This window comes from Thunnus albacares, chromosome 7 (genome assembly GCF_914725855.1).
Source record: "Thunnus albacares chromosome 7, fThuAlb1.1, whole genome shotgun sequence".
Lineage (NCBI taxonomy): Eukaryota > Metazoa > Chordata > Actinopteri > Scombriformes > Scombridae > Thunnus > Thunnus albacares.
The window spans coordinates 32,018,932-32,137,693 of record NC_058112.1 but is presented as its reverse complement, the minus strand read 5'-3'; the positions used below and the strand labels follow the sequence as shown (position 1 = coordinate 32,137,693).

At 38.1% G+C, this 118,762-nt stretch overlaps 8 protein-coding genes across 13 annotated transcripts; 3 read left to right on the top strand and 5 right to left on the bottom strand.

Annotated features, from left to right (window-relative positions):
• Positions 1-915: 915 nt before the first annotated feature.
• LOC122985363 (hatching enzyme 1.2-like) lies at positions 916-5,797 on the bottom strand. Its single transcript, XM_044355959.1, has 8 exons — positions 5,722-5,797; positions 5,399-5,444; positions 4,692-4,844; positions 3,271-3,388; positions 2,917-3,095; positions 2,524-2,605; positions 1,781-1,917; positions 916-1,042 (listed from the first exon to the last, which is right to left on the bottom strand). Exons 1-7 carry the CDS (start codon positions 5,788-5,790, stop codon positions 1,791-1,793), a joined length of 774 nt encoding a protein of 257 aa, XP_044211894.1. The 5' UTR covers positions 5,791-5,797; the 3' UTR covers positions 916-1,042; positions 1,781-1,790.
• Positions 5,798-9,109: 3,312 nt separating this feature from the next.
• LOC122985361 (hatching enzyme 1.2-like) lies at positions 9,110-16,434 on the bottom strand. Its single transcript, XM_044355954.1, has 8 exons — positions 16,230-16,434; positions 14,935-14,980; positions 14,509-14,661; positions 13,405-13,522; positions 12,157-12,335; positions 9,919-10,000; positions 9,348-9,473; positions 9,110-9,229 (listed from the first exon to the last, which is right to left on the bottom strand). The coding sequence occupies exons 1-8, from the start codon at positions 16,302-16,304 to the stop codon at positions 9,226-9,228; spliced, it is 783 nt and encodes a 260-aa protein (XP_044211889.1). The 5' UTR covers positions 16,305-16,434; the 3' UTR covers positions 9,110-9,225.
• Positions 16,435-29,171: 12,737 nt separating this feature from the next.
• Positions 29,172-40,893, top strand: LOC122985678 (NACHT, LRR and PYD domains-containing protein 12-like). Its single transcript, XM_044356523.1, has 15 exons — positions 29,172-29,194; positions 30,229-30,342; positions 31,273-31,386; positions 32,317-32,430; positions 33,361-33,474; positions 34,405-34,518; positions 35,399-35,512; positions 36,443-36,556; positions 36,891-36,894; positions 36,970-37,198; positions 37,461-39,261; positions 39,363-39,536; positions 39,673-39,846; positions 39,971-40,007; positions 40,243-40,893. Exons 1-15 carry the CDS (start codon positions 29,172-29,174, stop codon positions 40,783-40,785), a joined length of 3,783 nt encoding a protein of 1,260 aa, XP_044212458.1. The 3' UTR covers positions 40,786-40,893.
• An 8,659-nt stretch (positions 40,894-49,552) lies between these two features.
• Positions 49,553-71,095, bottom strand: gtse1 (G-2 and S-phase expressed 1). The gene is made up of 18 exons (XM_044355892.1): positions 70,990-71,095; positions 70,024-70,094; positions 69,857-69,914; positions 68,690-69,100; positions 68,316-68,641; positions 68,148-68,165; positions 67,633-67,907; positions 66,969-67,130; positions 66,572-66,704; positions 65,842-66,204; positions 65,282-65,351; positions 64,340-64,546; positions 63,931-64,183; positions 62,821-62,937; positions 61,622-61,720; positions 58,050-58,059; positions 51,400-51,405; positions 49,553-49,563 (listed from the first exon to the last, which is right to left on the bottom strand). Exons 2-15 carry the CDS (start codon positions 70,043-70,045, stop codon positions 61,631-61,633), a joined length of 2,505 nt encoding a protein of 834 aa, XP_044211827.1. The 5' UTR covers positions 70,046-70,094; positions 70,990-71,095; the 3' UTR covers positions 49,553-49,563; positions 51,400-51,405; positions 58,050-58,059; positions 61,622-61,630.
• LOC122985362 (hatching enzyme 1.2-like) lies at positions 52,399-60,914 on the bottom strand. Of its 4 annotated transcripts, none has more exons than XM_044355957.1 (8): positions 60,556-60,914; positions 59,282-59,327; positions 58,854-59,006; positions 57,745-57,862; positions 56,736-56,914; positions 53,241-53,322; positions 52,666-52,795; positions 52,399-52,507 (listed from the first exon to the last, which is right to left on the bottom strand). In XM_044355957.1, the coding sequence occupies exons 1-7, from the start codon at positions 60,628-60,630 to the stop codon at positions 52,669-52,671; spliced, it is 780 nt and encodes a 259-aa protein (XP_044211892.1). In that variant the 5' UTR covers positions 60,631-60,914; the 3' UTR covers positions 52,399-52,507; positions 52,666-52,668. The 4 variants fall into 4 exon arrangements, with proteins under 4 accessions (XP_044211892.1, XP_044211893.1, XP_044211891.1 ...); XM_044355958.1 differs by having other exon boundaries at positions 52,399-52,490; XM_044355956.1 differs by having other exon boundaries at positions 52,399-52,504; positions 60,556-60,913.
• Positions 71,096-72,211: 1,116 nt separating the features above from the next.
• On the top strand, positions 72,212-94,298 carry LOC122985319 (L-fucose kinase). The gene is made up of 23 exons (XM_044355888.1): positions 72,212-73,110; positions 74,037-74,188; positions 75,446-75,496; positions 75,579-75,704; positions 75,953-76,025; positions 77,831-77,928; positions 78,120-78,200; positions 78,916-79,035; positions 79,289-79,460; positions 80,273-80,379; positions 80,487-80,588; positions 81,423-81,596; positions 82,311-82,384; positions 83,105-83,460; positions 84,370-84,613; positions 84,700-84,866; positions 85,718-85,945; positions 86,041-86,184; positions 90,189-90,308; positions 90,483-90,670; positions 91,568-91,667; positions 92,502-92,725; positions 94,016-94,298. Exons 1-23 carry the CDS (start codon positions 73,029-73,031, stop codon positions 94,085-94,087), a joined length of 3,255 nt encoding a protein of 1,084 aa, XP_044211823.1. The 5' UTR covers positions 72,212-73,028; the 3' UTR covers positions 94,088-94,298.
• A 97-nt stretch (positions 94,299-94,395) lies between these two features.
• On the top strand, positions 94,396-104,965 carry LOC122985677 (scavenger receptor cysteine-rich type 1 protein M130-like). The gene is given in 8 exon segments (XM_044356522.1): positions 94,396-94,404; positions 98,235-98,304; positions 98,871-98,903; positions 99,276-99,360; positions 102,118-102,476; positions 102,863-103,156; positions 103,800-104,084; positions 104,221-104,965. Coding segments are annotated over 8 exon segments (1,482 nt in total). The 3' UTR covers positions 104,568-104,965.
• Positions 104,966-106,925: 1,960 nt separating this feature from the next.
• On the bottom strand, positions 106,926-117,243 carry LOC122985377 (gamma-crystallin M2-like). 3 transcript variants are annotated; one of them, XM_044355977.1, is made up of 3 exons: positions 117,168-117,243; positions 107,394-107,636; positions 106,926-107,252 (listed from the first exon to the last, which is right to left on the bottom strand). In XM_044355977.1, exons 1-3 carry the CDS (start codon positions 117,198-117,200, stop codon positions 106,974-106,976), a joined length of 555 nt encoding a protein of 184 aa, XP_044211912.1. In that variant the 5' UTR covers positions 117,201-117,243; the 3' UTR covers positions 106,926-106,973. The 3 variants fall into 3 exon arrangements, with proteins under 3 accessions (XP_044211912.1, XP_044211914.1, XP_044211915.1); XM_044355979.1 differs by lacking the exon at positions 117,168-117,243 and adding an exon at positions 108,574-108,673; XM_044355980.1 differs by lacking the exons at positions 106,926-107,252; positions 107,394-107,636 and adding exons at positions 113,540-113,955; positions 115,861-116,103 and having other exon boundaries at positions 117,168-117,230.
• Between the last annotated feature and the right edge of the window lie 1,519 nt (positions 117,244-118,762).

Genomic DNA, 118,762 nt, shown 5'->3' with positions numbered 1-118,762 from the left:
GTAGTAACTATTACATTTACTACATCTTTTTACCTGAAAACAAACTTTATTTTATTTTTAATTTAATTCTAATTATTAACTTAATTTAGAGCATCGTTTTGTAGAACCTCTTCCAACTTGCACCAAGTGCAAAAGCTCCTATCTGCACTTTGTGAGGCATTGATATCTAGTCAGTATTGTTAACACATAATATAATAATATAGTCTAAAAACAGTGCATTATGTATTGGGTATCCTTAACATATAGCATTCTGCAAGAATGCTATTTTTTTTTACTTTTCTCAAAAAACTGCATTTTTCAGATAGGAGGTTTTGCTCTTCGGCCATCGATAAGCAAGTCTTTAACTCACCAAATTATCTTATTCCCCCTGCAACCTGGTATATATGTCACAACCTGGCTCAAGGCAGGACAAAATGGGGGAACTGACACATGGGTTGTAACAAAAAAAAATGGTTTATTGTACATAACTACAAGAGAAATTAAACTTAAGACCAAGTGAAGTGTAAAAATGAGAACAGCATGAACAAGATTCCTACTAAGGCTGTAATAAGACATCCAGAGTGTTGCCACAGAATAAATTAGCAACTCATGAACAAAATCAGTCGATGAGGTTCAAGACTTAAAATGCAAATTAATACACAGAACCAGACTGGTACAGCTCTGTGTAGCTTTGAATAAGTTCAGGTTGGACTCTGGTCTCTTTCTGAACAGTGAAATCAGAGGGATGGCAGATGAAAAGAAAGTCACTGCTGATAAGAAAACACACCTTGATGTCACCTTGTATACAAGAATGAGATGTTCCCTTACCTATAAAAACAATTCTCATCTTTCTAAAAATGCTTCCTAGAACTGCAGAAGCTATGATGACTAATTTAAATAAAATAAAATAAAACAAAAACCAACTCAGAGGCACTGTATGCTTAAATGCAACTTTATTGCTGATAATTAAACCATTACTGTTGACCCAACGATGGTCAACGGTGGTGATGATGATGATGATGATTCTCTTTGTGAAGTAATGCTGTGTTCTCAGCATGGGCAACTGTTAAAAAAGAGAACATTAAAGTTTAGTGCATCAGGAAATCAACTTCTCTCATTAACCCTTTCATGCATAGTGATCACTACAGCTAATCACTATGGCTAATCAAAAGCCGTTTTCTTATATATGCATGGGGTTTTAATGGTATACCACAGTGGATTCTAGTGTGTCATCCCATACACTGCCATTCATTGGCCAGCCTTTGTAAGTGCAATACAAATTTCTCAAAACCATAGACTGTAAAAGCTCAAAACCAAGATGGCCGCCTGCTGGCCGGAAATGCTCAACAGCTCAGGAACATCTTGCTAATCCTTCTATAGTAATAGACCCTTGCAGGTAAATAAAATTTTGTGACATCAAGTAACAACTAAGGAGTAATACAATTGTTAAAATTTCCAAGTATTGATTTTATGTTGGGAGAAAATGAGAATTAATCATCATTCAAATATTTTTTTCATGCCTAAAGAGGAATAAAAACACTTAGGAAAAAAATCCTGACTGAGGTTATCATAATTCATGCATGAAAGGGTTAATCTGTAAGTGCGAGAGATACACACTTATGAGAGTTGCTGGTTGTAGGTTTATCATTTAATTAACTGCTGAGTAAACTGCATATCAGGAATTCAAAACAATACTTTCACCTGATTAATTCATATAAAGAAACTTACTTTTTCCTTCATGTTGTTGATTAAGGGATTTATATTTAATAAAATCTGTTATGGTTGAAAAGATGACATTTACATAACACTGTTCAGCACTTGTACAGTCTGTTCAGTCTGAGGATGTCCTTCTGGCTCATCTCAGTGGCCGTGCCAAACTGAACACTGGAGTCAGGGATAGCCACCAAGGTGGGCTTGTTGTTCTTGGAGAAGGCGTACCTGAAACCACAAAGTGCAAAACATTAATGAGCGTTGATAAAAAGATGAGTGCAACAACTGAGAACTGTACTGTTGCCAGAAAGTCTTTGAAAGATTTTTAGGAGGAAATACAAAACAAAAGTTTGTTAGCTTAGCATAATCGGATATTTCCATCTCGCTGTGAACTGCTGACTGAAGTTTTTACAAGCTAAGACATTATTTAAGTTTTAATGGTGCAATTGGATTTAGTAAATCACTAATTTGAAACTAGCTAGTAGTTTCTGAGAAGTACAGTACTTTACACACACTCACACACACACACACACACAGTCCTAGTGAATAAAATCAAGCCCTGCCTGTTCACAGCAGCCTGACCAATCCGTTATTTAATTTATTGGTTTGTTATGAAAAATGTGAAAGGCAGCTTTCTGTCAAATTAGTACAATATAAATATTTTGGTTCCATATTCATATTCAAAGCAGGTAGGGGAGAAAGGGCATCTTTTTCTTTTACCTCATAAATAATAAGATTGATTTAGACCAACATTCACTCATAACACCTGCTGTGGTCATCTCTCATGCCCTCCACCACAAAGAGAGCAGTCACAGTTGTTTCTGTTTTACCTACTTGCTGTAATGCATAACAGACTCGTAGTCGTAGGTGGTTCCCAGGTTCAGAGTCTTGACTTTGTCAAAGTTGTGCTCCTTTCCTAAAGATGTGAAAAGACAACAATTATCATGAGATCCATCAGTGTCTCTATCCATTATTCATACATTATGTGGCCCGTGGGGTTTTTACTTCGGGGCTTTAACTGGGGTTATATGATTTCTGGAGATTTTCTGTATTTTTCTTAATATCAACAAATCTCATGCGGAGAACCAATATAGAAAATAACCATCCCCATCCTTTAATATCAAAAATAGATCTTATGGTGCAGCATTATATCCCTTGTAAGTTACTTAAAATCTAAACGTCTCAGTTTAGTTGTTATATTACTGTGACAGTTGCAAACAGACAAACCAGGAGTGACGTTCTCCAGCACAACGCGGATGTACTGGTCCCGATCAGAGCGTTTCTGCTCATGCTGGAAGCCCAGTGCGTGGAGCACCTCGTGCTGGACCGTGTCGTGGTAAACACAACCTGAGCGCTGCAGGGACAGTGTCTGTGCGTTGCCTAGACGGCCGATGTAAGAGTAACACCTGTGATGACAATTTGGGAGAGATTTCAGGACAACCTGTCAGTCATTTTGTCTACTGTTGTTTAGTTTTAGCATAGAGAGAAGGAAACTTTTTTTTTTTTTTTTTTTTTAAAAACGTCAGGATACCAGTCAAAGTATTTCCAAAACTGTACGTGCAGTATCTAATACATGCGTACCCATTAAGGGACTGGATGTTCAGGTAGTCTGTCTGACCGGTGCGTTTGACAAAGCGCAAACAAGAGAAATCATGGAAGGACTGCAGTCCACGCTCGATGACTGACACCTCACGAGGGGCTGGAAAAAACAGCAAAGGGTCACTTAAAACTGACACCACACCAACCAAAACACTGACATGATATTATGATATTAAAGGCACAATAACTACAAAACAATAGACATGCAAGAACATTTTCCCATTCGTCTCTTAACTGCCGAAACTTGTCGTAAAGTATTAGTTTCAGCCTGATGAATGTCACCTGTTCATAAGGAGGTGCGCCTTTGTTATATTTGATCATTAGCAAAATCAACGCAACTAAAATGTCAATATAAGGCGACCTGTTCTTGTGGTGAGGTTCATTCACAAGCGCTGCACTGTGACAGAAATAAAGAGGGAATGGTTTGACGTGAAGATAGTTGCTAAATAAACATATTTCCAAAGCAAAGTGCTCTATGACAAATATCAGATCAAGGGATGTGACAGTCACAGAGATATTGGAATATTATAGCCTACAGTAGGTGATGTTACACTGCCAGCTGTTACACAAGATGATACTGGACAGAGACCTGCAGATAGACACTGCTGCTGACAACTAATGAAATGTAGAAGTCCCTGTGACAAAATATGCCAAGAAAAAACACGAGGTGTAAAAATCCTTTCAGTAAACTGGCAGCCATGATGATGATGATAAAATAATTTTATTTTAGTTGAATTTGCCATCATATTTCAACTCCAAATTCCTTGAGATTAAGACATAAATTAAACAAGTGTTTCTCCCCTTATAAAGACAGAGACTATCTGTTCATGACTCATACATGTCTGAACTCTTACATTTTATTTGTACCTCATAGAAAATTGATGAATGACATAAATTTTCTTAAATCAGTTATGTGTGCCGCTTAAGAATGAATCTGCTCATACGAGTGATTCTTGCATGAGGCTCATTGTCACATTGGTAAAGCATGTTGACAAGATTTTTAGGATATGCTGTGTCAGAAATACTGACCTGGACATGTTGAGGGACTTTCCCAACAGTTTCATAATAGTAGGACTTTTCCATGCAGGTTTTATTTAGGGGAAGACATGTTGTTATGAAAGAAGACCTTGACATTAAACAATTTTGTGCAATAAAAAAAGTTGTTTTTTTAACTGACTGATGGTTTCTTTTTTCATTCATGGATGATTAGATATCACTGATGTATGTAAACAATAGAGTAAAGGTCCTACATGTTGAAGTATGAATGCTGGAAAAAGGCTGCTTCTTCAATTTTATCAACTCATATTATTCAATTACATATGTGGATTCACTTTAAAATTGTTTTTTTTTCAGAAATCACATATTGCACTTTTAAGGGCTAAATCACAGTATTTAGCACTCACAGTACTCGCTGGAAATGACGTAGGCTATGTAGACTTTTCCATTGGCAGACTTGGGCCACATGCAGCCTTTGGCCGTGCAGGGGTCAGCATTTCTCTCAGCCTCAGAATCAAAGGCAACATCGTCCTCTACGAAGGGCTCATCAGGAGAACGGACTGCAGCAAAGAAAGTGATCAATGTAAGAATACTTTCCTCTAATTGGGATTATCAGTCTGCCAATAAGATCTGAGGTTTCTGCTGGTGAGGAAGATAGAGCTGTCATCAAAGTCTTGTTTTGAGTATTGTTAGCTCAAGAATCAGTAGTAGTAACAAAAAACAGATCCCTTTCTCGTTACATCACATTCTTGGCACCAGAACAAGCACGTGCATGTGGCAATCACTTTATCAATTCAGAAAATTCACACAATAAACTTTTTGTCAGTGACCATTTAAAACTTTCCCCTATGATTCAGGAATTACCAGAGAATTGCAAAAAATAAATGAATAAAATAAATGCTCAATGTTTCTTAAACAGTGAAAATATAATACATTAGCTGCTTATTATAATAAAAGGTATCTGTATTGATATTGGGGATTCAGGCCTTGTTAGTTATACTTATCAGATGGAAATCAAATGTTGTGGTATCACCCACCCTGAATGTCCAAAGATAGGGATCAGAGCAAACAAAAACGTGATGTACACTTTCTCATGACTCTTAAAAATTCTCACCAGCATCTCTGTTGACTCTCTCAATCCGCTCTGAAGTAGTCAAACCCTTATCGACCTGCAGGAAAGAGTGATTGAGGTTTTAGTTTATTAACTGGTTAACTGTTACACTGTGATTAAGCACTTTTTACATGGCATTATTGTTTTTAGCATTATCATTATATATGATGCAATTGTGTTTGTATGAAATACAAACACAGGGAACTTACAGAGTCAGGAGTTTTCCAGAAATTATATAGAAAAAAAAGGAGACAGAGAAACCAATTTAGAGTGATTATTTAGTTTCAAAAATAGTGTAGATGTAATACAACTGGAGTCAGCCTCACCTCCTCCTCAGCCCAGGCTGAGACAGCCACCAGGACCACAAGGCCCAGAATGCACTTCTGTGCAACCATGTCAAAAAATAACCTGCAGCAAGACACAAACAACCAACAAAATACCAATGACTACATTTTCCTGTCATTACATATTTATTTTTTGTCACCTTTGTTACTCAAAAACACTCAGAAACAGCATTTAAAATGATGATGATGATGACAAATGATAAATGATACTTACTGCTATGCTTCAAGGGAAGAAAACACAGTCAATGGTGCAAATTCACATTATAAAGCATCAGCTGCACCGGAAAGCCATCCATTTAGGGATATATTTAGGACAGTTGGGGAAAAAGTGTGTGAGTGAAAATGCCTGATAAGAATATTTCACCTTGATGCCACATTGCACTATTCCCATAAAAAGAGCTTTCCTAATCTTGTTTGATTTCGACCAGGTACTTGGCCTCGAATGTTTTCTGTCAACAAGTGAGCTTGTTTGTCAGAGTGAGGCAGAGGACTATTCATATAATTACTCCTTTTTAAAATGTAATCTTACAACATCACACTTATTTTATTCCAGGATGAGTTGTATTGAACAGAAGACATTTTTTACTCGTACATTCTCTGTTTTTATACTTTTTACATCCATTAGTCTGAATGCACTTCTTCACTTTTACTGATTTTATATCTAATTTACTGAGGGATAGCTTCAAATTTAGTACATTATTGTAATATGTTTGACTGAAATTGGTGGCAGGTATTTTTTAAGAAATGCAAAGGAGAGAATAACAAGACATACAAAACAAGAAATTACAACTAACATTGGCAGATGTTTCATCTCCAGTCAGGCTGTGTCTGGTGAGGGAGAGGATATGATTGGACAACCAAGATGCAGCCTCTGTAATCCTGATTTATGATTGGCTAATGCCTATTTTTGCCCATGTTAAACCAACACATCTGATCTCTTGTCTGTTTTTCCTGAGCTAATAAAAAGTCCACTTAAACTAAGATGTAACTGCCAAAATAACGACAACATACAGTGAAGGCAGAACTATATACAGTAACACTATTTTAATTTTTATTTACATTGGAGACACAGATAAGCACGTAAATGGCTCTCAAGTATCCCCCAATAAGACATTTCTCTTGGAGGACTTTTTGACATGTCACAGTATGTAAATACTGTGACACAGGTGTAAATAATAAAATGAATGATGGCTGAATTCCATTTAACTGCTTTAGTTTCATTGTTCTGATATGTATTGCTAATGCTGGATCTGTCACATGGCCATGGCTTACTGGAACACTTAAATAGAAACAGAGACATCATTAAAGTGATCAGTAACACCTGTGCTTCTCTTGCTACAGTATGAGAAGTCAAAATGTCTGTTGCTAAAAAGGTCAGTTGCCTTGAAGCTGGGGACAAACCTGAACCAAACAGACCTCATAAAGATTGTTTCCACCGACTGGCCAACTGGTTTTTCAATCTCTGACAGTCAGGAAGAAGCATTAACCTTACAACAGAGTAATCACTAATCACACAGACAACACACTGAATGACTGGAGTCCTTCATAATCAGCTCACAGTCATCATATATCTCCCCCCCTTTATCATGTTATGGTGAGAAACCCGGTGTAGAGCATCTGATTAATCTGAAGCTGTTTTCTTTTGTTGGCTGATGCCACTGATGTTAAATGATCACTTCACTCAAAAAAAGTAATTTCTCACTTATCACTGTAGTGATATCTAGCCATGCAAGCAGTTTGGTTGCATGTGCCAAAGTTTTGAGATATCTGACTAATAAACGTCTGCAGCCACTTCCAATACACCACCAAGAGACATTGAATAAAATAAAACCAGACAAGCCTCATCTAGTCAGTGAATCAGATGTTGCAACAAGATTTCTGGATTTCTTCTTCATCTTTAGCGAGTTGCTGAGAATTCAATTTCAGCGGTATATGTGTGATACAACAATGTGAATGGCAATTTGAATGCTAATTAGTTAAAGTTCCAGACATGTTTTCAGACATACAGTACCAGTCAAAAGTTCCCATTCCCTTGAATGAGAAAGTGTGTCCAAAATTTTGACTGGTAATGTATAAAAATAGCCTGCCTTAAATAATAATTTGTGTCTGATAATGTCCATGAAAAAGTTAAATTACTTTATAAAAACATCTTAAAATTACATCTATTACAAGATGTCTCCTACTTCACTGAAAAGTCCATTCTCAGTGTTTGTGCACTGGAGGCTTCACGTTTCCACACTTGTGTAAGTTACATACTGGACCATGATTGGCTCCAAACTAGTTTTGATGTCACAAATAATGCTCAAAGGTACACGTGTTGAACTCAGATTTAAGGTGAGCACAGAGAAACTTTCCTCCTCCAACAGAGGAATGTGAAAAAGCTCACAATTTAACCCTCATAACCGACTTGAAGTGGCATTAATTTGTTTTTGTCCACTAGGGGGCAGACATACTCCAAAGCAAGCACAGACACACAGCCCTGCTTTTATCATCTGATTGGAGTTTGGTTTGGTCTCCACCAACTCCTTTAGCTGCCAGATGTTCCACTTTGTCTGCTGTTTGCTGCTGGGCAATTAGTTTATAAGAGTTGATCTACTGGAAAGTGTTGCTGGAAACAGGATGAGAGCGCTCAGACCATTGACTGTATATAAATATGGTCTCCACTTCCTAGCCAAAATATCTTCTTTCTGGGAGCTGTCATCTTGCTTGTGTGACACCATTTGGAGTCAGAGTCTTTACAGTAGAGTCAGGCAGCGGGGTGAATGCCTGTGGGACACACCCTCTCAGCTGTACTGCCGCCTGATGGAAGTTTGAGAGCAGCTGTCAATCATGGCATCACACCCCCTTTTTATATTGTCAACTAACTAATTTAAAACAAACTTATCAGAAAAAATGAGCACTTGGACATAAACCAGCGTGATAAGAATTACTTAAAATGATAGAAACCATCTTTGGGAAAAGTTTACTTGACATGTACTTTGATATTTTTAGTTTGTCCCATCTGCTAACATTGAGGTGCCTGGGTTTATGACCTATACTGCTGCCAGCCACCAGGTGGCGATCAAGATGTTTTGGCTTCACTCATGGGGAGCTGTCGTGATGTCAATATTTATATACAGGCAATGGCTCAGACTGGACCAAAGCTATGGGTTAAAAGAGGCTAAAACATTCTGTATAGCTGCAGAGTTAATAGTGATGAGATGTGGTTTCAAGTGACACCTTTCATATTACAAGTAGGCATTTGATTTAGTGTTAATATAAAGAAATAATGCAGCTTTGAATACACATCTTAACTGCATAAACATTTGGTAATGTATAGATACTTGTGCACAAATGACAAGAAAAATTTCAATGCAGATGCACATAAATGTTAATTTGGAACCACTTTTTTATTCAATTGTATTAAAGAATGAAGAAACATTCTCAGAATATTAAAAAAGATGGTATGATGTCTGCACTGGCACTGTGTTGTCAGGGCTGCTTTCATCACCTGGTGGAAAACAGAAACAGAAACATGTTAAATGCAACAAACACAGCTTTACATTTTCTCACGAGTCACTGCAAGTTAAATTTATACAGAGAACAATAACAGAAGTACAGCATCTTACCAACACTTGTACAGCCTGTTCAGTCTGAGGATGTCATTCTTGCTCATCTCGGTGCTGGTGCCAAAGTCAACATTTGCATTGGGGATGGGCTGCATAGTGGGCTTACCGTTCCCAGAGAAGGCATACCTGGAATTATTAAAAATACGGAGGTTACTTTTTTTTTTTTTTAGTTTGTATTAAGAATTATTGTTATTCAAATATTGTTGAAAGGGTTCACCCAAAGAAAATCCATTTTCTCACCTCTAGCCATGTTGATACTGTAGCTTTATGTGCTGAGGTTTTGATACACCTGTCTCAGAGATTTCTCTTATTGCATGTTACTGTGGATAATCCACATACTCTGGGTTAACATTTACACTGAAACTACTTTCTGACCCAGGAAATAGTTAGTATTAAAAACTGTTGATACTGAAGTCGGTGGATTATTCAGAGAGAGCAACAAGATGTTGCTGTTAAATTTTTAAAATGTAATATAAACAAGGAAGTGAAAGTGAAAGTAGCAAAATCAATAAAATCAATAATTTGTCCAAATAAACAGATGGTAGATGAAGCAGATTGTAGAATCCCCAACCTGTGGTACTGCATGATAGAGGTGTAGTCATAGGGAGTGTTCTGGTTCAGAGTGTTGATCTTGTCGAAGTTGTACTCCCAACCTGAGAAAATGAAAAGCACATGGTTAACTGTCTCTGAGTTTGTGTTTAGAGATTTGAACTTGATCAATCATCTCTTTTAGGATTAGGATTTGGGTTTAAGATTAAGGCTAGATTTAGGCTTCTGTTTTGGTTGGTAAGTACAGTGAAGTAGATTTGGGAGTTAAGGCAGGACTCTCTCAAAGCTTTTGTGGCTAAATGACCACAGCTTTAGGTCCCTAAGTTCTCATGACCTCAGCAATTCAATGTTGTAAAATTTTTTGCATTTTTCCTTTATTTGACAGTTTAGTGGAGAGACAGTGAATACAGGGAGATATAGACAGGGGTATGACAGTGAATACAGGGAGATATAGACAGGGGTATGACATGCAATAAAGGTCTCACAGCCAGGAGTCCAACCAGGGACTCTGATGCCACGTGGTACGTTCCCTAACCACTAGGCCACCGGGGGCGCCCCAAATGTTGCCAATTTTAATATCCTATTTTCAGGTGTATGGGGGTTAGCGTTAGGGTTAGGGTTAGGGTTAGGGTGACCCCAAACATACAGTCAAAGTCATAAAGACCTTCAGTGACAAAAAAAAAAAAACAAGGGGGACTGTTTTGAAGGCGACGTGTGCTCACACCAAATATTGATTTGATTTATGTTTCTTCTGTTTACTGAACTTTGTATGAAGTTATTTGATAAATATTTTTGAAAGCATCCTCACTTTACTTTTAGTGCCTAAAACCTTTGCACAGTACTAAATATCAAACTTTTTTTTTTCTTTTTGAATTGAATGAAATACGTGAAGTCAAGTCAATTTTATTTATATGGCCCAATATCACAAAATTGCCTCAAGGGGCTTTACAATCTGTACAGAATAGATCCCCTTTAAATATGCTTTCAATTTAAGTGATGGGGGCGAAAATCCACAGTTTGTCATTTTATGCAAAAATGCATTTAAAAGTTGATGTGAAGCTTATATCGATGGCCGAAGAGCAAAACCTCCTATCTGAAAAATGCAGTTTTTTGAGAAAAGTAAAAACACTTATTTTCTTGCAGAATGCTATTTGTTAAGGATACCCAATACATAATACACTGTTTTTGGACTATATTATTATATTATGTGTTAACAATACTGACTAGATATTAATGCCTCACAAAGTGCAGATAGGAGCTTTTGCACTTGGTGCAAGTTGGAAGAGGTTCTACAAAACGATGCTCTAAATTAAGTTAATAATTAAAATTAAATTAAAAATAAAATTAAGTTTGTTTTCAGGTAAAAAGATGTAGTAAATGTAATAGTTACTACATTGTAGTATACTAAGGTCAGAATTCCCTAAGTGGGAAATTTCTTAAATTCAGTGTATTTGCTTCCTCGTCTGCTGGAAATGAATGTTCAGTGATTGTGTAACACACTCGTGCTTTAGCCTCTCTACACACCCAGGGACTCTGCGTTGTGTTTTTGTTTTGTTGTGTGACTTTTCTGTCACAATGAAGGGCGGGATTATCTTGCAGACAGACTGAATATGAGCAGCCTTCCTTGTTCTCATCATCCAAAGTGAAATCCGCCAATCAGAAAATGCTGCAGATAAGAGGTTTTGCGCTTTGGCCATCGATATGAGGCTTCATCAGTCTGAGTTAGTCATATCAAGTGGATATCTGACACATTTAAGGTCTTTTTAGCATCAAATTCCCTCTTTGTGTTTCCTCAGACAATGTTTGCTGTTGAGCTGCGGTGGAAGTATAGTAACAAAAAGAGGAACTTTGGCACTAAATGTTGAAAGATATCTACTTGATTTGACTCATTTGGACGCTGAAGCTTCATATTAGCTTCAGATAAACTTTTAAATACATTTTTGCACAGAAGGAGGACTGTCGATTTTGACCTCCATCACTTACATTGTAAGTGCATTATGAAGGGATCTTCTAATGGTCAGTATGAACAGGAGGAATGATTACAGCAAGAAAAACATGCTTCAATGTTCATTTTGGCATCTGACTGTTGTTTTAAGACAGACTCCTTTCACTCAGGATCAAGATTTAGATTTAAGGTTAGGAGTAAATTTAGGTTAGGTTTAAGATTTAGGTTAAGGTCTAACAGAAAAATCTGGATTACTGTTACATCATGGTATATCTCTTTATGTGTGTGTTTTTATGTGAAGACTCAGGTACTGACCGGGCATGATGTTCTCCCACAGGACTCGGATGTACTGGTCCCTGTCAGAGCGGCACTGTTCGTGGTTGAAGCCGAGGGCGTGGAGCAGCTCATGCTGGACGGTGTTGTGGTAGAGGCAGCCACTACGGTCCAGAGACACTGTCTGAGCGTTACCACGGCGGCCAACGTAGGACCAACAGCTGAATTAGTGAAATAGAAGGAAATAGAAGGAAATTAACGATCACAGCAGGCCAGAGGAGTTTCAGTTGAAAATGGTATTCATTGTTCAGTCTATAAAAGCGTGATTTTTTATCAACAGTAATATTTGTCCTCTTGGATACATTACATTGCAGTTAGAATGAGATGAATTATAAAAACAGGGCTGCACCTAATGATTACTATCATTATTGATTAATCTGTCAATATTTTCTTGATTAAAGTGATTAGTTGTTTGGTCTATAAAATGTTAGAAAAATGGTGACCGGACCAACCGTCCAAAACTTAAAGGTATTACGTTTATCATAAAGAAATAAAGAAACCAGAAAATATTTACATTTAAGAAGCTGAAACCTGAGAATCTTAGCATTTTTTCTTAAAAAGTGACTCAAGATGATTAATCGAATATCAAAAAGTTGGTTAATTGATTAGTTGATTAATATTCTGACTACTTAGATATAATATTTAATCAAATTAAGGTTAATTAACTTTAATGACTCTATATAAAATGTCATAGCCCCAGTGCCACTGCTATGCATACGCAGAGTACGCAGAGCGCGTGGGGCCTCAAGTACCAGGCGGGGGCCCCTAAAATTAAGGTTGATAAAAATGTCATGATAATTATCACATTATTACATTTTAACACAAATTGAAAAAATATATAAATTAGTTATGGACAGGCCCACCATTGGTTTTTTCATTGTGTTTCACTCAATTCAGGCAAATTAGATGCTTTTACCTAATATATAAAAAGAGTCCCTCCTCGAAATGGTACAACCTTCAAAGCCCTCGTCTGTTCACTTCAGGGTTTGCATTGGTTCGCTTGTAACCTACTACCTGCCTCTAGCCTGAAGTTTGCTATCCCTATATCATATCATATCTATCATGAATACGAAAGGTTTATTGCTCAAGCTATTAGTGTGTGTGGATGATGAAAGCAAGTGTTTGAGAGAGCTAATATCGATCTATATTAATTTTATTGCATTTTATAATGCAATATAAACCTACCATACTTAGAAACACACACAATCACAGAAAACACACAGATGTTACCCGTTGTCGGACTGGATGCTCAGGTAGTCTCTCTGGGCGTCGCGTTCGACGAAGCGAATGCAAGAGACACTGGAGAAGGACTCCAGGCCACGCTGGATGATGGCGTATTCACGAGGTGCTGAGAAGACACAAAGAAGTAAGACAGTATCTTCAATTTTGTCTTTTTTTAAATCCCTTTAGATAGAGTAAGATAAAATACTTTTTTAATCCCAAAAGGAAATTGTACTGATAAAGAGAGAAAGAAAGAGAAGGTCAAAGGTTTTGATTCCTCTGAGAAAATCCTTAGATAAAAAATGAATTAAAACATTTTAGAAGCTGTCTTCTAAGTTGTTTTATCTGCAGGTATAAAACAAAACAAAACATTAGAGAATATTAGGTATAAAAAGGGTAGATTAATTTAAAAAAGTAAATGAAAAAGAATCCAAGCTGTGGCAAAACATTTTGTAAAAAGACAAGCTACGCTAACTGCTCTGTGAGGCTTTATTTAGCCAGAATGATGCTTAGAAGCAAATGCTAATATCAGCGTGCTAACGTGCTTACAATGACAATGTTAACATGTTGGTGTTTGGCAGGTATAATGTTTACCATTTTCACCATCTTAGTTTAGCATGTTAGCATTCAAACTTTTGCTAATTAGGACTAAACAAAAAGAACAGCTGAGGCTGATGGGAATGTTATTAGTTTTAAAGGGATACATTTATGTTTTAATCTCATGGTGGAGCTAGAGGGAAAGTCAGATTATCAATGTCAGTAGGATTTATCCTCTGGAGATCATGACTGTGCAGATTTCATAGCAATCCATCCAATAGTTGTTGAGATGTTTCAGTTTGGACCAAAGTTGTGACTGACTGACAGAGACTGATGTGGGTAAAAACCATTTGAGTGAAGGAGTCATAACAAGAAATATAAATAATCCTCCTTAATTTTAGATGACATGTTTTTACAAATTGTTTATATCTCCTTTCTGAATGAGAAGTTTCAAAATTTCCATTAGCTAAATGGTTGGTAGAATATATTCACATCTGATATTGATGATTGATTTTAAGTGAAAAAGTAAGCATAAAGTTACCATCGCTCCACTGTTCCAAATAGTCAGTCACTTACAGTAATGTCCAGCGATCACATAGGGCACATAGACATTTCCGTCAGCAGATTTGCTCCACATGCAGTCCTCGGCGGTGCAGGGATCAGCGTTTCTCTCATTTTCATTGTCATAAGCAATGTCATCCAGAACAAAGGGCTCTTTCTCCGTACGCACTGTTGAAGGATGACATTAAAGGCTCAATCAGTAATTTAAATAATAAACAATAAGTACATCAATGTACTACTGGAAATTTTGACTCAGATTGTATCTGTTTCTCATCTGATCATAATTGTAAAGTTGAAATGCAGGCATTGTTGCAGACAACCAGGACTGAAAGTTTAAAGCTTATATAGCTATATATGTATATATATATCACCAGACGACCTTGCTGTTAATGGGGCAAAAAACACTGAAATTTGAGGATTTGAACATGCATGGTGACTTACCAACATCCTTGTTGGCCCTCCACAGCAGCTCAGACACAGATAGTTGCTAGATCACGGAGATGACATCAGTCATTAGTAAGGACTCACCTGAAAAGTTTATTCATGTAGCCTACCGTCTATTAGTACACTGTTACTTTATTAAATAAAACAGTAATTGCACTATAATATATCCTGTTCTCTGCTCTGCATGTGTGTAGCTCAGCCCCGCCCTCGGTCAAGCAGACACATAGACCTGAAGCTCTTAATGCATTCATGACACAGAGACAGAGAGTCGAGTGGAGAAGAGGAGAGAGATGAAGACAGCGATGTAACCTGGTCATTACTCTACGAGTCCCAACCTCACACCCTGCACGCTGGGGGCTACACACCCACAAATATCCCGAACACAGCAAGATAATAAGGAAGTACAGGCAGAAGACAGAGTCCCTGCAGATAAATACACCGCCACACACTTCTAGTAGGTCATAAGTGATAATTGAGGGGGATTACATTTGTATGAGTCTATACATTGTTTTTTTAGGAAAATCCTGCATAGTGCACCTTTAATTCCATTTTGCTAATGATCACTTTATTTCCTAATGTTACCTTCAATAATAATAAAAAAAATTACAATTTCATGGTTATATTAATTGTTAATGTGTTAAAACACTTTAGGTCTCCATATAAATCTTCCTGGAGTCCAATATTGTTATATATTCTACTTTTAATTACGTATGTGTTTATTATTATCTAAATGTGCTTTGTGGATCCTTTTACAGAATACACATGTTGTTAAGCATCCGTGGAAACCACGGGATCAGCAGCAGGATTTAACAACAGATTTAAAAATATCAGCCCATGGATAACACATCCAGCCTGTATTCTTATTTATTCTCTTAGCTCCACCAAATTGTGATTTTTTCCTCTAAACTTCTCACATGGTGTCATTTCAATAAATGTTCAAACAATCCAATATTTCACCAAAAATCAAAGATTAGTCCAAAAGCTAAAAGTATTGATTATCTAATGATGTCATGTATAATAATATATCAGTCAGAGGGACCAAACCACTACTTAAATACTTGAAGTACATTTTGCTGCTAATACTTATGTACCTTTACTTACGTAGGATTTTTCATGCATGCAGGACTTCTTCTTGTAATGCAGTATTTATACATTGCTGTATTGGTACTTTTACTTAAGTAAAAGATCTGAGTAGTTCTTCCACCACTGACAACATGTTATTCATTTCATCTTTATGTTGAATCTTACTATTCATAAAAATCTTCACACAGAGAAATTACACATAACCTCACCTTCTCTTCAGCCCAGGAGCAGTCGGAGACCACAAGGAGGATCAGGAAACTGAGCGTGTACTTCAAGAAAGCCATGTTACCAGCCTGCAGGTGTATGTGTTAAACTGTACCTGGACCCTGCTGCAGTCCCTGTTTATATGTAGTGTATATAGTGTGCCTGTTAACTCCTGGAGATAAACAGCACTTTGCTCAGTGATAAGAGGCACATTACCTTGAAAACATGCTGCTGATTCCCACTATAACTCCCCTTAATAAAATCTACATGTGATAGCAAAAAGTTTAGAAAAACTTCAAGCCACCTTGTGAGAGTGTTGGCCTTGAGGACACCTGCCTGTTTATGGATCCTGGGCTGCCAGTTGCACAATGAATAAACCTCAATAGTCTGAGCCAAAATACCACTGTTGTTTTATAAAGCACTGAGTGGTTTAGGGCCAAAATATCTGATCTTCTGCTACGTTATGAACCAACCAGACCTCTCAGGTGGTCTGGGACAGGTCTGCGTTCTGTCCCCAGAGTCAAAACGAAACATGGAGAGGCAGCGTTCAGTTACATATCTGGAACAAACTCCCAGTTCTTTTAAATCAAGGCTGAAGTCTTTTCTGTTTGCTGCTGCCTTTGATAAAATCAAATTTGTACTGCACTGTAACTTTTATTCTCCTGCATTATCTGTCTTATGCTATTTTAGCTTATTTTTTATAATCAACTCTTTTTAATTGCATTTAAATGTCTTTTTTATAACGTATGAACTCAAGCAGCCAAGTGCATATTTTTATTATTATTAAATGCATATTAAGGCCTCTTTTCACGGCTCTCTTTTTAAAATGTGTCAGCTGGAAACATTAAAGAAAAAGGAAAAACAGCAATATGCGACTCTCTATGCTATACTGTTTTGTGTATATTCTATGTCTGTGTATGTGTTTATATGTTTGTATTTTGATTGCTTTGCATTCATTAACAGACAACAAATATTGGCACTGAGCTATGTTGAAGCCACTGGGGCTGAATAAAGTGATAAAAATGGAGTAATTTCAGTTTTTCTTGAACATTCTTGTGCTGTTACAGACGTTTCACCAGGAGTGTGTCAGGACAGATGGCCGTACCAAAGAGGTATGGAGAGACATTGTTCACAACTTCCTTTAATGGCTTATTTCAAAAATGTAATAATAAGAGAAGAAATTTTCAGAGGAGCAGAAGCAAAGTTTGTTTATTTCATTCTTCCATTCAAGATACATGGTATATACAGCTAAGGTATTATTTTCCCATTTATGCAAATACATTTTGATAACAGTGTATTTTGCATGGACTACTTTATGCTGCAAAGACAAGTCATCTGGTAGCTTTTCAAAATACAGCTCAGGAAAATAAGTTGTCAATTCTTTTGGTTATCTTGTGACCTCTTTTGCTCTGTTAGACCTCTTTTATCAGGAGACCATAAGGACGGATGGCTCTTTCTACCATCTCCTGTTCGTCTCTAGATGATTTTCCTGCTGGGATGGGAACCAGCCAGTACTTGTTGTTGTTGTGTTTCTGTCTGTAGTTGGAGTTGATTCGATTCTGTAGAATCACTTTGTACTTCTTGCCATCCTTTTTGGAAGTGAATGTTTTGGCGTAGTGGATCGCCTCAGAGATGTACAGGGTCGAGTAAATCCCTCTGCCATACTTCTGACGTGGGCCTGGCTGTTGAATTCAAAAATGAGAATTTATCAGCTTTGAACGAACAAATATTATTTTTAACACTACAGTGATACCACTACTGTTAGCAGAAATAAGTGTAATGAGTTTCCTAAGTTAAATCTAAAGGTAAGGTTTTACTTTGAATCCCTCTATTCAACATTTGTAAGCTGTATATAAACACTTAATAAGTGGTTTATAACACTAATATGTAATTGTCAACAAGTTTAAGTATTTATTAATTTTTTTGTTGACAACTATAACTCATCCTATGGGTTGCTGTGTAAACAGATAGTGAATAACAATATAGTAAAACACAGTTGTAATGATATAAAATATGTCTTCATGGGAGAAGTTATGATTGCTTACAAATACTGCACATTGATAAACATTTAAAATTGTTATATATGTCTGCTTATAACTACATTATAGTGGGCTATAATATAATATATAATTATAAGATATTTATATACTGCTTATAAATGCTAAAAAAGGAGACCCAATAACAGAGGTAGCTGTCTCAAAACCCTAGCACATATATCAAGAACAATAAATAGATTGTGTGTGTCATACCATAATTATGTTGAAATTTAATGTGTAACTCAGGCAGTTACAGGGGAACGTGAATGTGTTACATCCTACTGCTTTAACACCGAAAATGATGACAAACCTTGTAGAATCCTTTGATAATGCCTTCAGCACCTTTCTTTGATGTCCTATGGTAGGACACAGGCCACTTCCCCGGCGCTGACTGGGTGCTGCGGTATCGGGTTCCCAGCCAGGCATTTCCATCATACTTATCCAGGACCTGTGACAAGATATTTACATATGACATCAGAGTTTTGGTTGGTCTTTTCAAGGATGAAGCAATGACGTTAAAGGGGACCTATTATGCTCATTTCCAATTCTATATTTTTATTCTGGGACTCCACTAGAACTTGTTTGGCAAAGTCTTGAATGTCACGGACATTCATTTGAATGTAAAAGTTCTACACTGCAGATTTAATACAGCAGATCACTTCATTGTTGGTTTGGCTCTGCACATGAGATTTGCTGACAAAATGCTGAGAAAATTGCCAGTTTGATCCTTTAAAGCCTAAATGCTACACTTAAGATTTACAGCTTGATGCTGATTTAAAGTTAAATCAAAACAAAGGCATATTTACCTTGAGGGCAAAATGGTACCAACCACATGGGCGTTCATACACCTCCTCTCCTCGGTGATAAGTCTTGGTGTCTTCAGCGAGGTGTAATCACAGTTGAATTGAGGGTCAAAGAATTCATCCTCGTCAATGAAGTGATTCTTTCCTGTTGGTTTATCAAAAGTAGCGCCTCCTGCTAGTTCACCTCCTTGCAGAACGCTTTGCATGAGGGCAAAGTTGGATCTTGACACCTGGCTGTCATGTAAAGAGAGGAAATGCATTTTTAAAGCACATTGGTGGTCTGTAGTCATTTTGTGTGTTCAAAGCACATTCTGCAAATAGGACATGTATACTCTCATGACTGTTGAGTAAAATTAGCTTAAAACCCTGGTGTGTACCATTTTCAGAGATACTGTCACAGTATAGATGTTAACAAAAATCCCATCTCTAGTAATTACTTGGTTTCATCTGCATCCAAGATTGTAGGGATGAAATGCTTGATGAACAGCTGCTGCTATTGTGGTGCTCCTCCATAAAAGTCATCTCTGCAAACATCAACTTGTGATGCTTGTTTTTTGTTGTTACATTGGCATTGCAGAGTGTACTCAAAGCTTCTAGTGCAACTTCTCTATCAACCATCTTGACAATTAGTTATAGTATCAAAAAAGTAGTAAAATTACTTCTTTGGAATAAAGGTGAGGTTGCTAAAGTTTTCTTGCTGGGTGCAAAATGGAAATACAATAAGCTGACTGAGGAAGTAAAGCTCATATTTACAAGCAAACACCTCCTGACATCATTAATATGAATTAGTTTATGATGCAGTTACTAAACAAAAGAATATTATTGTCAAGTTTACACACAAACTGCTGCATTGGTGTGGTGAATCAACAGGTGACACTTGTCAGGTTGCATTCTGGTTTTTTTCACAGTTACTGGCAGGTGTTGTGAGAACACAGACTGTACATCTGGCACATAATTATTGAAGCAGCTAAAGACCTACAAGTATTGACCAAGATGAGCACAATCAATCCTGCTTCAAAGCTGTGGATACACATATATTTACTTTTATACAATTTGCCATGTAACCACACAAAATTTCTTCTTTTTTCATCATAGCTGACCAAAATTGCTTTGTTTTTTTGTTTGTTTTTGTTTTTGATTTATTCTGTTTCTTGTTTTTTTCTCTTCTCTTCCAATTGATCTGTTTTATAATTACTTAAAGTCTGAACTGAAGCTTGATATGCTACTTGTCTGTATAAAGTTTTGAAAAAAAAGCTGTGGGGGCACATCATTTAAGAGTAGATTATGTTTTTTTATGGCAAAAAAGGTGTCAAAAACCTTTCTGGCTCATGCATGGACTAAAATATAAATATATAACTAAAAACCAAAAATTCAAAATTGTATTTCTGTTGGATTATCATCAACATTCAGTGATGCTGGAACATCGTTCCAGAACAGCTATAATACACCTGAGAAATAGAAAAGTATGTGCAACCCACCAACCTGTTTATGCACAGGTACATATTTATCTATTTCTATTGAGCAGTTTGGTTCGTATACAGACAAGTTGTTGCTCAGATAAATATTTATTAAACCAAAGGATGTGTTATACTGGTATCCATGTGACATTCAATCAGTACATTGTAAAAAAAAAAAAAAAAAAGACTAAATAAAACATTTTTAAAAAAGAAAAAAAACATGGAACAATTCAATTCAATTCAATTTTATTTATATAGCACCAACAACAAGAGTCATCTCAGGGCACTTCTCACATAGAGCAGGTCTAGACTGTTCTCTTTAATTTACAGAAACCCAACAATTCCCCCATGAGCAAGCACTTCCACAGGAGAGGAGCCTGATAGCTGAAGGCTCTGCCTCCCATTTTACTTTTGAAGACTGTAGGAACCACAAGTAAGCCTATGCTCTGGGAGTGTGTTCTAGTGGGGTAATAGGGTACTATAAGCTCTTTAAGATATGATGGTGCCTGACCATTAAGAGCTTTGTAGGTGAGGAGAAGGATTTTAAATTCAATTCTGGAATGAATATTAAAAAGATAAATACATCTGATTGACAAGAGCCAATAGTCATGAAAATGTATATCCATGTCAGGTGCCCTCTGGTAAATGTATTGCTGTATCGTGTTGCTCTGCAAGAACAGCATTTCGACTGTGGCATAGTTTAAGTAGTTTAACTGTGGCACACCCCAACATGTGCAAAGGCGCAAGGACCTAATCATTGCTACTTGCAGCTTAAATTATTATTATTTGCATTTTTGAGGGCCTTGGAATGCTTGAAAACTCACAAAAATTGGCACACATGTCAGAAAATTGCAAAGTTCTGTAGTGAGTGGGCTCAGGGGTGACCAGCGGGCTCCACAGTGCCCCCAAACACAAGGTTATGTTGAGATAAAGTTGCTTGGATGTTCATGAAATTCATTGGGTTACTTGCTTTCATCATTCTGGTCATGAAACATATTTTTGGGGATTTTTTTGCCAGACAAGAAGTCAGCCATTTTGGATTCTGAGAAGCAGTGTAACTTGATATCGGATATGGGTCTAGGGCATGGGTGTGGCAAAATGGCTCGAGGGTGCCCCCTAGAAAATTTCAAAGTCCAAGCCCCCACCTTTAAATTTGATGTAGATTTATGAAATTTGGTAGGCAGATGTACCTTCTCCAGACTTTAAAAAAAAGCCTCTTGGAGCCATACCCTAAGTCCAACAGGAAGTCAGTCATTCTGAATCTATTTTGCATTTTTTTACGCAAAGTGAAGCCATTGACGGGTATTGTATTTTAATGAACTCTAAGAGATTTAACCCGAGTGACTTCATCTAAAGTCCTTTGCGATGCTGAGTTGCAAATCTTTTTAGTTTTCATGGAACATCCTTGCCACGGTGTGCTGGACAATTTTGCCCAAAACATGTCTGGGGCTTTAAACAGGAAGTTGTTGTAACTTGACTGTCCAATCTGACCCAAATTTCTCATGTTTGATAAGAGTCCAGGCCTGAACACATCTACATGTCAATATTGACTCATGGTCATAGCACCACCTACTGACAACAGGAAGTCAGCCTTAGATGACAAACATCATCTTATGTACATGAAATTTACATGGTGTGGTCTACACATGATATACAGCAACATGACATGTAATTAGTGGAAGTTCTCTAGCGCCACATAGTGGACACAAGAAGTGATAGTTATTTCCTGCATGCAATGTCCAATATTCATGAAAATGTATATCCATGCCAGTTTCCCTCTGGTAAATGTATTGCTGCATTAATATTGCTCTTATATAGTATTGTCTATGGGCAACAGGAAATGAAGTCTAAATGACACATAGTTCATCAAATGTAAACACAATTTCTAATAAATCATCTGCAGCACCACGTACTGCACACATGAAATAATAATTTACTCATTCACACAATGTCTGATGATCCTGAAAATTCATAGCCATGTCAATAGACCTCCAGTAGCAATTCCATGGCTGCCGCTCCCTCCAATGCACACAAGGGCCTGTTCATCACTGCTTGCAGCTTTAATAATAAAAGTAATAATAATAATAAGAATAATAATAAGAATAATAATAATAAGTAGTAGTAGTAGTAGTAGTGGTAATAGCAGCTAGTTGTATGTACATCATATAATTTTGTACAATGCTTGTACGTCTAATGGGGAGAACGAGGTAAAGCGAGCCAGTGGGTAAAATGAGCCATCCCCTTTATCTAGGTAACCATACACAAAAGTAATCATCTGACCAAAAAAGTATAGTTCACATTACTTAATCCATCTTCAACTCAAGCACATGGAGAGAGTGGTGAGCAAAACAGAGTAAAAAAATCATTTTTGTCATGCAAAGTGAATTCATCATGTTACTAAAGTTATCAGTCTTATATCTTAATTAAAATAGATATGTTTTAGACATTATTACATGTTAGTTTATGTTGTTAGCTACAAAATAAGGTCATAAACTTAGCATAATTGTGGATCTGAGCCACTGTGTGAAACAGTTTTGTCAAAATGGAGGTTGTGGGGTAAAACGTGCCAGTGATGTTGGGGCATGTTGAGTCAGTGGCTCAATTTACCCCCCAAAACTATTTTCTGATATTCTAGAGACTAGAGACACTGTTCATGTTAATGTTTGATCACTGTTACAAGTGTTACAATGTTGATGAATAAATACCTAATTGCTGATTAATGTTAAGTTTAAGCCACACACAAACATACTGTACATACAGACAGGTGACAAATTAAAGGAAAAACCAACATTAAGTGTCTTAGTGAGGTGTTGGGTCACCACGTGCCAACAGAATAGCTTCAGTGTGCCTTGACATTGATTCTACAGTCTCTGAACTCTTCAGGAGGGATGAGCACCATTCTTCAAAAATATATTCCCTCATTTAGTGTTTTGATGATGGTGATGGAGAGCGCTGTCTAACACGTCAGTCTTAAATCTCCCATAGATGTTCAGTTGGGTTGAGATCTGGTGACTGTGAAGGTCATAGCATATGATTCACATCATTTTCATACTCATCAAACCATTCAGTGACCACTCGTTCCTTATGGAACTGTCACTGTCATCCTGGAAGAGACCACTCCCTTCAGGATAGAAATGTTTCATCATAAGATAAAGGTGATCACTCAGAACAACTTTGTATTGATTTGCAGTGATGCTTCCCTCTAAGGGGAGAAGTGGACCCAAACCATGTCAGCAAAATGCCCCCCAAAGCATAACAGAGCCAACAGAGCCACCAGATCCCCTCACTGTAGGGGTCAAGCATTCAGATCTGTACCGGTTTTTCCTTTAATTTGTCACCTGTCTGTATACACGAAACACATTTACACACAAATTATTTCTGTAGCTAACACACAAAGCTCACAGTGTAATATTTACTGAAAATGTTTATGTCACAAGGTGGAAAACAGGACACAAACACATGATTTTAATTAAAAATATGAGTTTTTGCTTTTGTTTAATTTGTGGCATTAATAAAGTTCAAAATTATCTCAAATTATTTGATTTTGTGACATTTTCATATCAGTATTTAATGGTAGCATTAATTACCTCTAGAGTGCTCAATTTACCCCATCCACATGTTCATTTTACCCCTACCTTGGGGCAAGTTGGGCCATCGGACTAACTTTTTTTGATGGGTCACTGTTCTAAAACCGTAATAATAAAGTAATTTGTTTTAATTTCCATGGGTACACAACAACCTGAGGTATATATAGTAACTATTATTTGAAACAAATACACTTTTATTTTGCAGTAAAATCATCAAATGTAAAAAGTGGCTCGTGTTACCCCGTTCTCCCCTATGGGGCTATGAGAGAGAGTGGTTGCACAAGAGATTGGCTCCTGAGTACATCTCAAACTTGGACCTAAAAAGTGGGACATTTTGCAAAATAACCTTCAAATAATCTTCAGAAAAGACTCTAAAGAAGAGGTAACAGCATAAATCAGCAAGAACAGAAGAGAAAGCTAGCTGTCATCTGCTAACTGTTACCTGCCTCTGTTATCAACATTCCAAAGGAGAAGCTGCACTGAGGAAGCTAACAGAAGAGTTATTGTGTGAAATCAAGAAGAGAAATCAAGGGGTCCTTGTTGGTGGTATTTTCTCTCTCTCTCCATGAACTGGTGTGATGGTGGCGCAACCGACGTTTGCAGCAGCCTCACCTAGTTCTGACTTTGAAGTGTCTTTATCCATGTCTACATCAATGTCAGTGTCATCATATGGAGTGCAAGAGAAATATGTCCATGACTGTCAGTTTCTTTTGGACATTCGTGACAAAAACTTTTGCTACGACAAATACTGGCTGGAAGCTAAATCAGCTTAGAACTCTTGGTCTGCTACACCCAGTGGACCCAAAGGAGACCATGGCCTTGCTGCACTGGAGAGGGAACATCTAAAGTGGTGCAACAGGATGTGGAGGCAGGGCAGCCGCAGGGGAGTGCAAGCTAGGTTAAGTGTTAACCCATACAAACCATTTGATCCAACAATCATGTTGCCTAATGTTCTCTGGACAGCAAAATAGATTATATAACTCCCCATTAGTGTTGGTCACTTGTTGACATGCAAAAGCTGTCTGCATTTAACTGAGACATGTACTTTTCTCTCTAAATGCACTTCAATGTACTGTGCTGCTAACTGCTTGTTCTTTGTTTTTTGTTTTTTCTCTTGGAATGTATATGTTCTTATAAGGGAATTTTTTGATATACAATATCTCTTTATCCTTTCTGTTGTTGTTGCACTGCTGTGGGCTAAGAGGAACAGCATTTCGATTTTTTGTGTATGCAAATATACAAGAAAATGATCTTGAATCTTGAATCTTGGTCTAGGCACCAGAAAAGGTGCAGAACACTCCAATCAATCAATCACTCAATCAATAATCAATGTACTAGTAATAAATGTACATTTATTACTAGTATTGGTGGTAGTAATAGTAGTATCAGTAAACAGTCAAACTGCATAATTTAAATCTTTGTACTACTCCTGTATTTACTCCTGTATGACACCCCAGGGCCTGTATTAATCAAGTAAACAGCTGTTCCTCTATTACTTCTGTTTCTGCTGAACTGATCTTTAGATTATTAGATGGTCACTTTGCACCACTTAGTGGAGATAGTAGACATCAGTTTGATTTTAATCTCCCATCAGTAGTGAAAAATGCAGGGAGTGTCAGAACTGGTCAGACAACTTTGATCAACTTGACTGAGGTTCATTTTATTCTCAGACACTTTTATAAGAAAGTGATTTACATGATGTATGGATTAAACTGAACAGTGATATACACAACAGTAAAATGATTATTATTATTAGTAGTAGTAGTAGTAGTAGTAGTAGTAGTAGCTTTAGTTGTATGCACATCTTATCATTTTTTGGTTATTGTTGCTGTTTATTGCTTGTAAGCCCATATGTTCTGGGCACCAGAAAAGGTGCAGAACACTCCAATCAATCAATCACTCAATCAGTAATCAATGTAATAGTAATACTAGGAATAAATGTACATTTATTACTAGTATTGGTGGTAGTAGTAGTGGTAGTAGCAGTAAACAGTCAAATTGCATAATTCAAATCTTTGTATTACTCCTGTATTTAAGTATAATTTTGACACCTCAGGGCCTGTATTAATCAAGCAAACGGCTGCTCCTCCATTACTTCTGTTTCTGCTGAACTGATCTTTAGGTTATTAGATAGTCCATTTGCACCATCTAGTGGAGATAGTAGAACTACATCATTTGATCTGTGATGATTTCTGTGACACTGACTGGTTAGACTGGTTTTCATGTCACACTGATGTTTTTTAGATTTGAACTGTGAGTGATGTGACGGTGTCCTTGGATCAAATGCACACAGACAACAGGACTGACGAGAGAGAATGAGCAGCTTCTTCTCTTTCAATGTGTCCTCTATGCATGAAGGTGGCAAGTGTCTGTAAGTCGACTTGAAGTGAGTTCAGCAGGTGAGAATCCTACCAGAGAAATCTGTAAATGTCTGATGAACGTGATCACTTTGATCACATTGTGTTGGATCACTGTTTAACTGTACATCTCGAATGTTTCTTGATGCTGATTGGCTGTTTCAAAAATATCTATTTAATATGTGCATTGACAGATATTCTTCAGTTTTCTGTCTAAGTTAAAGTACAATTATTTCAGAGTGATTTACATGTATCACTGTTAGTGATTAGTAGGTAAAACCAACATCAGTTTCATTTTAATCTCCCATCAGTAGTGAAAAATGCAGGGAGTGTCAGAACTGGTCACACAACTTTGATCAACTTGACTGAGGCTCATTTTATTCTCAGACACTTTTATAAGACAGTGACTTACATGATGTATGGATTAAACTGAACAGTGATATACACAACAGTAAAAGGTGCCATTATTATTATTATTATTATTATTATTATTAGTAGTAGTAGTAGTAGTAGTAGTAGTAGTAGTAGTAGTAGTAGCTTTAGTTGTATGCACATCTTATCATTTTTTGGTTATTGTTGCTGTTTATTGCTTGTAAGCCCATATGTTCTGGGCACCAGAAAAGGTGCAGAACACTCCAATCAATCAATCACTCAATCAGTAATCAATGTAATAGTAATACTAGGAATAAATGTACATTTATTCCTAGTATTGGTGGTAGTAGTGGTGGTAGTAGCAGTAAACAGTCAAATTGCATAATTTAAATCTTTGTATTACTCCTGTATTTAAGTATAATTTTGACACCTCAGGGCCTGTATTAATCAAGCAAACGGCTGCTCCCCCATTACTTCCGTTTTTGCTAAACTGATCTTTAGGGCATTAGATAGTCCATTTGCACCATCTAGTGGAGATAGTAGAACTACGTCATCTGATGTGTGATGATTTCTGTGACACTGACTGGTTAGACTGGTTTTCATGTCACACTGATGTTTTTTAGATTTGAACTGTGAGTGATGTGACGGTGTCCTTGGATCAAATGCACACAGACAACAGGACTGACGAGAGAGAATGAGCAGCTTCTTCTCTTTCAATGTTTCCTCTATGCATGAAGGTGGCAAGTGTCTATAAGTTGACTTGAAGTGAGTTCAGCAGGTGAAAATCCTACCAGAGAAATCTGTAAATGTCTGATGAACATGATCACTTTGATCACATTGTGTTGTATCACTGTTTGACTGTACAGCTCAAATGTTTCTTGATGCTGATTGGCTGTTTCAAAAATATCTATTTAATATGTGCATTTACAGATATTCTTCAGTTTTCTGTTTAAGTTAAAGTACAATTATTTCAGAGTGATTTACATGTATCACTGTTAGTGATTAGTAGGTAAAACCAACATCAGTTTCATTTTAATCTCCCATCAGTAGTGAAAAATGCAGGGAGTGTCAGAACTGGTCACACAACTTTGATCAACTTGACTGAGGCTCATTTTATTCTCAGACACTTTTATAAGAAAGTGACTTACATGATGTATGGATTAAACTGAACAGTGATATACACAACAGTAAACGGTGCCATTATTATTATTATTATTATTATTAGTAGTAGTAGTAGTAGTAGTAGTAGTACTAGTAGTAGTAGTGGTAGTAGTAGTAGTAGTAGTAGTAGTAGTGGTAGCTTTAGATGTATGTACATCTTATCATTTTTTGGTTATTGTTGCTGTTTATTGCTTGTAAGCCCATATGTTCTGGGCACCAGAAAAGGTGCAGAACACTCCAATCAATCAATCACTCAATCAGTAATCAAAGTACAAGTAATATTAGTAATAAATGTGCAGTTACTACTAGTATTGGTGGTAGTAGTAGTGGTAGTAGCAGTAAACAGTCAAATTGCATAAATTAAATCTTTGTATTACTCCTGTAATCAAGCAAATGGCTGCTCCTCCATTACTTCTGCTGAACTGATCTTTAGGTTATTAGATAGTCAATTTGCACCATAGTGGAGATAGTAGAACTACACCATCTGATGTGTGATGATTTCTGTAACACTGGTTTCTGGTTTTCACGTCCCATTGACGTTTTTTTAGACTTGGACTCTGAAGTTATGAAGGTATGACGGCGTCCTCAGATTAAATGCACACAGACACCAGACCTGACAGAGAATGAGCAGCTTCTTCTCTCCCAATGTTCCCTGTATGCATGAAGGTGGAAAGTGTCTGTAAGTTGACTTGAAGTGAGTTCAACAGGTGAGAATCCTACCAGAGAAATCTACAAAAGTCTGATGAACATGATCACTTTGATCACATTGTGTTGTATCACTGTTTGTGTGTACAGCTCAAATGTTTCTTCATGCTGATTGGGTGTTTCAGAAATATGTATTTAATTCTTGCAGGTATAAATATTGAGGTTTTTTTAATCTAAGTAAAACAACACTTATTTTAGAATAATTTACATGTATCACTGTTGTGGATGATTACCAGGTAAAATCAGCAGCAGTTGTATTTTAATCTCCCATCACCAGTGTGAAAATGCAGGAAGTATCAGAACTGGTCGGAAAGCTTTGATCAACTTGACTGATGCTCATTTTTGAACTGTTAATACTCCAATTGTTCAAACAGTTATCTTACAACACTGCGACTGACTCAGTTGAACTGAGACCCATTTTGCACAGTCCATGTCTCTAATGTCCCAAAGGCTGCAGAATTCTTTCTCGATGGACCAGAGCCAGCCCAGGCTGTAAGGAACCTTAGAGACTGCTTAGGGCCCCTCAGCCATGAGGGGCATACTGCCAACATTTAAGTTTAAAAAAAACAGGAGGGTTGGTGAAGAAGTTAAAGATAATATTTTACTTGAGTTGACGACAATTGCAATCATTACAACAAGCATAAACATGTAGAAAAGTGATATTTTCAATTACTTTGCCTACAGTGTCCCATTGAACTATCTGTGGGTGACAAAATAAATGTAAGGTTGCATTAACAAATGTTAGGATTATGAATAACATATTTTTCATCTAAAAATATTTAGTTTATGAATTTGGGTCAGGCTATGCCCAATTCTGACATAGAAAACGTATTTTCGGGTGTTACATCAAATTTAGGGATTGTAAGAAATACATTTTGAATGTTTAAATTCCAGCTCTGGGAAATATAACTGACATTTTTGGGCATACTCTGACAAGTTTTAATATAATAAATGAGGTAATTTTGTACTATGAGGCTCTGTAACAAACTCTCTTGTCATTACTGCCTCAACAAGGCTCAGACTGAATATTTGTGACAAGTTGAGTCAGTTTTGAGTTTTGAGAGGAATGAGAACTAATGTGTGGAGTGATGTGCAACTTATTGCACAATAAATGAGCATGTTGTGTTTGTGTGAAGGTGCTTCTCTGCTATGAATCAATGTGAGGACAGAGAGGAGGGAGCCCCTCCCTCTAAAACCTCTCTGTGTGGGGAACATGACAGCCAGACCAAAGCTCAGAGGTGAGATGAGGATCTCTAACTGTCTATAGCTGTTCTCTGTTCACATTACTCCACCATCATTATTCACACTCAAAGCTCTGTGTGTGCTATATTGAAGCCCAGAGCAGCAATCTGATGATCACAGGTAAGCTTTTTGAACTGAAAGTTATCGATATCATGAGAAGTATTTCATTGTCATGTTTAAAACATTCAACATATTTCTCAGCAGTATTTTATCTTGGAGGATTTTTACTGAACATGTGGATTTATGATGTTTTATGATGTGTTATGATGTTTTGTTTCCATCAGGATCCATCAGAAAAGTCGAATCTACTCTGAACTCAGCAGTATGTCCATGAAGAGTGACCGGTCTATGGGTCGATTTATTGACTTCAAACATGGACAGCAGTCTGCTGATCAGAGGTAAGACTGTAAAATGTTTGTGTCTGTTACTATCCAACTCTCCTAAGAAGAAGTTTGATTGATTGTGGGGATTAATTCTGGACATTGGTGACATACAGTATATCTATGGCAAATATTTTATACACATGGACCACAAATTTAGCCAATCCCAGAACTTTCTATCGTAACCCATGGCCTTCCTCAGTGAATAGAACCTGCTCAGTTGTCATCATGTAAATAAAGTATAACACTTCAGTCACATGATAACAGCTGGTTGTATTTTGGGGACGATAGTTACCCATGTCTCTGTTCAAGGATGATCTCTGGAGTCAGATGTGAATATCCTCCTTGACCTTTCTCAAGTACTCCACTGACTCCTGGTCAATGACCTTTGACCCCTTCCCAGTGAATACTGTGTAACTAGTTTTGTTCTGTTGTTCAAAGACTAGTACCACTATTACTTGACAGAAGCCCTTCCCCTCAAGGATAATTCTGGCAGTTTTCTATATTTTTCTTCTCATTAACAAGTGAGCCACACTGATGCACTGGGTGACATGTTCCTTCATGATGAAGAGTTTGGTCATGTTAGTTTGTTTAGAAACGGCTCCAAAGACTAATAACAGCGATAAGAAAGTAACCCTCAAGAGAGAACTTCCAAGTACTGTTTACAGCTTCACTAGCTTGTTGTGGCTCTGCACATGAGATTTGTGGACAATGAGTAAAGAAAACCGCCAGCCAAATCCTTCAATTGATCAAACCTGAGCAATTCCTTTCTCTGATGAAGGCCATGGGATACAGTCAAGAGCTGCGGGAATAACCACAGATGTTGTATCTAGAATATTTCCCACAGAAGAGGCATGATGTCTTTGTTATGAATGTACTGAGCATGTCACATTCTTTGTCTGTCTCATGTCTGAACAAGTGCATTTATGAGTGTTCTGTTTCCATCAGGATCCATCAGAAAAGACAAAACTACTCTGAACTCAGCAGTATGTCCATGAAGAGTGACCGGTCTATGGGTCGATTTATTGACTTCAAACATGGACAGCAGTCTGCTGATCAGAGGTAAGACTGTAAAATGTTTGTGTCTGTTACAATCCAACTCTCCTAAGAAGAAGTTTGATTGATTGTGGGGATTAATTCTGGACATTGGTGACATACAGTATATCTATGGCAAATATTTTATACACATGGACCACAAATTTAGCCAATCCCAGAACTTTCTATTGTAACCCATGGCCTTCCTCAGTGAATAGAACCTGCTCAGGTGTCATCATGTAAATAAAGTACAACACTTCAGTCACATGATTACAGCTGGTTGCATTTTGGGGACGATAGTTACCCATGTCTCTGTTCAAGGATGATCTCTGGAGTCAGATGTGAATGTCTTCCTTGACCTTTCTCAAGCACTCCACTGACTCCTGGTCAATGACCTTTGACCCCTTCCCAGTGAATACTGTGTAACTAGTTTTGTTCTGCTGTTCAATGACTAGTACCACTATTACTTGGCAGAAGCCCTTCCCCTCAAGGATAATTCTGGCAGTTTTCTATATTTTTCTTCTCATCAACAAGTGAGCCACACCGATGCACTGGGTGACATGTTCCTTCATGATGAAGAGTTTGGTCATGTTAGTTTGTTTAGAAACGGCTCCAAAGACTAATAACAGCGATAAGAAAGTAACCCTCAAGAGAGAACTTCCAAGTACTGTTTACAGCTTCACTAGCTTGTTGTGGCTCTGCACATGAGATTTGTGGACTATGAGTAAAGAAAACTGCCAGCCAAATCCTTTAATTGATCAAACCTGAGCAATTCCTTTCTCTGATGAAGGCCATGGGATACAGTCAAGAGCTGCGGGAATAACTACAGATGTTGTATCTAGAATATTTCCCACAGAAGAGGTATGATGTCTTTGTTATGAATGTACTGAGCATGTCACATTCTTTGTCTGTCTCATGTCTGAACAAGTGCATTTATGAGTGTTTTGTTTCCATCAGGATCCATCAGAAAAGACAAAACTACTCTGAACTCAGCAGTATGTCCATGAAGAGTGACCGGTCTATGGGTCGATTTATTGACTTCAAACATGGACAGCAGTCTGCTGATCAGAGGTAAGACTGTAAAATGTTTGTGTCTGTTACTATCCAACTCTCCTAAGAAGAAGTTTGATTGATTGTGGGGATTAATTCTGGACATTGGTGACATACAGTATATCTATGGCAAATATTTTATACACATGGACCACAAATTTAGCCAATCCCAGAACTTTCTATCGTAACCCATGGCCTTCCTCAGGGAATAGAACCTGCTCAGGTGTCATCATGTAAATAAAGTATAACACTTCAGTCACATGATAACAGCTGGTTGTATTTTGGGGACGATAGTTACCCATGTCTCTGTTCAAGGATGATCTCTGGAGTCAGATGTGAATATCCTCCTTGACCTTTCTCAAGCACTCCACCGACTCCTGGTCAATGACCTTTGACCCCTTCCCAGTGAATACTGTGTAACTAGTTTTGTTCTGTTGTTCAAAGACTAGTACCATTATTACTTGACAGAAGCCCTTCCCCTCAAGGATAATTCTGGCAGTTTTCTATATTTTTCTTCTCATCAACAAGTGAGCCACACCGATGCACTGGGTGACATGTTCCTTCATGTTGAAGAGTTTGGTCATGTTAGTTTGTTTAGAAACGGCTCCAAAGACTAATAACAGCGATAAGAAAGTAACCCTCAAGAGAGAACTTCCAAGTACTGTTTACAGCTTCCCTAGCTTGTTGTGGCTCTGCACATGAGATTTGTGGACTATGAGTAAAGAAAACCGCCAGCCAAATCCTTTAATTGATCAAACCTGAGCAATTCCTTTCTCTGATGAAGGCCATGGGATACAGTCAAGAGCTGCGGGAATAACTACAGATGTTGTATCTAGAATATTTCCCACAGAAGAGGTATGATGTCTTTGTTATGAATGTACTGAGCATGTCACATTCTTTGTCTGTCTCATGTCTGAACAAGTGCATTTATGAGTGTTCTGTTTCCATCAGGATCCATCAGAAAAGACAAAACTACTCTGAACTCAGCAGTATGTCCATGAAGAGTGACCGGTCTATGGGTCGATTTATTGACTTCAAACATGGACAGCAGTCTGCTGATCAGAGGTAAGACTGTAAAATGTTTGTGTCTGTTACTATCCAACTCTCCTAAGAAGAAGTTTGATTGATTGTGGGGATTAATTCTGGACATTGGTGACATACAGTATATCTATGGCAAATATTTTATACACATGGACCACAAATTTAGCCAATCCCAGAACTTTCTATTGTAACCCATGGCCTTCCTCAGGGAATAGAACCTGCTCAGGTGTCATCATGTAAATAAAGTACAACACTTCAGTCACATGATTACAGCTGGTTGCATTTTGGGGACGATAATTACCCATGTCTCTGTTCAAGGATGATCTCTGGAGTCAGATGTGAATGTCTTCCTTGACCTTTCTCAAGCACTCCACTGACTCCTGGTCAATGACCTTTGACCCCTTCCCAGTGAATACTGTGTAACTAGTTTTGTTCTGCTGTTCAATGACTAGTACCACTATTACTTGGCAGAAGCCCTTCCCCTCAAGGATAATTCTGGCAGTTTTCTATATTTTTCTTCTCATCAACAAGTGAGCCACACCGATGCACTGGGTGACATGTTCCTTCATGATGAAGAGTTTGGTCATGTTAGTTTGTTTAGAAACGGCTCCAAAGACTAATAACAGCGATAAGAAAGTAACCCTCAAGAGAGAACTTCCAAGTACTGTTTACAGCTTCACTAGCTTGTTGTGGCTCTGCACATGAGATTTGTGGACTATGAGTAAAGAAAACTGCCAGCCAAATCCTTTAATTGATCAAACCTGAGCAATTCCTTTCTCTGATGAAGGCCATGGGATACAGTCAAGAGCTGCGGGAATAACTACAGATGTTGTATCTAGAATATTTCCCACAGAAGAGGTATGATGTCTTTGTTATGAATGTACTGAGCATGTCACATTCTTTGTCTGTCTCATGTCTGAACAAGTGCATTTATGAGTGTTTTGTTTCCATCAGGATCCATCAGAAAAGACAAAACTACTCTGAACTCAGCAGTATGTCCATGAAGAGTGACCGGTCTATGGGTCGATTTATTGACTTCAAACATGGACAGCAGTCTGCTGATCAGAGGTAAGACTGTAAAATGTTTGTGTCTGTTACTATCCAACTCTCCTAAGAAGAAGTTTGATTGATTGTGGGGATTAATTCTGGACATTGGTGACATACAGTATATCTATGGCAAATATTTTATACACATGGACCACAAATTTAGCCAATCCCAGAACTTTCTTTTGTAACCCATGGCCTTCCTCAGTGAATAGAACCTGCTCAGGTGTCATCATGTAAATAAAGTACAACACTTCAGTCACATGATTACAGCTGGTTGCATTTTGGGGACGATAGTTACCCATGTCTCTGTTCAAGGATGATCTCTGGAGTCAGATGTGAATGTCTTCCTTGACCTTTCTCAAGCACTCCACTGACTCCTGGTCAATGACCTTTGACCCCTTCCCAGTGAATACTGTGTAACTAGTTTTGTTCTGCTGTTCAATGACTAGTACCACTATTACTTGGCAGAAGCCCTTCCCCTCAAGGATAATTCTGGCAGTTTTCTATATTTTTCTTCTCATCAACAAGTGAGCCACACCGATGCACTGGGTGACATGTTCCTTCATGATGAAGAGTTTGGTCATGTTAGTTTGTTTAGAAACGGCTCCAAAGACTAATAACAGCGATAAGAAAGTAACCCTCAAGAGAGAACTTCCAAGTACTGTTTACAGCTTCACTAGCTTGTTGTGGCTCTGCACATGAGATTTGTGGACTATGAGTAAAGAAAACTGCCAGCCAAATCCTTTAATTGATCAAACCTGAGCAATTCCTTTCTCTGATGAAGGCCATGGGATACAGTCAAGAGGTATGATGTCTTTGTTATGAATGTACTGAGCATGTCACATTCTTTGTCTGTCTCATGTCTGAACAAGTGCATTTATGAGTGTTTTGTTTCCATCAGGATCCATCAGAAAAGACAAAACTACTCTGAACTCAGCAGTATGTCCATGAAGAGTGACCGGTCTATGGGTCGATTTATTGACTTCAAACATGGACAGCAGTCTGCTGATCAGAGGTAAGACTGTAAAATGTTTGTGTCTGTTACTATCCAACTCTCCTAAGAAGAAGTTTGATTGATTGTGGGGATTAATTCTGGACATTGGTGACATACAGTATATCTATGGCAAATATTTTATACACATGGACCACAAATTTAGCCAATCCCAGAACTTTCTATTGTAACCCATGGCCTTCCTCAGTGAATAGAACCTGCTCAGGTGTCATCATGTAAATAAAGTACAACACTTCAGTCACATGATTACAGCTGGTTGCATTTTGGGGACGATAGTTACCCATGTCTCTGTTCAAGGATGATCTCTGGAGTCAGATGTGAATGTCTTCCTTGACCTTTCTCAAGCACTCCACTGACTCCTGGTCAATGACCTTTGACCCCTTCCCAGTGAATACTGTGTAACTAGTTTTGTTCTGCTGTTCAATGACTAGTACCACTATTACTTGGCAGAAGCCCTTCCCCTCAAGGATAATTCTGGCAGTTTTCTATATTTTTCTTCTCATCAACAAGTGAGCCACACCGATGCACTGGGTGACATGTTCCTTCATGATGAAGAGTTTGGTCATGTTAGTTTGTTTAGAAACGGCTCCAAAGACTAATAACAGCGATAAGAAAGTAACCCTCAAGAGAGAACTTCCAAGTACTGTTTACAGCTTCACTAGCTTGTTGTGGCTCTGCACATGAGATTTGTGGACTATGAGTAAAGAAAACCGCCAGCCAAATCCTTTAATTGATCAAACCTGAGCAATTCCTTTCTCTGATGAAGGCCATGGGATACAGTCAAGAGCTGCGGGAATAACTACAGATGTTGTATCTAGAATATTTCCCACAGAAGAGGTATGATGTCTTTGTTATGAATGTACTGAGCATGTCACATTCTTTGTCTGTCTCATGTCTGAACAAGTGCATTTATGAGTGTTCTGTTTCCATCAGGATCCATCAGAAAAGACAAAACTACTCTGAACTCAGCAGTATGTCCATGAAGAGTGACCGGTCGATGGGTCGATTTATTGACTTCAAACATGGACAGCAGTCTGCTGATCAGAGGTAAGACTGTAAAATGTTTGTGTCTTTTAGAGAGTAAGTAAAGAATAAGACAGAACAGCCAAGTGTTTTACCTGGATCCACTGTGATAAAACAGAACACCTTTAACACGGAGTGTTATTATTTATTCTAAGACTTAATCTTTTCTTCACAGAGTTCATCAGCAGAGCTCAGAGGTTCTCAGTTGTCAATCTGTCCAGCAGCATCAAACACACCTGGACTCCATATTTATGGTGTGTAAATGTAAAGCACAGCCCCTACTACTAACTACAACAGCCACATTCTAAATACTAAACCACAATTCTGGTTCTAACAGTCTCCATGCTGCACTCTGTAGACCAGTAGGTTTTCAGTCTGTCACAGATGAAATGAAAGTTGACTTCTGCCAGTTAAATTTTCATTTTATCCTGTTCCAGCTGCTGGAGGAGAATATCATCAGTTTTGTGAAGAGCGAGCTGAAGAAGATCCAGAGGGTTCTTAGTCCAGATTACCCAGAATGCTCAGAGAGTCAGAGTGAGGGTGAGGAGGTGTTGGACGGAAAGGAAGAAGAGCAGAGGAGAAGCAGCAGAGAGGCATTTCTGAACATCACATTGCACTTCTTGAGGAGAATGAAGCAGGAGGAGCTGGCTGACTGTCTGCAGAGCAGTAAGAGGACTTTAACATAGTTAACATGGAGAGGAAATGGAGGCTTCTATTTCAAACTCTGCTGTTAGTATGATGCACACATCTGCATCAGATCTATGAATTCTTCTAAGCTGAAAAAAGTAAGAAACTGTTTGTCCACAACTGATGAGCTGAATAGATTTCATAGTGGAGGAAAACATAGACATCTGCAGTTTAATGTTTACATTTTACCAATTTATTGTAGAATCATCTGATTGATTTCATTTGTTGTTTGATAATTTAGGAACTGGTGCTGCAGAGTGTCAATATAAACTCAAGTCTAACCTGAAGAAGAAGTTCCAGTGTGTGTTTGAGGGGATTGCTAAAGCAGGGAACCCAACCCTTCTGAATCAGATCTACACCGAGCTCTACATCACAGAGGGAGGGACTGCAGAGGTCAATGGTGAACATGAGGTCAGACAGATTGAAACAGCATCCAGGAAACCAGACAAACCAGAAACAATCAGACGAGAAGACATCTTTAAAGCCCCAGCTGGAAGAGATGAACTAATGAGAACAGTGATGACAAAGGGAGTGGCTGGCATTGGGAAAACAGTCTTAACACAGAAGTTCACTCTGGACTGGGCTGAAGACAAAGCCAACCAGGACATACAGTTCACATTTCCATTCACTTTCAGAGAGCTGAATGTGCTGAAAGAGAAAAAGTACAGCTTGGTGGAACTTGTTCATCACTTCTTTACTGAAACCAAAAAAGCAGGTATCTGCAGATTTGAAGAGTTCCAGGTTGTGTTCATCTTTGATGGTCTGGATGAGTGCCGACTTCCTCTGGACTTCCACAACAATAAGATCCTAACTGATGTTACAGAGTCTACCTCTGTGGATGTGCTGCTGACAAACCTCATCAGGGGGAAACTGCTTCCCTCTGCTCGCCTCTGGATAACCACACGACCTGCAGCAGCCAATCAGATCCCTCCTTGGTGTATTGACATGGTGACAGAGGTCAGAGGGTTCACTGACCCACAGAAGGAGAAGTACTTCAGGAAGAGATTCACACATAAGGAACAGGCCAGCACAATCATCTCCCACATCAAGAGATCACGAAGCCTCTACATCATGTGTCACATCCCAGTCTTCTGCTGGATCACTGCTACAGTTCTGGAGAATGTGTTGAGAAGAAGAGAAAGAGGAGAGCTGCCGAAGACCCTGACTGAGATGTACATCCACTTCCTGGTGGTTCAGTCCAAAGTGAAGAATGTCAAGTATCATGAAGGAGCTGAGACAGATCCACACTGGAATCCAGAGAGCAAGAACATGATTGAGTTTCTGGGAAAACTGGCTTTTGAACAGCTGCAGAAAGGCAACCTGATCTTCTATGAATCAGACCTGATAGAGTGTGGCATCGATATCAGAGCAGCCTCAGTGTACTCAGGAGTGTTTACAGAGATCTTCAAAGAGGAGAGAGGGCTGTACCAGGACAAGGTGTTCTGCTTCATCCATCTGAGTGTTCAGGAGTTTCTGGCTGCTCTTCATGTCCATCTGAAGATCATCAACTCTGGAGTCAATCTGCTGGCAGAAGAACAAACTTCATCCTGGTTGTCTAAAATCTTTAAAGACACACGTAAACCAAAACATCTTTACCAGCATGCTGTGGACGAGGCCTTAAAGAGTCCAAATGGACACCTGGACTTGTTCCTCCGCTTTCTTCTGGGTCTTTCACTGCAGACCAATCAGGCTCTCCTACGAGGTCTGCTGACACAGACAGGAAGTAGCTCACAGACCAATCAGAAAACAGTAGAGTACATCAAGAAGAAAATCGGTGAGGATCTGTCTGCAGAGAGAAACATCAATCTGCTCCACTGTCTGAATGAACTGAACGATCGTTCTCTCGTGGTGGGGATCCAACAGCACCTGAGTTCAGGAAGTCTCTCTACAGATAAACTGTCTCCTGCTCAGTGGTCAGCTCTGGTCTTCATCTTACTGTCATCGGAAAAAGATCTGGATGTGTTTGACCTGAAGAAATACTCTGCTTCAGAGGAAGCTCTTCTGAGACTGCTGCCAGTGGTCAAAGCTTCAAAAAAAGCTCTGTAGGTGGATGAAATGCTGAATATATGAACAATTTCAAATATATTTAATTTTATACATGATAAATAAAACATTTTGTGTGTGTTCATCACTAATTCTTCAGGCTGAGCGGCTGTAACCTCTCAGAGAGAAGCTGTGCAGCTCTCTCCTCAGTTCTCAGCTCCCAGTCCTCTAGTCTAAGAGAGCTAGATCTGAGTAACAACAACCTGCAGGATTCAGGAGTGAAGCTGCTGTCTGCTGGACTGGAGAGTCCACACTGTACACTGGAAACTCTCAGGTCAGGATTCAGATGTTTGTTAAACAGTTCATCCTGCTTTAGGTTTATGTTAGTGAAGATGGTTAACATCTGTAGAATCTTCTTGCTAATATGATTTTCTAAAAACACAGAGTTAACTTTATTTTCTGAATTTCAGCCTTTCAGGATGTCTGGTCACAGAGGAAGGCTGTGCTTCTTTGGTTTCAGCTCTTAGCTCCAACCCCTCCCATCTGAGAGAGCTGGATCTGAGCTACAATCATCCAGGAGCCTCAGGAGAGAAACTGCTGTCTGCTGGACTGAAGGATCCACACTGGAGACTGGGCACTCTCAGGTATGCAGAGATGAGTTGCAGCCTGTTTCTGTGTCACTGACAAACTGAGGAACACTGCTTCATATTGAACAGCAGTTAGGAATCATGTTGGATACAAAATCATTCAGACTGTTTCTTCCTCCAGGGTGGACCATGATGGAGAGCACAGGTTAAAACCTGATGTAAGGAAGTGTAAGTGTGGAATTAATTTGATTCATGGCAACTAAACAGCACAGTCAGTTTCTCTTTAAATACAAAGTTGGTCTTTGTGGCATTTATTCATTAAAACATTATGAAAAAAATGTATCATCAAACTTTATAGAAATTAACAGATCAGAATTTAAGAAAATAAATACATCAGGTGTGTCAGATGATAAACTGCTGCTGTGATGTTTCTTCTTCTCACCAGATTTCTGTGAACTCACACTGGACATAAACACAGCACACAAAAAACTCAAACTGTCTGACAACAACAGGAAGGTGGAACGTGTGGAGGAGTATCAGTCATATCGTTATCATCCAGACAGATTTGACTCCTGGGTTCAGCTGCTGTGTAGAAATGGTCTGACTGGCCGATGTTACTGGGAGGTCAAGTGGAGTGGAAGAGTTCATATATCAGTGGCTTACACAGGAATCAGCAGGAAAATAGACAGTGATGACTGTAGGTTTGGAAGGAACAATCAGTCGTGGAGTCTGTTCTGCACTGATGGCGGTTACTCTGTCAGTCACAATAAGAGAGAAACATCCATCCCCTCCTCCGCTGTCTCTCACAGAGCAGCAGTGTATGTGGACTATCCTGCTAGCACTCTGTCCTTCTACAGAGTCTCCTCTGACACACTGATCCACCTCTACACCTTCAACACCACATTCACTCAGCCTCTGTATGCTGGGTTTGCAGTCGGGTATGGTTCCTCAGTCTCCCTTTGTCCTCTGTCTGAGGGAGAGTCTCCTCCTGTGTAGACAAACACTCACACTGCTGACTGAAGACAGCTGCTGAAATCACTGTTCACTCTGTTCACCAGTGAACAATAGAAACTGGAAGTGACAGCAGCTTCCTGTGTATAAATGTTGATGATGGATGAGGTTTCACTCTGGTTTCAAAGTTTTCTTGGAGCAGAATCTAGTGGCTGTTAGTTATTCCACTTTATCTGGATCTTAAAGTGAAGTTTTTCCTGAAAATGTCCAGACATCCCAGTCTTTTTGATGACAGCTCAAATTGTGTTAAATCATTAACATCAATGTGTGTTAATATCTGATGTAATCTGCCTAACATGTATGTATATAATAACGTATATAATTGCTTTCCTTTAGTTTTCCTTGCCCCCGTAGGTGATGTAAATATTGTCTTGTAAGCCCATGTTTGCTAGGAAGCTTTGGGTATATAACATTTTCCCCCTCTTCACTGTGATTCAAGACGCTTCCGCTTCACGTCAGGGTCCTGTATCACCCTGTTGGGCTTCATTTCACCATAATGACCTGCTCGCTGTACATTATCCTTTACCTGTATTTTAATCTCAGCGCCTTTTCAAGTACAAATCACCAAACACATTATTATGTTTTTTTATGGCAAAAAAGGTGTCAAAAATCTTTCTGGCTCATACATGGATACATTTATTTTAAAGAATTTGTGAGAGCTAAAGATTACAAAAAACAAAAATTCTAAATTATATTTCCATTTGATTATCAGGGACATTCAGTGGTGCACCTGCAGGTATAGAAAAGTATGTGCAACCCACCAACCTGTTTATGCACATGTACATATTTATCTATTTCTATTGAGCAGTTTGTTACAGATGACAATGAGTCAGTTGTTGCTCAGTTTAATAATTATAATACCACAGGATGTGTTATACTGGTATCCACGTGATATTCAATCAGTACATTGTAAAAGAAAATGACTAAATAAAACATTTTAAAAAAGAAAAGAAAAACTGAACATTAATAACAACAAAATAAACTGAGGAAATAAATTGGGGAAAAAAAGCAACAAATAGACTGGGTGATCCCATCCCATCACCCTAACCCACCAAAGTTCCCTGTGCATTTTCACTCATTCACATTCTTTCATATTTGTGTGATACTGTGAAATGTTATAGATGAAAACTATGGTTCATCTTCAAATTTTAAGCTGCAAGGTACTTAACGAGGGGTTCCCAAATTCTATCAAATTGAGAGAGTGTGTTCTAACCCTAAGCAAATCAAATCTTCTTAAGGTGTTAATTAAGTCATCCAGCAACATATTAACATTCAGGACTGATTAAGACACTAGTTTTATTTCATTGTGTAAGGATTTTTTTGGGCCGTAATGAGGGCATAAGAAAAAAACGTCTGACAGTTACTTTCATTTCTGATCAAATGGTGAAAGACTTTTCACACACACAGACACACATATTACTACAGTTGTTAGAACAGTGTTTTCACTTTTTCCTATACAGGCTTAGCCTGACCTTGACTCAAACACAATTTCAACTTAAAATTATAGGTTCACAATTTTTCAAGTCTTAAAACAGCAGTCAGGTGAAGCTTCATTTTAGCTTCAGATACACTTTGACAAACATTTTTGCACAGGAGGACGACTGTTGATTTTGTCCCCTATCACTTACATTGTAAGTGCGTTATGAAGGTGATCTTTTAATAGCCACTATGAGAAGGAGGAATTATTATGGCAAGAAAAACCTATTTCATTGTTTATTTGAATACCAGACTGATGTTTTAAGATAGACTTGAAGGAAAGTATTATATTTTTATTTAGAGACTCATTCTTAGTTAGACAACTGAACACATGATAGTGTGTTCCAATTCCTGCCTATATCAATCGACTTCACACAGCCATTTAAGAGGAGTGGACCAACATTTCGCAGGCCACAATCAACAACCTGATCAATTCTATGAGAAGGAGATGTATCTCACTGCATGAGGCAAATGGTCACATCAGATACTTACTAGTTTTCTGCCCCCCACCCAAAAAATGCATATCTGTATCCCTAGTCAAGTGAAATCCTCAGTTCAGTGCCTAAAAAAATAAATCAACCAACACAAGGAATAAACAAGAACAATGGCCTGTTTCACCAAATTCTCAACATGAAAGCTACAACTTGAAACTTGAAAGATAATTTCCTCTTCATACTTGAACCTTTACATGAGCATGCAAGAGGACTCTAGGGCTCACAAATCCATCTGCACTTCACAAGCAACTGCAGCTTCAAGGACAGACTACACCTTGATTCCATATGGTCACTTTTCTGCTGTATCCTGTTGGAGATTATATATTTTAACTTTAACCTTAAAGAGGACAGTCCAGACCTGCTCTATATGAAAAGTGCCCTGAGATGACATCTGTTGTGATTTGGTTCTATATGAATAAAACTGACTTGACTTCATGCCTTATTTAATGACTTCGGTAATTCCAATGAAAAATCATCCTCCTTTTGGCTATCTAAGCATGTCAGCCCTTTCTATGGGTGTAGTTTAGTTCCTGAGAAATTCAAGCTGTACTTCCTACAATTTCTAAAGGTCAGCAAAAGGTCTGATGGTTACTTTAATTTCTGGAGAGATTGTGAAGACTTTTCACACACACAGACACACATATTACTACACTTGTGAAGACAGTGTTTTCACTTTTTCCTATAAAGGCTTAACCTGACCTTAAATCAATCACACTTTCAACTTAAAAGGACAGGTTCACAATTTTTCAAGTGTGCCTTAAACAGTCAGGTGTCCATATGAACACTGAAAGAGGTTTTCCTCGCTGTAGTCATTCCTCCTGTTCATATTGACTATTAAACGATCCCCTTCAAATGAGCTTTCAATGTGAGGCTTCAGCAGTCTGAGTCATTTCAAGTGGATATCTGCCACATTTACAGACTTTTTAGCATCAAATTCCCTCTTTGTGTTTCCTTGGACAGTGTTTCCCTGTTGAGCTGCAGTGGAAGTATAGTAACAAAAAGAGGTACTTTGGCACTAAAAAGACTGTAACGTTGAAAGATATCTACTTGAAGCTTCATATTAGCTTCAGATAAACTTTTAAATACATTTTTGCACAGAAGGAAAACTGTGGATTTTGTCCCCCATCACTTACATTGTAAGTGCGTTATGAAGGGATCTCCTAATGGTCAGTATGAACAGGAGGAATTATTACAGCAAGAAAAACCTGTTTCAATGTTCATTTTGGCATCTGACTGTTGTTTAAAGATGGATTTGAAACATTGTGCCAAGTCTTAACCTGGCTTGTTACAGTGTTTTTAGTATGAAATTCATTATTTGTGTTACAATCCCTCTACACAAGAACACTGTCTAAGGAAACACACATTGTTAGTAGTAAATAGACTGTAATGGCAATAATAGTAATATGCACAGTTTGGGTGGTATAGTTCTGTGTTTGTCACCTGCTGTGTCAGCCAGAACACCACTTAAGGCCAAATCTTCCACAGTATGAAATACAGAGCTGAGAGATTATTGATATGCTGTTTACTTCTTCCCTTTTCAGTAACACATATACAGGTTTTTCAGTAGTCATGCAATCACAGCTGGCTGTTTAAATCTGGTTGTGGTTTCTATAAAGACAAAGAATAACAAAATACCATTGAATGATGGATAACATATTAATTTCACCCATATGCAGTAATATGCATAATATTCCCAAAACCTAATGTAAAGAATAATCAGGAGTGATATGAATACGACTACATGTCACTTAAACTGCAATAATTGTAAAATGAGGAAGTAATCAAATGGCTACAATTACATTTCTCTCCCTTTCGCAATGTCACAGCATTCCAGAAAACTCATTACATGGGATTCATAGCCATATTAACACTGTGTTGAGTTACAACTTATGTAGACATAATTTCTCATGTTGTTTCTGATTTATGTTAAATCCTTCCACTGGTGAACCGACAGGATGGTTTTATTGGGAAAACCTGTGTCCTGTCATTGAGTTAGCAAAGCCTCAATAGCAGCAAAGGTAACACACAGGTAACACTTGACAATAGCCACTTCATTTTTTTGGTTAACCATATTACACTCTTAACAATACCAATGACAAGTAATAAATGTATGAACATGTTTTGAACTCGAAATGAACTGACACGACATATCAGCATCACAAATGAACACATCCATGAACTTCTAAAAAATGACAGGAATGGCCAGGAGTTATATAGTATGTCTATGCCCCTGGGCTCACCGATAATATTTCAAACACTGTCTTTCTTTTTGTTATTTTTATATTTAGTTATGTTGTGGTTAGCAAAAACTTAGTGAAAAACAGGATGGAAGTGCTTAAAGGGAAGGGGTGGAACCGACAGACAACCAAGGTTAAAAAAGGGAGTGCCTGGTTTCCCTGGAAGAAGGAGCAGCTGCGTGGGGGCAGACATTCCTTCCACAGATGGTACACAGTGTGGCATCTCAAGGTTTAAAATGTTCACAAATCTTCCCTTAGCAACATTAGAGAACATTTTTCTCCATCATTAGGGGATGATCATAGTTACCGTGTTTAAAAAACTGTCCCAACTCGTGGCTGGAAATAGGAAACAAACAGCGGTCTCCTGTGTCAAAGGCCAACTGGGTTACACCATCCACAAAACTCACCAAATCCAAATGGGGAAAATTTTCAACTCATAGATCTCAACTGTGCCTCTGCTCTGGGTCATAATTACTATGGCCGCTATGTGGCCATAGAATGACCTATTGTGTTGTTTTTTGGGGGAAGACAGTGCTGAGCACTGAGGGTGAACCAGAACAGTAAAGTGAAACTCACTATAAAGCTCCGTAAAGCCATTGCACACTGACAGTTCATACACTGTTATAAAAATATCAATTATGCTTTAAGTTTAATTGTCTAAGTTTAATTGTGCTTTAAGTGGTTTGCAGTCAAACAGGAGGTGAATGTCAAAAGCCAAAAAGGTTGGAAAGTTGTTTCATCTTTAACAATGTGTTGTATTTTAAAAGCATGTTATATTATCCATTGTGTCAAATCGTCATCTGAAAAATAACTAAAGCTGTCAAATAAACGTAGTGGAGTAGAAAGTTCGCTCTGAAATGTAGTGGAGTGGATGTATAAACTAGCATCTAATGGAAATACTCAAGTAAAGTACAAGTACCTCAAAAGTGTACTTAAGCACAATACTTCAGTAAATGTATTTAGTTACTTTCCACCACTGAGCATAATATAATGTCTGTAAATATTAACCCACCTTCTTTTTGTTGGTATGGAGAGATGCTGATACCAAATTCATTTAAATTTATTTGTAGTATTATTGTAGTATTATTAGTGTGGCTTCTTTTAAAAATGGAACAGATAAATTAGATATAGTTTGTTTATTTTCATGTATTCAGCTGTAATATTAATTTTCCATATTTATCATTACATGCAAACATCATATGAATTCATTACTTTTGACAACATTAGTGACAAGACAAGACAAGACAACACATCCTCTGGCTTTTGAAAACAAATCTCAGGCAACAAACAAGTGGTCAATTTTTTTTTTTATCTTGTGACCTTCCTTGCTCTCTTAGACCTCTTTTATCAGAAGACCATAAGGACAGATCACCCTTTCAACCATCTGCTGCTTGTCTGTAGGTGATGTTCCCTCCAGGATGCAAACCAGCCAGTATTTGTCATTGTTGTGTTTCTCTCTGTATTCAGGGTTAATTCAATTCTGCAGAACCACTTGGTATGTCTTATCTGTCTTGTTGGAAGTGAATTTTTTGGTGTATTTGACCGCCTCAGACATGTACGGGGTCGAGTAAATCCCCCTGCCATACCTCTGACCCGGGCCTGGCTGTTAAATACAAGAATGAGAATTTATCAACTTTGAACAAACTAATATTATCTTTAACACTTCAATTATAGCACTAGTGTTTGCAGCAATACAGTAATTCTAATATATTACAAACATATTTCTATGCGGCAGAATAGTAGTAGACTTTTTCAAATCATTTTTAGTTTCACTGCCTAAAGTTACTTGAATCAAAAACAGGGGGTCATTTTATGTTTCTATTTTACAGTATTAATTTGAAACCATCATCAGTTGGAGGTTTTAGGAAAACAGCAAGTATATTTTTTTCATAAATATGGAAAAAGAGCAGTTCAGACACTGAAAACTGACCTGGAGCCAGTCAGGACAAGTGGGAGGAGTTTCCTGAAGTAAAATCTAAAAGTCTAAATTACATTGTTTCTAGGAAGAAATACTTCTGTTGAGTTTTTTAAATGTGAAATTTCAATGGTAAGAAATGGCCTCATACAATTTATGGCGTTACATAGACTACACTGGTCTAAACAAAAGCTTAACAAAATATTGATCCCTCATGTGAGCGTTGTGGGCTTGTGCCATCGTCACTGACACACATGTTCTAGAGCTGTGCTAGTTTGTTGAATTATTGCGGTATTTTTCAAACTTTGTCTAAGGATATAATGTTGATTTAGACCCTTTAAGACCAGTGTTGTTATAGATCCTAATGTGGTGAAAACTAGTTCAGAGTGCAGTGTTGTCAGTCTGCTGCAGAGATTAATATTACTCCACTGGAAGTAGGCAATAGGGGTGTGTCCAAATACAAATACATTATTCAGCAAAGCACAAATAGTTGGTTTTATACGAATATTTGTTTCATACAAATATTTTAAAAATTATTTGTTGGGGGTGTTCCCCAGAGATAAAGTTGAGCTACTAACACAAGCAAAGTGCTTTTAAAGACTCTCCATAACCTGTTGTTCCCCTTCTCCTTTCCACAAAGTTAGGTTGTAAAAAAATAGGCAATAAATGAAAAGTGCAAAGCAATAATTGCCTCTGAAGTTCCTCCCTACACGTTACACAGTGTGCTGTCTCTGTGTTATGGGTGTACAAATAGATAGGTCTGGCTACAATGAGGCGTTGAGTAAAGTTTTAGCTCAGTAATTTTCTAAAATTAAAAGTGTAATAAAAGCAAAAACAGGATTTTTAAGCCTCTTTCCACTTTTATTCGAATAGAGAACAGATACAAATACTAGGATCTCTGCACATCCCTAGTAGGCAACAGCCCCTACCCATGCTAATTAGATGAGACAAGTGATGATGCATTTAAATTTAGAGAAATCATTGTAATCAGACTAGAAACTGAAATATTAATGAATATTATTAGAACCATCTTTACTACTAATTACCGATTTACTCTTAATACTCTCAATTCGTCTTGATTACAAACAGAACAGAATACGATCAGACCCTCTATATTAATATTACATGTTTAAATGTATTATTTGACATATATTGTCTATTATGAATTCATTATTATGATTAATAATTTTATATTTTGTATGGCCTATTGTGTAGGTAGTTGTGTTTTTTCCAAGTTCCAATTGTTAAAAACAGTGTTTAAAAAACAATTAAAAAAATAACAGAAACATGATTTTGATTTCAGAGTCAAAGAAACAGTTATATTAGAGGCATAACTGCCTTCTCCACCCGCCACCATGATAAATGTTTATTTCCCAACATGCTTCTGTAACCATGTAACAATGTGCAGGTTAGGGAGGGCTCCCCCTGGTGGTTACTGTCGGTATATTGTGGTAATGACAGTAATAAACAGTAATGAAACAACACAAAGAAGAAAAAAAAAAAAAAATTTCAGAGGTGAAAACCCAGACACATAAATCCAAAATAACATCTGAGTCAGTGTATTACATTCTATCACATAAACACTGATAATGATGGATATGTAAACAAACTTTGTGTCCTAGTGTCCTTCGATGATCTTTGATGTCCCATGGTAGGACACAGGCCACTCCCCTGGTACTGACTGGGTAGTGCGGTATCAGGTTCCCAGCCAGGTATTTCCATCATACTTATTCAGCACATGTGAGAAGATATTTACACCATTCTTCAAAAAAATATTCCCTCATTTGGCATTTTGATGATGGTGATGGAGAACGCTGTCTAACACGTCAGTCCAAAATCTCCCATAGGTGTTGAATTGGGTTCAGATCTGCTGACTGTGAAGGCCATAGCATAAGATTCACATCATTTTCATACTCATCAAACTATTCAGTGACCCCTTGTGCCCTATGAATGGGGGCACTGTCATCCTGGAAGAGACCACTCCCATCAGGATAGAAATGTTTCATCATAGAATAAAGATGATCACTCAGAACAACTTTGTATTGATTTGCAGTGACCCTTCCCTCTAAGGGGACCCAAACCATGCCAGCAAAATGCCCCCCAAAGCATAACAGAGCCACCAGATCCCCTCACTGTGGGGGTCAAGCACTCAGACCTGAACCGTTTTTTCCTTTAATTTGTCACCCGTCTGTATATCAGGCTTTGGATACACACATGATACTTGTTAGTAGATTTGATTTATCAATTGGGACAGTGTGCAGTTTTTAAACGTTAAAGATGCACTGCACCAGAGTTAGCTCAGAGCTAATTTGCATCCACAGCCCGCCAATATCAAAACATACAACAGCACAACAACAAACAGTACAAAGCAAAAGACACACAGAACACACTATACAAAATACAAAATACAAAGCTACACACAACACATCACATAAACCCACAATGTCAATTAGAAATTAAAAATGTAAACTTGTAAAATTAAAAACAAGACTATCTGCGCTAATGAGAGGACAATAGATGGAGTTTAGACTAGTGGTCACACAGCTGATTGGTCTTTAGTTAATTTTTAATTTGGCCTTGAATGTATTGATTGAACTACAGTTCTTCATATCATCAGGTAGGGCATTCCACTGAGTTGTGGCTTTCACTGAGAAAGCTGACCGCCCAAATGCAGTGCGACAAAATGGTATGGTACAATCTTGTATAGAGCATATTCTGGAGGATCTAACAGAACTTACTGAGTGAATGTTCACAAAGTCACATAGAGGAGAAGGGGCCAAACCATTTAAAATTTTATAAACTAAGCATAAATTTGAGAATAATCTAAAATTCTCAAAGCTCAGTAAATTGTATTTCTCCAGTACCCTACAGTGATGGAAATGCATTGGCTTTTTGTCCAGAGTTTTTGATTTTGTTTGTATAAAAACTCAAGAGGTTTTATGGCTGTTTCTCCCACCTGCCCGCAACATGTGATGCAATAAGACATATGGGAAAGAATCATAGCATGCATAAATATCTTGGCTGCGTCCAAAGAGAGACAGTTTCTAATATGTCTAAAGTTGCTAAGTTGTACTTTACGGTTTTAACTGTTTTTTAACATGTTTCTTAAAGTTCAAATTTCGATCCAGTGTCACACCAAGATATTTAAAATCAGTAACTATGTCAATTTTTTCACCTTTGATGAAAATATCAGCGTTAGGAGGTTGCACCATGGTTTTTAGAGAAAAACATACATACATACATTTTGTCTTGTTTACATTTAGACTTGGACATGATTGATCAAGCCAATGTGTGATCTTTTCCAATGCAATTGTTTGCATAGCAGCAGCTAACTCAGCTGTTTTTGCATGTGTGTACACAACGGTGTGATCTGCATACATTTGCAGTTCTACATCATGAAACTGTTGAGGAAGATCATTAATATACAGGCTAAATAATAGGGGACCTCACACTGACCCTTGTAGAACACCCATTGTGCACTTCACGTTACTGGACAGTGTGTCACCAACTTTAACACATTGTATCCTATTAGATAAATATGAAGACTTCCATGCCAGTGCTCTAGATGAGAAGTTAAATTTAGAGAGTTTCGATATTAAAACATCATGATTGACTGTGTCGAATGCTTTACGCAGATCAAAAAATACAGCACTAACTACTCCTCCTTTATCAAGTCTTGATTTAATTTGCTCCATTAAGAGCAAGATAGCAGTTTCGGTGGAATGATTTGCTCTAAAGCCAAATTGCATACAATGTAGACCAAAATTGCTTGTATTAAGAAATGTTGTCAGTTGTTAAATGACAACTTTCTCAGCAACCTTTGAGAGTACTGGTAGCATACTTATTAGTCTGTAGTTACTGGCTTCAGTATAAGCACAAGTGTAAATAATAAAATTAATGATGACTGAATTCCATTTAACTGCTTTAATTTCATTGTTCTGATATTTATTGCTCATGCTGGATGACTGTCACATGGCCATGGCTTACTGGAACACTTTAATAGAAACGGAGACATCATTAAGTGATTAGTCACACCTGTGCTTCTCTTGCTACAGTATGAAAAGTCAAAATGTTTGCTACTAAAAAGGTCAGTTGCCTTGAAGCTGGGGACAAACCTGAAGACCGGCTGAAACCAAAGACCAAACAGACCACATGAAGATTGTTTCCACCAACTGCCACCCATTAACCTTAACCCCCACCCTGTCACTCCCTATGCGAACAACCATGTGAATGGTTGAATTTGAATACTAATTTGTTAAAGTACCCCTCAAAAAATGTTTTCAGACATAAGGGCAAAAGTTCCCATTCCCTTGAATAAGAATGTGTGTCCAAACTTTTGACTGGTGCTGTATAAAAATAGCTGGCTTTATAGAATATTTTGTGTCTGATACGGTCCACAAAAAGTTAAATTACATTAAAAATCTACTACAAGATGTCTCCTACTTCACTGAAAAGTCCATTCCCAGAGTTTATGCACTGGAGGCTTCAAGTTTCCACATCACACTTGTGTAAGTTACATACTGGACCATGATTGGCACCAAACTAGATTTGATGTCACAAATAATGCCCAAAGGTACATGTGTTGAACTCAGATTTGAAGTGAGCACAGAGAAACGTTCCCTCTGCAGCAGAGGAATGTGAAAAAGCTCACAATTTAACCCACATCTGACTTAAAATGGCATTAATTTGTCTTTAGCCACTAGGGGGCAGACATACTCCAAAGCAAGCACAGACACACAGCCCAAAGCTGTTATGCTAATGTATTAGCTAATATAATATCTCCTTTCCAGGAGCTGCCATCTTGCTTGTGTGACATCATTTGGAGCCAGAGTCTTTGCAGTAGGGTCAGGCAGCAGGATGAATGTCTGCGGGACACACTCTCTCAGCTATACTGCTGCCTGACGAAGGTTTGAGAGCGGCTGTCACAGCTGTCACTCATGACATCACACCCCCTTTTTATATCGTCAAATAACTAATTTAAAAACTTATCAAAAATGAGCACTTGGACACACACCAGCGTGATAAGAATTACCTAAAATGATAGAAACCATCTTTGGGAAAATTTTACTTGGCGTGTACTTTGATTTTTTTAGTTTGTCCATCTGCTAACATAGAGGTGGCTGGACTTATGACCTATAATGCAGCCAGCCACCAGGGGGCGATCGAGATGTTTTGGCTTCACTCATGGGGAGCTGTCATGATGTCAATATTTATATACAGGCAATGGCACAGACTGGACCAAAGCTATGGTTTAAAAGAGGTTAAAACATTCTGTATAGCTGCAGAGTTAATAGTAATGAGATGTGGTTTCAAGTGACACCTTTCATATTACAAGTAGGCATTTGATTTAGTGTTAATATAAGGAAATAATGCAGCTTTGAATACACATCTTGGCTGCATAAACATTTGGTAATGTACAGATACTAGTGCACAAAGAACAAGACAAGAAAAACTTCAATTCACATGTACATAAATGTTAATTTGGTACCACTTTTTATTCAATTGTATTAAAGAATGAAGAAACATTTTCAGAATTTCAAAAAAGATGGTATGATGTCTGCACTGGCACTGTGTTGTCAGGGCTGCTTTCATGACCAGGTGGAAAACAGAAACAGAAACATGTTAAATGCAACAAACACAGCTTTACATTTTCTCATGAGTCACTGCAAGTTAAATTTATACAGAGAACAATAACAACTACAGAAGTACAGCATCTGTCCAAAACTTGGGTGTGTACTCTTACTGTTTAACACTTGTACAGCCTGTTCAGTCTGAGGATGTCGTTCTTGCTCATCTGGGTGCCAGTGCCAAATTCAACATTTGCATTGGGGATGGGCTGCATAGTGGGCTTACTGTTTGCAGAGAAGGCATACCTGAAATTATTAAAACACAGAGGTTACTTTTTTTTTAGTTTATATTAAGAATTATTGTTATTCAAATATTGTTGAAAGGGTTCACCCAAAGAAAATCCATTTTCTCTCTCACCTCTAGCCATGCTAATACTGTAGCTTTATGTACTGAGATTTTGATACACCTGTCTCAGAGATTTCTCTTATCGCATGTTACTGTGGATAATCCACATACTCTGTGTTAACAGTTTACACTGAAACTACTTTCTGACCCAGGAAATAGTTAGTATTAAAAACTGTTGATACTGAGGTCTGTGGATTATTCAGATAGAGTAACAAGATGTTGCTGATGAATTCTTAAAATGTAATATAAACAAGAAAGTGAAAGTGAAAGTAGTTAAGTATTATAAAATCAGTAATTTGTTGCAATAAACAGATGTTAGATGAAGCAGATCGTAGCATCCCCAACCTGTGGTACTGCATGACAGAGTTGTAGTCGTAGGGAGTGTTCTGGTTCAGAGTGTTGATCTTGTCAAAGGCGTACGCCAAACCTGAGAAAATGAAAAGCACATGGTTAACTGTCTTTGTGTTTGTGTTTAGAGATTTGAACTTGACCAATCATCACTTTTAGGATTAGGATTTGGGTTTAAGATTAAGGCTAGATTTAGGCTGCTGTTTTGGTTAGTAAGTACAGTGAAGTAGATTTGGGAGTTAAGGCAGGACTCTCTCAAAGCTTTTGTGGCTAAATGACCACAGCTTTAAGTCCCTAGGTTCTCATGAACTCAGCAATTCAATGTTGTTATTTTTTTTTTTAATTCTTCCTTTATTTGACAGTTTAGTGGAGAGATAGTGAAAACAGGGAGATATAGCCAGGGGTATGACATGCAGCAAAGGTCTCACAACCGGGAGTCAAACCGGGGACTCTGCTGCCACATGGTATGTTCCCTAACCACTAGGCCACTAGGGGCACCCCAAATGTTGCCAATTTTAATATTCTATTTTCAGGTGCATGGGGAAACTCCAGTGTGGCAGAAATGATGATAGACAGTACTGTACAAAAAAATTAGAAACTTTAGAAATTTAGATTCATATCCGACATGAAATATCACAGAAAGGCGTCTGATTAGTCCCAAATTTATTCTGCAGCATGCCAATGACCGCAAACATACAGTCAAAGTCATAAAGACCTTCAGTGACAAGAAAAATTAAAGCTGCAAGCAGTGTTGAACAGGCCCTCGCGCCTCCACGCACTTCGGGCTGCAGTGGAATCGAAGGGCTTCTCATCATTTTCAGACAGTGCAAGAAGGAGATAAACATCACTTCCTTTGTCCACTATTTTGCCTGCTGCTGGGGCTGCGTCACTGAAATTTCGTAGTCGGCGCTATTCAGCCAGTTTGCATCACTGATGGAATATTGTCATGTAGACGTGTTCAGGAGTCTGATCAAACATATAAAGTTTGGTGCAGACTGGAGCGTTCACAATAAAGTTATAGCAACTTCCTCTCGAAATATCAAATCTCAACGGTGTGAGGATGAGAATTTTCTGCAGGGTGAGACATGTCTGTCTTGCTCACACCTGTGTCATCAAAATCATGCAAGTTTTGGGCCCATTCACTTGAATTTCAATTAGTAAATTGAAAACTTTTGATGAGTTTGTGTGTAAAACAAATTAATTTCCTAATTTTCATCAAGTCTGTTTTTAGAAAAGTAAAGACTTTGAACCCACATGACCTGGTCAAAGTTTGATTGAAATGTGTACTGTCAGGTGTGTAGAGACAATAAGTAACTGTAGCTGGACACAGAAAAATACTTATACATTTGAATGGAGAGTGTGAGCGAACCACTAGGTGCTCGGGCCCTAATAAAGGAAAAACTGCAGTATAGAGCTACAAATTTTAGTTTTGATGGTATTTTTCTACAGAACTTTATCACTAAACTGTCACCCTCACTCAATTTTTCCCTTCCTCTCATAGGTCATCCCCACAACTGAATTATAAATATAAAACCTATAATTATTGTAAAATAAATCATAATGACACCAAACTTCATACAAAGTTTGTATATAATGTACTGTATGTATATAGGTATTTCTGCTGTATCCTACAAAAATGAGCTGCATTCAACTCTCACACCAGTGGCGGCTAGTGACTCAAAAAAGTGGGGAGGACGGGAGTAATACCAACATGGAATCTTACAACAAACCGCATCAAACTATGTCATTGTCCCCCACCTGATGAAATCGGAGGGGTGCAGGGCAATTTTATATGCCAATAAAACAATTTGCTTTTAAAAACAAAAAACCCTGAGTGGTGTAAAGGCTGCTTCTTTAAAGACATTTAGCATATACATATTGTTTCTAAACAAAGAAGAGCTCATTTTAGCCATGGAGTGGTTCAGATGTGTGATTTTATCAACAAAGTGAAATTCAAATTTATAATATTGTTGTATTGTGACAACAGATTTATGTTCTCATCAAAAACAGACAAGATATCACATGATTAACATGTGTTTCCTATGTATTTTCTTAGTATACAGAAATATATAAAGTACCACAAAGCTTATAATGTGATACAGGGACAGATCAGTGCTGAATACTGGTTGTTTCTCCGGTTGCTTCTCTCTCCAGCCTCCCCGGCAGTGTCCTGCTGCTGCTGCGCTGCATGGTCCAGATAATTTCTCATTTTACTTGTCTCTTCCAAAGAAGAGAGAAAAAATATGTTGTAAATAATACTGAGATTTGGTAATGGTTTATTTCAACCAAATATTCTTTTTTTATGTTTTGATCTCCCTCTTGCCTCTCAAGAAATAGAGGAGAATCAACCTCTTCTGCCTCTATGGACCAGCCTCCACTTAAAAGTCTTTACTTTTCTAAAATTAGACTTGATGAAAATTAGGAAAATAATATGTTTTACACACAAACTCATCAAGAGTTTTCAATTTACTAATTGAAATTCAAATGAATGGGCCCAAAACTTGCATGATTCTGATGACAGGGGTGTGAGCAAGACAGACATGTTTCACCCTGCAGAAAATTCTCATCCTGCCAATCAATCATTCAAAATAAAAGCACACCACACTTGTAATAAATATCCCTCATTTTTAAAATGAAAAATGATCCGATCCCGATGGGCCAGGGTGCGAGGTCCTGACCAACGCTGCTTGCAGCTTTAAATTGATAAATACTTTTGAAAGCATCCTCACTTAACTTTTAGTGTCTCAAACCTTTACACAGTACTAAATATCAAACTTTTTTTTTCTTTTTAAATTGAATGAAATACATGAAGTCAAGTCAATTTTATTTATATAGACACAAAAGTGCCTCAAGGGGCTTTACAATATGTACAGAATAGATCCCCTTTAAACATGCTTTCAATTTAAGTGACGAGGGCAAAAATCCACAGTTTGTCATTTTATGCAAGAATGCATGTAAAAGTTGATGTGAAGCTTATATGAGGCTTCAGCAGTATGAGTTAGTCATATCAAGTGGATATCTGCCTTTGCTGTTGAGCTGCAGTGGAAGTATAGTAACAAAAAGAGGGACTTTGGCACTAAAAAGACTGTAATGTTGAAAGATATCTACTTGATTTGACTCATTTGGACGCTGAAGCTTCATATTAGTTTCAGGTAAACTTTTAAATACATTTTTGCACAGAAGGAGGACTGTGGATTTTGTCCCCCATCATTTACATTGTAAGTGCATTATGAAGGGATCTTCTAATGGTCAGTATGAACAGGAGGAATGATTACAGCAAGAAAAACCTGTTTCAATGTTCATTTTGGCATCTGACTGTTGTTTTAAGACAGACTCCTTTCACTCAGGATCAGGATTTAGATTTAAGGTTAGGGGTAAATTTAGGTTGCGTTTAAGATTAAGGTTTAGGTCTAACAGAAAAATCTGGATTACTGTTACATCATGGTATATCTCTATATGTGTGTGTTTTTATGTGAAGACTCAGGTACTGACCGGGCATGATGTTCTCCCACAGGACTCGGATGTGCTGGTCCCTGTCAGAGCGGCACTGTTCGTGGTTGAAGCCGAGGGCGTGGAGCAGCTCATGCTGGACAGTGTTGTGGTAGAGGCAGCCACTACGGTCCAGAGACACTGTCTGAGCGTAACCACGGCGGCCAACATAGGAGTAACAGCTGAATTTGTGTATGAAAATAGAAGGAAATTAATGATCACAGCAGGCCATAGGAGTTGCAGTTGAAAATGGTATTCATTGTTCAGTCTGTAAAAGCGTGATTTTTTAGCAACAGTAATATTTGTCCTCTTGGCTTGATTTGGTTGTTACTTGATTCATCTCACTGCAACAAAAGTCTCCACCAAAACATTTTGTTATATCATGCATTACATTAACATTACAATGAGATGAATTATAAAACCAGGGCTGCACCTAATGATTACTGTCATTATCAATTAATCTGTCAATATTTTCTTGATTAAAGCGATTTATGTTCTATAAAATGTCATAAAAATGGTCACCAGAAAATATTTACATTTAAGAAGCTGAAACCTGAGAATCTTCTTAATGTCATGATAATTATCACATTATAACATTTTAACACAAATTGAAAAAATATATAAATTAGTTATGGATAGGCCCACCATTGGTTTTTTCATTGTGTTTCACTCAATTCAGGCAAATTAGATGCTTTTACCTAATATATAAAAAGAGTCCCTCCTCGAAATGGTACAACCTTCAAAGCCCTTGTCTGTTCACTTCGGAGTTTGTGTTGGTTCGCTTGTAACCTACTACCTGCCTCTAGCCTGAAGTTTGCTATCCCTATATCATATCATATCTGTCATGAATACGAAAGGGTTATTGCTCAAGCTATTAGCGTGTGTGGATGATGACAGCAAGTGTTTGAGAGAGCTAATATCGATCTATATTCATTTTATTGCATTTTATAATGCAATATAAACCTACCATACTTAGAAACACACACAATCACAGAAAACACACAGATGTTACCCGTTGTCGGACTGGATGCTCAGGTAGTCTCTCTGGGCGTCGCGTTCAACGAAGCGAATGCAAGAGACACTGGAGAAGGACTCCAGGCCACGCTCGATGATGGCGCGTTCACGAGGTGCTGAGAAGACACAAAGAAGTAAGACAGTATCTTCAATTTTGTCTTTTTTTAAATCCCTTTAGATAGAGTAAGATAAAATACTTTTTTAATCCCAAAATGAAATTGTACTGATAAAGAAAGAAAGAAAGAAAAGGTCAAAGGTTTTGATTCCTCTGAGAAAATCCTTAGATAAAAAATGAATTAAAACATTTTAGAAGCTGTCTTCTCAGTTGTTTTATCTGCAGGTATAAAACAAAACAAAACATTAAAGAATATTAGGTATAAAAAGGGTAGATTAATTAAAAAAAGAAAATGAAAAAGAATCCAAGCTGTGGCAAAACATTTTGTAAAAAGACAAGCTACGCTAGCCGCTCTGTGACGCTTTATTTAGCCAGAATGATGCTTAGAAGTAAATGCTAATATCAGCGTGCTAACGTGCTTACAATGACAATGTTAGCATGTTGGTGTTTAGCAGGTATAATGTTTACCATTTTCACCATCTTAGTTTAGCATGTTAGCATGCAAACTTTTGCTAATTAGGACTAAACAAAAAGAACAGCTGAGGCTGATGGGAATGTTATTAGTTTTAAAGGGATAAATTTATGTTTTAATCTCATGGTGGAGCTAGAGGGAAAGTCAGATTATCAATGTCAGTAGGATTTATCCTCTGGAGATCATGACTGTGCAGATTTCATAGCAATCCATCCAATAGTTGTTGAGATGTTTCAGTTTGGACCAAAGTTGTGACTGACTGACAGAGACTGATGTGGGTAAAAACCATTTGGGTGAAGGAGTCATAACAAGAAATATAAATAATCCTCCTTAATTTTAGATGACATGTTTTTATAAATTGTTTATATCTCCTTTCTGAATGAGAAGTTTCAAATTTAAATTTCCATTAGCTAAATGGTTGGTAGAATATATTCACATCTGATATTGATGATTGATTTTAAGTGAAAAAGTAAGCATAAAGTTACCATCGCTCCACTGTTCCAAATAGTCAGTCACTTACAGTAATGTCCAGCAATCACATAGGGCACATAGATATTTCCGTCAGCAGATTTGCTCCACATGCAGTCCTCGGAGGTGCAGGGATCAGCGTTTCTCTCATTTTTATTGTCATAAGCAATGTCATCCAGAACAAAGGGCTCTTTCTCCGTACGCACTGTTGAAGGATGACATTAAAGGCTCAATCAATAATTTAAATGATAAATAATAAGTACATCAATGTACTACTGGAAATTTTGACTCGGATTGTATCTGTTTCTCATCTAATCATATAATTGTAAAGTTGAAACGCAGGCATTGTTGCAGACAACCAGAACTGAAAGTTTAAAGCTTATATAGCTATATATGTATATATATATCACCAGACGACCCTGCTGTTAATGGGGCAAAAAACACTGAAATTTGAGGATTTGAACATGCATGGTGACTTACCAACATCCTTGTTGGCCCTCCACAGCAGCTCAGACACAGATAGTTGCTAGATCACGGAGATGACATCAGTCATTAGTAAGGACTCACCTGAAAAGTTTATTCATGTAGCCTACCGTCTATTAGTACTCTGTTACTTTATTAAATAAAACAGTAATTGCACTATAATATATCCTGTTCTCTGCTCTGCGTGTGTGTAGCTCAGCCCCGCCCTCGGTCAAGCAGACACATAGACCTGAAGCTCTTTATGCATTCATGACACAGAGACAGAGAGTCGAGTGGAGAAGAGGAGAGAGATGGAGACAGCGATGTAACCTGGTCATTACTCTACGAGTCCCAACCTCACACCCTGCACGCTGGGGGCTACACACCCACAAATATCCCGAACACAGCAAGATAATAAGGAAGTACAGGCAGAAGACAGAGTCCCTGCAGATAAATACACCGCCACACACTTCTAGTAGGTCATAAGTGATAATTGAGAGGGATTACATTTGTATGAGTCTATACATTGTTTTTTAGGAAAATCCTGCATAGTGCACCTTTAATTCCAGCAGCTCTTAATTCAAAATGTCCTTATCGCAAAGTTTGTTTTTATTTTATAACACCATTTTTGCCAATGATCACTTTATTTCCTAATATTACCTTTAATCTTCCTGGAGTCCAATATTGTTATATATTCTACTATACTAACACTTTTAATTACATATTTGTTTATTATTATCTAAATGTGCTTTGTGGATCATTTTACAGAATACACATGTTGTTTAGTATCTGTGGAAACCATGGGATCAGCAGCAGGATTTAACAACAGATTTAAAAATATCAGCCCATGGATAACACATCCAGCCTGTATTCTTATTTATTCTCTTAGTGATTTTTTCCTCTAAACTTCTCACATGGTTTAATTTCAGTAAATGTTCAAACAATCCAATATTTCACCAAAAATCAAAGATTAGTCCAAAAGCTAAAAGTATTGATAATCTAATGATGTCATGTATAATAATATATCAGTCAGAGGGACCAAACCACTACTTAAATACTTGAAGTACATTTTGCTGCTAATACTTATGTACCTTTACTTACGTAGGATTTTTCATGCATGCAGGACTTCTTCTTGTAATGCAGTATTTATACATTGCTGTATTGGTACTTTTACTTAAGTAAAAGATCTGAGTAGTTGTTCCACCACTGACAACATGTTATTCATTTCATCTTTATGTTGAATCTTACTATTCATAAAAATCTTCACACAGAGATATTACACATAACCTCACCTTCTCTTCAGCCCAGGAGCAGTCGGAGACCACAAGGAGGATCAGGAAACTGAGCGTGTACTTCAAGAAAGCCATGTTACCAGCCTGCAGGTGTATGTGTTAAACTGTACCTGGACCCTGCTGCAGTCCCTGTTTATATGTAGTATATATAGAGTGCCTGTTAACTCCTGAAGATAAACACCACTTTGCTCAGTGATAAGAGACACGTTACCTTGAGAACATGCTGCTGATTCCCACTATAACTCAACTACATAAAATCTAAAAACTTCACACTACCTTGTGAGAGTGTTGGCCTTGAGGACACCTGCCTGTTTATGGATCCTGGGCTGCCTGTTGCACAATGAATGAACCTCAATGGTCTATTTTAGCTTATTTTTTATAATCAATTCTTTTTAATTGCATTTAAATGTCTTTTTTATAACGTATGAACTGTTCATACTGGCTATTAAAAGATCTCCTTCAAATGTGCTTTCAATGTGAAACTTCAGCAGTCTGAGTTAGTCATCTCAAGTGGATATCTGACACATTTACAGTCTTTTTACAATCAAATTCCCTCTTTGTGTTTCCCTGTTGAGCTGTGGTGGAAGTATAGTAACAAAAAGAGGGACTTTGGTACTTAAAGGACTGTAACATTGAAAGATATCTACTTGATTTGAAGGTTCACTTCAGATAAACTTTTAAATACATTTTTTCACAGGAGAACGACTGTGGATTTTGTCCCCCGTCACTTGCAAATAAGTGCATTATGAAGGTGATCTTTTAATAGCCACTATGAGGAGGAGGAATGATTATGGCAAGAAAAACCTATTTCATTGTTTGTTTGTGCACCAGACTGTTGTTTTAAGACAGACTTGAAGGCAAGTATTATATTTTTATAAAGATACTCATTCTTAGTTAGACAACTGAACAATTAACCCAGGGACACAGGATTAAAACTGGGAAAATATATTTTTTATTTCACAGTATCTTTAAAACATAATACTAACATTTCATTGATAAAAATGTATTATTATTATTATTATTAGAGTTTCTCAAGACAGAAACAAGTTTACTGCAGAGACCATACGATTCTGGATCAGAAGGACAGGTTGATGAGTGGAGCGTTGTTCTCCTTCTTGTCTTCTGGACTCCACTTGATGAGCGGAGAGCTCAGGTCGATCAGCTGCTGAAAAAAAATTAAACAAAACAGGGTGAAAACACCAAAAAAACTGTTTCTTAAAAAAGATTTTATTTCAAAACTAATTCAGTCAAAACAGTGAGTAAATAAGTAAAGTTTATTAAGGACCAAGAAGAGTGAAATGATTAAAAATAAGACCATAACAAGTGGTAAAGAAAGACAATAATATAAAATAAGCAACAGAAAGACATTAAAACACACAAAAATAGAGCCACAAGCGGCAATGATGGGGGTCAAGCAAACTGCAAGCTTTTGGATGCTTATTTGACTTAATATGAGATCAATAAACACGTGACATAACATAAACATAACACATACAAGAATTGCTACATTGGCCAACTGGGGATTTGAACTCTGAACCTCTGTTTTCTCAGATAAGGTGACTTACTGAGTGTGCCACTGGGGAGACATGGTGTTACACACCTTCTCACAACTTGAGGCGATGACGTAACGTGTAAAATTTGGGTATTTCAAACTATTTAAACTTTAAAATTTCGCAACAATTTAACTGTTGAATGTGTATAAGTTACTCTTTGGTAAATGCAATTGTAGTGGACAAACAATGCTGAGGCATGCATCTCATGCACTATACTCTTTGGTAGAGGAGGTATGACGCGGCAACCAAATGAAACGGTCCGTTACCTTGATTAAAATTACAGATTTCTCTGGGTTTGAAAATTGTTGGGATTTGGGATAATGTAAGTACACAACTCAACAAAATATATAACATAGGTTTAGTTGTTTTTAGACATTTTAATGCAGAATAATTACATATTATAGCTTTAACACAATTTAGGTAAAGTAGCTCATGTTAGTTCAAGTGTGCAGTGCTCGGTTTTTCCCAATTAACTAGCGTTAGCTTCAGCCTGAGGTAGTGGGGCAAGTTTCCAGAGCATGAAAAGCAACACCCCACACTCCTTCTTTGGAAGGTCCTGGCTGCAAACGGAAAAGATGGCACCAACTGTAAGCTGCAGCTCTGGGCTTCAAACCAGCTCCACTGCAAACCAACTGGTGATGTCCCACCGCGCTATGTTTATCTTTATATAACGTCTGGGTTTGTGGATATAACCAGGTGAGGTGTCTGTTACCTGGGTTGTGGTGCAGGTCTTGTTGCTGGTTCGGATGAGGTTGGGGGTGCTGGTCAGGTCGATGAGCAGTTTCTCTTGAGGCTGTAGTGTCGGAGCTGGAAGATCGAACAGGAGAACCTGAAGAAGAAAACGGCGAGAATGTCAGACTGATGAAGATCTGTGAGATTGTTCTGAAGGAAGCAGCTGATCAGACTGAGCCAAGGATGAAGCTGCTGTGGACTCTGGACTCGGAACATGAACCTGTAATTTCAGCCTGTGGCGGCAGAATCAGCTCTGAGGTTGATGAAGAGCTTTGTTTCATCAAGTTTCTTTGCAATAAGACACTTTAATTATGAAGAGCCTCACCAGCAAAGATTTTACACATCAAACTGACCTGAACACATGAAGGTCCATCAAATTACTTCATTGTGACCACAAAGTGACAAGAACAAAACCTGCGACTAGACCGGAAACTGTAACAAGCCCAAACCCTCCCAGACCAAGAACCTACAAGAACAGCATGTTAGATACAGGACTCTGGTTGGAGGTTCATCCCAAAATATTTTACACATCAAAATTGAACTGAACACTTGAAGCATTCATCAGTCAATCCAACAAAACCAAAACTCAGACGAAAAGAAAACCTACTGGTATAATAAATTTCTTGAAATTAAATTGAGAAACTGTTAGTGTATGAAATAAACCAGACAAGATTGATTTTAAATAATTAACTGGATTAGAAAGGTACCCTGCAGATTTTCTGAACTCTAGTAGACTATGGAGCTGTTATTTTTTTAAAAAGTGGGTTCCCATTTGAACAGCTGAGCAATGCACCAACAAAGGCAGGGAGGATTTTATATTCATAAACTAAAAATAAAATTTTAAATACTTAAAAATATTTTATGAGAAAGGAAATGCATTCAACACTTCTGTTAGAACAAGAACATACACAATGTGTTTTGTTGTGAAAACAAACTTTTGTTGGCACCTTTAAAGGATTGGACAATTTTTCAATTTTTCTACAAATATTACTACAAATCTCTTTGCAAGACAAGAGCAGGTGATAAAAACTGATGTCTCAAAAACTCTCAAACTCAACACTGTTATGTGTGCTCGTGAGTGACCTCTGACCTCCTGTGTCTTGCTGTTGCTCTCGCTCTCCTCAGTAGTCTTCAATTCAATCAGATTTCTGCCGGGCTCTGATTCGCCCTGACTCAGTACTCCAGTATCCATGCTCTCTGAATGGTCGGGCTGTGGAGAAGTGGAGGGCGGGGCAGCCGGGGGCTCTTCCTCCTCCAGACAGAAGGGCTGGATGTCCAGGGCATCAACAGGCTCTGCCCCCTGTGTATCTGGTGGGGTGGGGCTACACAGAAACAACCATGTACTAACAAAAAGGCAAAAAAACAAAACAAAAAACAAAGTGAGAACAGCTGTCATTAACAAGGAAACACGCAGGTGATCTGCTGCAGTAGGACCGCCCCCCCCCCCAAGAGGTCACAGCATCTTTTCTATTGGTTGATAGTAGTTTAAAACATCTCACCTGCAGCTGCTCGCTCTCCTGGCCGAAGCGGAGACAGAGTGATCAGGGTCAGAGGTGGTTGGAAGCCTTGCGGGTTGGGTCTGGTTGTTGGGCGTGGTGGTGGGGATGGCAGACATCTTGCTTCTCAGCGGGGTGGGGAGGGCAGAGGGACGACGAGCTTTCACCTGCAGCGACCTGCAGCTGCCAGCAGAGGATTTCTGAGGAACACTACAGAAGAGGAAGGTAAAATTTAACCCCCCAAAAAATTAACTTCAGGCTTAAGACAGAGTTACAGAGTTGTGGCTAAAGTACATCAGGCACCGCCGGGACATGTCACGTAAACGGGGAGGAGCAGGGTTGTTTTTTTTCCTGTTTTTGTTTTTAAAACCTCCTACACCAACTGCATCTTTGTTGCGTGCCAGCTGTGTTTTCTGAGGAGATTTCAAGTAGGATACTTTGGAAAATAAAGCATTTGCCACTTAAACTATTACAAAAATAAGACCTGTCTGCATGTGTACTGTAAATATAATTTCATATGTGGTTTCAGCTGTGTTTGATCCTTTCCTTATTGCCTATTAACATAATGTAAACAAGTTGACCGAGCGTTGCCAAATTTGAAATGCAAAAGACAAAGTTATGATTATGAAGGGTATGGAAACGTAGGCTATATTAACTGGTACTAGATTAATTAACTAGATCGTTTTAATTACAGGATCATAGACCGGCCGTGTAAAAATAGAGATGAGCCTGCGATGCTCATGCGGGTGGGCGCTGCTTCCGTGGTGAGTGTGGCAGCTTCAGTTATAATGGACGTGTTCTGCTGTGGTAGACGTGTCGTGCCGCGTCCCTGCTTGATGGCAGTTAAGAGTGGAAGGGAACGACTGAAACAGCTTTTTACCTTAAGTGTTGCAATATAGAGGCATTTGCGGGGACAACAATACAGCCAACTACTATGTCACTCACCTGTCCACGCTGCTCGCTGACATCAGCCTCTTTGGCATCAACATCTTTGAGACATCTGGGGATGTAACACCTTAACACACAAAGACAGGAAGTCAGACAGACAGACAGATGTATCAGAGCGTCACACACACACACACACACACACACATTTAGTCATTTAGTGTGATCCACAAGATTTAAATTAAAGCTGAATTGTTAAGTTCTGACGGTTAAGACACACTGGGGCTTTTGAAGGCGCTGAACGTTTTGTAGCAGGGTTTAATAAGTTTTCCCCACAGATTGGTTTGTCACAGCGCCGCTGTGTAGAGCAGCTGATGATTGGCTGCTGTGGCTGAGTTTAGCCTTCAGAATTCATTGATTGTGTCTTCGGAGTTTGGTCTGATGTTTTTAAGTCCAGGTGAAGTTTCAGGACTTGTTCCTGTCCTGTGATTGGTTGAAAGAATACAAACTGTGGTGTCTTGACCGAGTTTTCTGAATGAACTCCAGGAGGAAACAAACAGATGTAACTCTGATGTGATGACAGAATAAACAGACATTAAACAGCTGTGACATCATCATACCGTCTCCATGGCGGACTCCTCTGACTATTCCACTGGTTGTCGGTGGGGCCAGGGTCTGAGGTTTGGGTTTGGCCTTCAGTCCACTCTGCAGATGGGCTGAGGCAGTGGCAGGGATGGAGGCGGTCCTCTCCAAAACTTTTTTGGAAGACGTGGGCTGGAGGGGTGTGGCCTCAGCTCTCTTCAGTGGTGTAGACAACTTCCTGGCCTGGGTGGACAGCGAGCGGCGGCCAGCGGTGGAAGACACAGCCTCTGCAGCAGCACAGACATTAGAGCGGTGCTGCCTGTTCTGATTGGCAGGTTTGCTGATGCTGCTGGGGGCGGGGACAGTGTAGCTGCTCAGACTAGTAGAGGAGTTTGGTTTACCTGCAAGGAGACATAACACTTGTAGTGCTGCATATTCTAATTGGACAACTCAAACAGGAAGTAGTTAGCATTTAGTTAGACGGTGACAGTTAGCTGGGCAGTTAACTATTAGCTGGTTAGTTTATTGTTTGCCAGTTAGCTGTTAGTATTTAAATTAGCAGTTAACTGGTGGATGTTTAGTCAAGTTATCAGGGATCTGTTGCTTGCTGTGTACTTAGTGATCATTTTCAGATGTTTTCACCAACATCTTTTATTTGTTCATAGTATACAAGATGATGAATTGTTGTGGTTGATGTCCCGCACACGGCCCACTGACTATTAGCAGTTAGCTGGTAGAAGAATATTTAGCTGTTAGCAGTTAGCCTACCTGTAGCGGGGGACAGAGACAGGCTGGAGTTGAAGCTCGACACTGAGGATGAGGACGAGGACGTGTTCTTTCTCTCTGTCACTCTCCTTCTCTGAAGGGGCGGAGCTTTCACACCTGATGGGTTCCTCATACTCTGACAGAAATTTTTTTTTTTTAAAAAATCATCAGTTATTTACACACCACGTCAGAATTTCTATAATAATAATAATAATAATAATAATAATAATAATAATAATAATAATAATCTACATCAGTGGTTCTCAACCTTTTTTTACTTGTGGATCCTTAAAATTAAGCAGTGTGTACTTGTGATCCTTCACGACAAGAACTGAGCAGTTCAAATCAATATTATCATAATCAGTTTGTACACTTGTGTGATAGAGAACAGGTGTACTACCTTGGTGGGTGGAGCCAATGTGCGTTTTCCCAGCAGGCTGGAGTTCAGGGAGGAGTCGCTGATATCAGAGGCCACGCTTGTCGAATCGGACAGAAGATCCTCATATGACTCCGCTCTACTGGAGGAACAAGAGTTTGGGCTCCTTCTCCAACCTGCCGCCACCTGCGACAGGAAACCGACAGATAACATCAATACCTGATTAATCTATTTACACAGTGGTTGCCAAACTGGGGGTCGGGAACCCTGCAGTGGGTCACCTCAAGGTCCACTTGGGTCCTCTGTTTCCACCACATCTGAGGAACCAGGTAGATCGTACAAATTAGATCCATGAGGAACTTAAAAAATGATGGCAGTGTTACATGAGTTGGATGTGATGAAAAGGAGAAATGCGGTGCATGAAATAAAAAAAATAAAAAAGCGTTAATGAAATTTTTCTGTCACATAGATGTAACCTAAGAATTTACTATGAGATAGCCAAAGCTAGCTAGCCACGTGGAGTCACGAAAGTCTTGTAAACTGAGGCAGGTGTGCATATAGAGCATGTCAAAGCTTACTGGACATGCAAAAACAAAAATGTGAAACCCTGTCATTATTTTTGGTGTTTTATAGACTCAATGTTTCACCTGTGAATTGAAAAGGATTCAATATGAAACAAAAATCATACTTTGCTCGGTGGTTGCAGTCTGTTTTTCTCCACTCTGTTCTTGTTGGCTGAACAGGAAGTCGAAGGGGCAGCTGGTTTACTCGGCAGCACAACACCAAAGCCCTGCGCGGTGTTTCCTCGCAACGCTGTCCTGGGCTTAGCCTTGACCATGACCACAGGGCTGGAGGTGCTGAGTCTAGTGGTGGAAGCAGGGCGGGTGGATGCAGCTGCGTTGGTAGCTGGGTGGGTGGATGCAGCTGCTTTGGTGGCAGAGCGGGTGGATGCAGCTGCTTTGGGGGCAGATGGAGTGGATGAAGCTGCAGTGGTGGCAGGGCAGATGGATGAAGCTGCATTGCTGATGGGGCGGGTGGATGCAGCTGCGTTGGATGCAGCTGCTTTAGTGGCAGGGTGGGTGGATGCAGCTGCGTTGGTAGCAGGGCGGGTGAATGAAGCTGTGTTGGTGGCAGGGCAGATGGATGAAGCTGCATTGCTGACGGGGCGGGTGGATGCAGCTGCGTTTGATGCAGCTGCTTTAGTGGCAGGGCGGGTGGATGAAGCTGTGTTGGTTACAGGGTGGTTGGATGCAGCTGCTTTGGTGGCAGGGTGGGTGGATGCAGCTGGTTTGGGGGCAGATGGAGTGGATGAAGCTGCAGTGGTGGCAGGGCAGATAGATGAAGCTGCATTGCTGATGGGGCGATTGGATGCAGCTGCTTTAGTGGCAGGGCGGGTGGATGAAGCTGCGTTGGTAGCAGGGCGGTTGGATGCAGCTGCGTTGGTTACAGGGCGGTTGGATGCAGCTGCGTTGGTTACAGGGCGGTTGGATGCAGCTGCGTTGGTTACAGGGCGGGTGGATGAAGCTGCGTTGGTGGCAGGGCGGTTGGATGAAGCTGTGTTGGTGGCAGGGCGGTTGGATGCAGCTGCGTTGGTGGCAGGGTGGTTGGATGCAGCTGCGTTGGTGGCAGGGTGGTTGGATGCAGCTGCGTTGGTGGCTGGGTGGTTGGATGCAGCTGCGTTGGTGGCAGGGTGGTTGGATGCAGCTGCGTTGGTGGCTGGGTGAGAGCATGAAGCTTTGTTGGAGCAGACTCCTCTCTGGTGCTGTTTGACGTGCGGCAGCTGCTTCATGGGACTCTCCTGCACACAGGAAGTCTGGCATTTGACGGGACTGGATGAATTGGCTGGCTGACCAATCACACCCAGTTTAGCCTCAGTGTCCTGGGCAAACTGCTCCCTGTCAGTTGTAGCATCGCTGGTCTTGTTGGCTATCTCGTCATCAACGCCATGTGGCTGGCTTGGCTTGCTGCTCTGCAGGAGGTTGGCCAGTCTGTGAGCTTCCTCACACATGGCCTCCAGCTGATCTCCAGTCAGCGGGCTCCAGCTCACCCGCATGCCATCACCTCCGTCCTTGAGCCGAGATGCCATGTTAACAGCGACGCACCTCTCCATATGGCTGACCTGATCCACAAACACCTCATCTTCATCACCTTTGGAGCTGCAGAGAGAGACGACATCACACTGACATCTTGATGGAGAGGAACACAAACAGCTTACAGCAGTGATTATTGAGAACAGACACTCCCACCTGCAAACATTTACAGATTTGTAAATGTATTTTGTGAATGAACACTTTCACATTTCAGTTTTTTAATAATATATGTGTTAAACCAAACTATAAGATGAGAGTAGTGGGTTCATTTCTCATTGTTTCATCATGTGGTCTCACATTCAGTTCTTCCATTTGATGCAGTACCACAAGTTTACCAGGAGATGTCACCCTTTGACTGTTTGAATCAATGAATTGTTTTCCATCAAGCCCTATATATAAAATGGTGTAAGAAAAAGAATACATCTGGTATATGCCAAATCTCTATCTTTAATTCACTACATTTTACAATCCTTTTAATTTTCATTAATAGACATTTCCATATATGCTCAATGAGAATATTAACTGTAAATTTAAATGAAGATTAAATTATTTCTCTCCAAAAGACACATGCAGGGAAGATTGTAGGACTCTCTGTGGAACTTTTACCCTCTGGCAGTGGTGGAAGAACTACTCAGTTCCTTTACTTGAGTAAAAGTACCAATACAGCAATGTAAAAATACTCAATTTCAAGTAAAAGTCCTATATGCATGAAAATCCTACTTAAATAAAAGTATATAAGTATTAGCAGCAAAGAAGTAGTAAGTAGAAGTAAGGTAGTTGTGTAGTTTACACTGGTAAACAGAAACTGTGCAGGTGTCCTACCTGGCAGGTGACAGAGACACATTGAAATCAAACTTTTCATCGGGCAGAAACATCACATCTGTTCAGAGACACAAGCATGATACGTTTTCTCAGCATTAAACAGTTTAACAACACACATGGACATGGTGTCAACGGTGCATAAATGGGGTCAGTGAGCGTTAACTTGCCGCTGTTAGCTCGACAGTCCATCCCGCTGCTGTTGGTTCTCCTCTGGGTGGCAGATTGATCCGAATCACACCTGTAGCGATACATTCAGCTCTGACATTAAACTATTACAACGATATTTCAGGTTGCCACTCTGACAAACAGCTGACAGATAGAATTTAAGTACAAACTTCAACTTTCAGGCTCACTTTGACGTTAGCCTGCTTGTCCGTTTATTTAGCTAAATCCAGGCGACGCCGAAGTTAGCTTCTGATTCAACGTTAAAGGGAAAGTTCAAGGAAGACATGAATAATGTTATTTTGCGGCTGAAACTCCGATTTTTCACCACTTACGCTTGTGAAAAAAGTGTTAGACATCGTAACAAAGCCCTTAACACTGTCTAAACCCACTTTCAGGCTTGAGAAGCCTTTACTTTGCTTATAAGAACTGAAAAAGGGCGATTTCACCGCCCCCCCCCCCCCCCCCCCCCCAAATTAAGACCACTTTAGACCAGGTCTAGATCAAAAACAACTATACTTAGAATTGTCAAATCTTAATGATACTGATGATAATGATAATCTAGTCCAGATTTGAAAATCCTAAATTTAGTGGTTTTTCATCTGGACCTGGTCTACTCTAATGTGGCCTGGATGGAAAAATATCAGTGTAATCGCCCTATGTTATGTTCTCGTAAGAAAAATAAAGCTTTCACAAATCTGAAAGTGAGTTTAAACAGCGATAAGACTTTTGCTAAGATGGATAACACTTTTTTTTACAAGTGCAACGTTAAGTGGTGAAAAAACGGAGATTCAACCGCTAAATATTATCCAACTTCTTCAACTCAACTCTGAATCCGAAGCTAACTTCAGCGTCGTTAAATCCAGCTAATTAAATCAAACGGTGACTCATTCGAGCTTTTAATATGAAGTCTGCTTCATTCAGATACTCGTACAAAGTTCACAGTTTGACAAAAATTCAAAACTACAAACCTCAAGTTTCTCTGAATACTCACAAACCTTTGCTGCTCCGCATTCAAAACGGCGACACGAAAACACACACACAATTAAAACCTGCTGCGGTGCTGGTCACGTGAGACAGACGCGCTCAGCCATTAGTTTAAAGGTGTTCCTAATATTTTGTCCACTTCAGGTAAATTAATGAGGTGGACAAAATATTAGGAACACTTTTCAGTATCCAATACACCACCACCACCTACTACCACCTTAAAGTCGGATTATCACCTTTCTGACAATGTCAACAAAAACTGAAAATGTATGCATTAGATTGCAAAGGTGTTCCAATTAAGTGCTCATTGATTGTTAGTATGGTAATTTTAATTACTGTACACATTACATTTTTGGATTATTTCAGTTTAAAGTTCACCATACTACTTATGTTGCATTTAAGCTTCACTGTATTAGGTAGGTTATATTTTTTTCCATAGGAATAATTCCACATTATTATTTTGGACTTTTGTAGAATGAAGTTAATTATTTTATAATACTGATTCATCATCATTTAAAGCACTTGAACTACCATTTTATTTCTCAAACATCAGTGTGTAAGCAGCATGTTACTGTTGTAGCTGCTGGAGGTGGAGCTAATTTCAACTACTCTATGTACAGTTAGCTAGTTTAGTCCAGTGGTTCCCAACTTAGGGATTGGGCCCCTCCAAAGGGTCACCAGATAAATCTGAGGGATCGTGAGATGATTAATGGGAGAGGACAGAAGAAAAAAAGTTCTGATGCACAAATCTGTTCCAGTTTTTCTCTAATCTTTAATTTTTGGTGAAATATTGGATCATTTGATCATTTATTGAAATGAAAGCATGTGAGAAGTTTAGAGGCAAAAATGAACAACTCATAGACATATGAAATGTGACCCCGACTACACACTGCTTTTTGTAAGATGCCAAAAGCCAAAAAGGTTGGAAACCACTGGTTTCATCTTTAACAATGTGTTGTATTTTAAAAGCTTGTTATATTATCCATTGTGTCAAATCTTCATCTGAAAAGTAACTAAAGCTGTCAAATAAACTTAGTTACTTTACACTATTTACATTTCTCAGCTAATGTTCATTCAGGTATCTAAAATAAAAGAACTGATTTGGTTGCTGAGTAAACACTTTGTATCTCCAGTTTTGGGATTTTCTATTTCTTTCAGAAAAAAAGTAAAAGTAATTGCTTTTTGATTTTTATTACTTTCAGTAAAAAGTGAAGTAAAGATTTTCAATAAATTTTCAATTTAAATGCTCAATGTCTGCAATGTTTGTGATGTTCAATAAAAAATAAAAAGATTTCTGAGAATGGGGTAGCTGAATTTCAGAGAGGATAGACTACAGCAAACTAAAACAATAGTTCAGGAGTAAAATTATTCCCCAAACAAGAGAATAAACTGCTCATGCGACTCCTGTTTGAGCCAAGCCTCGCCCCGCCTTGCCAGGATGCCCCGGGACATAAATCAATTTCACCTCAAGAGCTCAAGAAATAGATTTATTTAGAACAATAACACTTTATTAAGCAATAAATTTCCCCGAAGGTGCTCTTAAAATCCCTCTATGATATTTAGCGTTCACTCAAAATATAAATTATTTAGCTTTAATTCCAAACAGAAACATCGTTTTATCGCCTTTATCCATTAACTAACCGCCTCGTCGAGAGGTCCAAAGATTAAAATCAAACGCGACGTTTTGTTGTCTACGGAAGCCCGAGCAGTCAAAACTAAACGAGCGAGCAAACAGAAAGCAAACAAGAACGTCTGATGTTATGTCTCCAGAACTGTTCAGCTACGGGTAATTCATTTTATGTAAACAGGTTAACCCCATAGGGTCCGTTAGTTTTACTTTCCTCCGATAACCTGCTGGGCTAACTCCGCCCTGCTGCTCCTGTTTGCCTGCTGTCAGAATGTGATCCATCCTGCGGTGGTTAACGGTTATACAGCGTTTAACAAAGTGTAGCTACAATATCAGTTTGGCTATGATCTTTGGAGTGATTTCAGGACATTATAAGCTGCTGTGAGCCGTCAGAAGATGCCCGGCAGCGGCGGCTTCAGCTGGACGGTGGTCGTCCTCACCTGTCAGCATAAAGACAGCGTTTACTCCTTCCAGAGAGGTGAGGATCATCTGCTGCTTTACGATCTTTGAACTTTATCCTCTGCAGTTACACCGCGTGGCCTGTTGGTGGCGCTGATGGTGGTCAGACCCTCAGATCCTATGGGTCAGACACACATTTAATGTTTGTTAACGTTGCTAAAAAACCATTAAAGGATAATTTGACAAATTTTCTCATTTGTGTCTTAAAACATCAGTCAGGTGTCCATATGAACAGTGACAGAGGTTTTCCTCGCTGTAATCATTCCTGCTGTTATACTGGCTATTAAAAGATCCCCTTCAAATGTGCTTTCAATTTAAGTGATGGAGGCCAAAATCCACAGTGTGTCCACACAGTCATTTAGTGCAAAAATACATTTAAACTCAGCAGTCTGAGTTAGTCATATCAAGTGGATATCTGACACATTTACTGTCTTTTTAGCATCAAATTCCCTCTTTGTGTTTCCTCGGACAGTGTTTCCCTGTTGAGCTGCGGTGGAAGTATAGTAACAAAAAGAGGAACTTTGGCACTAAAAAGACTGTAACGTTGAAAGATATATACTTGATTTGACTCATTTGGACGCTGAAGCTTCTTATTAGCTTCAGATAAACTTTGAAATACATTTTTGCACAGATGTGGATTTTGTCCCCTATAGCTTACATTGTAAGGTCATTATGAAGGGATCTTCTAATGGTCAGTATGAACAAGAGGAATGATTACAGCAAGGAAAACATGTTTCAGTGTTCATATGGGCACCTGACTGTTGTTTTAAGACAGACTTGAAAAATTGTGAACCTTCCCCTCAAGGCTCAAACTATCAAAACTGATGCAGATCTTTGTTGTAGGAACGATCTAAACCACTGTGATGCCTTACCCTGAATGCCTACAACATGTTTTTAAATGTGTGTGTGTGTGTGTGTGTGTGTGTGTGTGTGTGTGTGTGACAGAACTGGAGTTGCGGCAGCAGCGTGGCTCTCTGTCTCAGGATGCGTTGGTTTTAACGGTGCAGGACCGCCAGGAGCCGGTGGGCAGCGGCGGGGCAACGCTCAACGCTCTGCTGGTCGCTGCAGAACACCTGAGTAGCAGAGCTGGACACACTGTGAGTCATACTGGGAATGTACTGCTCAGAATTACTGGTCAAAATGGTTACACTGAGATACTGGTACTGCTTCAGACTGGTCCTACTGGTATGCAGATTAAGTATTAACATTGGAGCTGGCACGACATGTCAACTACCAGAGCCTTCTATCAGTAATATCAGTATCAGCAGAGGTAGAAGAAGGACTCAGATCCTTTACTTAAAGTCCCCCTTTACTCAAAAAAATGTTTTTATTCTTGTTCCTACAGTTGGATGTTTGGGCTTCACTGTGCAGAATTATGTATGTGCAGAGTTTGACACTGGAAGGCTGTTTTCATGGTCATCTGCTGAAAGTTAAAATTTTCTCTTTGCTCACTGAAAATCAGATTTTTAGGGGTCGATCTATGAGCATGATTTGTGACATCACAGCTAATTTGGAAGCCAATTCTGGTCCAATATTCAACTTTCACAGTTTTCAGCTTTTGGATTTTTCTCTAATCTTTGACTTTTGGTGAAATATTGGATCACGACACCCAGAAATACATTGGTGAATTCCCTTGGTGGGTAATGTGGCCTCAAGGGGATCCACAGCAGTTCCAGTTCAGAGTTGCATATACTGTCTCTGATCGCTAAATTACAGCACCAGCTGTCTTTAATACAGAGACAGATCCCTCCACCCTTTTTACCAAAGTATTCATCTCTAACATGGGAGAACACATCAATTTGTATTTAAGTGTCAGGCACATCGTTGTGAAACCATGTTTCCGTAAAAACCAACAAGCAAGACTCACAAAAGTTGGCTCCAACATGTGTACGCAGTTCACATAAATGAGATTCAAAAGTATTTATTGAGATTAGTTTTAGCAAAGACTCGGACTCCATGGCCAATACTGAAGCAGACCTTGCACTGTACTTCTTAGACCCAGGTATACCTGCTTGCATGTCTAGTTTCGGTTTCAGATCTTAATCCTCAAGTAACTAGTGACTATAGCTGTCAGATAAAGAGAGGAGTAAAAAGTACAGCATTTGCCTCTGAAATGCAGTGGATTAGAATTATAAAGTAGTAGAAAATGGAAATACCTCAAAATTGTACTGAATCAGAGACCTGAATCCTCAACAAAATGAAAATAAAGTTAATTCACTAAGCAACCACTGATAGTTATTCACACTGATATTAACACAGACAATATAAATCTTGTTGTATAATGTCTTGTTAATTGATTATAGGTCCCTGCATTTTGACTGAAGAAGTATTATTTCCTGTATTGTTTCCTTCAGGTGGTGACAGCTGATGTCCTAGATGATGCTCACATCCTCATCCTCCACACAGTGCGTACAGCTGCTGCTGTCACATTTTGTTTTGTAGATGTTTTTTGTTTTTCAGATCAGACAACAGTTTTTCTTCCTGCAGGGTCGTGATTTCCCCTGGAGCTCCTGCAGCAGAGCCTTCTGCTGGTTGCCTCGAGAGAAACACGACCAGAGAGTCCAGGCTCCGGTCTGCTGTCTGGACTTGCTGCTGGACTGCCTCAGTAACCAGGTTGAGATGCTTTTTATTTGTTGAACAAATCTTACACAGAATACTTGACACTTTACATTGTAGCTATGAAATCAAACCACATACATAATGAAATGATGAAAACATAGAAACAATCTACATTTTCAGTTGCACAGATTAAGCTTTGAAATTGTGTTGACATGTGTACCACAAGGTTGTATGTTAGAGCCACTGCTGTTTACTGTGAACCACTGAGCAAACTGTTGGTTCTGTCTCTTTGACTTATGCAGATTTGTCCTGGTTCTCCTCCTGGTGTTTGGGTCTGCAGCACCGACATGATCCTCACCATACCTCCTGACTTTGGTTAGTGTGCGGTCAGCTAATTCTAACTGTGCCATTGCATACAATTATACAGTTATAGTACTCTAACTGTACCACTGCATACAGTTATACAGTTATAGTATTCTAACTGTACCACTGCATACAGTTATACAGTTATAGTATTCTAACTGTAACACTGCATACAATTATACAATTATAGTACTCTAACTGTACCACTGCATACAGTTATACAGTTGTAGTATTCTAACTGTAACACTGCATACAATTATACAGTTATAGTACTCTAACTGTACCACTGCATACAGTTATACAGTTATAGTATTCTAACTGTACCACTGCATACAGTTATACAGTTATAGTATTCTAACTGTAACACTGCATACAATTATACAATTATAGTACTCTAACTGTACCACTGCATACAGTTATACAGTTATAGTATTCTAACTGTAACACTGCATACAATTATACAGTTATAGTACTCTAACTGTACCACTGCATACAGTTATACAGTTATAGTATTCTAACTGTACCACTGCATACAGTTATACAGTTATAGTATTCTAACTGTAACACTGCATACAATTATACAATTATAGTACTCTAACTGTACCACTGCATACAGTTATACAGTTATAGTATTCTAACTGTAACACTGCATACAATTATACAATTATAGTACTCTAACTGTACCACTGCATACAGTTATACAGTTGTAGTATTCTAACTGTAACACTGCATACAATTATACAGTTATAGTACTCTAACTGTACCACTGCATACAGTTATACAGTTATAGTATTCTAACTGTACCACTGCATACAATTATACAATTATAGTATTCTAACTGTACCGCTGCATACAAATATACATTTATAGTATTGTAACTGTACCACTGCATACAGTTATACAGTTGTAGTACTCTAACTGTACCACAGCATACAATTATACAATTATAGTACTCTAACTGTATCATTGCATACAATGAAAGAGAAAGGTGCATGCAGGTGCTCTAAGAACAACAGGAAGACAGTTACTGTAGTTTGGTGTCTCATGAACATGGTCAGCAGGTGGAGCTGCAGCAGTGGCTGTGAATCACAGCTCATGGAGGTCATGAAGGTACTTTAAGAACCTTAGTGCCCATCTGCCGCAATTTGCATCAAAATCCGTACTCCTCCTTTGAGCCATAACTTCAAAAATCTAAATACACAGACATGATAAACATATTTTTAGATTCAGTATCACTTATACTTTCTGAGGATATCATCATCTCTGACATCCATCACAAATAAACATCCTTAAATTCGCTTAGAAATCATGGACAAAAACACCCCCTATAACTTCAGAACTTGCCTGAGAATCATCACATTTTCAAGTTTTCTTCAGTGTCACAGTAATCCAGTGATATTTGTGTGTACATCCGTGGGTACACTGCAAACAGGAACTGATAATAGATCATTCAGCATACTTTTAATGGAGCTAATTTGCCTAAGATGTAAACAAATATCGGCTGAAAACGAGCCTCAAATTGTAGCCCACAGCTAACTGACTGAAACGGAGGGTTGGGGGCTTATAGTCTAAGATGCTTTTCAATTTCCCAGAATTACAGATGAACACTGATGAAGACACTGTCAGAGCCAATGGCTTATTTGAAAGTTATGCACTCCCTCCAGTCAATCAGAATCAAGTATCCTCTGTTGCTGTTGTGTAATATAAACCATTGATAAGTATTAGTAACTATTTTCTGAACTTCCTCTGTGTGCACATGTGTGTATGTGTGTGTATGTGTGTGTATGTGTGTGTGTGTGTGTGTGTGTGTGTTTTAGTTTTGTCCTGGGAGGGTTTCTCTGGTGTTCGTGTTTTGGCGTTACCAGGTGAAGTCTCCTACGCAGTGAATCATGGAGTCTACCTGTCAGACCAACAGGTGCACACTTTATTTACACTCATGTCATTTCTTTTTGTCCCTATCTTTATTTGATGACCACATGTGATTGTTAAAATGTTTTATTTGTGCTACACATTTATAGTTTATCATATTATATTTGCTGTTTAATAGCTTTTGTAGCATTAATGAATCCAGAGTGAGAGTGAAGGTGTGTTTGTTTTGTCTCCCAGGGTCAGGTCAGAGACATCATCTACAAGGGGACAAAGGAGCAGATCCAACAATCAGTGCTGCCTGATGGGAAAGTGCCACTGGTGCGTCCTCCTTCCTGCAATAAATAGTAAAATCAAACACACCTTCTCTAAGGAGGTGTGGTTTGACCAATGAAAGCAGCTACTTTAGCTAAGTGTTTTGGTTTAAGCTGCTCTTTGCTAAAGTTTAATGCTTGTATGAATTTTTCTTCAAGGGTCAGTTCACTCAAAATCACAGTCAGGATGGGGTGTTGGGAAAAGTGTCTGACGGAAAACTATCAAAATCTTACCAAATTAAATTATCCATATGGCTCCATACCACAAAGTAGGAAATAGGATTTTTTATTGACCCATCAAAATTCTCTCAGCAAAACAGCTCCAAAGACATACAAATATCTAATATTTTCCTTTTGTTGTGGTGGAAAAGCTTCTGAAAGTGAAATTTTATGTTTAAGTTGCAGCAAGTGTATTTGTATAACATGTGTCAACTACAAGGCAATTCAGTGCTTTGCATAAAACATAAAAGGCTGGAAAAAAGTCAATAAAAGTTAGATAAGAGTCCAGGTTAAATAAAAGTCCTCAATTAGTTATATTGTTAAGAATGAAAACTTTTTTTGTTCTGTACATACAGTCCAGACAGTAGCATTTGGACAGTTACACACACTTTGTTCTTCAGGCTCTGTGTTTCAGTACACTGAATTTGAAATAAAATAATGGATACTACTTTAAAGTGTCAAGTCTCAGCTTTAATTAATTCTGTCTGTCTGTTTGTCTGTAGGTGTCAGGTCCAGTCTTCTTCAGCAGGTCTGTATCAGAGAAGTTATTGCAGACTCATGTCACTCCTCCTCTTGACGGCTGCACTTACCTGGGCCTGGACTCTGGAGCTCCGCCCCTCCAGGTACCTGTTTCTCTTTCTTTCTGTCTCGAATTTATTTTGATAACTTATCAGAATAAAAACCTAACATCTTAAAACATGTTCTGTAATGCATGCATGTTACCTGATATCTTGACTAATAAAACATTTAAATATGGAAAAATGTATATCACAAAATCAGAAGATTCTCTTCAAATATTAAATAAATAGTCTAAATAATTACATCATTGTAGCTGTTTTAATTTGACTCAGTGCCTCTTGTTTCATCATTCTTCAGATCTCTCTCTTCCTGGACGTGTTAAAGTGTCTCTGCTCAGATCTGACTCAGGATCAGTTTGTGAGTGAAGAGAGAGCCGGCTGCAGTTCTGCTGGTGGACCACAGGGGGCAGCAGTGAGGAGCGGCAGGACGGAGCTGTGGAGGATCCTGAGAGGAGCTCCACTCAGACTGGGTAGGTGTCTCTTCTAGTTAACTTTTAAACTGGCTCTGTTATTATGAAGTTCTGACACCATACAAACACAACGCCACCCTGTGGACGATGGCAGACGTGTGCAGATTGTAGATTTTGTGTGCAGGTCATCTTAACTCAAACAAGAGTTGTATTCTTGAGCCAAATTGGAGCAAACAGATGTTGTAAATACACAGCTGGAATCAGTGTGACTTAAACCCATCTCCACTCAAAAAAACAGTGTTTGATGTTTTTTGTTGCCTGTGATGTTGTTCTTCTCTCAGAGTGATGTATGTACTGTGTATGTTTTCATATTCATCTGCTGAAGGAGGAAAGTTTCTCTGTTCTCACCTGAAAGATCCCCTCCAGACGTGTTTTAAGACATATAAAAATACTTTGAATAATACTTTGTGTCTGATATGACTGATAAAAATCTTTAAATTATATCTATTTCTTTTTCCATTGTGAAAACTCTACTCTACTAGTATACTTATTATTATTATTATTATTATTATTATTATTATTATTCATGTTTCCATCACTCAAAGCATGATGGGAACCCTGATGGCAAAATTCATTCATCCCAAATGGAAATAACAAAAATAAAAATCCAAGAATGTGGTCTCCAGACAGGCTGTGTGTTAAAGACCCAAATAATGTCAGACTGCTTAATAACCATGTATATGTGCCACTCACATGCAAACTGACTGCAACTTATTCTGAACATGAAGAGAGAGGAGGTTCAAAGGGTTAAACTTAAAGTCTGAACTGACACTAAATAGTTCCTCATGTGTCCTGTTCTCTCTTCCTGACAGTTTACGTTCCCGGCGGTCGTTATGACTACCTGACTCTGTCCGGAAAACAACATGTCGACCGCCTGACCTGTGATTGGACAGATGGAAACACTCTCTCACACATCCAGGTGTCACTTCCTGTTCCTCATCAGCGTCATTAAAAGTGTCCCCAGTCAGGTCCTCACTTCTCTCAGCGTGTCTCTTTAACGCCACCTGGTTTCCTGTTTTCCTCCAGAGTAAGAGCGGCGTGAGCGAAGGAGGTCGGGTGATCAACAGCGTTCTGGAGGGAGATGTTGCCGTGGCGACCGGAGCAGTGGTGCAACACTGCCACCTACAGGTTAGTTAATGCTGCAACTAATGATCATTTCCATTATTGATTAATCTGCAGTTTATTTTCTTAAATAATTGTCTCAGAAAATGTCCATCACATTTTCCCAGAGTTGTTGTTGACATCATCAAGTATCTTGTTTTGTCCAACCAACAGTCCAAAACTGAAAAATATTCACATTACAATGATAAGATATACAGTACTGTGCAGAAGTTTCAGGCACTTTCATGTTTAGATTTTTATCCATAATGCCAAGCCATCAGGGAGCTGTTCAAATTCATTCTGCAGCATTACAATGCGCCCAAACATCCAGCCAGAGTCATAAAGAACTATTTTCAGCTACAAGAAGAACAAGGAGTCCTGCAACAGATGGTTTGGCCCCCACATAGTCCTGATCTCAACATCATGGAGTCAGTCTGGGATCACATGAAGAGACAGAAGCAGCTTAGACACAGAAATCCACAGAAGAACTGTAGCAACTTCTCCAAGATGCAGGAACAACCGACCTGCCAAGTACCTGAAACACTGAGGAGAACTGCTGCTGTTTTGATCTTGTGAGGTCATTATTGCTGATGTAAGAGCACGATGAGATCAAGTCGGACACAAATCCAACCAGTTGCTTTGTGCAACTCTGCACAGACCTGATCATCTCCAGCAAGCCTGTTGACCCTTTTCACAGCAGAGATTTTGACTTGTCTGAGCAGGAAAAGCACAGGCGCAATTAATAACTTTGATGATGACTGAATAAATTCTTCACCATGGTATAGTGCATGATGTTACGCTCCAGCTGTGCTTTTAGTGCTATAACAAATCAAAATGTTTTGACCTCTGACCTCTCCACAGGGTCCTCTGGAAGTCCCGTCAGGTTGTCTACTGTCGGGTCTCGAGTTGTCCACATCACCGTGTATCAGGCAGCTGGCACTGGCCAGTGACATCATCATACAGGGACATCGAATTCAGCTGGGAGAACTGAAGCTGAACGTCTACACAGTGATGGGAGCTCAAGACCACCTGGAGGTAGAAAACAGGACATATTGAACCCATATTTGACTGGGATTGAATATGAGTTCATCTTTTTTTAAAATGAGATCTGGCCTCCTTCTGTGCAAAAATGTATTTAAAAGTTTATCTGAAGCTAATATGAAGCTTCAGCGTCCAAATGAGTCAAATCAAGTAGATATCTTTCAACGTTACAGTCTTTTTAGTGCCAAAGTTCCTCTTTTTGTTACTATACTTCCACCGAAGCTCAACAGGGAAACACTGTCTGAGGAAACACAAAGAGGGAATTTGATTCTAAAAAGACTGTAAATGTGTCAGATATCCACTTGATATGACTAACTCAGAATGCTGAAGCCTCATATAAGCTTCACATCAACTTTTAAATGCATTTTTGCATAAAATGACTTTGTGGACACACTGTGGATTTTGTCCCCCATCACTTACACTGAAAGCACATCTGAAGGGGATCTTTTAATGATCAGTATGAACAGGAGGAATGATTAGAGCGAGGAAAACCTCTTTCATTGTTCTTATGGACACCTGACTGCTGTTTTAAGACAGACTTAAAAAACTTGTGAACCTGTCCTTTAAGATATAAAATATGAACAGTATCTATCAAGTCACTGAGCAGCATCACATTTCAAAGTCAGGAACCAGAGATATCTTGAAGATGTGAATTTTGTACGTAAGCTTCCCCCCTGACCCCCTCCTCCTCCTCCTCCTCCTCCTCAGGTCTCCTCTGATGACAGCAACGCCTCCTTCCTCAACCAAAGATGGAGCCTCTTCTACAGCAGAACTGGAATACAGTAGGACTCTGACCTTTGACCTTTAAACATTATTTTAAGTCTGCCAAAGGAGAGAAATTATTTTAGGTATTTTCTGTACTAATGAGCTACCCTGGAATTAACTGTATATTTTATATATTAACTGTATATTTTCAAATAAAACATAGAAAGAAAAGTCAAAGAAAATATTAAAAACAAGAAAAAAATCACATAACAATAAAATACAGTTATTTGAGTTTATTCCCATCAGCTTTCACAAAGTGGTTGCTGGTCTTCCTGAGGTTCAAACAACTACAACTACAACAATTTAAAATCACATTGATCAACAAAACAAGAAAAAGCAAAACAGTCTAAATATAAAAATTGGAAAATAACAAAATTGTCAAAATAAATAGCAACAAAAAGAAAATAAAAATGGCTCCAAAAGCACAAAAAACTGAAAATAATATCTATGTGGAATTCATCCATTTTTGTTTTAGTGACTCGTGAAAATTTATATTTTATTCATCACTTTTTTATTGTTTGTTAGAGTAAAAACATTACGATACAAGCTCAATTCAGTCAAATAAAGAAGAAAAGAACCAAAAAGTCTAAGAGATTAAAAAAACTAAAAGCTACTTTATGTTGTCATAGTTACAAGTAATAACTGGAAGGATAAAGTGATGAAAAACATCAGAGGCAGTGGAAACAAAGTTTCAATCAGAATAAAGTTCAATGGTTATCTTTTTCTTCTCCTCTCAGGCCGGAGGAGTTGTGGGTCAGAGGAGAACAGCGCTCCCTGCTAGAGGCTCGTCTCTTTCCGGTCCTCCACCCTAGAGGAGGTGCTGTAGGTCTGGAGGGAGGTGTCGGCTGGCTGCTGGGGGGGGTTGGCTGGTTGCGGAGGTGGAGGGAGGCATGGAGACTGTCCTTGAAGGAGGTGCTGTCACTCACTCATCAGGAGGCGGAGCTGCAGTGGAGGGATGAGTTACTGTTCCTGGCAGGGAGGAGGAGAGTGACTGACGCCCTGACGAGTCGGACAGACGTCTGCCTGCTGCCTTGCTTCAGGGCGGCAGCACTGGGAGGCCAGCAGGGGGCGCTGCTGGAAACACTGGACAGCAGTGAGTCACAAAATTACTATATAAATGTTTTGAGTTCTCTTTATTCTTTTACTGTCTTTTCTTTATAAATTACAGAATTACAGTTAGCATCACTGTGATAATCTTCTCCCTTTTTAATGTTAACGAATGTTTTAACTTTTGTTTTTTAGTCGTTTATTGTCTGTAACAATTTTAATTTTAATGGGTTTATAACAAGTGAAAGATGATCATGATGATGGGGGAATACGTACGTATTTCAAAAATTTACAAAACAGAGCTTTTTAACTTCACTTTTCACTTTAGAAAAAAGAAAGTAAAATAAAGTATGCAAAAAATGTAGCTATCACACAAGTTATGAGTCTGATTGGCAATTTTATAGGAGGTTATGGAATTACGATTGTTCACAATTGTTCTATAAAAATAAAAATTAAATTAAAAATGTAAAGAATGACAAGAGAAAATTGTGGAGTTTAGTAAATGGCATGATGGGACACAGGCCCAAATCCTGCCCAGCATATCTTGAAGTGGAAGGAAAATTCTTGACACAACCATTACAAATTGCTAATTATTTTAATTATTCGGTTGGATAATATAACTGTAAAATAGTGAACTGATGTTTTTAAGTCAAGTTAGTTTTATTTGTATAGCCCCTTCATACACAGGCAGTTCAAGGTGCTTAACATCAGCATAAAAGCAAATGATCAAAATTATAAAAATCGTTTTAAAGCAAAGTTTAAAAATTAATATACGACAATTAAAAATGAAATCCAAATCAAACACACTTTACTTCATTTACAACTTTTTTTTAACTACTCAGATATAATGTTTACCTGTTGTTTTAAATGTGTGTATGTTAGGATATGAAAAATAAAATTATATTATTAGGTGGAATTAACCAAAGGAACTTCTCCTCTGAACATGTCCTTTCAGTCGCTGCAGGTAGTGGGGCGGGGCCAGAGCGGGAGGCGGAGCCTGGTGCAGAGCTGGGCGTGGCTGCCCGCTGTCTCTCCTGTATCGCTGATGTGTTGGTGTGCATGGCGGGGGGTAAGGGGGGGCTGAGGAGTGGGCCAGCTGCTAACGAGGCTTGGAGCTCCGCCTACTTCCTGTTAGAGGAGGGTAACCTGAGGGGCGGAGTCAAAGCCCTGGCCACGCAGAGAGGTCATTGGCTCAGCAGGTGAGCTTCACTCTTTTGTTTTTCTTTCAGTTTTTTTATTGGTGGATAATGACTGATATTGTTCTTCCTGTGACTGCCCCCTACAGGCCGGACCTGCTGGTTCGAGCGGCACGACACTACGAGGGCGCTGGCCAGGTGCTGCTACGACAGGCTGTGATGTCTTCGCAGAGGTTCATCTCCATTGGCCAGGGTGAAGTCCCAGCCCTTGAGGAGTGGCAGGAAGTGGAGTGTCCGGCCAGACTGGATTTAGCAGGTGAGTGAACAAACTCCGACAACCATTGTTGAATATATCCTGCTACTTTTGTCTATAGCCATCGGTCGACAGGTGTAGTGTCCCAAAAAACATTTACGGTCTCAAAATACCTGCCAAAGTTGCGACAACATGCTCTAACCAAAGCAATTTGCCAAGACATTGCGAATATTTTCACAACACTCTAGAAGATTTGGCCAGCCTGGATGATATTCGTCCCACCAAGGTATCAATGAAAGAGAAGCTGTCCTCTCTTGTTGCATGGATTCCTGCAGTCGGATGACAGAGTTCATTTGAGTGCAGCTCCTTCATGGTACATAAAACAAATACAATCAATGTTGTACACAAAATTATGTCGGAGCAAGTTGAAGTTGTAGACTGGCAGAAAAGTCAGTGTTTTGCAGTTAAATCTCAAGGGACTGTTGAGCGTCCTACTGACTCCAAGTTTCCATTTAAGTTTCTATTCAAAGGTGGCACAAATTTTATCATTTTAATTCCAGATAATTATCAAAAGAAAATTTAGTAAATGCATGTTGCCATCCTCTACCATTATGTGAATATTAGGAGTTGGTTCATTAAGATAAACAGTGGGTGGTGCTAATTTAGTAATTTTGATGCTGTTAAACCGTTGCAGAAGAAGAGAAGACACAACGAGACAACACCATTAAAAGAGCAGCAGTCAAAGCTAAAACCATGTGGACCTCAGACAACAGGAAGCACTTTTTTACAGATATTTACTTGTCTGTATGTCTGGTGGTTCAACTCAGATTTTTTTAAGCACAAAATGAAAATGCACATAAAAACACATTAGTGGAAACACAGTCACTGTAAGGAGTACTATGTCTCTGTTTCAGGTGGCTGGAGTGACACGCCTCCCATCGCCTTTGAGCACGGCGGCTCCGTGACCAACCTTGCAGTGAAGGTTGATGGGAAGCGTCCTATCGGTGCCAGGGCTCGTCGCATCAAAGAGCCCCGCCTCCTGCTGGTCAGCAACACTGGAGAGCGGGACAGTGGGGTTTCCACGGAGACGGTGTGTGACAACCTGGATGACCTGAAGGACTACTGTCAGCCGCATGCACCAGGTAGGGACGGATTGTGTTTCGACTGGTTAAATGAGACGAACAGGATTCAATTCAGCGCTGACTTTTGTGTGTGTTGATGTGTTTGTGCATTGCAGGAGCCCTGCTGAAGGCGGTGTGTGTGTGCAGCGGTCTGGTGTCTCTCTCCTCCCAGCATTCTCTGGGGGAACAGCTGATGCAGCGGTGGGGAGGAGGGGTGGAGCTCCACAGCTGGTCAGTGCTGCCCACAGGATCAGGACTGGGTGAGAGACCAACCAACACATGAAATACTGCAGAAACAAAAATGTTAACCACAAAAACTAAATCCATCACAAAACTATATCTACTACTAATGAACAAAATCTACAGCAAAACAGACAAAATACACCTACAAACAAGAAGAAAAAATGATAATTCTAAATAAAGACACAAAAACTACATGTATCATTATGGTGCATAACTACAGTGACCAAAAACATAAACTTACTTCTGCCAGAAAACGTAAAACTACAAAAACATAAAAACTACATCTACCAACAAGAAGAAAAAGATGATAATTATAAATAAAATTACAAAACTACATGTATCATTACAATACATCAATACAGAGACCAAAAACAAAACTACCTCTGCCAGAAAACACCAAACTACAAAAACATAAAAACTACATCTACCAACAAGAAGAAAAAGATTATAATTATAAATAAAATTACAAAACTACATGTATCATTATGGTGCATAACTACAGTGACCAAAAACAAAAAACTACTTCTGCCAGAAAACATAAAACTGCAAAAACATAAAAACTACATCTACCAACAAGAAGAAAAAGATGATAATTATAAATAAAATTACAAAACTACATGTATCATTACAGTACATCAATACAGAGACCAAAAACATAAAACTACTTCTGCCAGAAAACACAAAACTACAAAAACATAAACACTACATCTACCAACAAGAAGAAAAAGCTGTTAATTATAAATAAAATTACAAAATTACATGTATCATTATGGTGCATAACTACAGTGACCAAAAACATAAAACTACTTCTGCCAGAAAACATAAAACTACAAAAATATAAAAACTACATCTATCAACAAGAAGAAAAAGATGATAATTATAAATAAAATTACAAAACTACATGTATCATTACAATACATCAATACAGAGACCAAAAACATAAAACTTCTTCTGCCAGAAAACACAAAACTACAAAAACATAAAAACTACATCTACCAACAAGAAGAAAAAGATGATAATTATAAACAAACTTACAAAACTACATGTATCATTATGGTGCATAACTACAGTAACCAAAAACATAAAACTTCTTCTGCCAGAAAACAAAACTACAAAAACATAAAAACTACATCTACCAACAAGAAGAAAAAGATGATAATTATAAATAAAATTACAAAACTACATGTATCATCACAGTACATCAATACAGAGACCAAAAACATAAAACTACTTCTGCCAGAAAACACAAAACTACAAAAATATAAAAACTACATCTACCAACAAGAAGAAAAGGATGATAATTATAAATAAAATTACAAAATTACATGTATTATTAAAGTGCATCAATACAGAGACTAAAAACATAAAACTTCTTCTGCCAGAAAACATAAAACTAAAAAAACATAAAAACTACATCTACCAACAAGAAGAAAAAGATGATAATTATAAATAAAATTACAAATCTACATGTATCATTAAAGTGCATCAATACAGAAACTAAAAAACATAAAACTTCCTCTGCCAGAAAACACAAAACTACAAAAACATAAAAACTACATCTACCAAAAAGAAGAAAAGGATGATAATTATAAATAAAATTACAAACTACATGTATCATTAAAGTGCATCAATACAGAGACTAAAAACATAAAACTTCTTCTGCCAGAAAACATAAAACTACAAAAACATAAAAACTACATCTACCAACAAGAAGAAAAAGATGATAATTATAAATAAAATTACAAAATTACATGTATCATTATGGTGCATAACTACAACGACCAAAAACATAAAACTTCTTCTGCCAGAAAACATAAAACTACAAAAACATAAAAACTACATCTACCAACAAGAAGAAAAGGATGATAATTATAAATAAAATTACAAATCTACATGTATCATTATGGTGCATAACTACAATGACCAAAAACATAAAACTACTTCTGCCAGAAAACATAAAACTACAAAAACATAAACACTACATCTACCAACAATGAGAAAAGAATGATAATTATAAATAAAATTACAAAACTACATGTATCATTACAGTACATCAATGCAGAAACCAAAAACATAAAACTTCTTCTGCCAGAAAACATAAAACTACAAAAACATAAAAACTACATCTACCAACAATGAGAAAAGAATGATAATTATAAATAAAATTACAAAACTACATGTATTATTAAAGTGCATCAATACAGAGACTAAAAACATAAAACTTATTCTGCCAGAAAACATAAAACTAAAAAAACATGAAAACTACATCTACCAACAAGAAGAAAAAGATGATAATTATAAATAAAATTACAAATCTACATGTATCATTAAAGTGCATCAATACAGAGGCTAAAAACATAAAACTTCTTCTGCCAGAAAACATAAAACTACAAAAACATAAAAACTACATCTACCAACAAGAAGAAAAAGATGATAATTATAAATAAAATTACAAATCTACATGTATCATTATGGTGCATAACTACAACGACCAAAAACATAAAACTACTTCTGCCAGAAAACATAAAACTACAAAAACATAAAAACTACATCTACCAAAAATGAGAAAAGAATGATAATTACAAATAAAATTACAAAACTTCATGTATCATTACAGTACATCAATACAGAAACCAAAAACATAAAACTTCTTCTGCCAGAAAACATAAAACTACAAAAACATAAAAACTACATCTACCAACAAGAAGAAAAAGATGATAATTATAAATAAAATTACAAATCTACATGTTTCATTATGGTGCATAACTACAATGACCAAAAACATAAAACTACTTCTGCCAGAAAACATAAAACTACAAAAACATAAACACTACATCTACCAACAAGAAGAAAAGGATGATAATTATAAATAAAATTACAAAACTACATGTATCATTAAAGTGCATCAATACAGAGACTAAAAACATAAAACTTCTTCTGCCAGAAAACAGAAAACTAAAAAAACATAAAAACTACATCTACCAATAAGAAGAAAAAGATTTTAATTATAAATAAAATTACAAAACTACATGTAGCATTACAGTGCATCAATACAGAGACTAAAAACATAAACTTCTGCCAGAAAACATAAAACTACAAAAACATAAAAACTACATCTACCAACAAGAAGAAAAAGATTTTAATTATAAATAAAATTACAAAACTACATGTATCATTACAGTACATCAATACAGAGACCATAAACATAAAACTTCTTCTGCCAGAAAACAGAAAACTAAAAACCATAAAAACTACATCTACCAACAAGAAGAAAAAGAATGATAATTATAAATAAAATTACAAAGCTACATGTATCATTACAGTACATCAATACAGAGACCAAAAACAAAAAACTACTTCTGCCAGAAAACATAAAACTACAAAAACATAAAAACTACATCTACCAACAAGAAGAAAAAGATGATAATTATAAATGAAATTACAAAACGACATGTATCATTACAGTACATCAATACAGAGACCATAAACATAAAACTACTTCTGCCAGAAAACACAAAACTACATCTACCACAAAACATAAAAACTACATCTACCACGAATCATAAAATTACATCCACCGTACAAAACAATATTCACAGCAGCTACAACAGAAAACAAAAACTGAATAGAAATAAATAATCCACAGCACTTGTCATCAGAAATACAAAACTACACTTGTTAGAAAGGGAAACCTTCATAACCCAAACTAAAACAAACTGCCACATTTAGCATCAAGAAAAGACAACATGCTGTTTAGGCCACCGTTATTTTGTTTCTGGCTTGAAAAAACAACATATATTTAGGTATTATCAGATGTGAAACTACTAATATTTTGTACAATGAAGTCAAGCTGCAGATTTTATTCGGAAACGAAATCAAGATCCTCAAAACCAAATCAATTCAATCTAACAAAATCCGTGTTTCCTCTGTGCATCATTTAAGTTCATGTGTCGGTGGGTGAGGGGAGAGCATGAAGGCTGAATGGGTTATAATATCAGTTTGATCACCCGTTGTCCGGCAGGTACCAGCAGTATCCTGGCGGGGGCGCTGCTGGCTGCAGTCTACAAATGCACAGGTCGAACTTACGACACAGACTCGCTCATCCACGCCGTCCTGTACCTGGAACAAATACTGACTACAGGTCTGTAGCTCTCTGTGTAGAATTATTCTTCCAGGAAGCTAACATGGGAGTGTTCTCCATCTCAAGCATCCATCACATATGACATGAGTGCAGCAAAACAACCTTTCCAATTAAATTCACTTATGTCTACTGCTTCTCTGGACTGAACTCCCTCTTGTCCTCCTCCTCCTCCAGGTGGAGGCTGGCAAGATCAGGTCGGAGGTCTGGTGGGCGGAGTCAAGGTGGGTCGATCCAAAGCGTCTCTGCCCCTGCAGGTTGAAGTGGAACGTCTGAGTCCTCCAGAGGACTTCCTAGTGTCTCTGGAGCAGCACCTCCTGCTGGTGTACACTGGCAAGACTCGCCTGGCTCGTAACCTGCTGCAGGTTGAACCTCTTTCTGTTTATAGTCTCATTCTCTGTGTTTACATGGAGTCTTTTATTTCACATCAGTCTTTAATCCAAATAAAACACTTCATGTAAACAAATCGATCAGATAACTTATTCTTAATAAAACACACTTTGTTTATGTTTAAAGTTGTGTTAATTGATTTGGGGGAAGAGAAAACATAAAATCTGATATAATCAACTTTAACTTCTCCCCCTAGAAGAAAACATTTAAAACACAGAGCAGAACATAAAACATCATAAATACATAAAACATGTTACAAAATATGTAAAAACAAATACTAAACCTATAAAATTACCCACAATGCACCAACAGTTCGATTGGAGATTCACATGCTAACAATAGCTAATGTAGCCTGGAAGTGCTAGCCTCCAGCAGAGATGAGGTGCAGGCTAAAGAGATCTGGTAACCTCACTTCTCATTTTGTAGTCTTCAGCCCCACTGATGCTGACTCAAATTACATCATCAGTGACATCATCAAGTCCCTCTGGAGCTACAAAAGGCTTTATTACACAAAGAGCACCTGGAAACACACGCTGAGGTGGAAAATACCTGCAGTTCACCGTTAAGTTGAAGATTTTCCTCTGGGAAGATGCACCACTCGTTTCCATGTTCATAGGTTTTTTTCAGTAGAGTCATCTTTTGCTCAATAACTCCTGCATATTATATTGTAATGAATCTGTTACTGAACCAGTAACTGTGCCAGCTGTTGGACACAGGTCCATCTGTCGGCGGTGGAGAACCATTCTTTATTATTATTATTACTATTGTAATAATACTATTATACTATTATTACTTTTATTTAATCAGGTAGTCTCACTTAGATCGAGATCTCTTTTGCAGTAATGATGATGATGATGATGGTTTGTCTGTAGGATGTGGTGCGTAGCTGGTATAGTCGCCTGCCCTCGATGGTTCAGAACGCCCAGCAGCTGGTGGCTAACTCAGAGGACTGTGCCAGAGCATGTACAGATGGTAAAACTGTTCAACACACACTTAAATTACTACTGTAGAAGAAAAAAAATGAAGAAACCAGCTTAACACACTAGAATAATACAAATAGAATCAATTTTATACACAAAGTAAAGACACTACAAATAGTTATTAACTAGACCTTGTGATGAAATGAGATGTATAATTCCAAGGATTTAGTACATTGTTAGACTGTTAGACTGCTTTTATGGTTATGTTTTACAACAAGGCATTCTTTATGAAAATGTCCAAAAGATTAGAATCTATTGATACATAACTGTAACTTTTGTAAGTTTGTGTAGTTTAAACAAACAAGATATAACATGTTTCAAGCTGCTGGTAGGTGGAACACTCAAGGCCAGAAGAAGCTGTGTTAAAGTGTAGTAAAATTTGTCATTTTATGAAATTTGTGATATGTATCTGCTGTACAGATCAGATGTCTGTACGTATAACTAACTTTTTGTATTATACAAACAAGATATAATGTATTTCGAAGGTGCTGGTAAGTGGATTTTGTTACCTTTAGACAGAGCCAAGCTAGCTGTTTCCTCCTGTTTCCAGTCTTTATGCTAAGCTAAGCTAACTGGCAGCTAGCTGTAGCTTCATATTTACATGACAGTGGTTTTAATCTTCTCATCTAACTCTCCACCAGAAAGAGAATGACACGTATTTCCCCAAAATGTTGGAACTACTCTTTTAAATAGAACCAGGTTATTCATTCCTCTCTATCTATATCAGTTCATCCTATCCTACATTTCCCACAATGCCTTTTGACGAGCCCCAGACAGTGAAGAATCAAAGCTGGTTAAAAGATGAGCTCTTTTCCTCCCTCTGCAGGTTCTCTGTCCGGACTTGGTCTGTGTCTGGACCGCTCGTGGCAGCAGAAGAAGCTCATGGCTCCTGGTTGTGAGCCAGCCTCAGTGAGGGCCATGATGGAGGCTCTGACACCGCTGGTCCTGGGTCAGAGCCTGGCCGGGGCCGGCGGGGGCGGCTTCCTCTACCTGCTGACCCGGGAGCCTCGACAGCAGCAGGCGGTGCTTCAGGTCCTCAACAACACACCAGTAAGAGCACATCTACCTTAATGATGTCATGTCTGTTATCAAACCACAGATAGATTAATACTTAATTAAAACTTTCATTTACTAGCAAACCAATAATTTCTGTCACTCCTGTTACCAAACTACAGCCAGCTCAATGATTTAGTCTTTGATTTTGCAGAGTAGTTATGATTTGGAAAAACAACAATACAGCTGTATTAAAGGCACAAATTTGTGATTTTATGAAATTTGTAAATTTGTGATATTTAGCCGCTGCACAAATCAGATGTGTGTACTCTCATTTATCTCATTTATTTATTTTGTTATTATTATTTTGTCTCATTTAGTTTTTTAATAACTTTTTTTAATAAATACAAAACAAAATGAAACAGTACCACTTATCACAGTAAATAAATGAAAACAAATAACAGAACAAACAAAACAAAATAAATCTGGGCAATCAGAATTAGCTACAAGTACGGTAAGAAAAAAAACAGTAAACTGTAGAGACAAATGAAGATAAATAAATAAATAAATAAATAAATAAGGGGGCAGCATGTATCAACAAATGAAGTAGCACATTTTCCTTAAAAAAAACAACAAAAAATCAAATTATGGGAATATTTACTTCCTGTTAGGTTTCTTCCTTTATCTACATCAGAAGATTAGACCAAAATTCATAAAACTTCCCTTTGTAATTAGTCGTCCTTGTGATTAGAGATTCGATATCTATCATCAATTTTAACCATTCAGCAAAATCTGGTTTTGACAGACTGTGTGAATGACATGAAAGCTCTGTAAGTCACTTATCCTGTGGTTTCCTTTGAGAAAAATCAGAAACCAAAAGGGAGAAATTTAAATTTTAAATAGTTTTTGGTTTCATGATAGAACCCTTTAGTTTTACATTCATTAGACAGTCTATGTAGATGAAGAACTTGTTTCCATACAGCCAATCTAATCTTTGCATCATGAATGGTTGTAAACTTTGCACTAAAACAAGTCAGTGTTTTAAATTAAGGAAAAAACAAAAAGTAAAGGTTAAGCAGAGATCCAATGTAGACATACAGTAGATCAAATTGTAGTTTTATATATCTCAAATTTATATGGTAAAACATGTTAATACAGAAAAAAAACAACAGCCAGACAATAAAAAAGCTGAAAAATACAGGAGACAGAACTCATGCAATATCGCTAAAGCTGTCAAAGAAGAACATGTTTGCAGTGTTGTATTCAGCAAACTCCTAATTGTCTGTTTGGTTACCATGGTGATATTTAACTGATTAGTTACCGTGGTGATATTTGGTTTGTTTTCAGGGTCTGGGAGATTTCAGTGTTCACTCGGTGGAGCTGGATATGGATGGGATCACAGTCCTACCACCATCCTGAGAACACACACACACACACACACACACATATAAATGTCTCTCACTGTAAACTGAGAGCTGATGTACTAATATGAATGTGAATGAGACAGTTTTGTATTTTATGAATGTAATTTTGATAATCAAGCTGTGAGATTGTGTCCAGTATTTGATCATGAAGATTGAACTGTATTCATTTATATTATTATTCACAAATAAATCGACAGAATAAATATTTCGGACAAGAACCTCATTGTTTTCAGTGTGTCTGTGTGTGTGTGTGTGTGTGTGTGTGTGTGTGTGTGTGTGATAGCAGGATGCGTTGCAGTAATGATGGAGACGGTACAACACGCATTTTCCCTGTAAATGCAAGATGTGACAATCATTTGGCAGAAGAGTTTGTTTAAGCAGGAAACACCTGATGGATAAATTATCAATAGGCTGAGATTGGTTGAAGTCAAGCGTCTCTTTAACAAAGGAAAGTCACTAGTATATTGACGGCCTTGATGCCCTGGGGAGGCACCTTTAGTTGTTTACAGATTCCTTCTAACAGACCTAGACAAAGCTTTACAGAGCTCTCCCTTCCACATGATAACCATGATGTCCATATGACTATCACAGTGTTCCCCACAAGGCCCTGCCGCCAAATATATACATACATATGACCATACTAATACATGGATTTTTCTATCAACACCCAAACACACAAAGGTTCATCATCCATACAAAAGAAAACAGAAGTCTTGTTGTTTTATTGTGTCTTTTAAAGGTTTTTTTTTTCCCCAAGTACTTTTCATTGTACTTTTCAAGTACTTTGAGCCTTTAAAGGTAATTTTTTTTAAAATAATGAGGAAAACATGAAAAATATAAGAAAGTACCATCCAAAGATCATTGATATGAATATATTTTTTTATTCTGATTTGAAAGAAATTCAGTGCCTTTTCAGTTTAATCTCACAGTTTAGATACCACTGAAATAGAAGTACTGGTACACACTTAATATTACTTTGATAAAAGTAAAATTACTTGAAAAATATTGGAATCCTAATCCTTAAAGGGTATGTTCACTGTTTGCACTGCAGACTTTATTAAAATGTTGTTTATTTTTCATAAAACATGCTGACTAAAATTCAGCTCTAGTTTTGAGAAACGTATTATTCCACAGCAGCTGAATGCAAAAGAAGAGCAGGTTACTCCTGCTGTTCCCCAAATACAATAACCACACTGTGCTCCATGTGTGTTCATCAAAAGAAAAGAGGAATACAAGAAACAAAGACGACAGCACAAAAAGCTTTATTCTATATTTTCTTATTATCAACAAATGTCTCGTGCAGATCCAAACCAACAATACGTTTGAGTCCATCACTCAAAACTTCCTGACTTCTCCATGATGAGAGGAGCGAGAAGATATAGAGAAGTGGAGAAGAGAAGAGAGGAGGAAATGAAGGAGTTGGAACACTGAAACATAGAAGATGTGGAGAAGAGTCAGACATAAAAAAACAGGAGTCTAAAAAAGACGAGAGCAAGAGTAACATGATGAGATGAGGTTTAAAAGATGACAGGAAGAAGAGTAAACAAAGTGGATGAAGTGTGAAGGTTTAATGTCACTGATAATCCAAATATTTCGACTTTACTGTTGTTTTTGAAATGACCAGTTTATGATATTTCCAATTCCGCTTGTTTTCATCACGTCTGCACTTGTCAGGTAATTCTGGTTTCTTTCAACATTTTAATGATGTTTTGCAAGTTTTTGTTTAAATTATACATCAATAATTAAAACATTTGGTAATAAATGACAAAATATTTTTATAACATTTATCAAATTGTCTCTTTTTCAGTTAAATTATGTTTTGATTCATAAGATCCTACAGGCAGAGACTAAAAAACTGGAGGCTGTGGAGGTTGCTGAGGCTCTTTCCCACTAAATGGAAGAGCCACAGAGCGTCTCTGAGGAGCGTTCAGCTGAGGAAATCTGAAAATCTAAGAAAACTAAACAGGACCAACTCCATCATGAAATCCTGGAGCTGCAGCAAATGCTCCGGGTAGAAAAGGAGTTGAGGAACCATACGTCCATCTGAAGATTCAAACTGATGAACCCGGAGCTGCTGTGACAGACAGGAACAAGAGAAGAAGAAAATATCCCAGCTGCTTTTAGCATGTATCATGTAGCATCCTAGGCCCAGTTTGTGCCTCTCATGTATTAGCATACATTCAGGTCACAGATGTAATTATCGGTTACTCCAAAAAAATAATTAATCTGCAATGTTTGAAAACCCAAAAGCTTGTTTCAGAATCCTCAAAGACTCTTTTAACCATCTGGATGAAAAAATATTTCACCTGCTGAATAAGAAAGATTTTTAACCTGTTTCTCCAGTTGCTACTCTCCTTCTGTATCAAAACAAAGATGGCAGCTTGTCAGCTATATGGATAGGAAACAGAGTCACAAGTTAAAAAAAAAAATTTATCGTGCAGTGCACTATTTTTTTTTTTTTAATCCATGGTTAGAAGAGTTTTTGTGGATTCTGGAAATACTGTCAGAACAGCAATAGGTCTACTGACCTTCTGGGTTTTTCAAACATTGCCAGCTAATTATCTTTTACCGCTGTAACTGGATGTAGAGTTCAGAGAAATCATTTTAAAAAACATTTTGAAATTAAACCTTGAGCATAATGTGCCATAACTGTCAGATTTTTAGAACAGATGTATAGTTGCTGTATATTGTATTCTATGTTTATACTTGTGTAAAGCAGATAATTAATTTTTATATGGTTTTTAAATTACTTTTGGTTGTAACATAAAGGATTTTGATGTTTTAATCATCAGATTACTGCATGTTTGATCAGTTTTTACAGTCAGAACAGTCGGACAGTCAAACTCTGTAGTTCATCCCTTGTTCAGACTGTGGTTCAGGTTTATGGTACATATAAAGAAATGGAAAATGTTAACTTGAACAGTGTTAACAATGTCTCTGATATAAAGTAGTTGGAGGAGTGTGAGACAGATTAAAAACAGAATGGTCCAAATATGTGCAGCAGAGGTGGACACATCCTGACCATTATTTCCCACAATGCACCTGGATAGGGCCTTTCATCAGAGCCTCCTGCCTGGTAAACAACGACATCTTTATTGTTTCCAATAAACTTTATTGAAACAGACATAACTTGTGTCCAAGAACAGAGGGAGCAGGATGATAAAAGACAAGGAAATAATAAAAAATAAGTATAAACCATGTAATGCTTTCGGTTGTCATATATGTTGCAACGTAGACCAAACCATCTCCATTACAACTAGTAACTCCATCCACTGAGGAAGACCACGAGATGTGGATGTGAAAGCCCTGGAATCACAAAGTAAATGGAGCTTGTTTTGAGCACCAGGCTGCTGTTTCTGAGGTCAAGAATGAACCTTGAAGTTCAAATATTTACTTTTTGTCTGTAGTGCTCTGATCTTTCGCAGTACCAGTGTCCTTTTTTCAATAATAATAATAACAACAATAATAATAATTTTTAATAATACATTTTGTCATAATAAAGAGCTGCAGGCAGAGTGTTTATGGATCTTGAGGTGGAGCTCAAACACTGTTTGATGACATCTGCTTGCTGACCAGCAGTTTTTTCTGACGTCTGTTTGTTCAAGTTTAACCTGGGCGTCTGTTTATCTGACTGTCTGACTGTCTGTCCTGATGGTCCATTTATCCACTCTGCACTCTGACTCTCTGTCATTGTAATGTGATCATACGCTGCTGTATCTTCCAGGACACAGAGAGGCGGATAAAGACATTTTGAGGTTTGTGCCACTTTATGAAATTCAATATTTACAGTCAGCTGACATGAAGGCACGTTTCCTGGAACAATCCAGATTTTTGGAAGCTCGTTCTGTCGTCCTGCCAGTCGAGTGTTTCTAAAGTTTCTCTGAATGTGAGTTTTAACAGTAACAATGCTGCTTCAGAAGCCTGGCTATATATGGAGTATTATATCATTCATAAACATGTGCTTCAGAACGAAGTCTTGTTCCGGTAATTTAAGTTTTGTAAGATTGTACATTAAACTGTGCATCTGTAAACTCTCTAGTGAAAGCTTGTATGTTCAAGGACTGTGTTTTCAGGCAGTTTCTCATTGGAGGATCCACTATTTATCCTTTACTGAATGCTTGTTTGTACCCTCTGATTAACAGCACAGGACTGAACTCAGACTGGACATGGATCTCCTGCTGCTGCTGTTGATGATGTCGCTCTGTAGCTCAGGTCAGACTCAGCTAGAACTCAGATTGGACTCAGGTAGGACTCATCTAAGACTCAATAAAGACTCAGGTAAAACAGTTTGGATTCAGGTAAGAGTAACTAAAAACTCTGGTAAAACTCAGGAAAGACTACTCAGATAAGACTCAGGTTGGATTCTTCTACAACTTGGGTGAGACTTGGATAAAACTCAGTAAAGACTCAGGTAAGACTCAGACTCAGACTGGGGTCAGATTCGAGTCAGACTTGGGTAAGACTCAGATAAGACTCAGGTAGGACTCATCTATGACTCAGGTCAGACTTGGGTAAGACTCCTCTAACCATCCCCTTGAGTGTTTTAGCTTTTAAAAATGAAAACTACGTACTGTTTATTCCCTTATGCCAATAAAGCACATTGAAATCGTGAATTGTGAGAGAAAGACCTGTTGTAACCAATCTGCTCAGTTAACTTCACATTAATCAGTCTGTGTATTAACCAGTGTGTTTCCATTAAGATGTTGTTCTAATCTGTCCAAAGCTTTGGTCAAATCATAAAACTGCCTCACTGTTTCTATTCTAATTTTCTGACACAGGTTTCCAAGCAGAGGAAACCCACACTTACACAGGTATGGAAAGTCTATAAATAAAGAAAATAAAGGTGAATTTTCCAACCCTGATTTATGGTCATTAAACCGAAACTACCATATATGTTTCCAGAACAATGAATGGCACACAGTGTTTAGTTTAAAGTATTAATAAGGGGCAGAGACATTCAGTGGAAACACAGACAGTGGTTTTAACATAACAACCATAAACTGAGTCTGGAAATGTAAAACCCTTGTTTCCTTTTATGGCAATAATACTTTAAACAGTGTAAGTGTTTAGTGTATCAGGTAGAAGAGCAGCTGTAGCTTCATGTCAGTTCTAATGAAACTCACTTAATTGTTTTACTGATGGATGAATCTGTTTTTTACTTTACTGATCTTGTGTTTTTTCAGAGTCTGATGAGGTCAGATTGGTGGGAGGATCTGGTCGCTGTGCAGGAACACTGGAGATGAAGAACGAGGAGGAGTGGATCCCGGTGTACGTCCTGTCTAGCTGGTCTCTGTATGACACAGCTGCTATTTGTAGACGTCTGGACTGTGGCTATGCTATTTCAGCACGCAAAATATCCACCTCAAGCAGAAAGGCAATGAGCCTTTACCTCACCGACTGTGTTCGGTCTGGATCTCCTCTGGGGAAGTGTGCAACAGCAGTGATCTCTTCCTCTGTTGTGGAAATCACCTGCTCAGGTAAGACCATCGGGGACATCTGTCTCTCTCTCTAAGGGAAAGCCATTATGGAAAATATCATTGATCATCATGAGATTTATACAACTTTATTATATGCCAATACACATGACAATATGGTGCTATTTTCTGCATTTCAAATTTTACCGCTGTCTAATACTCCAAACTGCAACCAGGAGAACGACAAGACGTCATCATAATTTCTACTTCGTATCAGACAAAGTGTTAAAACAGTGACGTCTGACTTTGTCCAGAAGTCGTCCTTCTGCTGCTGAAAGTCAATGTTGAAGCCTCATTAAGAGCTCACAGTCTCACTGTGAGATAAAACTGGGTTTAGTTTTGGTTTAACTCACAGCGTGATTCCTCACAGTGATTCTGAGATGCACACTAAATTCGAGACCAGGGCCCGTATTTCACAGCAGTTGATTCAAAGCCAAGGGACTGGATGCCCACCTCTTTGGTGTTTGTGTTAAGGAGAAGAGAAAACCCAGTGACTGAACAGCTCACCAGACTGTCACCTTACTTTACTTACCTATGTGGAGTCAGTAAAATGACTTGTCCTTGAAAAAGTAGTGTGTTTCTCCTCTTCTTACCTCTGCCAATCACCTTGCATCCCTGCCTCTGCAGTGACTTCCTCCTCTTTATAATCCCTGTTGTCTTAACACACTGCAGTTTAATCCTCGCAACCTATCACTTCCTCCATTGGCCTGTTAGCTTGTGGGAACCACTGAAGGAACCACCTCAGCTCACAGGTCCAAAGAGAACATAGGGAGTAAGCCCAATACTACTGTGAACTGTACTGTTGTATGATGGACAAGTAGATTTCTCCTCAGCACTGAAGTGACTAAACAGAGAAAGGTGAGCTGGTTAAAGTATTCACCGATCACCGATCAATGGGCAGGTTTGTCTCAGCTGTTCAGGTTTGAAAGCGCCTTCCCTGTAAGTGAGGATCCTCTCTGGGCAGACAAAGGTTGGATAAGGGTCTCCTAAAATGCTTTTGCAGTTTTGGTAACATTTAGATTATTTTTAAAACTTTATTTATTTATTAAACTTTTATTATTAAACTCTATTTTATTTTTATGTTTTTTTCCAGTCTGCATGTACAAATTCTTTGTTTATACATACATACACACATGTAAAAAGAGACAGAGACTTAAATAGCTCAAAACAGCAAAATAACCCAACTTAAAGTTTTGTTTTTTTTCTGCAGTCTGAAAAAAAGGTGAAGGCTGAAGCTGCAGCTTATAATGCCAACCATTTTAACACACATTATATTTGGTAACTTCAAACAACAAAAATAAAACAATCAAAAACAAAACACACAAACCAAAACAATCAAGACAAAACCATCAGAACAAAACAAACAAAACAATACAAAACAATTACAACTTACATATCCTGTACCTTGTCCTTCTATTCCATTTCATATTTGTTTAATATGCTGTTTTTGAACGTTCATTTAAACTTACTGAATGTTTTACATGTTTTCAGTTCCTCACTACAATTGCTCCATAAATTAACTCCTTGGACTGTAATACAATGATTTTTTACATTAGTCCTCACTAATTGTTTTTTGAACATAGAAATTCCTCTCAAGTCATGTTGACTTTCTCTCATTTGAAACAACTTTTTGATACTTTCAGGTACTAATTGATTTTTAACTTTGTACATGATTTGAACTGTTTTATAGTCAACCAAATCTTTAAATTTTAGAGCCTTTCATTTAATAAAGAGTGGGTTTGTTGGTTCTCTAGAAGAGATTTTTGCATATAATTCTTATGGCTCTCTTTTGAAGGATAAAGATTGGATTATTGGTTGTTTTATATGTATTTCCCCACACTTCCACACAATAAGTTATATATGAGACCATGAAGAAACACTGTCAGGTGTATAATGAAGCTTGATTTAGAAGATCTTTAACTTTGTATAGTATTGCAATTGACTATGATATTTTAAGCCTTCTAATCTTTTATAGAATATTTTTCCAGTATTTTAGTGAACTGTGAAAGCAAAGAAACAGATCTCTAATTAGAGAGTACATGTCTGTCTCCAGCCTTATACACCAGTTTGCAGAGACTGATTACAAATGTTTACAAATAAGAGCTTCCACTGGGGCTGAAGCTTGAGGCTGTACAGTTGAAGTCTCTCCAAAACCTGCTCTTATGTGCTGTAGGTGATTGTCAAGAGGAGGGGAATACATTATCACATCATCTATGTTTATTAGGAGGTAATCATTCACTTTTTCACCCAGGCACCTTTGCATCAGGTGCAGGAAGGTTGCAGGAGTGTTTGTCAGGCTAAAGGGCATCTGCTCAAAGGTCAGGTAGGTCTCAGGTAGGTAGGTTTTGTGAAGGTCACATTCTCTTGATCACAGGGGTCAATGTTGTCCTACAAATACCCATTGGCCAGGTCCAGTGTTTAGTGCCACAGAGACTCCTTCAGGTCAGTCAGGCACTCCTCTATTCTGGTCAAAGGAAGGCATCTTTGTGCAGGAGTATGCATGGATGTTTGTGATCCATGGAATAGCTTTTCCCCCTAATCTAATGGATAGTTTTTAATAAAATATTGCTCTCTGTGTCTCTCCAGACTCTGTCAGGCTGGTGAATGGAACCAGTCTGTGTTCAGGCAGACTGGAGGTGAAGTCTAACCAGCTTGACCGGTCTAACCGGACGTGGTCCTCAGTGTGTGAAGCTGACTTTGACCAGCAGGATGCAGAGGTGGTCTGTAGGGAGCTTGGCTGTGGGGCTCCTTCAGTCCTCCAGGGGTCGCTCTATGGAGAAGTGGATGCTCCAATGTGGACCGAAGAGTTCCAGTGTGGAGGCCATGAGTCTGCTCTCCAGGACTGTGGAAAATCAGACTCGACTAGAAACACCTGCTCATCTGGCAAAGCTGTTGGACTCACCTGCTCAGGTAGAAGAGGAGGATTCATTTCTATTCTAATTAAACTCACTTTATTCTTTTACTGACGACTCACTTTTTTTAGATGCAGGGTAAGGGTCTCTGGCACAACTTCACCTACTTACAAGGTGCACGGAGAAGGGAAAGAAGTCTAGAGAGATGAGAACTCCAGCAACACTTGTAGTATGAAGAATAGCTTTATTAGTTGACTGACGCGTTTCAGCTTGTGGCCTTCATCAGGGTCATCATTTTACTGATGATTCTCTTGTTTTACTGATGGCTCTCTTGTTTTAGTGATGATTCTCATTTTACCGATGACTCTCTCATTTTACTGACGACTCTCTCATTTTACTGACGACTCTCTCATTTTACTGATGGCTCTCACTGTTTCTGTTCAGAGCCTGTCAGGCTGGTGGGGGGAGGCAGTCGCTGTGCAGGTATGCTGGAGGTGAAACACCAGGGAGACTGGAAACCAGTGAGTTACATGGACTCACGCTGGACCCTGAAGTCAGCAGTTGAAGTCTGTAGGCAGTTGGACTGTGGCTCTGCTCTTTTAATGGGAATAGGAGAGGATTCATCAAACAGAACTTTATGGCACATGGATACTATGTGTATTAGGCATGGAGCTGATCTGAGGGACTGTGTAGTAAAAAATTCGTCTTTCTCTGACATCATGGAGATCACCTGCTCAGGTAAGCCCAACAATAACATCATCTATGACTGTAATCTCTCTTTTCCTTCCTCTGTCACAGTGACTGTCAGTGGATGCCATTGGACTGAACTGTACAGTTATCAGGACAATGAAACCCTAAAGAGTAGAGATGTGGACTTGTTCCTGGAGGCTTCAAACCATCAGCAGATGTTGTTTGTGTTCATAACTCCAGGAAAGAAGTGAATCTCATGGAACACCAGTGTAGTTTTCATCAATCTGGAGGCAGTGATTGTTATCAAGGTTTTAAAGTACCAACATATTAATGCAGGCAACCTGTGTTTGCTTTGGGTAGTATGGTAAATGGCCAAATATCGATAATGAGATGTTTGCAAAGAACAGTGCTATTTGTAGACCTTTGCTAAGAAATGTGGAGATACTGGCAATGTACCGCATGTCTCTGAAATAATGAGTAAATTTAACTGATACATTTATCAGATTAAGGTTTGATCTTAATTGATGTATTTAATGTTACAGAGGTGTTTTTATTCTTAATTTTCTCAATGTCCAGTGAATCCATGGAATAGCTTTTCTTCCTAATCTAATGAATTGTTTTTAATAAAATATTGTTCTCTGTGTCTCTCCAGACTCTGTCAGGCTGGTGAATGGAACCAGTCTGTGTTCAGGCAGACTGGAGGTGAAGTCTAACCAGCTTGACAGGTCTAACCAGACGTGGTCCTCAGTGTGTGAAGCTGACTTTGACCAGCAGGATGCAGAGGTGGTCTGTAGGGAGCTTGGCTGTGGGGCTCCTTCAGTCCTCCAGGGTGCGCTCTATGGAGGAGTGGATGCTCCAATGTGGACCGAAGAGTTCCAGTGTGGAGGCCATGAGTCTGCTCTCCAGGACTGTGGAAGATCAGACTCAACTAGAAACACCTGCTCATCTGGCAAAGCTGTTGGACTCACCTGCTCAGGTAGAAGAGGAGGATTTGTTTTGTTCATCTCACTTTATTCTTTTACTGACGACTCTCTTGTCTTACTGATTACTCCTGTTTTACTGATTACTGATGACTCTCTTGTTTTACTGACGACTCTTTTGTCTCTGTTCAGAGCCTGTCAGGTTGGTTGGAGGAGCAAGTCACTGTGCAGGTACACTGGAGGTGAAATACCAGGGACACTGGAAACCAGTGGATGACTTTTCCATGGAGGCTGCAGCTGCAGTGTGTACAGAGCTGAACTGTGGAGCAGCTCTTTCAACAGGAAAGGTGGAAAGTGAACGTAAACGTGTTCTGTCGATCCATATTCCCTGTGTGGAAGATGGATTTGCTGTGAGGGAATGTGTAGACCGACATTTCTCCCCCTCTCACCTGGAGATCACCTGCTCAGATGATCTCCATCTCAAGTTTTTGTCCACCACTGCAGAGACTACGAGAAACATGACCTTAATTCCGATTTGATTCATTACCCCATTAAACACTTTCCTAATGAGTATATAGTCTCAATCATTAGTTTCAAGTCTTCTTCAATACAGCATGATGTTCATTTTGTAAATTATGGTCCCATTTAATTTAAATTTGAAAATAAAGCAGGTTATGCTTTAGGACGTGACTACCTTGTGACTAACAAGTTGCTACCATGGCGACAATGTTAATAAAATAACTTAACCATGGTGTAACCCCAGATTCTTAGAGTATAGATGTCGATGCTGGTATTTCACAGTGTGTTTTCAGTTCATGAAAGTTAATTGTAATATTTTGGTCACCTAAATAAGTCTTGTTCAGTGTTATTGTACTAAAAGACCCTCTAAGGCAGTGATTCTCAACTAGTGGGTCACGACCCAAAAAATAAATAAATAATATTTAATGCGCATCTGATGTTGGACTTGTCTTTTATTTTGAAAGAAAAATATTTTGACAGGCATGTGTCAGAGACATGCAGCAGTCTTGCACCGTAGCCATGGTAACCATCATTTGATTGACATTCACTTTAAGTTTTTGTTGATGTTCGGAGGCAAGATGGAGAAGCGCAAAAATGACCCAGAGTATTCAAAATGTGGATTTTTGTACATTGAGAACAAAAAGGGACAGAAACCCCAGTGTGTGATATGTAGTGAAGTGCTTGCAACTGAGAGTATGAACCATGCAAGTGCAAAAAAAAAAAAGGCATAAATTATTGAAGATGGTATAAAACAATTTAAAAGGTAGATTTCTTTTTTTTTTTTTTTGCATGTACAGGTTTAAGGTGCTTGGCTGTTCATGAGTCTTATGGCTTGTGGAAAGAAGCGATTGCACATTCTGGCTGTTTTAGCTGAAAAACAAATTTGCTTTGTTTGAATTCTATAAACCATGGGACCCATGGACCATGGGAAAATGTGGGTCCCAGTGGGAGACCAGTTGAGAACCCCTGCTCTAAGGAGTCAGATGTTCAGTTTTTCCAGTAAGTACATCTAGTTTGAATGGTTTTAGGCCTGTTTTTCGCTAGTGAAAATTACCATTAGCATTATCACAGTATCCATCAACTGTAAATGTCCCATGCTTACCAAACTAGGAGCTAATGTTAGAGTCAGCACCACCCTCTTGTCCAAATATCTGGCTACAAAAATCCAAGATGGCGACAGTAAAATCCAAGATGGCGAAAGTCACTAAACTCGTGGCTTCAAAACGGCAGACTACAAACCAATGGGTCATGTCATAGTGACTACATCCATATTTTTTTACAGTCTATGCCAAGGAAGCTCAAACATCCTTCTCCTCAGCCATGTCTTCTAGCTCTTATTTGAGGATCCCCAGGATATATAATCCCTCCCATGTATTCTGGGTCTGCCCCAGGTTCTCCTCCCTGTTGTATGTGCCCTGAACAACTTCACAAGGACGTCTCCAAATCAGACCCTTTTCATTATGATGGAGCAGCGTCTATACTCTGAGGTCTTTCCTGATGACTGAGCCACTCATCCTATCTCTATGTCCCTTTCCCCTCTCTTGACAGTTGGCTTTTCACCGCGCCTTCAAATGAAGATGTTCAAAACACCTATAAAAACATTTCATATGAATGACAGCTGCTGACTGTTTGACTCTCAGGACGGAGTGACGGTGGTGACCTGCAGGTGTAGTGACATCACTTGCATACCTTCCGATGTCATGTGGTTTAGCCTTCTGATTTGTGTTGGTTTTGGAGCCTTTTGGTCCTGAGCGCTCAGCCATGATTTTGTAGTATGTTTAAAGGTGGAGGAGATCGACAAGTCTACTCTACTTCATACTATGCATCATGCTGTTCTACTGTATGCTGCTCTGCGGAGGACTCATCTAATGGCAACAAAGATATAGTATGTGTATCACCGATTGTAACTGTGACTAAATTGTATACTATATTAACAGTGAATATAAAAAAAAGTTGTTCTTGGTAAAAACATCTTCCCTTATTATATTCCACACACAGCAAACACACATTTTTATTCATTCATGCCAATATGAACATATTTTGTTCATATTTTGGACATAAGTCCATCATTGCATTCACAAATTCTAAACTAACTGAATAAAAACGTGTCCTTTTCAGATGTAACACACATTCTGTGTTCATGTCATTTTAAATTTGTCTTGTTTATTCTAATCAGCATTCTCTCATTTAAGTTGCTCTCACTCAATAAATTTAATCATAACTTGTGATATATGTTTTTATGATGTGATTTATTAATAATAATAATAACTGTAGATTGTAGTCTTTAATGTTTATATTTGTCCTCAATTCTCAGCTAAAACCACAAAGCTCAGTAAGCACAGCAGCTTCTTATCCAACAGAACAGACAGTAAACTTTGTTAGCACAAAACGCACTTTATTGATATTTCAATGTTTTCATGGTGACTCTAATAATTAGAGTCCATGATACGCTTCATGCTCATGAACCTCATGCTGCCCATGCCCAGGTTCATGAAGCTCCTGTACTCTCCAGGCTTCATGTACACCATCTTGCCTCTGAACTGGGTCTGCTCGTACATCAGCCAGTGTCCCTCCATCACATTGCAGGACATGCAGTTGGACATGCGGAAACGCTCCATGATGTCATCGCAGTCGTCCATCAGCTCGGACATCTGGCCTCCGAAGTTCTCCTTCTCATAGATCCTCATCCTGTAAGATCCACGGTGCTGCAACACATGGACTCAATCAATAATGGGATAATAATAATAGGATGTGTGTAATCTGCAGTCTGATTGGTCAGATGGGGTCTGAACTGATTCAGACTGATGAAGATGTCAGGACTGTAATGTGATTGGTTGTGTGGTTACCATGGGGATCATGCGGCAGGACCTGATGCAGTCGCTCATTCCCATCATGCTCATGTAGTCGGAGTACTCGCCCCTCCTCAGGAAGTACTGGTTACCCATGAAGTTGGTGCGGTCATAGACCATGAAGCAGCCTCTCTCCACCCTGCAGGACTGACACCTGCTCAGGTAGGAGGACATGTCGGCACAGTCGCTGCTGCACTCATAGGAACGACCCTGGAAGTTCCTCTCCTCGTAGAAGACGATCTGAGACAGAGACAGATCAATAACCTGCTAGATTCATCATAATACATCTTTCTGTCTGTGTGAAAAAACTCACTCATTCTGACTGGAAAAAGAGACTAATTATTTTACAACTGAAGTGCTTTTTGTTTATTTATTTTCCACTGCTCAATAAATCACCATTACAAAGGGTTTATAAGCTATAACAAATAGCTTTATTAATGGTAATTCATAATGTACTGATGCTTTATAAACAAGCACTTGCTGATTAATAATTTGACTATTTATAACTCAGTAATAAGATACAAACAGTTGTTCTTTGTAAACCTTACAGCCCATTTTACGCAATTTGGATGTTAAAAATCGCCCATTACACAACATATTTCTACAATCAGCGTGATGCAGACTTTCTGAGGATATCTCTGATTAGAGATCAATATCTCTGATGTCCATCACTGATAAACATCCATAAATCCAGAAAAAAAGACTATAAAACCTTCTGATAATCTTCATGTTTGTACGTTTTCTTGAGTATCAACAGTTTGAGCAAAGAGAAAGAACTGATATAAAGAAATACAAGCTACAGACTCACTGACTGTCACTCAGAAACATTTTACACTATAGATATTTAACATTAATAAGTATCAGAATGTCTCAGCAACACTGAAACTGCTCTTTTCGTTAATATAAAGTTATTTACTGTGTGATCAAAGCACAAACCAAACTGTTTCAAACTGTGTGAAATTATTTTTAAATACAATCTGCCCTGGAACATGTTCAGTAACTCTGACACAGTAATTTATGGTATTTTTGTATTCTGAAAATGACATCTCTGCGGTAATTAGAGAGAGTGAAAAGCCTGTAATTGTATAAAACATCAGTAAAAAAAAAAACTGAACCAGCTGAAGTTAAAGTCTGTCTAAGTTAGATTAGATTAGACAGAGTTTGTGTGCATTCTCACCCTGCTCATCATGTTGCTGCTGGAAGTCATGTTGCTGCTCAGCTGATTGCTGTTGCTGCTGCTATTTAGTGTTTTTTGTGTGTTACCTGTGAGCAGCTGCTGCTCTTTATAGCACCTGAACAGCTGTAGCCTTTTGTCCAAACAGCCTGAGCCAGCAACGTGCCATAAAAGAGCCGCTCAGTGTTCAGCTTCACAATCGGCGTTTCAGACAAAGAGCGACGGCCTGCAGCTCTGTGTCTCCTTCAGTTCTCTCTCTCATTCATTCTGGAACAACAAACCTGAAGACAATGAAGCTGTCAGTCACATTCACACTCTGAACTGTTGTCTTAAAACATACAAACTTTTACCAACACTCAGCTGACTCTCTCTCTCTCTTTCTCTCTCTGTCCACAAACAACAACTACATTTGATTTTCTGGAAATCTTTAAACATTTCTGTTGGAATTTGTAGCAGATTGAAACAAGTCAAATCAATCTGACTTGAGGACTCAATAATTGATTATATATTTGTGAAGAGAGAGACTAAAAAAAGTGTTCTTTAGAAACATTTTGTGTGTTTTATGAAAGATGCAAACAGAAAACAGATAAAACAGCTAATTCAACATTTCTGTTGAACAAGAAATATGAAAAATATAAACTTTAAAATGTAAAAACAAAACAAGACATCTTCAAAAAGACACCGAAGAAAAATAGACTTAGCTACATTTTAAGAAGGTAAGACTTTATTTATCATTATTGTAAATGGTGTATAACACACAGTGTAAGCCACAATGTAGTGTAGTGATTTAAGTGTTTGTTGATGTATTTGTCCTCCTGTGGACACCCATAAGTGGAGGCCGCACTTATGGGCCTAAACAGTATAAACAGATAAAGAATGACAATTTTGTAAAACACAGCTTCAATCACATAAAATATGTCTTCATAGCAAAAGTTATAATTGTTAAAAAATAATATATATGAATAAACATTTAAACATGGCTTTATATCTGCTTATAACTACATTATAGTGTGTTATAAACCATTTTTAACTGTTTATATACTGATTATTAATGATAAAAAGGGGACATAAAGTGTTACTGCTGAGCAGAAATATGAAAAATGTCAACGTTAAAATTTAGAAAGAAAAAGAAAGATACTTTTTTCAGAAATAAACTTGTCACATGTTAAATTAGAAAAAAGATAAAGATTGATTTTACAAATCAAGTTAAGTCAGAAAATTACAACCTGAAAATATCCAAACAGTTTTTTTTAAATGAGAGAAAACCATCATGACTTTATTTATAGTTTATAACACAATATAATGTATTCATAATGCATTTAGTCAGATTTTAGGTTCAACTGAACCATGGGCCAGTTTTTTTTTTTGAGTGATGTTTATTGGCACGGAGAGAACAGCCTGGTATGTTTTTAATATGATATGTTTAGTTTGTGTATTTAGTTTAATTCATATTCATAAGAATAAAATTGATTTTAGGGTTGTGCCTGAGGGCAGATGTCATAACTCCCATTACTAAATGAGGGCTAACAGAGTTACAGCAGCTTATGTTAACACAGCATCAACAGGAAATATATGAGACTAGAATTGTAATTGATAGCTTATCCTCACACAATAAGTAGCGGCCTGCTTCATTTATGGTTGGTATGTTATGTTTTAAGATGTTACAAGGTTATAATTAGTGGGATTTACATGAGCCTTGCGTTTACATTGTTTTCTACTGTGGATTTATGGAGAGTTTTGTTAATAGTTATAAATAAATCCTCTGTAACTGGTGCTGATGATTATATAAATACTAACATATTTCATATTCATGTAAATTATATTATTATACAGCATATATACAATTCAGCCTCTGAAAAGTATTTCCATGTCATAACGAGGCCACTGTGCATGAACGAGGATGTGGTTTGTTCTTGGTTTGGCTCCAAACATGAGATTTGTTGACAATAAGAAAAATTAGAAAGCCTTATCCTTTAAGTCGTGCTGAATAATGAGTCATTAGCTTTAACAGGTAACTTGATGAGGAATACTTTAAGTGATTTTTTTAAAAATACATTGATTAATGTATTAAAAAAAAACTGAAAAAATACATTTATTGATGTGAACCTTTTAATGTAATCTGTCAGTGAGTGTTGTTTGGTTTGCTATATGTACTGATCTGAACGTAGTGTTCAACTTGGTAGAAGCTTTGCTGACCATCACCTATAAGAGGTGGATAGAAGAGATAAGAGACATGTGTAAGTTATGGATCTGTAAAATAAAACTAAAATAACCTCTTGTCTTGAGTGGATTTCTGGGTAACATTAACCCAGTATTGCGTTACTGCTATATTGACCCAATGTTGAGTGATTTTTAGTGATTGATTTGAATATAAATCTGTTGTCTAAATGTCATCCACCATTAGAAAAAAAAGAACATCCTCTGTGGTTTGTATATGTGATAATACTTTAAATGTAAAAAAACGAACTTTGTACAAGGTAACTTATAGGAGTTTTTTGTTCTTAGCCGTAGAGACCTTTGATCTCTGTCAGCTTCAGCCCATTTGCAAATGCTTGAATAAATACCAGAAAGACAGTTGTTGTGTTTGATCTCTTTATTAAATACAGAAATTTCTACCACAAATCATACAACAGAATAAGAAGATGTAGAAACACTAGAAATGATTTCCACATATTAAGAGTAGGCTAAATCTTAATACATGTTGGAATTATTATATATGACTTTTTTACTATTTTTTTTACTATTTAGTTGGATGACAAGTGGAAAAGTAGTTGATGACTGATGAGTAGTATCTGACCCAAATGTTGCATTTATAATCATGGGAGTCAATTAATCTTTGGTTTTTATTTCCAGTTATCATCACACAGGTGTCTCATGTTATTCTGAGCTGCAGTGATGGAATCAAAGTGTCAAATCATCCACACTGTCAGCTGTCACTCCGGGGATAAAATCAACTTTGTACAATTAAAATGCAGTTAAAATCATTGTTATGTGTTTAGTGTTATAAAGGATCTCTCCATTTGTTAGAAGCTCTGTTTTAAAACCAGAGTGGAAATAGAAAGCCTGGAAGACTAAAATGTTTCCACTGATCTATAAAGATATATATTGCTCTTTTTTACTTGTCACTTTATTGTAACCTCAGGACTTTTGTCCATATCAGGATCCTGTAGGAATGATGACTCTTTATTTCCAGTGATCTGATTGGTCAATGGTCAGGGTATTGATAGGTTGTGATCTGATCCTCTGAAGTTAACCTGCTCCAGAGCAGGTTAGCTGGTCATCATATTTTACCATGGTGATGTACCCTGGTAAGAAATGAATTACTATTGTAACCCTGAAAACCCAGAGTTAAACCTGAAGTTACCTCGCTAACCCCAAATCCTGCTTCATAGTACAGGCCTGACTCCGTCAGGGGTGCCAGTGGACGTTTTGCCTAGAACACCAAACAGCCCTTTGTTAACAGTTGTATGTCTTGTGTAAATCATCTGGTATATAAATACTAACATATTTCATATTCTTGTTCTGTAAATTATATTATACAACATATATACATATATACAAACACTTTATTTCCCTGCTTATTACATTATAGTGTTTATGAACTGTTTCTATGCTGCTTATTGATGTTGAATGATGCACAGAATCATATGAATTTCACTCAAGCGAGATGGCAGCTACTGAAAATCTGCTAAGATAGTTAGCATTAGCATGAGTTTAGCATGACTGGACTTAAAGGGGACCTATTATGCTTTTTCCTGATTTTCAGTAATAATGTTACAACACTGGATGTTCATATTAAATGTGGTCAACATGTCAAATAATGAGGTAAACATATGTAGAACTAATCCCTGTGAGCAAAAAGCACCAACTTCAGACTGCTCTGAACACTTGGTTTCCAACAGTGTTTGGACTTTCAGCCCAAGCAGACACCAACTCGTTACATAATTATTTAAATGGTCATGTGCTCCACTCACAGAGAGTGAGTTAACTGCTCTGCTCCGCTAATATTATGGCATTTTTCCATTGTTTTGGAGGTAGTCACAACAAGCCATGACTCCATTACACATCAGGGCAAAATAAAATGAGTAGTTTACCTGTTGGAGGTGTGCTGGGCATCTGCAGCGCTTCATCAAACATCATCATCACTATGGCTGTTTCTGCTTGTACTATTCTTCCCTGCATTATTTCGAACTGATCTGCTGAACAAAGAGCTTCAAATATCTCCATATGTTAACGCTAATGAAGCTCCACTAATTTAGTGAGGAACACATTTAATTTCCTGTAAATTCTTCATAAGAAAAGTCTCCTATTATTTAGTCATGTTTAATATGAAGCAGTAAAGCAGGAAATATTGGGTTTGCATCAGCGGTAACTTAACATGCCTCTGATACATAAAGCTGGCCAATCAGAACAGAGTGGGCTCATTGGAAAGGGGGTCTTAAAGAGAAAGGAGATAAGACTGCATGTTAGAGACAGTGGCTGAACTGAGGGGCTGCATAAAGGGCCAGTATAAGATAAATAATGAATTAATTAAACTGTGAATCATACAAAGCTACTCTAGTTGATTCCTGGAATAAAGGTTTAGAGCAGGAAATGAACATAATAGGTCCCCTTTAAAGCTGCTGCTTCATTCAGGGATGTGGAATAGTATTTTTACATCAAAGATAATGTAGAAAAATCAATAAGTACATTAAATTTTAGTTCAGATGTTACTTTTAGTTATTGGAAACATTTGATTTCATTTTCTTTTTGTTTTTTATTTTGATACTTTTGTTTTTGTTTTTATTGCTATTGTTTCTATTGTCTTCATTATTATATGTCAAATTATTTTCACTTCTTTTCTGATCTATGTTTGTTTTGTCCTGTCTTGTTTTATTGAGATTGTTGTTGTTGTTTTGTGGAGCTCAGCAGGCCCAGCGAACACATTGTGGAAGCTAATGGGGATCCAAATAAAAAACAGACGAATAGCTTTAGCTTTCTTTGGTTATTATTTACATAGCATCTTTACTTTGATAATTTCTGTTTCTTTGTGTTGCGGCTCATGAAACAGACAGTAAACCTTATTTACACAAAAAGCACTTTATTATTTGTCAGTGTTAACAGTGTCTAGTAGCAGGAGTCCAGGATGCGCCTCATGCTCATGAACCTCATGCTGCCCATGCCCAGGTTCATGAAGGTCCTGTGCTCTCCAGGCCTCATGTACACCATCCTGCCTCTGAACTGGGGCTGCTCGAACATCAGCCAGTGTCCCTCCATCACATTACAGGACATGCAGTTGGACATGCGGAAACGCTCCATGATGTCCTCGCAGTCGTCCATCAGCTCGGACATCTGGCCTGCGAAGTTCTCCCTCTCGTAGATCTTCATCCTGAAAGCTCCACGGTGCTGCAACACATGGAGCCACTCATCAGTAATCAATAATCAGTCAGTGTCAGTAGAACACATGAAGAGTTCTTGGGAGTTAATTTAGATCAGTCCTTATTTTTACCTAAATACATTACATGGCCAGAAGTATGTGGACACCTGATCAAAGTACATTCTATGGGGTTGAGGTTAAAGGATAGGTTCAAAATTTTTCAAGTCTGTCTTAACACAACAGTTAGGAAACCAAATGAACATCAAAACAGGTTTTTCTTGCTGTAATCATTCCTCCTCTTCATGCTGACCATTAGAAGATCCCTTCATAATGCAATTACAACATAAGTGATGGGGGATAAAATCCACAGTCCTCCTTCTGTATTTAAAAGTTTTCCTGAAGCTAATGTGAAGCTTCAGCATCCACATATGTCAAATCAAGTAGATATCTTTCAACGTTACAGTCTTTTTTAGTGCCAAAGTCCCTGTTTTTCTTACTATACTTCCAACAGAGAAACACTATCTGAGGTCTTTATGTTTAATGTTGAAATGGGAAACGAGACAAAACTGTCGGCACAAAAGTAGAACACTTTGTGTCAGATGTAATTTTTTGCTGAAGCGTTAAGATTTCACTGAAACTAAGAGGCCTAGACCAAACTGTGGACAGCACTGTCGATATACTTTTGGACAGATAGTATACAGTATTTATCCTAAGGAGCAGACTGTGTGAACTGTTTTTTTTTTTATCTTAGCAAAAGCATAAGCAAAACTTCAAAAAAATCTAACCTTTTAACTTAGAAAACAGATCAGTGGGATAAGTTTTGTACCAATTAGATAAACAAATATATAAATTTAACATAGTGTTGTAGGAAAGAGTCACACATGAAAGGGACAACATATTTCCTGAGAAGCTTTTTGTAATTATTTTTCTTACTCGACAATATTCAGAACTCACGATCACATTAACAAAACATGTTTATTCTATGAATGCTGAAGAATAAACTTTACTGTTACACCTGGTTGGATTTACCCTGCCAGCGTTTTTAAAATCCGCTCTTTCTACATCATCTGCTTGTGGTAACTACAGTCTGGTTCATATTGGAGAAAGATGGTGGTTATGGAGAATAAACTATGATCAAAACACTTAATTAAAGGATGATTGGAGAATACAATAAGTACACTTGTTGGCTTTCTTATTTGTTTGTGGTTTCAGGCGCAGAACTATAAATTTTTACATTTTAGTTTTTGCACAGATTAAAAAATTAAGATATATCATGTTAATCAGTGAGCTTTACAGGTGCTGGATTTTGTAACCTTTGGACAGAGCCAGGTTAGCTGTTCCCCCCTGTTTCCAGTCTTTATGCCAAGCTAAGCTAACCACATCCTGACTTCAGCTCCATATTGAGCTGACCCTGATGTCCATCCGAACATCTGACTCTCAGAAAAGAAGACAGTGTTTCCCAAAATGTTGGGCTCTTCCTGAAGGTCACAATTTAACTATTTTGATTATCGATTAATCGTTTGGAATATTTTTTTAAGAAAAGAAATCAAATTTTTTGATTTCAGCTTCTCAAATATGAATATTTTCTGGTTTCTTTATTATTCTTTGACAGTAAACTGAATATCTTTCAGTTGTGGATTGTTCATCAGGACAATGCAAGGTATTTGAGGACGCCTTAGGCTTTGAAAACAGTGATCAACACTTTTCACCATTATCTGACATTTTATAGACCAAACAACTAATTGATGAATCAAGAAAATAATTGACAGATTAATTGACAATGAGAATAGTTGTTAGTTGCAGCTCTAAACTCTTGTCACTGTGTATGAAAGTCAGACGTGCTACTTGTCCTTCCACCACTCTGACCTCCACGTCCTTACATTGTGAAAGTCTTACTGTCAGTCAGTCTGTAATGTGATTGGTGGTGTGGTTACCATGGGGATCATGCGGCAGGACCTGATGCAGTCGCTCATTCCCATCATGCTCATGTAGTCGGAGTACTCGCCCCTCCTCAGGAAGTACTGGTTGCCCATGAAGTTGGTGCGGTCATAGACCATGAAGCAGCCTCTCTCCACCCTGCAGGACTGACACCTGCTCAGGAAGGTGGACAGGTCGGGGCAGTCACTGTTGCACTCATAGGAACGACCCTGGAAGTTCCTCTCCTCGAAGAAGACGATCTGAGACAGAGACAGAAAAGTTGTTGTCTATACTGTATATATGAAAATAATCACTGGTCACAGCTTTACTCCATTACAAGTAAAAGTCCTGCATGAAAAATCCTACTTAAGTAAAAGTACATAAGTATTATCAGCTTGATGTAGTTAAAGTATTACAGTAAAAGTAGTGGTTTGGTCCCTCTGACTGATATATTATTATATATGACATCATTAGATTATTAATAGTGAAGCATCAGTGTTAGAGCAGCATGTTACTGTTGTAGCTGCTGGAGGTGGAGCTAGTTTACACTACTTTATATACAGTTAGCTAGTTTAGTCCAGTGGTTCCCAACCTAGGGGTCGTGACCCTCCTAAGGGTCAGCAGATAAATCTGAGGGGTGGTGAGATGATTAATGGGAGAGGAAAGAAGAAAAACCAAAGTTCTGATACACAAATCTGTTTTCAGTTTTTGGACTTTTTCTCTAATCTTTGATTGTTGCTGAAATATTGGATCATTTGAACATTTATTGAAATGAAAGCATGTGAGAAGTTTAGAGGGAAAAATCACTATTTGGTGGAGCTGTTAACAACTCATAGACATGTGAAATGTGACCTCGACTACACACTGCTTTTTGTAAGACGCCAAAAGCCAAAAAAGGTTGGAAGCCACTGGTTTCATCTTTAACAGTGTGTTGTATTTTAAAAGCTTGTTATATTATCCATTGTGTCAAATCTTCATCTGAAAAGTAACTTAAGCTGTCAAATAAATGTAGTGGAGTAGAAAGTACAATATTTCCCTCTGAAATGTTGTGGAGTGGAAGTATAAAGTAGCATCAAATGGAAATACTCAAGTACTTCATAATTGTACTTTAATACGGTACTTGATTACTGTATAATAATCAATACATTATCAGCCTGATTGGGTGAGTATCAATACTGATCAGTCTCTACTGTTATCTAGCTTCAGAGGTTGGAAAGTCATGTGACTCTCAGACTCAGAGATGTGTTTTCCAGCTGATCTCACTCCTGTGTGTGTGTTTGTTTTCAAAATAAAATGTAGAGAAGCAATGCATTCTGGGACTTACCTTGCTCCTCATGTTCATGTCGGTGGTGGACATGTTCGTGTACTGCCTGCCTGCTGTTGGTGTGCTTCATACCTGTCTGAGCTCACAGCTTTTATACACCTGAACATGGAGCTGCTTTGTGTTTCAGAGCACTGAGTCAGCAGAGACACACAAAGCACCATAGTACCAGTACAACACTGGGTTGACTTTGACCAGTAAAACGATGTGCATATGACATTCAGAAGATACACAAGTCATTCATCAGTGGTGGAATGTAAATAAGCACATTTACTCAAGTACTGTATTTATGTACAATATGTAGGTACTTGTACTTTACTTGAGTATCTTCATTTGTGTTAATTTAAACTTCCACTCCACTACATTTCAGACGGAAATATTGTACTTTCTACTCCACTACTTTAATTTGACAGCTTTAGTTTCTTTTCAGATGAAGATTTTACGTTAAATAATATATGATAAGCATATAACATTAAAAAAATGTTGAAAAAGTAAACCATTTGTTTTTGTTTTGTCTTTGGTAAACCTTTTTGGCTCATAACCCCTGTGTGTACTATTGACTTATTGTCATGTTACAGATGTTTGACTTGTTAGCAGTTCTACCAAATGAATAATTGTCTGAGGCCCAAAGAGGTAAAACTTTCCAATGTTTGACAAAAACCAAAATTTAGAGAAAAGTGAAAAATGAATCAAACTTTGTGTGGCAGAACTTTGTTTTTCTTCTGTCCTTTACCCAACTGATTTAACAGTTATCAGTCACAGCCACTGATTTCCTACAAAATGAGCACTTTTACTTTTAATACTTTAAGTGAATTTAGCTGATAATAATTCTATACTTTTACTTAAGTAAAGGATCTGAGTACTCCTTCCACCACTGTTAACAATCAATAACAAACTGTGACATTTCAGTTTGAAAAGAATATAGTTGATTTAGTTTATTCAACAGTAAAATATAACTAAAACAACCTCTTGTCTTGAATGGATTTCTGGATAACATTAACCCAGTATTTTGTTGCTGCTATATTGACCTGATGTTGAGTGAGTGATTTGAACATAAATTTGTTGTCTAAATGTCATCAAGTGTTAGAAAAAACAACAATCAAACATCCTCTGTGGTTTGTATGTGTGATAACACTTTAAATGTAAAAACATCAATTTTGTAAAGCAGAACCAGCATGGGCTCATGTCACTCTTTGTGGCTTTTAGAGGAGGATTTCATGCTAATCATTGGACTGAATATCCAGTCATTCTCCTGCAAACAATAGCCTGTAATCTCATGTGGAAAAATACAAGTTTACTTTTATTTTGCTTCTTTGTTGCAGAAAATAAATAGTGGATTGACCCTTTGTGACCTTAGTGGCTACACGCTGCATTCCAGTGATGGAACATGCACATAGGTTAAGTTCCTCTCAGACTAACCACAGACCTGGTTTGTTTGGTTTGTTCTAGACACAGTTGTGCAAACACCTATACCTTTACATACTCACTCACTCCTCCATAAGGTAACTTATGGAGGAGTTTTTTTTCTCTTAGCCATAGTGACGTTTGATCTCTGTAAGCTTGAGCCCATTTGCAAATGCTTGAATAAATACCAGAAA

Coding starts and splice junctions, on each gene's coding strand:
- LOC122985678 (XM_044356523.1), top strand. CDS start 29,172: ATGGACCAGAGCCAGCCCAGGCT. Junction 29,195..30,228: donor GACCAGAGCCAGCCCAGGCT/GTAAGGAACCTT, acceptor TGTTTCCATCAG/GATCCATCAGAAAAGTCGAA. Junction 37,199..37,460: donor GGCTGACTGTCTGCAGAGCA/GTAAGAGGACTT, acceptor TTGATAATTTAG/GAACTGGTGCTGCAGAGTGT.
- gtse1 (XM_044355892.1), bottom strand. CDS start 70,045: ATGGACTGTCGAGCTAACAGCG. Junction 68,642..68,689: donor CAGCACCAGAGAGGAGTCTG/CTCCAACAAAGC, acceptor CGCAGCTGCATC/CAACCACCCTGCCACCAACG. Junction 62,938..63,930: donor GCAACAGCAAGACACAGGAG/GTCAGAGGTCAC, acceptor TTTCTTCTTCAG/GTTCTCCTGTTCGATCTTCC.
- LOC122985363 (XM_044355959.1), bottom strand. CDS start 5,790: ATGGTTGCACAGAAGTGCATTCTGGGCCTTGTGGTCCTGGTGGCTGTC. Junction 3,389..4,691: donor CGTCATTTCCAGCGAGTACT/GTGAGTGCTAAA, acceptor TGTTTTTTCCAG/CCCCTCGTGAGGTGTCAGTC. Junction 3,096..3,270: donor AACATCCAGTCCCTTAATGG/GTACGCATGTAT, acceptor TTGTCATCACAG/GTGTTACTCTTACATCGGCC.
- LOC122985362 (XM_044355955.1), bottom strand. CDS start 60,630: ATGGCTTTCTTGAAGTACACGCTCAGTTTCCTGATCCTCCTTGTGGTC. Junction 56,915..57,744: donor AGCATCCAGTCCGACAACGG/GTAACATCTGTG, acceptor ACACAAATTCAG/CTGTTACTCCTATGTTGGCC. Junction 52,796..53,240: donor TCTGTCATGCAGTACCACAG/GTTGGGGATGCT, acceptor TAATAATTTCAG/GTATGCCTTCTCTGCAAACA.
- LOC122985319 (XM_044355888.1), top strand. CDS start 73,029: ATGCCCGGCAGCGGCGGCTTCAGCTGGACGGTGGTCGTCCTCACCTGT. Junction 80,380..80,486: donor ACACTCTCTCACACATCCAG/GTGTCACTTCCT, acceptor GTTTTCCTCCAG/AGTAAGAGCGGCGTGAGCGA. Junction 90,309..90,482: donor GGAACAAATACTGACTACAG/GTCTGTAGCTCT, acceptor CTCCTCCTCCAG/GTGGAGGCTGGCAAGATCAG.
- LOC122985361 (XM_044355954.1), bottom strand. CDS start 16,304: ATGGCTTTCTTGAAGTACACGCTCAGTTTCCTGATCCTCCTTGTGGTC. Junction 14,981..16,229: donor GCTCCTGGGCTGAAGAGAAG/GTGAGGTTATGT, acceptor TCCGTGATCTAG/CAACTATCTGTGTCTGAGCT. Junction 13,523..14,508: donor TGTGATCGCTGGACATTACT/GTAAGTGACTGA, acceptor GTGTCTTCTCAG/CACCTCGTGAATACGCCATC.
- LOC122985377 (XM_044355977.1), bottom strand. CDS start 117,200: ATGTCCACCACCGACATGAACATGAGGAGCAAG. Junction 107,637..117,167: donor ACATGAACATGAGGAGCAAG/GTAAGTCCCAGA, acceptor TCTCTGTCTCAG/ATCGTCTTCTACGAGGAGAG. Junction 107,253..107,393: donor CCTGCCGCATGATCCCCATG/GTAACCACACAA, acceptor CATGTGTTGCAG/CACCGTGGATCTTACAGGAT.